Source organism: Ovis aries, chromosome 17, assembly GCF_016772045.2.
Source record: "Ovis aries strain OAR_USU_Benz2616 breed Rambouillet chromosome 17, ARS-UI_Ramb_v3.0, whole genome shotgun sequence".
Taxonomy (NCBI): Eukaryota; Metazoa; Chordata; class Mammalia; order Artiodactyla; family Bovidae; genus Ovis; species Ovis aries.
Window position 1 is genome coordinate 70472715 of NC_056070.1, and position 143438 is coordinate 70616152.

A 143438-nucleotide genomic window follows, 5' to 3' on the forward strand; every position below is an offset into this window, starting at 1 on the left:
GTCTGCTGATGGACATCTAGGTTGCTTCCATGTCCTGGCTATTGTGAACAGTGCTGTGATGAACATTGGGGTACACATGTCTCTTTCAATTTTGGTTTCCTCAGTGTGTATGCCCAGCAGTGGGATTAATGGGTTGTATGGCAGTTCTATTTCCAGTTTTTTAAGGAATCTCCACACTGTTCTCCATAGTGGCTGTACTAGTTTGCATTCCCACCAACAGTGTAAGACGGTTCCCTTTTCTCCACACCCTCTCCAGCATTTATTGCTTGTAGACTTTTGGATAGCAGCCATTCTGACTGGTGTGAAATGGTACCTCATTGTGGTTTTGATTAGCATTTCTCTGATAATGAGTGATGTTGAGCACCTTTTCATGTGTTTGTTAGCCATCTGTGTCTTTGGAGAAATGTCTGTTTGGTTCTTTGGCCCATTTTTTGATTGGGTCATTTATTTTTCTGATTGAGCTGCAGGAGTTGCTTGTATATTTCTGAGATTAATTCTTTGTCAGTTGCTTCGTTTGCTCTTATTTTCTCCCATTCTGAAGGCTGTCTTTTCACCTTGCTTATAGTTTCCTTGCTTATAGTTTTCCTGTGCAAAAGCTTTTAAGTTTAATTAGGTCCCATTTGTTGATTTTTGCTTTTATTTCTGATACTCTGGGAGGTGGGTCATAGAGGATCCTGCTGTGATTTATGTTGGAGAGTGTTTCGCCTATGTTCTCCTCTAGCAGTTTTATAGTTTCTGGTCTTACGTTTAGACGTTTCATCCATTTTGAGTTTATTTGTGTGTGGTGTTAGTGTTCTAGTTTCATTCTTTTACAAGTGGTTGACCAGTTTTCCCAGCACCACTTGTTAAAGAGATTGTCTTTTCTCCATCGTCTATTCTGGCCTCCTTTGTCAAAGATAAGGTGTCCGTAGGTGCGTGGATTCGTCTCTGGGCTTTCTTTTCGTTCCATCGATCTATGCTTCTGTCTTTGTGTGGCACTTCTTTATCCGTCCGTCAGGGATGCCTAGGTTGTTTCCATGTCTTGGTTGTTGCAAATAATGCTGCCATGAACACAGGAGGACAGATATCTCTTTGACACAGTGTTTTCATTTCGTTTGGATATATTCCCAGAAATGGGATTACTGGTTTATACGGTAGTTCTAGTTTTAATTTTCTGAGAAACCTCCATACTATTTTCTCGGGCTTGATTTGTTCTTTTCGAGACCAACGAGGAAGAGAATTTGCAAAAGGACCTCAGTAAGCCTGGGGATAGCCATGGTGGGGATCGCTTGCTGATGACGTGCTTTTATTTTTATTCTTTTTATTTTTATTTTTACTTTATTTTACTTTACAATACTGTATTGGTTTTGCCATACATTGACATGAATCCACCACGGGTGTACACAAGCTCCCAATCCTGAATCCCCCTCCCACCTCCCACCCCATATCATCTCTCTGGATCATCCCCATGCACCAGCCCCAAGCATCCTGTATCCTGTATCGAACATAGACTGGCACTTCGTTTCTTACATGATAGTATACATGTTTCAATGCCATTCTCCCAAATCATCCCACCCTCTCCCTCTCCCTCAGAGTCCAAAAGTCAGTTCTATACTTCTGTGTCTCTTTTGCTGTCTCGCATACAGGGTCATCATTACCATCTTTTCTAAATTCCGTATATATGGATGACATGCTTTTAATTTATTTTTTATATTCAGTCCCAGCTGGTGACTTCTTACACACTGTCGACAAATCCTCTCCTTCCCCCACCGTGCTTGCCTTCTCCTGGTACATCCCTCACTCCCCTCTTACCTGACTCATTCCTTCTGTTTCAGGACCCTGCCCAAAGCAGACCTTCCTGCAACCTCAACTCATTCCTGGGTCAAAATCCTTGCTAGATATTTGGAGCATTAGTGCTTCTCTTGCAAAGCACGTATCACTGCGCTAACTTTAGAAGTATATGTCTCATCTTTGCTCACAGTCTGTTTCCACTCCTGGGCTGGAAGCCTGTGAGAAGGGCAGGAACCCTGTGAGTCTCAGTCATAGCTATAACCCCAGTGGCATCGCACATGACCGGGCACACAGAAGCTGCTCTTGTGTTGCAAGAATGAATGAATGAATGAATGAATGAGTGCATTCCCTGTCTCTCCCTGGGTGCTACCCGTGCCTTACCCTCTCTTGCCACCCATGTTCTGCAGCCCTGCTGCTGCTGCTGCTAAGTCACTTCAGTCGTGTCTGACTCTGTGCGACCCCATAGACGGGGGCCCACTGTCTCTGGGATTCTCCAGGCAAGAACACTGGAGTGGGTTGCCATTTCCTTCTCCAATGCATGAAAGTGAAAAGTGAAAGTGAAGTCGCTCAGTCGTGTCCGACTCTTAGCGACCCCACGGACTGCAGCCCACCAGGCTCCTCCGTCCATGGGATTTTCCAGGCAAGAGTACTGGAGGGGTGCTGCCCTAGAAAGGGTCAAAGAACAGCTGTGTGCCCCTCTGCGGTCCATTAGCACTTCTGAGCTTTCCTCCCACTCACGTTTTAAGTTTTCTCATTTCCGCAGACTTCACTTTTAGAACTGGGCATGGGCTGGCTGCCTGCTGCTGGGGGTTCAATGCTGGACTTTTCCTGGGGGTGGGTTCACTTCCAGATTAGACTGGAAGTTCCCTGAGGGGAAGGACTCTGCTTGGCACAGAGCCAGGTGAAAAAAAGCTTTGCTCAATGCGGGAGCCAATAGACATGGATTGAAGGTGAGCGGCTCCACGTTGTGGCTGATGGCTGAGCTCTAAGCCGCGGGAGGCATCCATGGTGAAGAGCCCCTGCTCCCAAGATCCCCAGAGGGGGAACTCCTTTTTCCTGTGGACAGGCATTATTCTTTTCACCGTCTATTTCTTTCTTTAGTTGGGGGATAATTGCTTTACGATGTTGCGCTGGTTTCTGCCATACATCAACACCAACAAAAATCAGACAAGGTACACACGTGGTGGACAGGCATTAAGATGGGCCTTGGACAGAGCCTCATGGAGTTTATTGTCCTGGGGAGTGGATGGGAGTGGCCCTCGGAGGCAGTGAGGTGCAAAGGAATGGGCTGCTTGCCTTTAAGCAGCGGTTGGGTGTCTGGTGGGCAGGGAGGGCCCGAGGCATCATAGCACCCTGGCAGGGTTTGGGTGGACCTTCCCCACTCTAAGCATCTCTTCACCCAGCAAGGCTCCCCTCTCTGGAGGGGCCTACTTGGGGGTTTCCAGCACCAGCCCCTGAAAGCACCCCAGCCCTCCTCTGAATGAGGCCTGCCCTGGCCTGGGCTGCATGATCACCTCCATCACTGGCTCACCGTGTGCCCCTGGGTGAGCCACGCCTCTCCTCACCACACTCTGTCTTCTGACTTCCAGATTAGACCTGTGTTTCCAGGTGGACAGGCTGAGCCCCAGAGAGGGCCAGGGTTTGGTGAGCTCCTTGGGAGGTATTCTCTAGCATCTTCCCTCCTTGCCTTGGAAAGGTCCCAAATAACATCACTGGGTGAGGTGCAAGGCAAGGAAATAGCTCCCGGGGAGTCCCCTTCCCAGTCTCGGTGTCTCCTTCCTTAAGTTGGGTTAGTCGTGCGCGGGGGTGCTGCAGGCTGTAGAGGAGCAGAAAGGCGGGTGGGTGAGTGGTCATCCCTTTGGCTAAGATACTGTCACCACGCTGACTTTTCTTCAGCAACATCCAGCAACTTCTGATTTTCCCCAGAATGTTCTCCACGGAGACCAAGAACTTGGCTGATTCCTGGGACAGTCCTGCATGCCTGTCACACATGGAGAAGCCAGGTCTGCTGGGAACACGAGACCGGTCCGCGGGCAAGTGATCTGCAGCTTTGAGGTCTCCAGCCCCAGGCAGCCTGGCTCCTCAATACAAGTGCTGGAGCCCTGGCCTGGGTGTGGCCCCACAGCAGGCCAGGCGAGGCTGCTGGGTGCCCAGCAATGGGAGCACAGTGGGGTTTTGTGCTCCGCGGGCACCACCCCCTGGCCGGCCCCACCCCGCTCTCTGGAGAGCCTTTACCTACCCGCCCACCTCCTGCCGACAGCTCTGCCAGCTCCTCCTCATTCTGCACTCAGAGTTGCTCCCTGACCAGCACTGGGGCCCCTGCACGACAGTCCTGCTGCCAGACTCCCCGGGTCCCCTCCCCGGGCTGATGATTAACCTGGAGGCCGTATAAGGAACCAACAGCCCGGGCAGGAGGGACGCGCTGCAGCTGCCACTATGGACAGCAGCACCTGGAGCCCCCCGGCCACGGCCACCGCCGAGCCCCTCCAGGCCTACGAGCGCATCCGCAATGCAGCTGACATCTCTGTCATCGTCATCTACTTCGTGGTGGTGATGGCTGTCGGGCTGTGGGTAGGTGGGGGGTTCTGAAACACGGGGTTTGAGGGTGCAAGGGCCAAGGGGAAGGAGGGAGAAGGGGGCCTGTGGAGAAGCCACGGTCTTGGTGAAGCCCGAGGAGGGGAGGGTGGTGGGCTGAGGGTGTGTGGAGCCAGGTGGAAGTGACTTGGAAACGTCTGAGAGGAGTTCAGGGGCACCATGTGAGGTGAGGGGCAAGCAAGGGTGAGCAGAAGTGAAAGGATGCTGGTCAGTGTCCAGGGAGGCTCCTGCATCCCAGGCCAGTGGGCAGAGAAGGAGAGTGAGAGATTGGAGAGGCTGGGGGCTTGAGAGGCAGCAGAGGACCAGCTTGAAGCTCCAGGGAGGGTCCCAGGGCTGAGGAGTGAGCCCCAGGGAGGTGACTACCTCCTGCCTTTAGTCAGATGGAAGAGAAACAGGTGGGTCAGGAAGGACACTGCACCTGCCAGCTGCAGGTGCTCTCGGGCGGCCCCTCCTGGGAGAGGCCCTGTGCCCTGTGCAGGGGCTGGAGTGAGAACGAGCTGGGAAAGCTGGGCCCAGGGAGACGAGGGGGGAGGAGGAGGAAGGCCGGAGCGTGGCCTGGGCTGGGCTGGGGAGAGGAAGTGACTGGGCTCCCTCTCGGGACTCGGGGACACACCAAACCAGAGAAACTTGTTCTTAACAGTCCTGAACCTGGAAATTTCACTTGGGACAGACTCTGGCACACCTAGCAACTGGAAGACAGGTGTTTTAAGTGCGAACATCTTCCAGTCACTCTCAAAGGCCTTCATGGGGGGCGACAGGCCAGGAAGCCGAGGTGCTAGCAGCTGATTGGAGTCTTTTGACTTAGAGGAGAAGAGAGTGGACATTAACCCCTTCATGGTCATAGAGGTTTTTTTTTTTTTAACAGAAAAAGGGAAGTATTGATTTTTAAAAAGAAAAGTGTAATTTAAAAAGAAACCAGATGTGACTGAAGGCCTTAAGTGTCACAAGGGGTCTATGTGACTGATTCTAGCCTCAGCTTCCTAGACTCTGTGGAAAGTCCAGCCAGGGGCCAAGGTTCTCAGGTTTAGCACTGGCTTCTACACCTTCCAGTGTTCTTTCAATGTTGGTAACTCTGCCCAGTCTCAGTTTATTCAGCTGTGTAATGGGTACAATCTTACCTGTTCTTATGACTCCTCATAAATGGCTGTGAGGGTCTGGGAGATGCATCTGAAAGTTCATTATGGATTCTGGGAATCTTTTAAAAATATAATTGGGTTGACCAAGAAGTTCATTTGTGTTTGTCCAACATCTTACAGAAAAACCCAAACAAACTTTTTGGCTAACCCAATACTATCATTTGCTCTCCAGGGTATGAGTCAGACCCTGAACGATTTTTGTTCTTTTAAGTAAAATGGGCAAAAGTGGTCAGATGGATAGGACATCTCAAGCCTACCACCAGGAAGGCAGGAATGCTAATCCTCATTTTACAGAATAAGAAATCGAAGCTCTGTGTGATTGTGATTTGCCTGAGGTTGTGATTCGTGGAGCTCGGGTCACTGACTGTCAGTTTCCCATGGCACCATGTGCTCCTCCACCCTGCCTGCCTTCATCCTCACCCCAGCTTGTGTTAGTAAGTGCTGCAAGTGAGCTGGGAATCCATCGTTTGCTAGCTGTACCTCCTGTCTCCCTCACAGTTGTCGATGAGCTCAGCTCCCCTAACCAGTCTCATTTTAGCCCTGCCAGTCCCGATGGTTATGGTGTTTACACTTCTCAGATGTCTGTGAATTCTTATTACTTGTCTTGTTAAATGCTGCCTAATGAGCCTGTTAGTGTTTGTCTACAGTTAGTCTTTCGCTATTAGTCAGTGCCTCCAACCCCCTGATCATTTAACATGCTGGCTTTCTTCTAATTTAAGTTTCTTTTTTCCAATGGAGTGTCAAGAGTGGTTTGGCTCAGGGATGGATATCCTGACTCCTGTGTGATCTCCAAGCTGCAGAAATAGCGATCCAGGCCCACTGTGCTTCCCCAACTTAGAAAAGACACCCAGGCCAACATCCCTTTGTCCATCCCTGTCACTTCCAATATTTTTTCTTTTTTTAAAAAAATCCTTTTAATCACTGGAAAATGCTGTCTCATTTCTTATTTCTTTAGGGTATAGTTCCATGTGTCTTTCACCACTTTCTATGGGGAATTTTGTATCCTTTTCGGCTGACTATTCCTTCTGGAAGACTTAAGATATCCTGAAACACTTTGTGCTTGCATTGCTAAACTACAGCCCATGGACCAAATCTGGCCCACAGCCTATTTTTGTATGGCTTACAAGTTAAGATTAAAAAAAAAAATGGTTTTCAGGGGTTGTAGAAAACCAAACCAATAAAAAGAATATGTAGTGGAGATCATATATATCCCGTAAGGCCTAAACTATTTACTACCTGGCCCTTTTTCTTAGAGTGTCCAAGGTAGCTCCGTGGTAAAGAATCTGCCTGCTGATGCAGGAGATGCAGGAGACAAGGGTTTGATCCCTGGGCTGGAAAATCCCATGGACAGAGGAGCCTGGTGGGCTACAGTCCATGGGGTTGCAAAGAGTTGGACACACCTGAGCACTAACTCACGTCACATGTCCTTTTTCTTAATGGAAAAAAAACGTACTGACCCCTGCTTTATGTGGCATTTGCATTAATAGCATCATTGGATGCCTGAGTCGTGGTGGGGAGCCCAACCTTTCTATTTAACAGACGAGGAGCAGAGAGGGTGACTAGAAGCCACTCAGAGGAATCAGCCCCAGGGCTGGGACCAGAGCCCAGAACTTTCGATGCCAAAGGCAGTGCTCTTTCCAATATGTCACCCTTCCCCCTCCCTAAGACTCTGTCCTTTCTGGGGACGCCCTCTCCATGGTCCTTACCACCGCTTCCACTGCTGCAGTGTCCCTCACATATTCTCAGAAAGCGGGGGCCTAACTTGATCATGCTCAACCCTCTTCATCCTATTCGCAAATCTCTTGTTAAACCACTGGACAAAATCACCTTGACAAATTGTCAGCATGTGTGTGTACTCAGTTGCGTCCAACTCTTTGCGACCCTATGGCCTCTAGCCCGCCAGGCTTCTCTGTCTGTGGGATTTTCCAGGCAAGAATACTGGAGTGGGTTGCCATTTCCTACTCCAGGGGATCTTCCCAACCCAGGGATCAAACCTGCATCTTCTGCATTGGCAGATGAATTATTTACCACTGAGCCACCTGGGAAGCCTCCAAATTGTCAGCACTTGACTCCAAAACTTCCGGCAGAAACCTCCCCCAGGGGCGCTATTTCCATCTCTGGATGATTCTGGTGGCAAGGAAATTCTTCCTGGTACCGAGCTAAGACCTGATGTCCTAGAGTGTGGAATTGTTTCAGAAAGTAAAGTAGGTTGAAGAAAGTGCGAATAATGGGGAGACGGGGGGTGTCCTCTTGGCTGGCAAGGGTACTCTGTTCTGGTTTTCTGTTAAGTTTTTGACGCTTCCTCCCTAGGCCATGTTTTCCACTAACCGTGGGACTGTTGGAGGCTTCTTCCTGGCAGGTCGAAGTATGGTGTGGTGGCCGGTAAGTTTTCTCTGAAATACATATTTCCCTGAACTATGATATTCCCCACTTTCTTGTTGGCTCTGGGAGGTGGTGATTCTTTCTTCTTGCCTTTGATGCTGAAAAATGGATCACCTTCTCACCAGGTCACCAATTCACCTTAATCTGCAGTGGTAAGGGAACAAGCTTTAAAGAAATAATGCTTGACATTTTTTTCAAGGGATAAATAGAGGAAAGACTTCACAACGAGGACAGTGTGGAAGAGCAAAAAGAGCACCTAGCCCAAGGTGATCTTGGGCACGTCTGAGCTTCCATGTCAGTTTCTGTAAGATGGTAGTGATGATATTTACCTTCTAGGAGGATTATAGAAGTGGAGACCCTCTTATGGGGTAGAAACTCAGTAAATAGTAGTTCTTTTTGCTTCAAGTTCTACAGAGGAGAGAATTTCTCTGTCTACATCAGGAGGCTGACACTGGGCCTGATCCCCAGGAGGCTCTCAACAAATACTTGAAGAGTAGCTGCAGGAGGAGCCCCTACTGTCCCCAGTCACAGTTCTCCTCATCTCTTGGTGGATTTTGTATTTTGTATGTATGCGCAGTGTTTTCCCTGACATTTGCACATGGGCAGAAGAATCCCAATCATAGGACATGCGCATAGAAGAGACATACGCAGGAAGAGAAAGTGGGAGGGCCCTTCCATCCTGTCACCCCAGGGCTTTGCTGGGTCATCAGGTCAGCCCAATGACCGGTTCTATCCAGAGTTCTCATTGAAACTAATTTGACCAGATTGACCAAATTGTGCAGTTCCTTGGGCCTAAGATAGAAGCAGGACTGGCTGGTGAAAGGGGGTTAATGAAGTGTACATACAATGAGAAGAGAGTGACAGCTATGGAGGAAGAGAAGTGAGAAAGCAGAGACTGTCACCGTCATAACACACGGCACAGAAGGTAGGAGGAAGCCGTGACCTTCCTGCAGCTGCCCTCTGATCAGTTATTCGGAGATGGGAGTTAATTATTAGCATCTTGGGACGTGGCTGACAGTCTAGTGGTCAAGACTCCACGCTTCTGCAGCAGAGGGTACAGGTTCGATCTCTGGTTGGGGAGTCAAGAGCCCATACACTACACTGCACCATCAAAATGTAAAAGAAGCAAGTAAGTAAATTGGTATCTTCGCAGCTGCCAGCTTTATCCCTGAAGTCATTTCTCCTTATCCTTAAGGTGGCCAAGAACACTGGGCAGCTGCTGACTTCTGTGGGGGCCCCTTGTGGTGGTCTCTCATGACACATTTTATCTTCTCATGCTTTGGCCTTTGATGCTTTTCTAAAAGTTGTGACCACCAAGTTCATGACAAGGCTGAACTGCAGTGTCCAATATGGTAGCCACTAACCACTTTTTAAATTGAAATTAAAATAAGATCGAAAATTTATTTCCTCAGCCACACTAGCCATGCTTCAAGTGCTTAATAGGTACATGTGGATGGTGGCCACCATATTCGATGCTGTGGATCTAGAACATTTCCATCATTTTAGAGAGTTCTATCGGGCACTGCTGCTCTACAGACTTCAGAGCAGAGGCTGGCACGAAATCTCAGTGGACTTGAGATTTGCTGAATTAGAAAACCGAGTAAGACTTTGAAGTTTCCTTTAGTTGTTTGGAAACTGGCACCCCACCCCACTGAATGCTTCAGCACCCCCAAGAGGAAGCCTGCCATGTGTTCATACAGCCTCGGTTTGCATCCAGACCTCTTTTACTTCCTTCCTCCCACCTTAACAGGAAACTCATATCTCTTCATGTAAACTTCCTCGGGCTGAGTCATTAGGGATAAGGCCTTAGCTTCCACTCTCTGGGTCTTGGAGAAGCTGATGAGAAGGCAGAGGCATGGGGCAGAACCACCCTAGGAGACAGACATTTTAGGTTAGGCCTGGGAACACATCACATCTTAACCAGTGATGATGTCTTCCTTCCTGATGACACTTGGGTTTGGATCTGGGTTGAGAGTTGGTTGATAAGAGGAACTGGCTCCACCCCACCCTGACCAAACAAGTCAGGTTCAGAGGTTTATGTGGATTTCCTGTGGGTGTTGTCTTCCTTACTCCTGTCTCAGTGCTGGATTATTCTGACCAACGTGACATCATTCCTCTTTTGTGGAGAAGTACCTGCTTCCTTGATGAGGCTGAAATTTTATTCTTCTTCTTCCGACAATGGTATCTAGGGTTTCATGAGATTATATGAAAGGTTTATAAACTGCCCATGTATCCAGGTCACCTGGTGTACTTTTAAAAATACAGATTCCAGGGCCTCATTCCAGGGTTCCACTAGATTAAAACACCTTGAAAGAAGGCTCCAAGAATCTGCATTTTTTTAAGCTTCTCAGGGGCTTCCCTGGTGGTCCAGTGGTTAAGACTCTACACTTCCCAGTGCTAACATAGGGGAATCCTTTGTTTCCTTCAAAGTCTTAAACGTAGAGAACAGCAAGAAGCCCAGAGCTCTAGGAGAAGGTTCTTTGTGGAAATTAACCATGGGCAACAAATTAAAAATCTAACCTGTCCAGATAGCTCTATTAAAAAAATTATTTATTTTTGGTGGTGCTGGTCTTTCTGCTGCGCACAGGCTTCTCTAGTTGGGGCGAGCAGGGGCTCCTCTCCGGTTGCACTCACAGGCTTCTTGTTGCGGCCGATTTCCCTTGTTGCAGAGCACGGGCTCTAGGGCATGTGGGCTCAATAGTTGTGGTTCCAGGGCTCGAGAGCACGGGCTCAGTAGTTGTGGCACACGGGCTTAGTTACTCCCACGCATGTGGAATCCTCCGTGATCAGGGATTGAACCCGTGTCTCCTACATTGATAGATAGACTCCTTACCGCTGAGCTGCCAGGGAAACCCCAAGGGGATTCTTGACTAGGGATGCAGTGACCTCTAAGTCCCTCTCAATTCTGAAAATGCTCTGATTCCAAAAAATTCTAGAGTAGAATGAGCATGGGCTTTGAAGTCAGCCCATCTGACCTGCTTCATGTATTAGTTGTATGACTTTGGGCAAGTCACTGAACTTCCCTGAGCTTCAGTTTCTCCTATAGAGTAGGAGAATAATACCTACTGTGGAGGACTCTTGTCAGGATTAAATGAGATTATGCATGTACAGCACTCAGCACTGTGCTTGGCAGTTCAGTTCAGTTCAGTCGCTCAGTCGTGTCCAACTCTTTGCAACCCCATGAATCGCAGCACGCCAGGCCTCCCTGTCCATCACCATCTCCCGGAGTTCACTCAGACTCACGTCCATTGAGTCCGTGATGCCATCGGGCCATCTCATCCTCGGTCGTTCCCTTCTCCTCCTGCCCCCAATCCCTCCCAGCATCAGAGTCTTTTCCAATGAGTCAAGTCTTCGCATGAGGTGGCCAAAGTACTGGAGCTTCAGCTTTAGCATCATTCCTTCCAAAGAAATCCCAGGGTTGATCTCCTTCAGAATGGACTGGTTGGATCTCCTTGCAGTCCAAGGGACTCTCAAGAGTCTTCTCCAATACCACAGTTCAAAAGCATCAATTCTTCGGCGCTCAGCCTTCTTCACAGTCCAACTCTCACATCCATACATGACCACAGGAAAAACCATAGCCTTGACTAGATGGACCTTAGTCGGCAAAGTAATGTCTCTGCTTTTGAATATGCTATCTAGGTTGGTCATAACTTTTCTTCCAAGGAGTAAGCGTCTTTTCATTTCATGGCTGCAATCACCATCTGCAGTGATTTTGGAGCCCCCCAAAATAAAGTCTGACACTGTTTCTACTGTTTCCCCATCTATTTCCCATGAAGTGATGGGACCAGATGCCATGATCTTCGTTTTCTGAATGTTGAGCTTTAACCCAACTTTTTTGCTCTCCTCTTTCACTTTCATCAAGAGGCTTTTTAGTTCCACTTCACTTTCTGCCATAAGGGTGGTGTCATCTGCATATCTGAGGTTATTGATACTTCTCCCGGCAATCTTGATTCCAGCTTGTGTTTCTTCCAGTCCAGCGTTTCTCATGGTGTACTCTGCATAGAAGTTAAATAAGCAGGGTGACAATATACAGCCTTGACGTACTCTTTTTCCTATTTGGAACCAGTCTGTTGTTCCATGTCCAGTTCTAACTGTTGCTTCCTGACCTGCATACAGATTTCTCAAGAGGAAGGTTAGGTGCTTGGCAGGGGCTCAGTAAAGGCAAATGTTAACATGTGGAAGGAAGGTTAGGAGACTCAGGACAGAACCCCTCAGTTGGCACTTGTCAGATGTCCAGTACCTGGAAGCTGGCATTTATATAAAGCCATTGCTGCCACATCACTTAAATTTAACTTTCACATTGACTGTGTGAGTAAATGAACACGATTTATATGCAATTTATTTATACCTACTGTAAATCATCGATTCCAGCTACACACTGACCACATTTTTACAGCTCTGGGACTGACAGTCAGTGGCATGTCACACTTTAAGTGGCAAGCTTTGTGCTACATGGTATGTCTTACAATAGTTGGTGTTTTAGATTCAGCAAAGTGTGGTTATAGGATTCCCTGATGACTCAGATGGTAAAGAATCCACCTGCAATGTAGGAGACCCAGATTCGATCCCTGGGTCAAGAACATCCCCTGGAGAAGGGAATGGCTACCCTCTCCAGTATTCTTGCCTGGAGAATTCCATGGACAGAGGAGCCTGGCGGGCTATAGCCCATCGTGTTCCAAAGAGTCGGACATGACTGAGCAACAAACACTTTCACTTTTCACTTTCAAAGTGTGGTTATAGTCTAAGATATAGTCCTTAAAAGAATGTTCACTACAACCCTTGGGCTTCCCTGGTGGCTCAGGTGGTAAAGAATCCACCTACAAAGAGTCGGACACGACTGAGCTACTAACACCTTTGGAAGCTGCAGAGATGCTTCAGGGGCTGCTTTTGCTCTCCTTCCCAGCAACACGGTTTTTTCATACTTTATATGAGGGGACTCTACTAAGATTTTGTTTGAGGTCAATGTTCTGCTAACTTATGAAATTCAAAAACCTCTAATTTAGAAGAAAAATAATAATGATTTCCATTCTAAAGTTTAAAATGATTTTAAAACTATTGCAGTACACATTTGAAAGGACAACACAGCATGCAAGAAAATGCAAATCAAAGTACTTTTCAAACTTGAAAAATAGCCTAAACTGCATCAAAACTATACTTTTATACTTGTAAATTTCCCTTTGGACTAAAATACAAAGTCAGTTTAAACCTGTCATTGGTCTGGAAATTTATTGTCGGAATATCAGTTCTCGAGTGTACTGGCTCAAGGAGGATATCGCAGGGACCACAGGCTCTCAGAGCTGACGTCTCTCTCAGCCTCCGGTTGTTCCTATGTCCCCTTCACCTGCCTTTAGCTCTGTTGCTTTGTGCTGTAGTAGGGTGAGCAACCCCCCAACCTGTGTTTTGAGCTTCTGTGGTGGTTCAGATGGTAAAGGATCCATTTGCAGTCCATGAGACCTGGGTTCAGTCCTTGGGCTGGGAAGATCCCCTGGAGAAGGGAATGGCAGCCCGTTCCAGTATTCTTGCCTGGGAAATCCCATGGACAGAGGAGCCCGGCAGGCTACAGTTCGTGATGTTGCAAAAAAGTTGGACACGACTTAGTGTCTAAACAACAGCAACAAGGATGAGCAAGCAGAGAAGCTTCAGAATGATAGTCCCAGGGGGTTTTAGGAGGAGAGGACTTGCGCTGACCTTGGACTGATATACCTGAAACCCCAAGGGCTTGGATAGTCCTCCATGAGAAAAGCAAGTGGAAATCAGAGCTCATAAAGTCTGAAAGAAGGTTGGACAGAGGAGAGACCAGTTTTTTTGGGTATACCTGGGGGTTTTGGTGACTTTGAATAGTACGGTTGTGATCTGTAACAGGTGGAGGTCCAGGCACTCTGGAAAAAGATTCCGTTCCTAAAAAGTTAATGAGGCTGAGAGATAGAGAGTTTGTGCTTGACCTGGGGATAGAAGTGAGGGACCGTCTGGAGGAGGAGCAAGGACTCCAGGGCTGCGTTATAGGAGGAATTAGCTCACAAAGATAGCCAGGCCGGGGTCTTTGACTCAGAAGTGTGAGTCACTTGAGGCAAGCCAAGCCCACTGAGAAACACGGAAACCTCGTGAGTAAAATGAAACCTTACGTAACTGTGGGCCAGGAGTCCCTTTTCTGTAGCACCATGACTTGGTGTGTTGATGAACAACTGCCTGGGTGCTGTGTTGTAATGATTTTTTGAGGGTGTAGGAGATGTGAAACCAGGAAGGTGAGCTTTGAAGGGGAAATTCCCCATGCCTTGGCTAGTGGCAGCAGAAATTACTCAGAGAGGTAGAGCACCATGTACACAGCCCAAAAGAGAACTTTTGTTTTGGAGGAGAGTTTGGTTACCAGCCAGAACCATTGGCAGAGCCAGCTTCATGGAGCAGCAGGTACAACAGGGCTGAGCCAACCTTTAACAAACCTCAAGGCATTTTCAAATGCTTCAGAAGTTAGTATCCAAAGGGAGTAGGGATCTCACAAGGAGCTGGAGGATTTGCCTTGCCCTAGATTTATTATTAGGCCAATCATTAGCGTCTCTGAGTCTCAGAGAGTCTCTTCTATGTGGGAGATAGTAAGATCAAGATCTCAAAGCCTTGACCAGGGCTGGAATGCTGAGATTCCACACCACAGAGGAAGGAACCATCATCCTAGCCAGTCCATCACCAGTGGAGATAGGATGGCTGTGTGTCTCTCAATAGCCACAGTTCCTTTCCTTCCTTTACTATTTGAGAATCATCAGAGAGGAGCATTTCACCGTGGTTTAGGCCACAGGTTGACAAACTTTCTTTGCAGAGGCCCAGAGAGTAAATATTTCTGGAGGCTATACAATCTCTGCCACGACTACTTAACCTTGCTGTTGCAGCATGAAAGCAGCCATGGACAATAAGATGGATGAGCATGGCTGTGTTCCAATAAAGCTTTATTTACAAAACAGGCAGAGGGCCAGATTTGGCCCATAGGCTCTAGTTTGTTGACCTCTTATTCAGGCCTGGGCTCTGAAGTCAGGCTGCTTGGGTTCAAATTCAGCCTCTGCCCCTCACTAGCTGTGTGACCCTGTTTGAGTTACTGAATACCTCGGTGACTTACATTTGTTTTCTTATAACAGAGAAACAGTACTTACTTGAGGTTGTTGTGAAGATGCACATTCAGTCTCAGAATAGAATCTGGCGTACGATAAACTCTTAGGTTTAGCTCTTGTTCTTTCTTCAGCTACTTATCTGATTGAATCCTCAGCCATCCAGCAAGATTGACGATTAACTCCACGTTCCCACAAGATAAGAACAGAGCTAGGGTTCTCCCTGTTCTTCTGGTTGCTCAGGTCTCTTTCTCCTTATTCTTTGAGATGGAAATTTATGAGATCTATAGGCATGGTCTACAGGTTTATCTGAAAACCAAGACATTCTTTCATTTATGTTTGACCAGAGACCCTGATGGAAGTTTTCTGAGAAGAGGACAGCGTCTCATACTTCTTAAACTCTTTTGAGTGAAATGTATCTGATTTTGTCACTGAGTCTAAAACCTAGGGATCAGATCAAAGGTCAGCCACTTAGGAGTGGCCTCTGGGAAGAATCTGGTAGGCCTGAGACCTAAGTGGGAACTCATGAGTGAGAGGAAAGCAGGAGTGAAGTGAATGGACACAGGAGAAGCAGAGAGCTCACTTGGGGATCAAGGTCGGGAAAATGTGAGATGGGAGACAGACAGGTACTTGACCTTCATAAGCCTGGGTGGAGGTGACTGCCAAGTCTCCAGGAAGCCCTCTCTTCCTGCTGACTGCATGAAGCTGTGTGTGCTTTCATTTATCTCAGAGCTGAGCTGTATTTCCCTTAATCAATTAAAAACAAAATCTCTTCCAACACCTAGTCCAAGGCCTTGCATCCAGTAGGTACTGAACTGAAAGAGTGAGAGGGAGGAGAGCTGTGTCCCCAGACCCTCAGGCCGGATCCCTTTGTTGATGTCACCTGAGCCCTCAGCCTACATTCTACGCTGGCGCAGTGATTGCACAGTGTAGACAGTGTTAAGAACTCAGGAGGTCCCAGTGAAAACCTGCCTCCAGCAGTGCTCCACACTTCTGTAACTATGTACACCTCATTTTTCCCTTTAGGATATATTTTTTAGGCTCAGTTTTAGCGGTAAAACTGGAAAACCAAGCCTGGCCCTAATCAGAGTGCCCGATTTTAGCTCATACAGGACACCATGGTAAAATCTGGTGTGACCGTGCTTCCTTGTTATTTCAGACACGTAGTTTCTCTCAGTTCGAGTCAAGATTTTGCAAAACTTGTCAGTTCCTGCATATCTGTGTTGCCTTCCTGGTAAGAGTTTTTTTACCTGCCGTGTCAGTGTCTGCTCAGCTCTTGAAGAACCTGTTCTCTCTCTTCCTCCTCCTCTTTTTTCTTTTCCTTCTCCTCCTCTTCCTCCCCTCTGCTCGCCTCCTCCTCCTCCTCTCTCTCGCTCTCCCCCTCGTCCTTCTCTCTCCCTCTCTCTTTTCTGGACCCATTTCCCTCCCATTCTTCAAGGCTTGTTGGTCTCCTCAGAGGAGTTTCTCTGATTCCCATGCAGGTGCTCACTCCCCCACGTATTCTTTGTGTCCCAAGGCCTCAGCTGCCTGGAGGGTAGCCAAGTTCCTGTCCTCTAGTTTGTACCTAAGTTCTTGGCTTCTCCTCTGCCTCTGGCTGCCTTCCCAGCATTCTCCAACACGTTAGTGCTTTCGTCGACAGAGAAAGGGAAAAGTAACCTATAATCAATGTCGCCAGTTGGTGGAAGTCAGAAGAGTGCTGAGACTATCAGCCAAGATGAAGTCTTTGCATCACTCAAGTTAGATCTGGGCTTGCCCAGTCTACCAGTGACACGGCTCATTTTGAGGTTGTTTCTTTTTGGGTAAGCTTTATGTTAGGGGGGTGATTTGGAGTCGGGATTAAGAACCAGGCTGCCTTGGTTTGAACCCCAGCTCCATCCATTCCTATCTCCGTGGCCTAGGGTGAGTTACTTAGTCTCTCCTGCCTCAGTTTTCTCAACTTCAAAATAGAGATCATAGCGCCTACATCACAGAGCTGTTTTGAGGACTGAGTTAGTTAATACATGTAAATCTCTTAGAATAGCATTCAGCTAGTGCAATCCAGGTTGGCCATTCTTATCATCATCATCATTATCCCTTATCGTCCTCCTTATCCCTGTGTCTCATCTCCAAATCCTCCTTGTTAAAGTATGAATTCAGCCATTTACTTATATTTGCATTGCTGTGATTTCATCCCACATTTGCATGCTGATTAGCTGCTGTGTGTCAATCTGTGTTAGGTCCTGGTATATATTTGTGTGTGTGTGTGACACAACTTCTTACAAAATGTATCTAAAATTACAGCGGTGAGTGGTAATAAGGCAGTGTGTGTGTGTGTGTTTTTTTTTGCTTTTATTTATTTGCTTTAAATTTTATTTTTGCTTTATTTTACTTTACAATACTGTATTGGTTTTGCCGTACATTGACATGAATCCACCATGGGTGTATACGAGCTCCCAATCCTGAATCCCCCACCTACCTCCCACCCCATATCATCTCTCTGGATCATCCCCACGCACCAGCTCCAAGCATCCTGTATCCTGTATTGAACATAGACTGGCACTTCGTTTCTTACATGATAGTATACGTGTTTCAATGTAAGGCAGTGTTTTGAGTCTTAACCTACACAAGAGGATCAGGGAAGGCCGTTTTTAGATTGAGCTTTGAAGGATGAGGAGGAGGCAGCCATGTGAAGATTGGGGAAAGAGCAATCCAAGCAGAAGGAACAGAATGGTCAAAGGCCTGAGGTGGGGAGGAGCTTGGGGTACTTGGGAACTGAAGGGGGGCCAGCGTAGGGGAGAGATCATGCATCCTGATCAGGCCCTTCAGGTGAGGGGCCCTGAGTTGTCAATGATTCTAAGGACGAGTTTGTCTGAGTTTGTGAGAGGACTGGTCTCTAGCCTCCTTGACCTATTAGTGCCGGCAGAAGACCTCACCCACCTACAGCCTCTGGGAAGATGACAGCTTTGGCAGTGGTTTCCTGATTTCACACTTGTTTGGTTCCTGGGACAAAGAGAGAGTTCATGAAGATAAGAAGTGAAAGGCCACCTTTGTCCATGGGGAATGTGAGTTGATGTAGAGTAAACAGAGATTATGATGACTCTTGAGAAGGCCTGTGTCTAAATATTTACCAGAGCCTCAAGAAGTGAAATAGCCTGAATGTAGGAACCCCACCTTCTCTTCTGTCCCCAACCAGGAAATGTCATCCCTAAGAGATGGTGAGGGTCAAAGATTAAACCTTCTCAAACTTCCCCTGTGAAAAGACTCTTTACTAGGAAATCAAGATGTTAATTTAGGTTAGACCAGTTCCCCAAAGGATGAGGGAGGAATCAGAAATACAAGTGTGATCCAGATGCACACAAGGTCGGACCCCTCCTTGAGGTCTTGTTTTTACTAACACTAAGCTTCCAGGTCACCCTATTGACATCTCAGAGCAGTTCATAGACTCTAGTGAGCCCCACTGTTTTTATGGGCTCCTTGTGGGCCTGGCAGGGCAGGTTTATTGTCTCTTCCTCAGAAGAAAGCCATCCTGGGCATGTCCCCATTAAGAGTCCTGATGTCATGCAGCCAGTGGGAATCAGTGCAACACAGGGGCATTTGGTCACTTGGTTCCTGCTGTTTCCCCAGGAGGAGGCTCCAAGGATTTGCTGTCACTCACCCACCCGCACGCTCACTCAGCACGCTTTTACAGAGTGCTTGCCATGTGCAAGGAAGGTCCTGTGCTAAGTGGAAACACGAATGGTCTTCAAGAGCTAGAGGATGTTTGGGGAACAGTGCTTATACAGAAGCAATTACCAAAATGGGGCCTGATAGGCGCCGGGAAAGTGCAACAGGCAACACACGGGGCAATGCCAGGGAGGAAGAGCCTGGCTCTGGATGGTGTCAGCAGAGAGGTAGGACTGGGCTTCTCTCTGAACATGGGGGTAGTGTTTTTGCAGGTAAAACTTGATGGAGAAGGAATTCCAAGCCGAAGGAAATGGTCCAAACAGAAGCAGGAGGCAGGAAAGCCTCCTGAGTATGCCTAGGAGGCTGGGTCTGTGTGATTTAACTGGAGTGCGGAGGACTTGGAAGGCATTAGTGGTGGAGGTGGGGGCTACTGGGACTGGAGAAGAAGGACAGGGCTAGTTTACAAAGGCCACTGAGAGCCTGTAAGTCCTCTTCCCAGTTGCATGCCATGGCAGAAAAGAAGAGCCCTCCAGTTGGCACTACTGATTGACTCTGGTGGTTGAGGTCACCCTCTGGGAACTCTTATGACTCCATCTCTTGAGGTGACGAAGTGTTTGTGGAAGAATTTCCCAAAGAGCCTTTGAGTGGCTTGTGTAGATTTCCATTTGAATTGTCTCAATAGCTTTCCTGTGGTGTGAAGATCCTCTGGCAGTCTTTATCCAACTGAGCCTGCCAGTTCTAGGGTTTCACCAGTGAGATTGGCCAAAGCTTGTTCCAGTTCATGCGCTGTTCTCTTGGCATATGGGGAAGTGACAGTGTCTCCCACTTTGTAGCCTGAGTGCCATGGTAACAGGTCTTTAAAACTCTGAAAGTGTTAAAATAAAAATAATACTAAAAAAACCCCCCAGACAACGCTAGAGGTAAGTAGGAGATTCTTTCACCCCCAGTTTTTGGTCCTCCGCATGTTAGCATCCCAAGATTGTAATTAGTCACTGCACTTCCGTTCCCCCTAAAAGAGGTCACAACAAGTTTAAGAAGGAATAGCGACTTTCAGTACAGTCTAGGGCAGGCTTCTCTAGCTTTGCTGTGTATAAGAACCACTCTTACTCCTCTGATTTAGTGGGTCTGGGGTGGGGACTGAACTTTCATAGTTCTTCTGAGCACCTGGCTGAAGCCAATGCTCTAGGCCCGCAGGGCATTCTGTGAGTAGCATTGGTGCAGGGAGCCCTAGGGCTGAACACTGAAGGAACAATCATTAGACGAACTGAGGTTTTCCTTTGGTTTGAGAGAGAGATGCGGTTCCTGCTAGCTTCCAGCTCCTGACATTAATGCAGTAAGTCCCCTATATACGTAGCAGCATGCTTGTATGTGAGCCTAGGCACTCAGCTAACACAGTCAACTGTATAGTACTGTATTGTAATAGGTTTAGAATACTTTTCACTGAAATAATACATACATAAAAACAAATGCAAAAAATAAAGAAAACACTTCTAATCTTACAGTGCAGAACCTTGAAAGGGCTTCGCAGGTGGCTCAGTGGTAAAAAATCTGCATGCCAATGTAGGAGACGTGGGTTCAACTCCTGGGTCAGGAAGATCCCTTGGAGAAGGAAATGGCAACCCTCTCTGGTATTCTTGCCTGGGAAATCCCTGGACAGAGGAGCCTGGCAGGCTACAGTCAGTCCTTGGGGTTGCAGAGTCAGATATGACTGAGTGACTAAACACACACATACATTGAAAACTACAATAGTACAACAGCTGGCGTACACGGGCTGGTACCCGCATTTGCATCTTTGAAAGTTCCCAACTTGAAGGTTTGTATGCAGGGGACCGACTGCAGTTGGTATGGAGAAATGAATTTGGCCAGATGTTTTCCTTGTGGTTTCAGTAGTTGTCCCTTTAGAGAAGGCTCATGGAAACACATCAAATTTGTGCCAAATCCTGGGGGGATTAAAGGAAAGAATTTTAAGTGAAAGAGCCACTGTATTGATAATTGCACATTATCAGGAATCTAAATTGCAATGAGAAGAAACCTGTTTTTGTTAAATAGTCCAGATAATTTAGAGGCAGAGTCTCCGACAATGATGGGAACCAGAGGTACTGAGCTTTGTCCTCAGCACTGCCAAGAACCCAGTGCTGAGCGGCAGGTTTGAAAGAGTACCTGAGGCCACATGATGTCAAAAACAGATGTGAAGTCACGAAGGGTAGCCTGCTTAGGCTGGCTATTCAGCCCAGTCATGTCTGGACTGGTCTATTCAGGTCTGAAGCCCTTCTGGGGTCACAGCTGGGGCTGTGGACAGCAGAGAGAGTGACAAAGGTAGCTCTTGAGGAGCAGGCACATGAGAAGACAAAGCTTAGCCTGCAGAAGATGTGAGGGCAGGTGCAACCCCTGTCCCCTGCAAGGAGATCAAACCAGTTAATCCTAAAGGAAACTGACTTTGAATAGTCATTGGAAGCACTGATACTGAAGTATCAGTGATGCTCCAATACTTGGCCACCTGATGCAAAGAGCTCATTGGAAAAAACCCTGATGCTGGGAAAGATAGAAGGCAAAAGGAGAAGAGGGTGGCAGAGGATGAGATGATTAGATAGCATCACTGACTCAATGGACCTGAGTTTGAGCAAACTCTGGGAGATGGTGAAGGACAAGGAAGCCTGGCATCCTTCAGTCCATGGGGTTGCTAAGAGTCAGACATGACTTGGCAACTGAACAACAACAACCCCTGTTCAGGGAACTAGATCCCATGTGCCACAACTAAGAGTTCTCATGCCGAAACTAAAGATTCAGCACGCCACAACGAAGATCGAGGAGCCCGAGTGTTGACACCTGGCACAGCCAATAAATTAAAAAAATTTTTTTTAAAAGAAAAACTGGGAGATAATGACAGCCTGTACAAGGACTGTGTGAAAAGTGCTGGCTGCCAGTGCCATTGTGAAGGCAGAGTCAGGTGAAAATGATTCAGTGCAGGTCCTGCAGCCACGGGCAGGAGCTCAGATGAGGCCAGGGTGAGCGACTGGAGAGCAGTGATGACCGTGATAGAAATGAGCTGCACCTGGACCAGTGTCCCCAGAGCTCCCCTGGCCGCCGCTCCATCAAACGGTGACAGACGGCCTCAGGAAAGCCCACAGCTGCTTAAAGCCCACTGTCTCCCTTTTGGGGGGGTCTTGGAGAGGACTTCTTAAACTTAAGGTTAATCTAATGCAGTTAATCATTACTGATAATTGTGCCCTTAATAGTACAACATTAGGCTTAATCATTTATGGAGTAAGAGATGATAAATGAAAAAAAAAAAAAAGATGATGGATCATGACAGGCAGGCTACATGCAGAAGGGAATTCTTATTAAAGGTAGACCGTTATTCCCACCAAGCTTTGAGGAGGAGGTGGATGTGCTTAAACAGCCAGCTTTCCTCTTAGCTTCCCCTTCCCCTCCTCCTCTTTCCTTTTCTTTTTCCTTTTACCCTCACAAAGTATTTTAATGTTTGTTTAATGAGGACAAAATATAATGTGAAACAATAGAATTTTCACATCATGAGAATTCAATTTATGATCAGAGGCAATGGTGATTTAATTCTTTTTTTATTACCTGATTACTTAATTTATTATTTTTATTTTTGGCTGCTGGGTCTTCGTGGTGGCATTTGGGATCTTTTCATTGCATGTGGGCTCAGCAGTAGTGGCGCATGAGGGCTTTAGTTCCCTGGCCAAGGATAGCATCTGTATCCCCTGCACTGGAGGGCAGATCCTTAACTGCTGGACCACCAGGGAAGTCCCCGGTAATTTACTTCTTTATGCAGAGTTTACTGGGTCGTATTCTTTTAACTAAGGCAAGTAAGCATATGTTGTTCAACACACTTTAAAGTATGGGCAACAAAAGATGAAAATTCTTAAACTGCAATAATTAAAGTACACAGTTTTCCTTCTCAGTGAATGACATCCACCCAGTCACTGAAGTCCTGATTCTAGGCATCACCTTTGATGACCCCTCTCTCCAGTCTCCTACAGCTGACCCATCAACAAGGCTCATCAACTTTGTTTCTGAAATGTGCTCCAGCGTCTGTGCTTGCCTTTGTCTCAGCTGCCACCACTGGAGGCCAGGCCACTGCCCCTTCTCACCTGCAAGCAGCAATTGCCTCCTGCATGTCTCTGTTTTCTCTTTTGCCCCCAGCACTGCACTCTCCACATGCTTGAGAGAAAGCCTTGAAAACAGGCTAGATCCTGTCCCTCCCCTGCTTGAAACCCTCCAGTGGCTTCCCATCACAGACTGAGACCCACACTCCTACTGCGGCCCACTTGGACCTACGTGATGTACCCCTCCCAGCTTTCCAACCTCGTCTCACTCGATGCACACACTGCAGCCACTCTGGCCTTCTTTCTGCTTTCCAACCACGATGACCTTCCTACTTGGCCAGAGCATTCTTTGCTAGAATGCTTTCCCTCTATCTCAGCATGGTTGACTTCTTTTATCATTTCGATCTCAGTTTAGACACCCCACAGAGGATCATTCTATCACACTTTTCTATTTTCTTCACAGCACTGATCTCTCATTTTCTTTTTTTTTTTCGGTCAGTGCTTTTCAGAGAGGAATCCCCAGTGTCTAGAATAGAGCTTGACATACTGAATAGGTGCTAATTAACATTTGTGGAATGAATGAATGAAGCCACTTACACCATCATCTCCTCATCGTTCTGGAGACCTCCAGACCCTCTCCTATGACTTGGCATATGGCATTAAGCATATCAGCTATAAATCATATATTGACGGAGAGTTAGGACAGTTCCTTGGAACAATAATCTGCCTTTTGGGAAATATGTGTTTTGTTCCAGACTTGAACCATCTTAGGGATTTTTAGACAAATAGAGCCTCCCTGCATTGCTCAGCAAGACTGGAGATAATTATATTAATACTAGTGTGGTGCTTTTCGAATGTTGCTCTGCCTTCTCCTCCTGGATATAGAAAAACTCTAGAACTTTTTGGAGTTCTCTTGGATCTCAGATGCAGTTGAGTTGATGGTACAGTATCATGACCAGTCAGTGCAAAATTCCTCTCTTGTTTCCCCTGATACTTCCTCCTTCATCTCCTAGTCACAGTCCCATTCTCCTTTCCTCTCCCAGGCTTCCATTCTTGGGTATTTAATACACACACTTCCAATTTGCCTTCTAGCTTATGTTATTAGATATATGTATATCTTTGAAAAATGCAATGTTTTGTACATATATATATGGGGTCTTTGAGATCTTTGTAAAAAATAAAAATACTATATTGAAGGAATTCCCTGGCCACCCAGTGGTGACAACTCCATGCTTTCACTGCTGGGGGCTCAGGTTCGATCCCTGGTGTGGAACTAAGATCCCACAAGCCTTGCAATAAGGCCAAATATATATATATATATATATATATATATATATATATATAAATATAAATTTAGAGAGATATTGGGCTTCCCTGGTGACTCAGTGGTAAAGAAATTCGCCTGCAGTGCAGGAGACACAGGAAATATGAGTTCAGTCCCTGGGTTGGGAAGATCCCCTGGAGGAGGAAATGGCAACCCACTCCAGTATTTTTGCCTGGAAAATTTCATGGACAGAGGAGCCTAGTGAGCTACAGTCCATGGGGTCACAAAGAGTCAGACATGACTGAGCAGCTGGGCACCTTAGAGAGTATTATTACTAGTGGCGTCCCTTAAGGAAATGGCAATCCACTCCAGTACTATTGCCTGGAAAATCCCATGGACAGAGGAGCCTGGTTGGCTACAGTCCATGGGGCCACAAGAGTCGCACATGACTGAGCGACGTTCCTGTATGTTTCCTGTAATGGGATTACAGAATGTAACAGCTAGGAGTCACTTGGAAATTATTGGCCCTACCCCTTGCCTTCTTTGACAAGTAACAAGTGATCTGAGGTCCAGAGGCTTCCTTTTAAATGATGTCTTTCAACGAAACTGTCCCCATTTCCTGAGAGCCTGAATTGGTCAAGGTCCCCAGTTGGCAGTGCTGGAGACCACTGAGATGAATGGCAGAGGCCGGCACCCACACGCCCAGCCTCTGAGGAGACTTCCAGGGCGCGCCTGACGGGCTGTGGGGCATACCAGACCTCCCTATCTATCGAGCACTGGGCTCTCAAAGGTCTCGCAGAGGTCTCATCTGGGGATACATCCCATGGCTCCTCCAGTCCTCCCCTTTTTATCTTCACCATTCCCCAAGTCCCCACATTCACCTTCCGAACCAGTGGTCCCAGCAGACTCTAGCAGTCAGGTTCCTGGCCGGCTTCTGCTCTTTCTTGTCCTTCTCTTGGTTGCCATGTCTCTTCTATCTTTGGTCTGGCCTTGAGTGTCCTGGTGAAGCACAGAGTCCTCACCTGAACTTTTTGTGTTTCCAGATTGGAGCCTCTCTGTTTGCCAGTAACATTGGAAGCGGCCACTTTGTGGGACTGGCAGGGACTGGAGCAGCTGCAGGAATTGCCACTGGGGGCTTTGAATGGAATGTGAGTAACTCTAGAGACACTGTGTCCTGGTGCCGGAAGCAGCTTCAGTAGTCGGCCAGCTCAGTTTACACTCAGAGATGTTCTAGATGTTAGAGAACCTCCCGGGGCCACGTTGCAGTGCAGCGGAGGAGAGGCTCAGTTTCAGGCCCGCAGAGTCCTGCTCCTCTTCCACCACGAGAAATCACTGACATGATGGCGTTAGTGTTTCTTTCTTCTTTTAAAAGGGTGGGGCAAATTGAGAGCGTAGCACTGACGTATATAGGTTACCATGTGTAAGATAGATAGCCAGCGGGAAGCTGCTATAAAGCATAGGGAGCTCGAGTGACGGGATGTGGTGGGGAGGTTCAAGAGGGAGAGGATATATGTATACTTACGGCTGATTCACGTTGTTGTACGGCAGAAACCAACACAACTCTGTAAAGCAATTATCCTCCAATTAAAAATAAATTTAAAAAAGCCAAGCCCTCTCGTACCTTTTCAGCCACATTAGAGGTTTGGAAATACTTACCACCAGATTTCCAATATTATTATTATTATTTTTAAAAGCTTTCTAAATGGTATTTTACTCCTGTAAACCAGGAAGAAGGCTGAAGGGACTGTGATACCAGTGGGTAGCTGCCTGGGTCCCTGTCCACTGTTGCCCAACTATTGTTCCCACGGGCCCATCAGGGTCACAGGCCTCCTTCAGTCACTGATGTCACTTAGGAAGATGTCCATAGAGCTCAAAGAGAAAGTGCCAGGTGGTTGTTCTGGGGCAGCTGTGGGCCCTGCAGGCAGCAGTGTGGCTAAGTCTCCTCCTGGTTTGACTCTGCCTCCTTTTTGGTTTTTAGGCCCTGATTTTGGTGGTTTTGCTGGGCTGGGTGTTTGTCCCCATTTACATTAAGGCTGGGGTAAGTATCTGCTCTGTTATTAGGTAAGATGTATTTTCCTGCTGGCAAGCATTTGTGTGAACTTGGTCCTCCTGGAAAGCAGAGGAGACTTTTTGGGACAAGAGTCTATGACCTGGCTCTTTCCTGGGCTATAAAGTTCCCGACTGCTCTCAGAGGCATTAAATAGATCCACTTGGCCACGACTTTTCCCTCTAGAAAGCCCCTCCTAAGCAGTCTCAGTCTATTCAGCACCTAGATGATCACATTCCCTCTCACTGGGTGAATGAATGCCTGCAAGGTACTGCCGTGCCCTGCTCACGATTCATAACTGTCTGCCTCTGCCCCTGGAAGGGCAGCAGCACGAGAAAAAGAACCATAGTTCCTTTTGGTTTACAAGCATCGGCAGTCCTTGTCTGCTGAGCATGCAGCTGGCGCTCATCTACCAAATAGCGTGTTCAGTCTCTTGACTAAACCTCTGACATTTTACATAAGACAGCTTTAGCATTGTCCGTCCAGTGAGATGTGATGAGCATCTACTCCCTGCACATCTGTGCATTGGGAGCCGAAAGCAATAGAGAGGAAGCACAGGTAGCCCATGGCTCTCCTGGAGCCTCAGGGACTGTTGGTGACACATGTCTGATTCCAGGAGACAAGGCTCAGGGTTGAGGACCCGAGACAGAGTGTGGTTGGAATTTGCAGACAGGAGCTGGGAGAGCAGCTGAGCTAGCCTGCAGCCACGGCCCTTGGCAAGGCTTCTGCGCAGAGCAGGGTGAAGCACCCGGCCTGGCCACCTTGTTTCAGTGCGCTGAAGCGACCCCGCCGTGGTTACGGCGTCTTGTTTACAGTAGGTGCTTTGTATAAGACTATTTAGGGCCTTCCCAGTGGCACTGTGGTAAAGAGTCCACCTGCAATGCAGGACATGCGGGTTTAATTCCTGGGTCAGGAAGAGCCCCTGGAGGTGGAAATGGCAACCTGCTTCAGTATTCTTGCCTGGAAAATCCAACGGACGGAGGAGCCTAGGGCTATAGTCCATGGGGTCCAAAAATAGCTGGACATGACAGCACAGATGCACACCTGTCTGTTTACTGTCCCTCCCTCCTTCAAGGCAAGGATCTGTCTTCTTGGTTATATGCAGTCATGTGTTCATTAAAATATTGTTTGTTGGGCACCTACTGCGTCCTGGGATAATACCAAGTTGCCTCTGCAGTGGTCAGGCGTGTGGAATTGAGATGAGCAAGTGGCTGGAGGACAGGGCCTCCTGGACACCTCTCAGACTTCTCTGACCAGCAGGGTCACCCCTCTGACGCCGGAGTGGATGCCCCGCTCTGCTTGCTCTGGGCCCTTTGATCACCCAGGATGTCAGTGATTGCCCTTCTGTCCGGACAGGTGGTGACGATGCCGGAGTACCTGCGGAAGCGATTTGGAGGCCAGCGGATCCAGGTCTACCTGTCTGTCCTGTCCCTGGTGCTGTACATTTTCACCAAGATCTCGGTGAGTCCCCGCCCTGGGAGCTGGGCGCTGGGTGGCTCAGAACCTGCCCACTCTTGCTCCTCAGCAAATGCTGGCCCACAAAGGGTAGTGCTGTGTTGCTGTTAACTCGGTCCCTTAGGCCTTCTTGCTTCTGAGGGTAAAGTCCTATTTCACACCTCAAGGAGTGAACACACAGACCTCCTTACTGTGGGGAAGGTTGAAGACATAAGTGGTTCAAGAAGGTTCAGTGAAAGCTGTTCTTAGTAGAAGATTAAAAGGAAGTAACGGATACCTGAGGGCTGGCCCTGACATAAAGCTGTAAGCCTTTATGCCCTGTCAGGGTCAGAATCTGGACCTAGTCTTGTCACTTGGCTTTCACAGTGAACAGCATTTTGCCATTCTTGGTTCATCTCTTCCTTTCCACCTTTTTTTCTCCAGTAGTATTTCAAGTCAAATGCCAGACATCATGTCATTTCACTGTAGATTCTTTGGAATGCACCTTTAACTTTTGAAAACACGTAACCAGTACACTGTTATCATGCTTAACAAAATTTATAGTAATTTCTTATTTTAGGTAGTTTAACACATGGTCCATATTCAGATTTTCCTGATTATCTGAAAAATGTCTTTCAGTTGATTTGCTTGAATCAGAGTTCACATGAAATTTATACTTGGCATTCGACTGTTTTCTTTCTCTAGAAGAAATATATATATATATATATATATTTTTTTTTTCAGACGACCACAATAATTTTTCTGTTTTATATTATTACCTTTTACATTCTTATACTTTTTTTTGATTGGGTTGTCTTATTGTTGTTGCATTGAAATTGTTCTTTATATATTCTGAATAACTTACCCTTATCTGATGTATGATTTGCAAATATTTTCTCCCATTCTGTAGGTTGTCTTTTCACTTAGCGTCCTCTGATGCACGGAAGTTTTAAGTCTTGACAAGGTCCAATTTATGTTTTTTCTTTTTTTGCTCATGCTTTTGGTGTCATTTCTAAGAATCCATTGCCAAATCCAAGATCGTGAAGGTTGAATGCTATGTTTGTGCCTAAGAGTTTTGTAGTCTTAGCTCTTACATTGAGGTATTTGATCAACTTTGAGTGATCTTTATACATGATGTGAAGTAGAATCCAAGTTCATTCTTTTGCACATGGACATTTGGTTCTCCCAGAACCATTGAAGTGATTGTTATGTCCTGACTGAATGTTCTCACCGCGGACATGGGCTCAGGAATTGGGCCCGTAGGGCTTTGATTGGAATTGGGGCTGACACCTAGCTTCACTGTTCTCTCCCTCCCCAGCTTCCTGACATCAGGGGCTGCTACCCTTGACTGGTACCTGTGTGATGATTCCACTCCTTCACTTGTAACTAGTTGCTTCAGGGATTTAGTTACAAGATGAAAACCCCAGGCATTTCAGTCTTATTTCCCTAGAGACTGGTGTGTATGGACTGGACTGGGAGTTGCTGGGAGGGGTGGAGAAATCAGGCTTCCTGAGTGAGGGGAGGGCAGGGGTGAGAGGAGGAAAGGAATGTAAGCAGAAAGGCGCAGAGGTGACCCTGGCACCCGCAGAAGCTGATGGGACCGCTCCTTGCTCCCTGATTCAGCTTGTGAGGTGGCACCTGTCTAGTGACCATGTAGAGGGGGGCACTGGCATTCCCTTTCTTGGAAGCCAACCTTCTCCAAGTCCACAGTTCAGGTGGGGGAAAGTCTGCTGGCTGAGCTTTGCCCTTGGAGCAATGTAGCAGCAGTCATATAAATAAGCTCAGGCTCAGCCTCTCTGCCTGCCTTCCCAGTCGCCTCACCTATAGTTCAGGTTACTGATTAAACCTCCTGGATGTGGGAGCCCACAGGTACCTGAGGCTCAGCCTCCCTCAGCTCAGATCCTGATGGAGTTCATCCTCTCCCCAGCACTTGGCTTCTTCTGAATTTTACTTTTGAATAGTACTTAGTATGGACTGTGGGCTTCCTAGGTGGTGCTAGTGGTAAGAACCTGCCTGCCAATGCAGGAGACGTAAGAGATATGGGTTCAATCCCTGGGTTGGGAAAATTCCCCGGAGGAGAATATGGCAACCCACTCCAGTACTTTTTCCTAGAGAATCCTATGGACAGAGGAGCTGAGCGAGCTACAGTCCAGAAGGTCACAAAGAGTCAGACACGACTGAAGCAACTTGCACCCTTTCTGTGTGATTTCTGGGGCTGCTTACTGGAAGCCTTGTCCAATCTCCACCCAATGCCCAGAGCCAGTGATCCCTTGAAAAGTGCATATGAAGGATGACCTCTGCCTTTTGTTTTGTGCCAATCTTTTTATTTAGTCTCCGATAGGGGCCTGACTTCTTCCATCTCTGGTCCTCATAAGAGTATGGCATGGGTGGGATTTTTACTTATTTTCCACTTCATGAAAGAGAAAACTGAGTCTCAGAGAAACTGAGTAATTTGTCTCTAGTCGTGTAGCTAGTGTAGGCAAAGACGAGAGTGGAGTCTGGGTTTCTCTAGTCCCGTTATCTGTATTCTCACAATTCTGCACTGTGCTTGGATGGGAAAAGACAGGAAGACATAGGATAACAGAGTGGGATAGATTATCTAGTTCTATGATTGACGCTCCCATTTTTCAGTGGGGAAACTGAGGACCAGAGAAGAGAAGGGGCTTTGTGGGGTTAAACAATAGCAGAGCTAGGTTGAGAAGCAGAGTCTCTGATACTTTAGACAGTATGTCCCCTGGGTCTTTTAAGTCCAGTATAAATGGATCAAAATTCAAGACCTTGGGGAAAAGTAGCCAGTTAAGTGATCTTCCAATATAACCACGTCTCTGAGAGTGGGATTTGAGAGGACTGTGAAGGCAGAAGTCAGCTCACACTGGGTGCATGAAGGATCTGAAGGTGGGCCATTTAGGCAGTGGGGAGGGACAGGAAGGCCAGACAGGCAAGGCTTTGTCTTTAAAAATTAGCCTGACTTCAGATTCACCATGGGTCACAGAGCATGAAAGCCTTAAAAGAATGACACTGATAGTGACTGTGCTCGCTGAGAGCTCACATTAAGGGGCACATGAGCTCAGGGCTTGTGGACAAAAGGAATCGTTAATTAAGATAAGGTGGTCATTGCACACAAACAGAGATTAATCGCTATTGTGTGTGTGGAGGCATGGGTAGCTTATGATGGAAAGAAAAGAAGAGTGGCCTTTTGAGACCCATGTTCAGACAGGGAACATCCAGGGACCTGACAGGAAGGCTTTGGGAGGGTGTTGGGATCCAGTAGGCATGTCATTGATAGGAGAGAAAAAGTGAAACACATTTCAGGTGCAGTGTCCCGGATACGGCCCAGGCCACTGACCACAGGTGGCGTGGAGCCTTGAGTCTGGCTGCCATCTTCTGGCCATGTCCTTTTGGACTTGGAATTTCTGAGACCCAGACTTGATCATTCCTCCATGCGCTCCTCTGATGACACAGTGGTAAAGAATCTGCCTGCCAATACAGGAGATTCGGGTTCCATCCCCTGGAGAAGGAAATGGCAATCCATTCCAGTATTCTTGTCTGGAAAATCCCATGCACAGAGGAGCCTGGTGGACTATAGTTCATGGGGTCACAAAGAGTTGGACCTGACTGAGTGACTGAGTACAAGCATGTATTCCTGAGAATTTTATATGCTCCTTCCCGTCCACCCACTCCACCCTAGCACCCTGCCTTATCAAGTTCGGAGAAGCAGTCTGTGCTGTAAGATTTCCTGGCGTCATGTCTCTTATTTAAATGTACAGGATCGCTTGAGATAAAGCCTGACATTTTATAAATTACTTGTGATGACCAAACATCCCTGTGTATGTTTCCTGGGACTCTTATCACAGATCACAACCCTAATAAACTTCTATAGCAACTTTGCTATCTATTCTGTACTTTGGTTGAAAATAAGAGCTTTGGCTTCTGCTTAAGTTTTGAATGCTTATCACCTTGTGCACTCACTCACAAATAGAGAAATTTGAATAACTGGGTTCTCCATCTCAAACCCCATTGTCAGGAAAAATTTACTGGGTACTCTGATACAGCTCGGACTAGAATGGGCAGCAAAGGCATGCATGTAAAACCACAGAATTTCAAATCATCAGAACTAAGACTAAATAACCTGCCCAAGGCTAATGAGATTAGTTACTCTAAGAGGGTTTCCAAGTGGATTTGTAGTTTGTTGTTCCTTGTGAGTTGCATAGAGCTTGTTCAGTCAAGCTTTCAAAGGCTAAATCCATCTTCCCGTTTTTGTAAATAAAGTTTTATTGGAACACAGTCATGCCAGTTAATTGATGTATCATCTTTGGCTGCTCTCATGCTTCAACAGTAGATGACTTGGCGCAGGTTGGACAGAAACTGTATGTCCTGCAAAGCTTAAAACATGTATGAAGTGAGCCTTTACAGAAAAAGTTTGCTGGCCCCTGGGCTTCAGTTCAGTTCAGTTCAGTCGCTCAGTCGCGTCCAACTCTTCGCGACCTCATGAACCGCAGCACTCCAGGCCTCCCTGTCCATCACCAACTCCTGGAGTTCACTCAAACTCATGTCCATCGAGTCAGTGATACCATCCAGCCATCTCATCCTCTGTCGTCCCCTTCTCCCTCTGCCCCTAATCCCTCTCAGCATCAGGGTCTTTCCAATGAGTCAACTCTTTGCATGAGGTGGCCAAAGTATTGGAGTTTCAGCTTTAGCATCAGTCCTTCCGATGAACACCCAGAAGACCATAAATGTCTAGTTCACTTCAAGTTGGTTTTGTTAAATTTCTGTTTCCTCACCTTTGGAACTGTAAGAAAAATATAACGGTGGCATTTATGAAAATCTGGAGGGGAAAAGCACCCATAAGCCTATAATTATGGCACAGACATTTTCACAGTTTCACTTGGCCTATAGTGTGTGTTTTCCTTTAGAGATCTGCATTCAGAATACGCAAGCCATTTTGTGGTCATTCTCCCCCTTCTTAGTATCAAACTGTAAACATTTCCCCATATTTCCACCTTCACAATTATTTTTTAGGGGCTATGGAGCACAATAGCTGATATACAGATTTCAGCCAGCCACCTAAAAATCCTCTGGTGGATGAAAGGCTCTCAACAGTGGTCATCTTTGGGTCTAGTGATAGAAGCAAGACTGTATTAACTTTCAATGTATAACTTTCTGCGCTATTGTTTTGAAATCATACAACATAATTATTTTATTTTAAAAAGAAGTAGACACATTTTTTTTCAATTAAAAAGACCTTACTCTCTGCAGAAAATATTCCAAAAAGGAAGACATTTACCTTTGAATGTTGTGGGAAGTCATTGGATTTGGAGATGGAAAACCTGGATTTTAGCCCTTGAGCAAGTCATTGAGTTTTTCTCTCTCATCTATAAAGTAGAGTCAGTTTACTTGTCCTGTTACTTTGTTTTGAGAATCAGAACAACGTATGTATCTAAAAGTCCTTGGTCAACTGTAAATGGAGCAAAAACTGTTCTTATGAAGTGGAGAAATGTGTGGGCACCTAAGAGACCCCAAGACATGTCAGAGTGCCTGGGGTTAACAATAAGCTTAGCTGTCATGTCCTTGGTCACACCTGCTGACTTTCAGGGTTCCAAGGGCAGAGAGAATTCATTCTTGAAGTTAAGAATGACTCATAGGAGGAAGAATTTTTCAAGGAAGAGGTTTTTCCAATTCATGAGGGAGTTTCTCTTGAAATTCTTTATCCGTCCTGTTAACTGGAAACAGTGCATACTATAAGAGCAAGATTTCGATTGGCCCAACACTTCCCATAGTCTCTGTGGACTCTGTTTTATAATGTTATTCTAGGAATCATGTTACTTGTTTGTGACTAATGATGGCAAGGCAAATATTAATGAGGGTATCATAGTCTGCTATGGCTTGTTGTCATAAAGCATTACAAATTAACTACTCTGGAAAATAAACCAAGGGCATTTTAAAGGCAGGAGAAACAGACTTGTAATCTTTTTATAGCTCACTTGTGCTTATTAGCTAATTCACCGAATCTACAGTGTGCACATTTAACAGCATTCCAATGAATGGAACTCCTCAAACTGAAATAACTTTAGTGATAGTACAGAGGCCTCAGAAAGGAGAGATGGACTTTATGAACACTCATCACAGTTCCATGTGGCCCAGAGTGCAGAGTCTAGCAGGAGTGGCCTTTTCATCCTTAGCGAGGCTTTTGTGCAGCAGGGGCTCTTTCTTCCTCTTCAGCCTTAGCTGCTCCAGAAGGCAAGGTAGAAGAGGTCTCAGACCTGGAAGGGGAATGCTTTCCTCAGCTGCAGATCCTCTCCAGGTCCAGCCACTAAGAATCGCAAGCCCCAGGAGTCAGAACTTTTCACTTTAAAGAGAAGAACACTGAGACAGGGACAGGTGAAATGTCATCCAGGATCACTCAGACCTATCCTGGCAGTACTGGGGATAAAACCCAGGTCCTCTCACCACCAACCGTAAGGGCAGGGGTCTCTTTCTAAATCGCCATCTCTCTCCCCACATCCTGGATCAGCCCCTCTTCCTCTTCCAGGGAAGACAGTGACAGTAGGTCCCCTGGGGCTAGAGGATCTGCTGGGAGCTAAGGCACTAGGTCCTCAGGAGGTCCGACTTCGGAGTTGGTGTGAGATGAGCTCTCTGCCAACCAAGAGGCAGGGAATAGGGGATTTGGTCGGTGGGACCTGAGCCACTGGAGGCCCTGAGGAGCTGTGAGGAGGAGTAGAGAGGACGAAAAGAATTGAGAGAAGATGCAAGGGCACCCTTCCCCAGGGCCTGACTGGGTGGCCCCTTACATGCTCTGAAATGTGTTCAGTTTTATGCAATAAAACAGTCCTTGCACTGCATCTAGGGAAAGCCTAGTTCTTTTGCATCTAGAGATTTGAAAGCAAAAGGTTCACCACCGTCATCCCTTAATGCTGTCCTTCTGGTAGTATTTTTGTGGAGAAGGAAATGGCAATCCACTCCAGTACTCCTGCTCGGAAAATTCCATGGATGGAGGAGCCTGGTAGGCTACAGTCCGTGGGGTCGCGAAGAGTGGGACATGACTGAGCGACTTCACTTTCACTTTTCACTGTCATGCATTGGAGAAGGAAATGGCAACCCACTCCAGTGTTCTTGCCTGGAGAACCCGGGGACCAGGAAGCCTGGTGGGCTGCCGCCTGTGGGGTCGCACAGAGTCGGACATGACTGAAGTGACTTAGCAGCAGCAGCAGCAGTAGGTAGTATTTTGGAGAACACATGAACACCCATTTTGGGTGACTCCAGGGCTCTCTGTTGGTTTAACTGCACCAACCAGCCAGGTAGAAAGCTCTTTATGGGGCTAAATGAGGCAGGGAGAAAAATAACTTCATCAGTTCAATTCAGTTCAGTTCAGTTGCTCAGTCGTGTCCAACTCTTTGCGACGCCATGAATCGCAGCACGCCAGGCCTCCCTGTCCATCACCATCTCCCGGAGTTCACTGAGACTCACGTCCATCGAGTCCGTGATGCCATCCAGCCATCTCATCCTCTGTCGTCCCCTTCTCCTCCTGCCCCCAATCCCTCCCAGCGTCAGAGTCTTTTCCAATGAGTCAAGTCTTTGCATGAGGTGACCAAAGTACTGGAGCTTCAGCTTTAGCATCATTCCTTCCAAAGAAATCCCAGGGCTGATCTCCTTCAGAATGGACTGGTTGGATCTCCTTGCAGTCCAAGGGACTCTCAAGAGTCTTCTCCAACACCACAGTTCAAAAGCATCAATTCTTCGGCACTCAGCCTTCTTCACAGTCCAACTCTCACATCCATACATGACTACAGGAAAAACCATAGCCTTGACTAGACAGACCTTAGTCGGCAAAGTAATGTCTCTGCTTTTGAATATACTATCTAGGTTGGTCATAACTTTTCTTCCAAGGGGTAAGCCTCTTTTCATTTCATGGCTGCAATCACCATCTGCAGTGATTTTGGAGCCCCCAAAATAAAGTCTGACACTGTTTCCCCATCTATTTCCCATGAAGTGATGGGACCAGATGCCATGATCTTCGTTTTCTGAATGTTGAGCTTTAAGCCAACTTTTCACTCTCCTCTTTCACTTTCATCAAGAGGCTTTTAGCGCCTCTTCACTTTCTGCTCTAAGGGTGGTGTCATCTGCATATCTGAGGTTATTGATATTTCTGCCGGCAATCTTGATTCCAGCTTGTGCTTCTTCCAGTCCAGCGTTTCTCATGATGTACTCTGCATAGAAGTTAAATAAGCAGGGTGACAATATACAGCCTTGACATACTCCTTTTCCTATTTGGAACCAGTCTGTTGTTCCATGTCCATTTCTAACTGTTGCTTCCTGACCTGCATACAGATTTCTCAAGAGGCAGGTTAGGTGGTCTGGTATTCCCATCTCTTTCAGAATTTTCAGGAGTGAAGAGGGAGTGATTCCCCTAAAACTTACATGAGATAGTCTAGATCCACAGTCCTCAACCAACCAGGGACTGGTTTTACAGAAGACACTTTTTCCATGGACTGGGGGCAGGGGATGGTTTCAAGCTGATTCAAGTGCATTACATTTATTGTGCACTTTATTTCTAATCTAATGCCATCATCGATCTGACAGGAGGTACTGGCCCAGAGGTTGGGCACCTCCGATCTAGATAAAGCCATCTGTCACCAAGCCTGCCACACAGGAGGTTCTTGGTGATGCTCTGGCTGTGTTTGAATCCAGATGGATCCCATCTAAACAGAGGAGATAAAATTATGGTGGTGTTTACATCTCTCTCCATTCCAGGCTGAGGGTGGTTTTCCTCTCACGGACTCCAGCCCTCACACTTGTATTTGGGAGTAGATCTGATAAACCTTTTACACTGAGGTGTAAATGAAGGGTAACAGCTCACAGCAGCAGCCCACAAAGTGGGTTGTGAGGCACCCCAAGGTGGTAATAGTTGTTTCTTGGCACACAGAGTTCCAAAGTTGAGTGAGTTTGTGAAGGGTCATTTACTACAGTTCTCTCTTGGGGATTCACAGTGCACTGAAGACTCAGAGAAGTTGTGTGGTAAAGAAACTGCCTTAACTTTGTTTAATTCAGCATTTCACAGGTCTCTTTTACAGAATTCTTCTTCTTTTTTTTAAATCATGGAATATTTATTATCATCTTGAATACAGCTTTTTGGGAAATTCAGGAATAGAGTAGGACTGTCTTTCAGGTGTTCATATCCTTTTGTTCTTTCATACATATTCTTATTTTTCTATTATTTCTGTTAGTTTTATTTATTTATTTTTAATTAATTAATTATTATCTTTTGGTTGTGCTGGGTGTTCGTTGCTGTGTTTGGGCTTTCCCTAGTGGCAGCGAGTGGGGGCCTGTCCTTGCTGCAGCCCGCAGGCTTCTCATTGCGGTGGCTTCTCTCGTTGCAGAGCACAGGCTCTAGGCACATGGGCTGCAGTAATTGCAGCACACAGGCTCAGTAGTTGCTCTGTGGCTTGTGGGATCCTCTCAGACAGGGACTGAACCAGTGTCCCCTGCATTGGCAGGCGGATTCTTATCCACTGTACCACCAGGGAAGTCCTCCTTGTTTTTTATTTTTACTTTTATTGTGGTCAGCACTTAGCTTGCCATTCAACCTCTTGACAGATTCTGAGTGTACAACACATACTGTTGACCAGGTGCGATGTGGGGCAGATCTTTAGACCTTATTCCTCTTACTTAACTGACAGATTATGCCTGTTGATTAACAACTCCACCTTCCCCCAGCCCCTAGTAACAGCCATTCCAGCCCCAGATTTTATGAGTCTGGCTATTTTAGAACCCTCATATACATGGAATTGCGCACTGTTTGTCTTTCATATTCTCAGCTGGGGATCAGGATACGAACCACTAACTGTGAAATTTCAGTCAAAGGTTAAGGGATCGTGGCCAGTGTAGGGCCCCAGAAATCACAGGCACCAACATGACTTAGGAATCGGTTTCTGCTAACCTCTCCAAGCCCTCCTACCTGCCCCTGAAGCTGACGGACGTGCCTCAGCTGGTGTCTCTCACCCCAAACCCACCTCTCCTCTCCTTCCAGGCAGACATCTTTTCTGGGGCCATATTCATCAACTTGGCCTTGGGCCTGGATCTCTATCTGGCCATCTTTATCTTATTGGCAATCACCGCCCTTTACACAATCACAGGTGAGTCCCCTCGAATGGAGCAGCCCCAACCCAGCTCAGGGTTAGGCACTTCTGAAGGGTGAAAGGAAGGAGCAGACGTGGCTTCTCCTCTGGAGGAAGAGATCCACGCAGGAGACAGTTTGAGGAAACCGTTGTAGGTGCCCCAGGAAAATCCAGGGTTTGTGGGAACAGGAGAGAGCTTGGCCTAGTCGGGAGAAGCAGAGCTGGAGGGCCGGGTGCAGGGAGAGGCGGGAACAGGGAGTCAGGAGTGGGAGTGGCGAGGCTAGGCACGTGAGCAAGCGGCTGCGTCCTGCGGGAGGAGGGTGCTCAGTGGGAAGTAGTTGAGGCTGGGGGGTGTAGGTGGTAAGACCAGATGGCTGAAGTGGGGTCACAGTGTGGGGGTCTTGAAAGTCATTTTACAGAGACCTTGGGTTTGACATGACAGGGGTGAGGGGCACACACAGATTTTAGAGGAAGACTCAAGATGTGACTGGAGAAGCTGGAGACATTAGTAGCCATTGGGGGCACCTTTGCAGAGGTGTTGCTCTACTCTGATTAGGGGCAGGCAGGGTCGGTGATGGAACTTGGTGCCGAGCTGGAGCCCCACAGTGGTGGGGACAAGTTGCTCAGACGGTCTGAGAAAACAAAGAGTGGCCATGCAAGCAGCCTGTGAAAAGTGCTGATTTGCTCATGTCCCCAGACATCTTGTGAGCTGTCAGCTCTTTGCTCTTCCCTGCTCTGTCTGTGGTGGCTGCTTCTCCTGGCTTAAACCATCACGTCAAACTCTCCATCCTCAAATAGGGAGAAGCTTTCTTTCCAAGGCCTTCCCAGCCTTTCTGTGAAAAGTGGAGCTACTGGGACATGTGGGTGGCAGACAGCTGTCACAGGACGAGGGAGGGCAGGAGGGAGGGCAGGAGGGAGGGCAGGAGGGAGACTGAGGGGTGCCGAGATGTGCAGAGGGAGAGAGCGGGAGGGGGGAGGGGGGAGGGGAGAGGGGGAGGGGGAGAGGGAAAGGGGGGAGGGGAGGGGGGCCGACGGGGCGCCCTCCCACCTGAGGTCACACGCATCGCATCCTCTGCTCTTAGGGGGCCTGGCAGCTGTGATTTACACAGACACCTTGCAGACAGTGATTATGCTCCTGGGGTCTTTCATCCTGACTGGGTTTGGTAAGTGGGGCAGGGTCAGGCTGAGGAGGTGGGGAGGCAGAGTTAGAGGCCACTGGCCTGGGCAGTGAACTGCGCACACTCTGCCCTCCCTGGGGCAGTGGACTGGCCTGGATTGGCCATCACCGTGGGTGTGCAGGGGACACCTTCCCCAGCCCTGGAGGTCTCAGGTTGGGTCTGGCCCAGGCAACATCTGGATTCCTTGCTGCCCTCTACACAGTCTGGGCTAGCGGGCCCCAGGGTGGGCCTCTGATGTTATGGTCTTCTCTCCACAGAAAAACTGGACCAAAAAAAAAAAAAAAAGATAAGGCTAAATATCTATCAGACTAAATATACTTAAATGTCACATCTTAAATCTTGGATTGTGTCATCTACATTTGAATGTTAAATATGCTTTTTAAGGTGAATTGACCATTTTCTTATTTACTTCCCTATTTGACCATAAAAAAAAAAAATCAGCAACCCTGTAGTCCCCATCCCCCCAGTCTTGAAATTTTATTTGTCTTAAAATCCTAAGGACAAGACTGAAAACCCTGCAAATAGAGGTACTTGTTATGGGAGGATATAAAATGCCATTTCACTTTTAAGGGGGCCCATGCTTTCTGGGTGTCCTGTGAAGCCTCTTATTCTCTCTCTATACTGTATTTTCCAAGAGCTTCCATTTGGTTTTCCTTGGTGTCCTCAGGAGACTGGGGGAGGAGAAAGAAATGCCTTATTCTGCAGGGCAGGGGCTGGAATACCTTATTCCCACAGCCAAAGTGTGGCAGAGCCCCCGACTTCCTCACCCATCCTCTTCCATCCCACCACACTGCTGGGATGCGGGGAGAGGCCTAGTCTGTGTCCAGGATCCCAAAGGCCACTGCAGATAGCAGGTGGTGAGGGGCAAAGCAGAATCTCGGAATCTGGTTCAAAACCAAGGTCTATCTTTTAATAGTTCAAATACTCGCCCTTTGTAAAGAAGCTCGTGGTTGCAGTACTTTCACGGGTTATTGCTTTGGACCCACACAGTAGTCCCTGATGGGGCTGGGCAGGGTTAATAATCCCATTCTATGGATGAGAAAGCTGAGGCCCAGAATGGGACGAGATTGCGCAGTGCAAGTTCTGGCTGTGGGCTTCTCGGGCGTCCGCAGAAGAAGCTGCTGTGAAGAGCTGAGAGTTTCAGGAAGAAGCTGCTGTGAAGAGCTGAGAGTTTCAGGAAGTTGATTTTTGCCACCAATGTTTTCCAGCTTTCCATGAAGTGGGAGGGTACAGTGCCTTCGTGACAAAATACATGAATGCCATTCCAACTGTGACCTCTTATGGAAACACCACCGTCAAGAAAGAGTGCTACACCCCGAGGGCTGACTCCTTCCACATTTTCCGCGATCCTCTCAAGGGAGACCTGCCCTGGCCTGGGCTCATCTTTGGGCTGACCATCATCTCCCTGTGGTACTGGTGCACAGACCAGGTACCCATGCTGTCGGACCTGGGATGAGAGAGGGTCTTGCCCAGGCTGCTGCAGAGCCTCCTGCCTTTTGTGCAGCTTGTGGGGTTGGGGAAGGCAGGGCAGGCTCCTATGGTCTGAGGTCTGCTGAGTCTTGGTGATGTGGGAGTGCCAGGCTGATGACCCGGGGTGGTGGTGGGAGCTGGGGTGGTCAGGACATGTTGCGGGGGTCTCTTGCTTACCGCCCCCCTCACTGGGCTTTCCCTGGCAGGTCATTGTGCAGCGCTGCCTCTCCGCCAAGAACATGTCACACGTGAAGGCTGGCTGCATCATGTGTGGGTACATGAAGCTGCTGCCCATGTTCCTCATGGTGATGCCAGGGATGATCAGCCGCATCCTGTTCACAGGTGACACCTTTTGCTGGACTCGCCAACCTCTCTTCCCACTTCCAAAAACCCCCATGGCTCCCCTCTTCCTTTTCCTGCCCTCTTGTTTTCTTGCCATGATTACAAAGCATCATTGTCCCCCTGCCCCAGACACTGAGTGACTTGAGGTCACAGAACGTGTGTAATTGTGTTCCCTGGTTCTTTACACGGACAGTTACGGTTTCCCCTTTTGCAGATTCTCCGAAGTCATGACATGCCTCTAGCCAAGGCTTCTTCTGGCTAACGTTTACTCATCTTTTGCTCTGTGTTCCCCCCACCGCCAGGTTATGGCGTGTGTTGCTGTTTGCTTGTAAGTCCTGTATGACTCTTTGCGACCCCATGGACTGCACCATGCCAGGCTTCCCTGTCCTTCACCATCTCCCAGAGTCTGTTCAAACTCACGTCCATTGAGTTGGTGATGCCATCCAGCCAGCTCATCCTATGTTGCCCCCTTCTCCTTTTGCCTTCAATCTGACCCAGCATCAGGGTCTTTTCCAATGAGTTGACTCTTCACATCAAGTGACCAAAGTACTGGAGCTTCAGCTTCAGCATCCGTCCTTCCAATGAATATTCAGGGTTGATTTCCTTTAGGATTCACTGGTTTGATCTCCTTGCAGTCCAAGGGACTGTCAAGGCTGTTCTCCAGCACCACAGTTCGAAGGTGCTCAGCCTTCGTTATGGTCTGATTCTCACATCTGTAGCTAGCTAAAGTCTGGGGACTATTCCCTCTGCTTTCCTCCCTGAGCATTTCTTCACTTTTCCCTCCTCTGCCTAGCAGCTGTCTTTCCTCCCCAGGCAGAGCAGGGTGGGGGGATGGCATAAGACGGCTTCTTGGGGGCTGCATTCTTTGTGTAGCCACTTCAGGGCTGTGGGCAGGAATGTCCTGTTTGAAGCGCTGTCCTAGGTGGCGCTAGTGGTAAAGAATTCACCTGCCCAATCAGCGGACACAGGAGACGCACATTAGATCCCTGGGTTGGGAAGATCCCCTGCATAAGGAAATGGCTACCCACTGATTTTCTTGCCTGGAAAATCCCATGGACAGAGGAACCTGGTGGTTTACAGTCCATGGGGTCTCAAAGAGTCAGACATGAGTGAGCACCTAGCATGCACACCTTGCTGAACAAGGTGAATCCTGGAAACATTACTGATGTCTGCTTGCTGACATGACTCTTCATCTCTCCTCAGAGAAAGTTGCCTGCACCGTCCCCTCAGAGTGTGAGAAATATTGCGGCACCAAGGTTGGCTGTACCAACATCGCCTACCCGACCTTGGTGGTGGAGCTCATGCCCAATGGTAAGAGCTGTCCTGGCTGGCAGGGTCTCTCTTGGGAGGCTGATTGGACTTGGGCTCTATCTACGTAACTGTCTGTGGGCCTTCTGGGGCAAAGCTGTTTCTAACCCTGGGGGTCTAGGAGAGAGAGTCACTCCAGGGTCCTTAATATTTGAACTTGTCTTTGCTTCAGTGGGAAGGAGGTCTCTGGCTTGGTTGGGCTCTGTGAGTCCTGGCACTCATCCATCAGTCAGGCAAGGGAAGGAGACCATCTGAAAATGTGTTAGGAAGAAAACACAACTGTTTCATGCTCTAAGGTCTTTTGATGCTCTCCAACAGACATTAACATGAGGCTTGACCCAAATGGAATTCTACCTGGAGAATGAATTGACTCCTAGGTTTTTCCAAGGAAAAACATGGCAAAGAGCAATTTTAGCTCTAGAATGAGGGAGTTCAAGGCAGTAGGTAGATCAGATACAAGGGGTGTCTCACTGTAGAGAATGTGGAATCCAGGAGAGTGAGGACTTACAGTCCAGAATAGTTAGTTTTGGGGTAGACCTGTGTGTTTACTGTTCATCTTCATGTTGACGGAAAATATAATTCTGGCTCAAGGCATGGAAATCTCTTTAGGTTAGGGGCCCCAGGAGACCAAGAATTCAAAGGTATTCATCAGGAAAATTTAGAATAAACAACTTTTTTTTTTTTTTTACTGAAAAGAAACATGAAGATCATCTAGGCAAACCTGTTCATTTTACAGTCGGGAAAATTGAGGCCTGCACAGAGAAAGTGATTTTCTAAGGTCACTCAGTAACTCAGTGTCTGGCATGGTTAATTCTGCTGAAGGTGAGACCTAAGGAATTTGTATATATATTTTTAAACCACTGACTTGATATATGACCTTGGGCAAATCATTTTTATTCAACTTTTATAAAAATGGGATTAATAGTTAACAATTTCACTGAGCTGGGCTGCTTATTAATTAAGGTTGCAGTTAGCAAGAATCATGGCTCTTTTAGAGTTCTGGCTGGGATTCTTGCCTCTGTTGGGGTGTTTATGCTGTTTCCTTAGACCTGCAGATCCTGAGTGAGGTAGCTCTGAACACTACACCAGAGTGAATTGTGCATGATAGAAAGCTGCGTGGCAAGCAAGACAAAATATTGTGTCTGCACAAACCATTGCCAGTCTTTTTGGCTGGAACCTGGCTTCTGTAAACACCTGATTCCCCAGTGACCTCCCTATGCTAGATCAAATGGATATTTTCCTTATATTCCTCAGTAGCATTCAGCATTATCGATCACTCCTCTTTCTTGAGTTATTCCCTCCTCTTGGATTCTATAATACTATCCTCTCCTGTTTTCTCCTCATCCTTTCCAGCTATTGCTTTTAAATCTCGTTTGCAGATTCAGCCTTCTTCACTTAGCTGGTAAATATTACCCCACCAATCCCTCACCAAAGTCTGTCAATGTTATCTCCTTATATTCATCTACCTCCTCTTGTTGTCTCCATCATGCTACTCTGATATGCCATTATCTGTTTCCTGGACTGCTGTAAAATTATGTTCGACAAATATTTGTTGAGTGAATAAATGAATGTGAGCTTGATAAGAGGTGATACAAAAAGGAGAGAGCTATAGCCCAGCTTAGCAATTAACTGGTGAATTACCCTGAGCAAAGGGCAGAACTAAGACTTGAAGCCCTATAGACTAATTCCTTGAAATGGACATTTTATTCTATTACCAAAAAATGAGAAAGTTGGGTGATCTTCGTAGCTTCTATAGTTTGTAGTCTACATGATAGACTCTCAAGAGGAACCATTAAAAAACCCTCCCAACAAATGACAAAGTGATCAGAATAGGCAATCTTTATTTTTCTTCTCGTTAGGCTGCAGATTAAAACAAAGCTATAAAATTATTTACAGATACAATACCTAGAGGATGATAGAATAGTTTTCCAAAACTCTTATTGGATATATGAAAATATTTTCTCCCTTTCTATGGCTCTCTTTTCACTTTCTTGAAACCTCATCTTTTGAATCCTGGTTTAAATATTTGTCCATTATCATTAATCTTTCAGATGAGAGACGTTATAAAAGCTCAGATGGAAACACACACACACACACACACACACACACACACACACACACACTACCATCACTACCACTACCACCGGCAATCCAACTGGAAAGCATTTACTGCATGTATACTTTGTCCCTAGCTCTGTTGACTGCTGTGGACTTCCAATATAGTTTAAAGACACAGTCCCTTCCTTAAAACATCTAATCTCCCTGGAGAGACAAATCAAATAATATGGCATGGTGTCAGAAGGCAAAAAACCTTGAGTTGTCACACTTTTCAAGCACAAAAGAGCTGAAATGCAGCAGGTACCACTCAGAACCTCCTTTTCTTCCAGGACTGCGAGGCCTGATGCTGTCGGTCATGCTGGCCTCTCTCATGAGCTCCCTGACCTCCATCTTCAACAGTGCCAGCACCCTCTTCACCATGGACATCTACACCAAGATCCGGAAGAAAGCATCTGAGAAAGAGCTCATGATCGCAGGACGGTAAGTACAGCTCCCCCTGTTAAGCCCCATGAAAACCTGAATGACCAGAGAGGTTTCCTCAAGATGGGGAAGACTGGTAGATGCTGGGTAGAATGAGAGTAACCACCGTGGCAAGTTATATCGCTCTCAGTGGCATTTAACTTTAAATCCAAGATCATTGAAACAGTGTCCCTCTGGAACGTGAAACGACATCAGAGATCATTTAATCTGGAGCATGAAACAACATCAGGGATCATTAATCTAACCTCAGTTCATCGGTGAACAAAATGAGGCTTGTCATACCTAAATAAGAAGGTTGGATAGCAGCAGAGCCAGGACTGGAACCCATGGCCAACTGAGTCCTTGTCTAGGCACTGTATACCATCCCACACTGCTGGGGCCAGCCTCGGTGGATCCAGGGTGATTCGAAGGTGGGGACGGAGTTGGTGTCCTTGGAAATAACTTATTTACTTGCAGATAGAGAGGGGTTAGAAAATTAGCAGAGAAAAAGAGGCTGAATAACTTGGTTTACATGGAATACCAATCACCACCTACGTAGGCCACAGGCGTCTTTCCATTCTCCTGAAGGAGAGGAGGCACTGAGGCCTCCCTGGTCCGATCTTAGAAGCCCAGGCAAAATTAGTAGGCTTGGTGAGTACCCATGCACCAGATGGGAATTCGGCCAGAAAAACGGGGAGCAAGAAAGAACGACATGGGGGAATCAGTCTTTTCGGAAACTGATCCGATTTCTTTATTTTGGGGTTTGCTTATATACCTTTTGTTACACATAGGGATGAATACAGAGTCACCCGGGGGTCAGCAGTCCTGACCTTTATCAAAATCAGGTGCTTTTTTTTTTTTTTAAATAAAATCAGGTGCTTTACATAAAAAAAGATCTTAGGGGTTTTACATCATCTTCTGGCCATGAGACCTGCTGACATTTTACAACCCTTTCTTTCTGATAATGAAAAAGCTTATTTTTTCCAAGGGTGTTTTTTTCTCAAACCAGGCACCACCCTCCAAATAAAGTTGCATTCCTATAGGGTGAGGATGTAGTGAGTTACAATCAAGAAAGGAATTTATTTAACCCAAGGTTAACATGATTAATCTTAAAGGTTAATACTTATTTCTCCTATATGCTTAAAGGTTAATACTTATTTCTCCTATATGTTAGTTATATTCATTATAAGGTCAGGGAATATGGAGATACAGCAGCAAACATCAGCCCAACAAATGAAAATCCTTTCACCAATGTTCCCCTTAAGATCTATTTAGTCTTAAGATAGTGATAAAGTTACATTTTTACATAGCAAGGACACAGTGATTTATAACAAAGTACAGTGATCTATTACAAAAGAGAAAATTCATTAACTCAAAAAGTCTAGTATTGCTAACCTTAAAAACTACTATATTTCCTTTTCTATATTCCAAATATGTTGATTAATATATTCCCAGGTGCCTAAGGATATGGAGGCCTGGCGGCAATCATTGACTCAACAATGAGAAAAGCCCTATGCTAATTAATACTTTCAAAATACTCCAAACTCTCTGTGTTGTTTATGGTTGAGAAGTATGAAAAGGCAAAATGATAGGATACTGAAAGAGGAACTCCCCATGTCATTAGGTGCCCAATATGCTACTGGAGATCAGTGGAGAGATAACTCCAGAAAGAATGAAGGGATGGAGCCAAAGCAAAAACAATCCCCAGTTGTGGATGTGACTGGTGATAGAAGTAAGATCCGATGCTGTAAAGAGCAATATTGCATAGGAACCTGGAATGTCAGGTCCATGAATCAAGGCAAATTGGAAGTGGTCAAACAAGAGATGGCAAGGGTGAACGTCGACATTCTAGGAATCAGCAAACTAAAATGGACTGGAATGGGTGAATTTAACTCAGATGAGCGTATTATCTACTACTGTGGGCAGGAATCCCTCAGAAGAAATGGAGTAGCCATCATGGTCAACAAAAGAGTCCAAAATGCAGTACTTGGATGCAGTCTCAAAAACGACAGAATGATCTCTGTTTGTTTCCAAGGCAAACCATTCAATATCACTGTAATCCAAGTCTATGCCCCAACCAGTAACGCTGAAGAAACTGAAGTTGAATGGTTTTATGAAGACCTACAAGACCTTTTAGAACTAACACCCAAAAAGATGTCCTTTTCATTCTAGGGGACTGGAATGCAAAAGTAGGAAGTCAAGAAACACCTGGAGTAACAGGCAAATTTGGCCTTGGAGTACGGAATGAAGCAGGGCAAAGGCTAATAGAATTTTGCCAAGAAAATGCACTGGTCATAGCAAACACCCTCTTCCAAAAACACAAGAGAAGACTCTACACATGGACACCACCAGATGGTCAACATCAAAATCAGATTGATTATATTCTTTGCAGCCAAAGATGGAGAAGCTCTATACAGTCAGCAAAAACAAGATCAGGAGCTGACTGTGGCTCAGATCATGAACTCCTTATTGTCAAATTCAGACTTAAATTGAAGAAAGTAGGAAAACCACTAGACCATTCAGGTATACCTAAATCAAATCCCTTATGATTATACAGTGGAAGTGAGAAATAGATTTAAGGGACTAGATCTGATAGACAGAGTTCCTGATGAACCATGGACAGAGGTTCATGATATTATACAGGAGACAGGGTTGAAGACCATCCCCATGGAAAAGAAATGCAAAAAAGCAAAATGGCTGTCTGGGGAGGCCTTACAAATAGCTGTGAAAAGAAGAGAGGCAAAAAGCAAAGGAGAAAAGGAAAGATATAAGCATCTGAATGCAGAGTTCCAAAGAATGGCAAGAAGAGATAAGAAAGCCTTCCTCAGCGATCAATGCAAAGAAATAGAGGGAAACAACAGAATGGGAAAGACTAGAGATCTCTTCAAGAAAATTAGAGATACCAAGGGAACATTTCATACAAAGATGGGCTCAATAAAGGACAGAAATGGTCTGGACCTGACAGAAGCAGAAGATATTAAGAAGAGGTGGCAAGAATACACGGAAGAACTGTACAAAAAAAATCTTCACGACCCAGATAATCATGATGATGTGATCACTAATCTAGAGCCAGACATCTTGGAATGTGAAGTCAAGTGGGCCTTAGAAAGCATCACTAGGAACAAAGCTAGTGGAGGTGATGGAATTCCAGTGGAGCTGTTTCAAATCTTGAAAGATGATGCTGTGAAAGTGCTGCACTCAATATGCCAGCAAATTTGGAAAACTCAGCAGTGCCACAGGACTTAAAAAGGTCAGTTTTCATTCCAATCCCAAAGAAAGGCAATGCCCAAGAATGCTCAAACTACCTCACAATTGCACTCATCTCACATGCTACTAAAGTAATGCTCAAAATTCTCCAAGCCAGGCTTCAGCAATATGTGAACCGTGAACTCCCTGATGTTCAAGCTGGTTTTAGAAAAGGCAGAGGAACCAGAGATCAAATTGCCAACATCTGCTGGATCATGGAAAAAGCAAGAGAGTTCCAGAAAAACATCTATTTCTGCTTTATTGACTATGCCAAAGCCTTTGACTGTGTGGATCACAATCAACTGTGGAAAATTCTGAAAGTGATGGAATACCAGACCACCTGACCTGCCTCTTGAGAAATCTGTATGCAGGTCAGGAAGCAACAGTTAGAACTGAACATGGAATAACAGACTGGTTCCAAATAGGAAAAGGAGTACATCAAGGCTGTATATTGTCACCCTGCTTATTTAACTTCTATACAGAGTACATCATGAGGAACGCTGGACTGGAAGAAACGCAAGCTGGAATCAAGATTGCCGGGAGAAATATCAATAACCTCAGATATGCAGATGACACCACCCTTATGGCAGAAAGTGAAGAGGAGCTAAAAAGCCTCTTGATGAAAGTGAAAGAGGAGAGTGAAAAAGTTGGCTTAAAGCTCAACATTCAGAAAACGAAGATCATGGCATCTGGTCCCATCACTTCATGGGAAATAGATGGGTAACAATAGAAACAGTGTCAGACTTCATTTTGGGGGCTCCAAAATCACTGCAGATGGTGACTGCAGCCATGAAATTAAAAGACGCTTACTCCTTGGAAGAAAAGTTATGACCAACCTAGATAGTATATTCAAAAGCAGAGACATTGCTTTGCCGACTAAGGTCCGTCTAGGAAGGCTATGGTTTTTCCTGTGGTCACGTATGGATGTGAGAGTTGGACTGTGAAGAAGGCTGAGCGCCGAAGAATTGATGCTTTTGAAGTGTGGTGTTGGAGAAGACTCTTGAGAGTCCCTTGGACTTCAAGGAGATCCAACCAGTCCATTCTGAAGGAGATCAGTCCTGGGATTTCTTTGGAAGGAAAGATGCTAAAGCTGAAGCTCCAGTACTTTGGCCACCTCATGAGAAGAGTTGACTCATTAGAAAAGACTCTGATGCTGGGAGGGATTGGGGGCAGGAGGAGACGGGGACGACAGAGGATGAGATGGCTGGATGGCATCACGGACTCGATGGACATGAGTCTGAGTGAACACTGGGAGATGGTGATGGACAGGGAGGCCTGGTGTGCTGCGATTCATGGGGTCGCAAAGAGTCGGACATGACTGAGCAACTGAACTGAACTGAACTGAAACAATCATGTGCGTAGTGGCAGGAGTATGGATAATCCTGTCACACAAGCTAGTCTGTCAGCAGAGAGGTTTGACCTGAGACACTCTTGTCATACCCAGGGCAGGGAATTAGCAGCAATTATTGGCACAACAAATGAAAAACCCTTCACCAATATAATTCCTAACCAACCCACTATACTGACAATTTCCCAAAAGATTTTGCCTTTAGTAAGTCTAAAACATCTCATGCCTCTCAGGTTGGGAGACTGTAAACAATCACATGTGGCCAGAGGAACCTATACAGGCGGGCTAGATAACCTTCAGAGGAGTCCGTAAGTTGAAACACTCTTGCCATGCCCAGGAATTTTTATTGACTTGGAGCTGCACGTTTACTCCTTCTCTAAGAGAACCGGTGGGGAACAGCCCCCCATAAAGTCAGAGGTGTAGGCGAGAGCATGAAACAGTAAAGTAGGTAGACTCTGGTTTTGGGGGTAGATGCTCGGGAACAGGGGGTTTCCTGAGGCTTGATCACACTTTTGCGTATGCCAAGCCTCCTTCCTCATGCTGGCTCCCGGCACCACACTGTCTTGCTCAGGCCTGCACATTGCAACTCTCCTCTCTGGGCGTCTTTTAGGCCCAGGTGCCTCCAATGCCTTGACCCCTTGCTGTAGCATTTTACAGGACCATTGTGAGGGTCAGGTGATACTGTGCTTGTGAATGTGCTTTGCACAGTCTAAAACACCATACTCTGTGCACACTGGTTATTGTCAAGTGGGCTAATGGACACAACAGGATACTGGACCCCGTAAGTATGGACCTGTGGGCCAGGTGTGCCCATTATCTCGATTATCCATGGAGCAGAGGCTCTGGGTAGAGGACCAGCAGAAGCTCTGCTGTGTCTCTCTGGAGGGCGAAGGCAGGCCAACCTCCTCAGGGCAGGTGAAAAACTCCCTGGGATGTCTGTCCAGGGAAAGTTTCCTGGGGAGTGCTGCTGCCTCCTAAATCTCATGAGCAAGATTGGGGCAAAGGAAGGAAAGGAACATGACAGGCCCCTTGCAGGCGATGAGACACCTGGCACCCAGGGGAGGTCAGACTGGGCCAGAGTCTGCCCTCTGCTTCACAGGAAGCAGCATGGCTCCCTGACAGGGTTTTCCTCTGAAAGATGGTTACTGGGATTCTCTGCTATGTATAAGACTCAAGATGCAACACGGAAACAAAATCATTTTGTTGCTTTACTCAGGGCTGGATCTCTTGGCCCTGAGATTGTGTTGGGGCTCACACTTTTTGTGCATCCGATGATTGCTGCTCTGGGGTTTGTCCCTGTCTTCAATAAGCTTACAGTTACAAGAAACAATTCTGCACTGTGATGCGGTGCCTGTAAGAGCAATCACAGGCTCAGAGAAGGGAGAGATGACTGTACTAGTCAGTAGCTGAGCAAGGCTCCTGGGGGAGGGAGACCCCAATCTATGTCTAAATGGTGGATAGGATCTGAATAAATGGGAGGCAATGGGAGGGGTACTTTAGAGGGAGAAATACGTGAGCAAGAACACTACTTTGTGATGGTTAGGTTAAGACTCTTCTGCCTTAAATTCCAGAGATAAGAGAACCACTGCCTTCTTTCTAATTAAATCAGGAGGTTAAAAGGAACCCTCCCATCTTTCCCAGGTGATTCAGTGGTAAAGAATCTCTCTACCAATGCAGAAATTCCAGGATACTCGGGTCTGATCCCCAGGTCAGGAAGATCCACTGGAGGAGGAAATGGCACCCCACTCCAGTATTCTTGCCTGGAAAATCTCAAGGGCAGAGGAACCTGGCAGGCTACAGTCTATGGGGTTGTGAAGAGTCATATATAACTGAGCACGCATCCCATCTTTTCAGGACTTGAAGTAAAACTCAAAAGGAGGAGAGCTAGGGATTCCCTGATAGCTCAGATAATAAAGTCTTCCTTCCTGCAGTGTGGGAGACCTGATTTCAATCCCTGGGTTGGGAAGTTCCCCTGGAGAAGAAAATGGCAACCCACTCCAGTATTCTTGCCTGGAAAATCCCATGAATGGAGGAGCCTGGTGGGCTACAGTTCACAGGGTTGCAAAGAGTCAGACACAACTGATTGACTTCACTTTAACTTTCAGAGAACTCCCAGGTGGTCCTGTGGTTAGGATTCCGTGTTCTCACTGCCAAGGGTGCAAGTTCAATCCCTGGTTGGGAAACTGAGATCCCATAAGTCATGAGGCACGGCAAAAAACAAACAAACAAACAAACAAACAAACAAACAAAAAAACACCAAAAAAAGGAGACTGGCTCCAAAGTCCACACCTTTGTTTCTAAACTCCACCGCCTCTCAAAGTGGATTATTTCCTGGGGGTTAGTGGGTTGACTTTACTATGGAAAATCAAGTGCATTGTACTTACAGGCAAAGAAGATTTTCCTGAAGGAGCAGTACTATGCGCTTATTTGCTCAGTCATGTCCAACTCTTTGTGACCCCATGGACTGTAGCCCACCAGGCTCCTCTGTCCATGGGGATTCTCCAAGCAAGAATACTGGAGTGAGTTGCCATGCCCTCCTCCAGGGGATCTTCCCAACCCAGGGATCGAACCCAAGTCTCCCATAGTGCAGGTGGATTCTTTACTGTCTGAGCCCCAAGGGAAGCCCCTGAAGGAGCAGAATACAGAAGAAAAGAGTCTCAATGAATTTGCTAATTATTTTTCCCTGCTCTGGTAATGTAAGCCTTTCTATCTATCTATCTATCTTTACTGTTGCTGTTGCTCAGTTGCTCAGCACTTCTGACTTGTTGTGACCCCATGGAATGTAGCCCTCCAGGCTCCTTTGTACATGGAATTTCCCAGGCAAGAATACTGGAGTGCATTGCCATTTCATTCTCCAGGGGATCTTCCTGATCTAGGGATTGAACCTGAGTCTCCTGTATTGCAGGCAGTTTCTCTATCTATCTATCTATAACTATTCCAGTGGAGCCATTTGTTGACACCCTGCTGTGGGGCTTGATTTCAGGTTGTTCATGCTGGTACTGATCGGTGTCAGCATCGCCTGGGTGCCCATCGTGCAGTCAGCACAAAGTGGACAGCTCTTCGACTACATCCAGTCCATCACCAGTTACTTGGGACCACCCATCGCAGCAGTCTTCCTGCTTGCTATTTTCTGCAAGAGAGTCAATGAGCCGGTAGGTATCAAGAATGTCTAGAAAAGTCATTCGGAACAGAAATTCCCTTCTGGATTTGTATATTCTTTGGGAGGAATTCTACTCCAGAGATCTTGAGCAGGAATCAAGGTGCTGGTGAGGGTTTATATGGAAAATCCTCCAGGGACCTTGGGACTTTCCTTCTCCTTGCTGCAGGTTCTAAATTAATTCCCAAGTAATGATGTGTGTTTTCCATCTACTCTGGGTGATTCTCACTGTGTGGCTCTCTCTGGGAAGCTTGTAGCCTCTGGGCAAACAGCTCCATGGGAATTGCTAGCACAGGCTACCTCCTGGGTTCTGCAGGGGGCTACGTTTTCCAGCCAGCATTTCTCAGGGCCCAGTGAAGGACCAAGGAGTGATACTCCAGCCAGATAGGGATAAGGGTGAGGGGACTTTGGATCTATAAAAGGGGCTGATGGAAAAGTTCCTTTCTCCTCTTCCTCTAAAAGACCCAATTTCTTTCAATGTCTTCAGGAATACAGATTAGCTCACAAGTAATTGTGTTATAACTGAATGTGCCTAAATCTGGAGTCTGATGGTAATAGTAGCTGCAGGTAGAGAAATTCAAAGTATTTTTAAAGTTAAAGGGATTTTTTTTTTTTTTTGGCACTGAGAACTTGGGTGCTATTCTAAACAAGGGCTTCCCAGGTAGCTCAGTGGTAAAGAATACACCTGCCAGTGCAGAAGATGTAGGAGACATGGGTCCAATCCCTCCATTGGGAAGATCTCCTGGAGGAGGAAACGGCAGCCCAATCCAGTACTCTTGCCTGGAAAAGCCCATGGACAGAGGAGCCTGGCAGGTCTGTGGGGTCGCAAAAGAGCTGGTTGGGCATGACTGAGCAACTAAGAACACTCAAATACCCAGTTGAGTTACTAAGAGGTGGTAAACAGAGCCACTGAAGGCCTGACCTAACATCCCCAGTCGTATTCTGAACCCCAGGGTTCCTGTTTCAGATGGCCTGGAGCTCGTATTTCTCTCACTGTTATTCTTTCGTCTCTGTCCCCCAGTGAATGCACAGCTGTTTCCCGAATACAGTGTTCATCATCCAGGCTTTTCTTTCACAGGGAGCCTTTTGGGGATTGATCATAGGATTTTTGATTGGGGTGTCCCGTATGATTACCGAGTTTGCCTATGGAACCGGGAGCTGCATGGAGCCCAGCAACTGTCCCACGATTATCTGTGGTGTGCACTACTTGTACTTTGCCATCATCCTCTTTGTCATTACCATCATCGTCATCCTGGCCATCTCCCTCTTCACCAAGCCCATTGCAGATGTGCATGTGAGTATCCATGCAGGAGGCTGTCCTGCCTGGTTTTGCATTCATGCTGCAGCACTCAACTTGATTGCTTTGGCTCAGTTAGAGGCCTCTTACTCTCATGACTAAAATAGGCTGTCCTTGTCTTTGGTGTCACGTAAAAGGACACATGGGCTTTCCAGGTGGCTCAGTGGTAAAGAATCCACCTGCAATGCAGGAGACCTGGGTTCGATCCCTGTGTCGGGAAGATGCCCCAGAGGAGGAAATAGCAACCCACTCCAGTATTCTTGCCTGGGAGACTTTATGGACAGATGAGTTTGATGGGCTACAGTCCATGGTGTTGCAGAGAGTTGGACATGACTTAGCAACTGAGCACGCACAGAAGGACAGGACAGGGAGCGCGGTTTGCCAGCAGAGCAGTGTCAAGAGTATCTTCAGCAGGCCGCATTTCAGCCCAAGGGACTGTCCTCTGGATCCTGCTGCCCGAGTGACGGCTTAGATGCACGGCAATGAGATCACATGGGCTGACACAGGGTTACCCCAGCTTGGATGCTTATATCCCAGATAGGAATGCATATTTCTTGTGATAGACTCTAGGTCATAGCTTCCAAAGGTCCCAGCAAGGGACATACCTAGTTGTAAAAATCACCACGCTAAGGGAAATCTGAAGCATGATATACCCTTTATTTTTATTTTTTTTCCCAATGAAGCCTCCAAACAATTGCCCATGGAATTTAAGAAATTTCAAACAGTATCAAAGTCTAATTGATTCAAGACTTCAAAGATGACAAGTACTCTTCTTTAGCTCTAGATGTCGCCCTTGGTTTAGGGAATGTTTGCAGCCCTCCCAATGCAGATGAAAATTACCAATAATGGGTCACTTTTTACCATAAGCAGTGAAGTCTGGTAACCCAACACAGCTAGCATTCTACCCTTTTTAGGTTTCCAGGGAACAGAGCTAGAGTGTTATCCCAAGATCACATTTGTCTGAAGAGAAAGAGAAAGGGTTTTGTTGGTCCCTTTCTCATGCATACACAAAAATAGGAATCCTTAACAGACCTTTAACCTCAGCACCAAATTTTCAAAACTGTGACCAACCTTAATGTCAAACAAAGATTGCTTTTACAGCGGCAGAACCGCCATCACAGTTATTGGCCAAATCTGTCACAGACTCTCTTTATGTTGTGTTAATTGCTTCTTGATGCCTCAGTTTTTTAAAATATTGTAGCCCTAAACACATTTAGTTCCATGCTTCTTGAAATAAAGTAGTTTCTGGTTTCATGTCAATAGAAAGTATACCTCCAGCTCTTCCTATTCTAACTGGCTCATGAGTCTACAATTAATATGGTACAAAAATCTGATCTTACTTACACTGCTGGTCTGGATAAATGGGTGCCTGGTCTTCTTTCCTAGCCTGAATGCTAAAAGGAACAAATTCATTTATCATATGTAACAAGAGATCATTCATTCAAAACATTTCTATGCTCATGACAGTCTCAGCCTCTGAATATGCCCATATGCTAGGGGATGGTATGTGCATGTATATGATTTATATCCACGTTCCCAACATATTCAGAGATAGTGCTGTGGATGGAAACTTATCTGTGTTGTTGATGGAGTTGAGAGCCACATTCCTTTTCCTTTCTCGACACACATCTCTTTGTTCTCCCAACTTCTTGGCCCAGGACACTACTTGGATCTTCCTGCTAACCTGTTCTGCTTTCTCCACAGCTCTACCGTCTGTGCTGGAGCCTGCGTAACAGCAAAGAGGAGCGTATTGACCTGGATGCAGAAGACGAGGACATTCAAGATGCCCGGGAGGATGCCTTAGAAATAGGTGATTTGCGGCTCAGAGCCTATTCCCAAGTTACTCCTCTAACCACAAGACCACCTTACTGAAGCCTTCACCAAGTGCCTTCAAACTCAGATCTCTCTTCTGGAGGGGAGTGAGGAGCGGGGTATGGGGTGAGATGGATAAATGGGTTTTGGGCAGTTTACTCAAGGCCTTGTCAAGGGGAGGAGGAGGATGCAGAATCGTCCCAGCTCTTCCCTTTTTGGTTTACAGTGCTCATTGAGGAAGCACAGGTGAGATATTCACCACCCTGACTTGGTTTGGGGCTTGGCTAGGGACAAGGGAAGACACTAGCTTATAAACTGAAAGCAGTTGAAACCAAAGCTATGGTCAGTTCTAGTGATATCAGTGGGATGAGATAGAGGCTCTTAGGGTCTTGTGTCTTGCTGGCTTACCACATCATGTTTAAAATATCAGATTTCCTTGCAAGTCCACTAAGATCATGCTTGTTGTTGTTTGTTGTTCAGTCGCTAAGTCGTTTCTGACTCTTTGCGACCCCGTGGACTGCAGCCCACAAGGCTTCCCCGTCCTCACTCTCTCCTGGAGTTTGTTCAAACTCATGTCCATTGAGTTGGTGATGCCATCCAATCATTTCATCATCTGCCATCCTCTTCTCTTTTTGCCTTCAAGCTTCTCCAGCATCAGGGTCTTTCCAATAAATCAGCTCTTCATATCAGGTGGCCAAAGTATTGGAGTTTCAGCTTCAGCACCAGTGCTTCCAATGAGTATCCAGGGCTGATTCTGTTTAGGGCTGACTGGCTTGATCTCCTTGCTGTCTGAGGGACTCTAAGAGTCTTCTCTGGCACCACTGTTCGAAAGCACCAATTCTTCAGAGCTCCAAGATGATGCTTAGTCAATGCTTAGAGACTTATCCTGATCGCGGAGCAATGTTTTCCTCAGTTTCTGTGTTGGAGCTTTTCCTCCCTACATGGGAGGGGGCGCACACATGGAGGATGGTCGTGGTGATGTGTGCTGTGCAGAGGTGCGGGAGCACACGGTCATGTGTGGTTTGCTGGTACTGGGCTGGAGAGGGGAGGGCAGTGGTCTCTGACCATGGTGCTGAAAACACAGTGGGCTTGATTTCATATCTGCTGCTGCTGCTGCTACTGCTAAGTCGCCTCAGTGGTGTCCGACTCTGTGTGACCCCATAGACGGCAGCCCATCAGGCTCCCCGTCCCTGGGATTCTCCAGGCCAAGAATACTGGAGTGGGTAGCCATTTCCTTCTCCAATGCATGAAAGTGAAAAGTGAAATTGAAAGTGAAGTTGTGCCTGACTCTTAGCGACCCCATGGACTGCAGCCTACCAGGCTCCTCTGTCCATGGGATTTTCCAGGCAAGAGTACTGGAGTGGGGTGCCATTGCCTTCTCTGATTTCATATCTAGTGAGTCACAAACCTGGGATTCTAACCCAGGTCTGCTTGCCTTTAATGCCACACTTGGGGTCAGAGGACAGAATTAGTTCCCTTGGTGGGCATCCACTTTTTTAGTGGCAAGGTCAGTTGAATGGTTTGACTCAGCAGTATCAGGTCTTAAGCCCTTGAAGTGTTGCTCACTTGCTGCCCTGGATCAGGGACTGAGCAGACCAATCCTTGCCACATGACTGGATCTCTTGTGAAGCCTTGGGATTTCCAGGTGCGGTCAGTACACTCTCGAGTCATGCCAGACTCATTGCTTTCAGTGATGTGGCAAACAGATATGGGTTTCTCTGGTTGAGAGGTGGGTTTTCCACATTCTTCACATGTCACAGTCCCCCAGTCAATGGTTAACATTTCTCTCTCATAAGCTATTATTTCTTGTTTGATTCTGAGTGTCTGAAATCAAAATGTATTTCCTTTGGGCCCAACAGAGGTAAAATATACCACCATAGTATATTATGGAGAATCCAACTGTTAACATCATCTTATAATTAATTACATTTATTCAAACCTTAATCTGCACCATTGTTATTCCTGCAAACAAGAAAAGTGGGAGTTGTGTGCAGAGTGGCAGATGTGTCATGGCCTGATATCTCCTCTGGAGATCTTTTCTAGTACCTCCTGCTTCTGTATCCAACAGTCCTTTTATTCCTTTCCCCAGACACAGAAGCTTCTGAGGAGAAAAAAGGATGCCTCAGGCAGGCCTATGACATGTTCTGCGGCCTGGACCAGCAGAAAGGCCCCAAAATGACGAAGGAAGAGGAGGCAGCCATGAAGCTGAAGATGACAGACACCTCGGAGAAGCGTTTGTGGCGGATGGTGGTGAACATCAACGGCATCATTCTGCTGGCCGTGGCTGTCTTCTGCCACGCCTACTTTGCCTGAGTCCTGCTTTCTGCTGCAGGCTGTGTTTGTGGAGGCTGGAGTCTTCACTCTGTCTCTCTTTGGTCCCATTCAGTGGTGTTGAAGGACACCAGCCAGTTGTAAACTCTGCCCTGTCGATAAATGTGTACATTTGTAATTACAGGCTAGCTAGAGAAAAATCACTGATTTGCTGTTAACTTATATATTCGAGGCCAATGTGGTACAGTCATCTGTACATTTCAGAGCTGCAGAAGGAAATCCCACTCACCCCAGTGTCTAGGAAAAGGCAGACTAAGATACAGAAGCCCCGTGATGTCTGATGCACATTTTTCTCAGGTAGATTCAGCATGTTAACATTGTTTGTGATCCTTAAACGCTGCTTAAAGAGTTGTGGTCCCCTGGTTACTACCACTTTCTCTATCTAACATCCCCTGTCATTTTTTAAAACTTTATTTTACTTTAAGAAAGCATCACCCTACCTCATGAAATCCTTGTCAAGTTTTCCTGGCATGAGAAAAATCAACCTGATAAATTGATGAACATATTGAAGCTGAGGATGGGAGCTTGATGGGGTCTGTGTCCTGGGTGTTTGCTCTTTGAAGGACAGGCCTGGACATGGCAGTACCAGTCCAATGAGAGGGATCCAAGCACCAGCCTCGGGCCAGGGGGGAAAGCAGATAATCTTGAGCCAAGAGGATTTTCTGGCTTTCTTGGAAGTGTTCATTGTCAGTTCCTTGTGTTTGAGATTTCATTTATTTTGGCATTTCCTGTGCCTGGACTATCTTAGCCACTCAGTAATGTTTGTGGACATAATGGATGACATGTGTATTTGTTAATAAATGCTTGTTTTCTTTTTGGGCTTTCCTGGTGGCTTAGATGATAAAGAGTCTGCCTGCAGTGCAGGAGACCTAGGTTTGATCCCTGGGTCGGGAAGATCCCCTGGAGAAGGAAATGGCAACACACTCCAGTATTCTTGCCCGGAAAATCCTATGGACAGAGGAGCCTGGCAGGCTACAGTCCATGGGGTCACAAAGAGTTGGACACGACTGAGTGACTTCACTTTTCTTTTTGGTTAACCTTATGGCTGCACAGAGTACACTCTCTGGTGACTATAATGAATCGGGGTGCATTTTCCAGAGGCTCCACTTCCTCGTGGTGCTGATGTAACTGATTCTGTGTCCCATAATGAGCAAACATGCCTCTGGGGGCACTTGTCATCTCAGAGCAGCTGGACTCTCCTGAAACACTGACACTTGTAGCCCAAGATCCTCCTCCCTATGAGCTCAGGTGGCCACAGCTCTTTTTCCTTATGTGTCTTGACTGGTGATCATCCATTGAACAAGGTTAGAGTGGGCAGTCTCTGTTCCAGGTGGTAGCGTTCAACATTTTTATTTTCTGTTGTACCTCTTTCCTAAGGAGAAATTTTAAAAATTAAATTTAAATTTGATTAATCCTTTTGGTTCCACCTGTGAAATCTTAATCATTTTGTAATATAATCCTATGGAAGTCATGATGTTTGTATTGACTGATTTGAGGCTAGCTTAGCAAATAGGTGGGATCTGAGGTTCTGTGGAGCAGCTGAGAGTAGTTCCTGGGTATAAAAATGGTTCAACAGGTAAAGAATGGCTTGTTCTTATGAAAGGAAAAGAAAATATTTGGTGTGCCCTCCAACGCACTCCAGTATTCTTGCCTGGAGAATCCCAGGGACAGAGGAGCCTAGTGGGCTGCTGTCTATGGGGTCGCACAGAGTCGGACATGACTGAAGTGACTTAGCAGCAGCAGCAGCAGCCTATTCCCCTTAAGCCAGGCAGAGAGGAGGGAAAAGTGGAGAATTTCACATGGCCAGTTATTACTCAGAGTACTCAGCTTTGCGGGGAGTTTGTGATATTTTTGAGCTCAGAGAGTCTAGAGAATGATGACTGAGAGCTGGTGGATGGAGCAGGCATTAAGTATCTAGATTGCCCTAGATTCTGTTTCTGGCCTTGCCAATGATCCTCTGTGTATATTGTGATAAATTAATTTTTTTTCTCAACTGTGTATTTTTCTCTTTGAAAAAATAAGGACCTTGGTGCTCATAGCATATACCTACCTCCTCTAGGTGTGACGAGGTCACTTTGAAAAGTGGATGAATGAAAAGAGGGTGGCATCTTTCTTACCTACATGAAGAATGCCAACAGATGTTATACTAAACTGCATTTAGTCCTTTTCATTAAAATTTATTACTTTGGTAAAAAAAATAAAAACATTGAAAAGCCATAACATCTTGATTTCCTGTTTTCTAGCCATTCTAGACAAATGCTGACCATGTCTGTAGTGAGAATTAGTTGACACAAGATATGGATTAGGAAGCAGAGGCCAGGAAAGCTGAGAATAGAATCTAGCAACTTGAGCAAGTTAGCTACATGTAGCAAAGTTTGGAGAGGATTTCAACTTCAAAACCTCTAGTAAAGACGAGGTGAGCCACTCTACCTTCAGTGCAGCGTTCCAAGAGAACCACTTGGGTAACCAGGGCCCAGTAAGTGATAAATTGTATTAGAATGATGTCAGGGATGCAGGAAAGAGATGTTTCTGTCCTCAGATGGAAGGCGTGTGCTGTGGGGCAGAGTGATTGCTCATTAATGTTAGTTTATAGAACTGAAAAACCATGCCCTGTCAGGAAAAAAGCTTCTTTATGTGTGGAGCTTCTTTACATATGGACTGATGCTGAAGCTGAAACTCTGTTACTTTGGCCACCTGATGCAAAGAACTGACTCATCTGAAAAGACCCTGATGCTGGGGAAGATTGAAGGTGGGAGGAGAAGGGGATGACAGAGGATGAGATGGTTGGATGGCATTACCAACTCAATGGACATCAGTTTGAGTAAACTCCAGGAGTTGGTGATGGACAGGGAGGCCTGGCGTGCTGCAGTCCATGGAGGTGCAAAGAGTCAGACATGACTGAGCGGCTGAACTGAACTGAACATATGGAAGACCATTTTAAAAGGAATCTCTCAAAATGAGAAGACAAAGCTGCTTCTGTGCAGAATGATGTTGGTCCTGGGGCCTTTGACAGACCTGGTAGCATTTCTTACTTCTGTACAACTGAGTCAGGCATTGGTGTTTGCATGGAAAAATTTCTACCATAAAAAATTATTTTAAAAATTGGAGTATAATCGCTTTACAATGTTGTGTTAGTTCTGCTGTACAACACCGTGACTCAGCCATGAGTACACGTATATCCCCTCCCTCTTGAGCTTCCCTCCCACCCTACCCATCCCACCCTCTAGGTCATCACAGGGCGCCGAACCGAGCTCCCTGAGCTATGCAGCAGCTCCCCGCTAGCTAGCTATGTTACACGTGGTTGTGTGTGTGTGTCAGTGCTACTGTTGATCAAATTTCTACCTTTGAAACTCATTGGCGCTCTCACTTTTCACTAGTACTGAGAGCGCCATTTCCTGAAAGATCTGCTACAGCGTGTTTTGCTTCACAAAAGCAAGCCTTGGAAGAAAAACACATGTGTGCTTAGCTGGAGGAGAGAGATTGTTTTCTAACATGACCCCCAACCCAGTCCCAAGAATACTCCTTCTAACCTTCAAATTGGATTTCGGGGAACCAAGGTTTTGAATGAGGTGCTATTGCCTTGACGGTTTGGTGGGGATGGAATTAGGGTGATGTGGGCGAGATTAACAGGGCGGGATTGTTTGGCTCTGGAGGGTTCAGGGGAGTGTTATTCAGTCCCTGAGCTTCGCATTGCATCCGTAACTCAGCCAGCTTTTTTCTGTCACAGTAGCTTCTGCTGTTCTATGACGGCTCTCCCAAGACTCCCAGGACACAGGTAATGATGCTGTCTGCTTCTAGGGCACACCCAGCTTGAGAGAAGCTGGTCCTTGCGTGGACCTGTGTTCCTAAATCACACTCAAAGGCCAAACTAAACATTAGATGTTTCAGATTGGAAAAATTCAAATTAGAATTCTGACGCTTGGCTTGTATCTTCTGATAGTCCCAGAGTCAAGGTGCTGGAGTCCTGGGAGCCCCCGGTGCTTTCTCTTTCACTGTTTGTTGAAAACCTCTGTGATGCTGCCATCCAAATGCCCTGCCTCACCTGCCTTCTCACCCTCAGGCCCTGTGGGCTCAGTGTGTAATTCTGTTTCCTTTTGCTGTGTGACATCCACGTCAGATGATTGTTTCCACAGGAAACTATGACTTGGAAATCCATAAGGTGCAGAACTGACTTTACTTGTGCTGCAGGCTCAACTGTGTTCTCTTCCCCCACTCACTCGTTTGGTTAAGTCTAATTCCCTAGTGCCTCAGACTGTGACTGCAGGGGTCACGGGAACTAAGATCCCGCATGCCGTTTGGTGTGGCCCCCCGCCCCCGCCCCCCGCTCCCAGGTAATAAAGTTGAGAAAATAAGTGCTTTTAAAATGGTGATGTCTAGGGCTTCCCTGGTGGCTCAGTGGTAAAGAATCTGCCTGCCAACGCAGGAAAAATGGGTTCCATCCCTGATCTGGGAAGACCCCACAAGCACAAGCCGCAGATCAACTAAGCCTGTGCTCGAGGGCAGATCAACTACTGAGCCTGTGCTGCAGGGCCGGGGAGCTGAAACTATTGAGCCCACAGGCCACAACTACTGAAGCGCAGGCGCCCCAGAACTTGTGCGCCACAACAAGTGGAGCCACCGCAGTGAGAAGCCCATTAGAGGGTAGCACCCGCGTGGCGCAGCTAGAGAAAAGCCCCCTCAGCCATGAAGACTCAGCACAGCCAAGAATAAATAAACAAACATTAAAAAATGGTGACGTCTGCAGTATGGTGGAGGAGGCCACTCCATACTCTCATCCTCCAATAAAAACATGGAAAGTTGGACAGCAACTGTCAGAACCAGTTTTGTGAGAATTCTAGAAAATGGTTTATGAAAGTTGATAGCAAACAAACAAGCATGGAAGCAAGAAAAAGTCACTACAAAAAGGCTGGAAGGTTTGCGGCACTCTCACTCCTTTCCCGCACCCTCTCTGTGGTGGCAGTCGTGGAACAGCACCTGTCATTAAGCGGCACCAGTCTTAGAGGAGGGGTAGCCCAGGCTCCCAGCGTGGAACCACTTCCCCAGGTCCAGAGAGGGCAGAGCCGACCGTGTTCACAAATTACTGTGTAAGCCTGTTCTCTTTCCTCCCTGGGTGGCTCCCTGAAGGACTGACACTAGGTGGCGCTCTGTTTCACCTAACCGGACTCCAGAGCGAGGAAGCTTGAAAACACTGCAAGCCGAACTAACCAGCCGCAGAGGCCTGTTATTTCAAAACGTACAACAGGGAGTACCCTGGTGGTCCAGTGGTTAAGCCTCCGTGCTTCCAAGGCAGGGGGCGCGGGTTCCATCCCTGGTCTGGGAACTAAGATCACACACGCCATGCAGCATGGCCTAAAAACAAAAAGTATAGCATAGACTGCTTAAGGCAAAATCTTAGGGGAGATGTCATTGGGAAATTAAGACATCCAAAAGCAACTATACATACTCGGGAATTAGAAAGCCATGTTTAGAAAGACCAGGGTAAGAAGACACAAGCTTAGAAAAAGCCTGAGAAGACCCTACGCTTTCATCTTGGTCAGATACAGTGCAAGCCTGGTTAGGAGCTGAGGAAGGGCCTCAGACAGGAAGTCCGGAAAACTGGGAGAACTCCTGAAATTCAAGGAAATCTCTACCAAAACAACTGAACAGAAGCTAAGGAACAAAGACTTCCACGGCCACATCGATGAAGAATATGGGCATTGCCACGGTAGTCTGGGAAAGTCACTAAACAAATGGATTTGTACACCATTTAACAACGAATAAACTTTACAAACAGCTCAATACCAAACAAGCTGATAAAAAAATGGGTGGAAGATCTAAACAGATATTTCTCCAAAGGAGACATTCAGGCGGCCAAAAGCACAGGAAAAGTTGCTCAACATCTCTAATTATTAGGGAAATGCAAATCAAAACTACAATGAAGGTATCACCTCACACCAGTCAGAATGGCCATCATCAAACAATCTACAAACAATAAATACTGGAAAGGGTGTGGAGAAAAAGGAACCTATCTACACTGTTGATGGAATTGTCAACTGGTACAGCAAGTATGGAGAACAGTATGAAGGTTCCTCAAAAATCCCAAAATAGAGCTACCATATGATCCAGCAATCCCACTCCTGGGCATCTCACTCCAGAGGAAACCATAATTTGAAAAGACACACACAACCCACTGCTCATTGCAGTGTTATTTACAATAGCCAGGACAAGAGACAACCTAAATATCCCTCAGCGGCTGAAAGGATAAAGGAGACATGTGCGTGTATGCAGTGGAATATTACTCACCAACAAAAACAAAATAATGCCGTTTGCACTGACCTGGATGGACCTAGAGATGGTCATATTGAGTGAAGTGAGCCAGAAAGAAAGAAATAGCATGTGATATTGCTTATACGTGGAATCTTAAAAAATGGTACGAATGAACTTATTTATAAAACAAACAGATGTAGAATACAATCTTATGTTTACCAAGGGGGAAAGACCCCCTGGAGGAGGAAATGCCAACCCACTCCAATATTCTTGCCTGAAAAATTCCATGGACAAAGGAGCCTGGGAGGCTACAGTCCATGGGGTCACAAAGAGTTGAACACGACTGAAGTGACTTGGCATGCACACATTAGTCAAATACTGTAGATAATACCAAGTAATTGAAACAAATGTGAATATTTCTCAGTAGAAAGATGGTCAAATTATGGTAAATGATTTTATGGAATAATGTGCTACTGGAAAGAATGAGGGATACCTATATGTACTAATAGGTGAAGAGCTCCAACATAAATGTTATACTGAAAAGTCAGTCACGGAACTACACACAATGTCAAAATAAAACAAATACAGAGAAAGACATATTCCAGTAACAAAGCAAATAAAGAATTAATGGTAATATAGAAAATTAGATTTGGTAATTATTGCACAACTCTGACTTTTCTAAAACAAACTTAATTGTACACTTTAAATAGATGAATTATGTGAACTATTTTAAAAAAGTAGCCTAAAAATAGATAAAAATAGAATCAAACTATTTAAAAAAGTAGTCTAAAAATCATGCAAGTTCTCTGGTGGTTCAGTGGCTGGGACTCAGCGCTTTCACAGCCAGGACCCAAGTTTAATCCCTGGTTGAGGAACTAAGATCCTATAGCCACAAGGCATGGCCAAATTAAAATAAAAAAGAAGTCTAAAAATCAATGGCTTGATATGCTAACATTTAGGAGGGGGTGGCTTTATTTGAGATATAAGTTAATAATAAATTCACAAATATATTTACAGCTGGTATTTTCAACTCATCTCCTCTTAACTATTAGGAAATATTTCTATCTTCGAAATCTTTGAGAGCAATGAAGGGAAGACAGAAGTTCACTTTGATAGATGAAGAGGTTATTATGTGAGGCAGAGTTGGGAGAGGCATTCCTTCTCAGTGGAAACCTCTAGAAACTGCAGAAAGTAACTGTAGGTTAGGGCAATCTGCCTGTTGAGCTGTAAAAAAATTTAGACCGAGTGCTTCCAGTTTATGTACACCTTGAGTCAACTCACTGACTTTCTAAAGTATCAACTCTTTCTTTCTCTTTATTGACACAAAGGAACAACAAAAGCTAAAACCCAGGTGTATGCTCATCCCATTCAAAAAGCTGCTTATCTGCCTTTGCAACCCAAAAAAGGGATACAAGTGAAAGATCAATAAAATTATCTTTGCTTAATAAATGCTCCAGTAGCTCAGACAGAGTTCAGGCAAAATAGCCATGGACAAAGACTGCCACTGCCAGGGGGATGATGGCGTTGATGTTCACTACTGTCCTCCATAAGGGCTTCTCAGACGTGTCTGCCAGCTTCTTCTTCTGGGCTGCTTCCTCCGCTTTGCTCAGTTTGGGGCCCTTCCTCTGCAAACCGCAGAACAAGTCGTAAGCCTTCCTGAGACAGCCACGAGTTTCCTCAGGATTATCTGAAATGAAGAAATAAATGATTGCAGAACACGGGAAATACAAATCCTGTCGATGTAGTACAGGTGATTGTAAAGGATGATTATAGCTGCTAAATGTTACAGGAATCCCTGGCAAATATGGATAGATGGTGGATGGATGGACAGACAGACTGACGGACAAGTGGATGTAGGGATGGACTCCACATGTAGCAAATTGTCTTGGCTGTTGGGAAGGTAAGGTTTTAAAGTCGAAGTTTGCCATAAACCTAAGAGGTTTTTCCAAAGCTGAATTTCATGGCATTGAAAAAAAAAAAAAGACAGTTACATAGAGTTTCTATGTGAAAACCAAATGTAAACCAGGTATTACCACTGTCAACACCATCATCGGCTTCTTCATGCCTTTCCTCTTCTATATCTAAATCCGTTCGTTCCTCTGTACTGTTCCGAAGAGCCCAGCACAGGCGATACAGCTAACCAGAGACCAGAGACAAACATATTAGTGATAGCAAGTGTTTACAATAATGAGATGATACATTTGTTTATTGTACAGTGCAAAAAAATCAAACAGCCCAGGAAAGTACAGACAACAAAGAAGAGATCTTCCACCACTCTCACCCACAAAAACATCTATCATTTAAAATTATCTCTGCGTTTTTAAAAATAAAGTTCTTTATGGTTTTAATAATATTTCTGTTTTCTGGTAGTTATTAAAAAATCATCAGTAATATGTTTACAACCCCTATTTCCAGGTCCCATTGTATGGGACTCACACATGAGTTGAAGCTTTAAAAGGCAAAGAATCCTTTGAAAATGAGCATATCTATTACTCACATGCACATCAGGAATGGGTTTTGTTAACAGGGAAATTCCCAGGATGATCAGTATGGAAACAAAAAAGAGAATGAGGGCAAAGTACAGATAGTGTACTCCACAACTCCCCGTTCCATAGACAAACTCCGCGACCATACGGATGAGGCCAATCACAAAGCCAACAATTAGACCCCAGAAGGCTCCCTGAGAAAGAAACAAGGGTAAAAGTTGTGTGTTTAGAAAAGACAGCACACTCATTCAAGAAAGTCATAACTACCATCCTGTCTGTTTTCTCCACTAAGGACCAGCAAATGGCTACCTTTGACCACAAGGTCGTCAAAGCAGGGGAAAAATGAAAATGCCTGTATTCCCAGGAGGCTGTTGCTTTCTGTGGCTCTGAAAGACCTTTGTGTTTGACTTTATAAATATATATATGTTAAAACTTGTGACATTTTGGTGAATAAACATAACTATGCCTTACGTTACACAATTTATAGAATTGATATGATAGTTTGACAACTTTATTAAACTTGTGACAATTAAAATCATTTATTTTATCTGTGAAGTTGGTGGGAGTAGAAACATGTATCCCTGTTCCCCTGACCAAGAATTTGTTGTTGTTTAGTTGCTAAGTTGTGTCTGACACTTTTGCAACCCCACGGACTATAGCTCGCCAGGCTCCTCTGTCCATGGGATTTCTCAAGAATCCCAGTATTCTCAAGAATACTGGAGTGGATTGCCATTTTGTTCTCCAGGGGATCTTTCCAACCCAGAGATCGAACCCACATCTCCTGCATTGCAGGTGGATTCTTTTCCACTGAGCCACCAGGGAAGCCCAGTCAAGATGTTAGGTTTAGGAAAAACAGTATTACGTAGGGATTAAGACTGTGAGCTTTAGATGGAGGAAGACCTTAGTCTGTATCTCAAGATCCCACTTACTAATGTTAAGTAACATATGGAAAGAACATACATATTAATCTCTCTGCATCTGTTCCTCATCTGAAAATTATTATAATAAGGCTAATACCTGGGAACAAAGAAGCAATTAAATATTCAAGGCCCATAATAATCAATTATATACATCATAATATAAACATTTTTAAAATCTTTATGAATGTAGTAGATTTTTTTCCAAGTACTTCATGTTTTAAACATCTTTTAAAGTTTCTTACATCAATCTTTTAAGGTAGGCACTGTGATTGTCTTAATTTTACAGAGTCAAATGGTCTGATTAAGTTCACAGTGATATTCAGTGGTAGAGCCAGGATTGGACCCTGGTGGTCTTACTCTAGACCTTGCGTTCCTCAGCTCTGTGACGAGGATGTAGATACTATTTTGTAAGAAATATAAAGACTGTACTCGAGTGTGCACTATGTTTCTATATATTCTAGTTAGAATTAGGAATTGTAGCTGACCACAGTTGAAATTGAGAGGGGCCTTGAATTGTATAAATAGGGTGGGAAGAATGCATTTTTCTACCAGTGAATGAAATACCTTTTTCTCACTCCAGCAGGGGAGAAGTGTCCCGATCTTCACTTACCTGTTCGTTGACTCTTTTACAGAAGATGGCAAGCAGGAAGACAGCTGCAATTGGAGGCCCAAGGTAGCTAGAAATAGATTCTATGTAATGGAACAGTTGTCCATTTTGAGCAACCTGTACTAAAGGGACCCACACAATGCTGATGGCAATTAAGAGAATGATAAATAACCTGGGAAGAAAATAGGATGATTTCAATATTAAACAAAAGCCTTATTGGTACTTGCATTATGTTTTGGATTCATTCTGAGGCCATTCAGCTCCTTGACCTCACATGGAGCCACACTGTGCCTAGCGATTATCTGTTAGTAAAATTCTAATAAAGCAATTGCTTATCTATAATTAGTCATAATGTCTTCAACAATGAGATTAAAAACTCAAATGTCAGCAATTGACTAATCTGTAAGGTGGTTTATGCGATATACCAATTGAAACTACAACACACTATTTCTATTAAGAAGCAATTATTTGCATGATAAAGAAAGCAGACTCCCATGGTGGCCTTTTATCCTAGCTTGAGAGAAACTAAGTCAGTTTGTATAGGTGGGAATTAAAACAGATATGCTGACTGAAGTGGCCAGAAATGCTAATTTGTGCGTTTTACTACTTGAGTACTTTGATAGTTAGAAAAAATCGGTTAAAATATTGAGAAACAGTAAAAACCTACTAGAGGCTCCTGGGGTCCAGGGATCATGACTGATTCACTCTTCTAAACTCCAGTTATGCTTGTTGTATAAGTAAACAAACAAGCAGTTTACTGGACTTTCTGTAAAAGGTTATCACTACTCTGTGCTCCCCTGGAATAGAGACCTGAAGATTGAGAGACGAGAGGGGCAAGCATCTGGGCAGGAGATCGAGGCACAAGTGTCTCATTTAATCTTTTCAAAACCTCTGCAACTTTGCAATAACTAAATGTGATAAACCATGGCAAGTCTGAGCATGGTGCCTAGAACACAGTATAAATTCAACAGATAACACCCACTATCCTAGTTGTTATCTTCATTGGAAAGCAAATCATACACCTCTCTTGCTCTTATCTTTGGCTGATTTCTAACATACGTGGAATGAAATCCAAAGTCTTGTTACGGCTTGAATGGCCCTGTGTGCCCTTACCTCCCTTTACCTCTCTGACTGTGTTTCCTGTCTCCCTCCCAGCTGCCCCTCATGTGCCAGCCTCACCCCTGTGGTCCTCACACGCGTGACACATGACTCTTGAAAGCATGCAGCACTTGCTGTTCTGTCCACACTGAGCCATGGGACTCACTCCTCTATCTCCTTCAGGGTTGTGCTCAAACGTGACACCCTCAAGGGAAGACTCCCTGAGCAACTGTCTTCAGTAGCCACCATCTTTAATCCTGTTTTGCTTTTCTACCTAACGTTTTTTGTTATCAGGTATAGAATGTGTGTGAGTGTGTGCGTGCACATACGCACACACGCACACACTCAGTCATGTCTGACTCTTTGCATCCTCAAGAACTGTAGCCCATCAGGCTCCTCTGTCCATGAGGCTTCCCAGGCAAGAATACTGGAGTGGTTTCCACTTCCTCCTCCAGGGGATCTTCCTGACCCAGGGGTCAAACTCATGTCCCTTGCGTCTCCTTCATTGGCAGGTGGATTCTTTACCACTGAGCCACCTGGGAAGCCAGGTATAAAATACATTTATTGTTTATCTTTCTCACAAGGGCATAAATCCCACAAGGCAGGAAACTGCTTGTCATATATATATCCTTTTTTCATATTTGTATTCTGAGATGTAGTAGACATTTAATAAGAGAGATAAAAAGAAAAGCTCATTAGCTGATCATTGAGACTTACTGTAGAATGAGGCCTAAGACTACATACCTCTTAGTGTGACCACCGCCTCTTGGGACCTGCTGAATTCTAGTCCAACACTGTCCCCACCACAAAAGCACAGGTGTCTTATTTTTCTTTCTTTCCTTTGTTCAGAGTCAAGATCTGAACCAAGTGAGCCCTTGGAATTTTCCCCTCAGATGCTTAATTTACGAAAGCAATTGTAACTGTATTCAGTAATGCATAATTGTTTAGATAGGTGGTCAGTTTCTCTTAACACCTCATTTGTTAATGAATGTAGTTGATAAACTTCTCTGTAGTAGTGTGTGGATGGTTTAGATACACATGGAAGCTTCTAGAGACAATGCGTTTAGTCTATCTGAGTAAGTGGGAAGTTTACACCCCCAGGGAAACATGGAAGGAGTATCAGGATGATGTGGTTGGGAGATGGTGTGAGGAGAGGAAGAAATAAGAAACAGAGGCCTTTGAAAGTCTGGACAAAGCAACTATTTCACTTAAAATAAGGCCCCCAATTTTGTAGCTAGAAAGATGAAGTTGAATTAAATGTCCTCTCATGTCTCTTCCAAATCTGTCTGCCAATGCAGGAGGTGCAGCAGACAAGGGTTAGAGCCCTGGGCCAGAAAGATCATCTGGAGTAGAAAGTGGCACCCACTCCAGTATTCTTGCCAGGGAAATCCCACGGATGGAGGAGCCTGGAGGGCTGCAGTCCATGGGGTCTCAAAGGAGTTGGACGCAACTTAGCGACTGAGCATGAAGGTCTCTTCCTCCTACTCTAGAATGCTATGGTTAGTTTCCTGAACCCAAAGTTGCGGAGGTTCTAGTTCATTTATCTGCCTTTTTTTCCCCTTTATTTTTAAAAATACTTATTTATTTGGTTGTACCCAGTCTTAGTTCCCCAACCAGGGATCAAACCCAGGCCCCCTGCATCGGGAGTGCAAAGTCTTAGCCACTAGACCACCAGGGAAGTCCCTATGTCTGCTTTTTTGCAGAGAAATTTTAGACAGAAACCAGGAGTGTCTCACCGTCCAACTATGAGGAGCTCTTTCTCAGATGCTCTCTTCCGGATCTTGGTGTACAGATCAATGGTGAAGAGGGCGCTGGCACTGTTGAAGATGGAGGTCAGGGAGCTCATGAGAGAGGCCAGCATGACTGACAGCATCAGGCCTCGCAGTCCTGGGGTGGGGAGAGGGTGCAGTCACTGGTTAGGAACTGAACACCATGGTCTACGAGGGCCTTGCCAAACCAGAGAGCTGTTCAAAGATGGAGTGTCACCTGGAACGTTCACTGACTGGCGTGCCTGTCGACATGGAGCATCATATGGTACTTCCTGCACATTTCCTGGTGACTTGAGTATAGTCCAGCATAGAATTTTGGTTGTGAATATAAACTTAGAGGCCATTTAAAAGAGAGGAAACCGGGTTCTGCCACCTTTCTTTGGGGAGGAATTCTTGGCTTCCTGAAGGTTAGGGAACTGGAGGGGGAAAAGCCTAGTGGGAGGTTCTCTTGAAGACATCTTGGGTGGGCAAAACAGGGTTTTGAAAAATTGCAGCAACTTCACCCTTCAGTTCCCTCTGCTTATTAGTGATGCCATGTAGGCTTCCCAAAGTGTGAAAGAGGGTGGATGGGGTCACCTGCGGGTCGTGCTCCCTTCCTCTTGACAATGCTCATGTGGGTCCGGGAGGAGAAAGGTCACAAAAGTGTCAGCCAACCTTCGATGAGCCTAAGGTACAGGACCACCTGGCCATGGCTAAGCTCCTTTCCCTGCTCACCGTCCAGTATCCTAATAGCTTCCTTATTTCACATAATGTGTGGTTTGTTTTTTATCTCACCAAACTGGAATGTGAATTTTAATAGGGGATTTTGTGCCTACTTCCTGATATTTTCTGAGCACAAGGCAATGTCCGGCACATAGTAGGCACTCAGTAAACAGTTGCAAATTAAATAGATTGAGGTATATTATTTGGGTACCACTGCTGTAAAGAAAGCAGAATGAATATTTAACCTCTAGTCCTCTGAACTTATAAGTTTATTGCTATGAAACTCTTTTATTGATAAATCAATCTTTTAAATGCCCCTGATTGCCTTGATAGTTTTGAATTCAGAGGAGTAAGGATTCTTCTAATAAGAAATTATATCTGGTTCATTTCTGTATCCCCCAGGCCAAGAACAGGGCTGGCAGCCTATGGAAGGTGTTCAAGAGAGGTTCAATGAAAACAACGGAATTAATGAAAGTAAGAATGATTAAGGATTATGCCATAACCCTTTCTCATGGCCCATCTGCAGACCTGGCCTCTGAGGCAGTCCCAGCACAAAGACTTATCAAGGTATGATTGATAGATATCAATTGTAGTATTAAGGTGTACAACGTGATGTGAAATGGTTACCACAGTCAGGCTAATTAACATACCCATCACTCACATGGTTACCATATCTGGTTTTGTGATGATTATACTTGAGATCTATTCTCTTAGTTTTAAGTAAGTATTAGTAATATATTATTATTAACTATAGTTAATATATATACATATATATAGTTAATATATATACATTAGGTCTCTAGAACTTATTCATCTTATAACAAAGTTTATACCCTTTGATCAACACTGTCCAATGACTGCCCCTCTCCACCCTAGCTGCTGACGATCACCCTCTACTCTCTGCTCCTTGGAGTTTGATTTCTTTAGATTCCACATATGAGTGATGTCATGTGGTATTTGTCTTCAGGTGCTTGACTTGCTTCACTCAGCATAATGTCCTCCAGCTTCCTCTATGTTGGTGTAAGTGGCAGGATTTCCTTCTTTCTTTTAAGGCTGAATGCATGTATGCATGCTTAATTGCTCAGAGGTGTCTGACTCTTTTTGACCCTATGGACTGTAGTCTGCCAGGCTCCTCTGTCTATGGGATTCTCCAGGGAAGAACTGGAGTGGGTTGCCATTTCCTCCTTCATGGGATCTTCCCGATCCAGGGCAAACTCATGTCTTCAGCATTGCAGGCAGATTCTTTACCACTGATCTGTTGGGGAAGCCCTACAGCTGAATACTCTTCACTTATCAACACCTCTCTCTCTCTCTCTAGTTCATCCATCCATCCGTCTCTACTGAGCTCCACATTTTCTCCAGCCAGTCCTCTGAGCATGGATGTTTTCTTACCATTGGGCATCAGTTCCATCACCAGCATTGGGTAAGCATAGTTGGAGCAGCCGACTTTAACTCCACAGTGCTTCACACATTCCGAAGGTACAACACAGGCCACCTTCTCTGAGTGGGGGCAGATTCAGAAAAGTGGGTTCAGCGAGTGGGGCCAAACAGGTAAGATCTACAACCACTGGACATAGAGACAACTTGTAACATCATGGGTGAGAGGACTTTCCATGCATGGAAATTAGAGATTCAACTTTGAACTCCACACTCGGAACCTGCTCCCCTTTTGCCCAGAATACGACCTCCTGAGTGTCTCATGCCTATAGCTCCCTGTGCACTGACCTACGGGCAGGGCTCTTCTCTGGGACGTGGCTGGGTGAGAGCAATACAGCAAACAGAGGGAGCTGCTCCATCCTCCAACAAAGCTGCAAGGGTGCAACTCCTCTGAGGAGCACAGAACTCGAGACAAAACCAACTGCACCCCTACTCCCACCCCCGGCACCCCACCCCCACCACAACACCCAGGAAGTTAGCCTTGTCTGACCACTTAGCCCGGTGTTTTACCACCTATGTCTAAGAAGAAGCATCACCTGTGCTGGTTGTTGGAGTGCCTTCCCCATGTGGGATGATATCTTACTTCACTGTGGCTTTTGCACGGTATCTTTTTTTTTCCCTTAAACAATGACGACAGATAGCAAAACTTGATTAAAAAACCCCCACCCAGAATGCTAATACCTTAGCACTTTAACTTCTTTCGTTTTTTTTCAATAGTCTTCTCTAATCCTTTTCCACCAAATATATATATATATAGCATTGCTATGGTAATTGTTGAGGTAATAGTTTGTAATCTGCTTTTTACATCTAACATAATAGCTTCAGCATTTTCCTGACTTTTGAGATAGTCTTCAGTCCCTTGTGCACAATTTTCTATGAAGAGGGATATAGTAATTTCTCTGAGCATTCTTTACTTGTTGGATATTTTCAACAACACTACAATGTTGCAGGAAGAAGAACAAAGAAACATTCTGACTTGCTGTGTAGGGGAGTCGTTCTAATGGGACACCACATCCCCAAGGACATACTTGAGATAAACATCATTTAAAAAATTCAAGACAAAAAAATAAGGGAGAGTGGGAACTGAAGCACAGGAATACCTACAAGGAGCTATTTATAGTAAAATGGATCATTTTGGGGGAAAAAAGGTGATTTTCTTTGTAACAAGATTTTAGCTAAATAAACTGATGCCCAGTTGAGAAAATCTGTTGTGGATTCAGGGTTATCTGATGGATTGCCCCACTAGAACCAGAGGCCTTGCTTAGCTGAATATATTTCCTGTACTCTTCGTAATAGAGGAAGAGTTGATTTTTCAAGGAAGATTTTCAACATTAGTAGCTACCTGCAGCTGGCTCAGAAGTTAAAGTACCCATACAACCCAATTCCAAAGCCCAGTCCAGTCTCCAACCATCTTGGAAGAACCGAGAAGTGACAGTGAATCTTGAAGACTTTCTCAGTCAAAGATGTCTTAGCCTCAACCATCACAGCTCACTCAGCTCACATTTTTCCAGTTTATCTCATCCCCCTGCATTATCCTGTAGACTAGCTTAAATCCAAGCCACTCATGAAAACAGGCTCGCAAGCTCAAATGTCTCCAAGGAGACAGGCGTACAGTGCAAAAGAAATACGAGAACAGAATGCCAAGTGTGCCAACATTTCCTGCTTCTAAGCCTCTGCGCAGGCTGTTCTCTCCACTTGGGATTCTGCTTTTACTGTCGTATGTAATGGGTTTTCTAGTTTATCAAAGTTTTTATATATCTTGAAACCACTACTCAGAATTCACATGTTAAAAAAAAAAAAAAAGGATCTATGGATTCAAGACTCACCTGTGAACAGGATGCGGCTGATCATCCCTGGCATCACCATGAGGAACATGGGCAGCAGCTTCAGGTACCCACACGTGATGCAGGCGGCCTTCACGTGTGACATGTTCTTGCCTGACAGGCAGCGCTGCACGATGACCTGCCAGGGAAACGTGATGTAGTTTGAGAAAACAGGAGGGTGACTTCAATGTAGGGGAGCGCCTCTCTTCAGAATTAATGTTACAGTGAAAAAGAGAGTCCTACTAGCGGAAAATAATGGGCTTCAGAGTAAAGTTGGAACTTGAATCCTTGCTCCTCTTACATGAGTATTTGACTTCTGTGAGTCTCAGTTTTTTCATCTCTAAGTAGGGATATCTCTTGTAGGGCATTCTGAATATTTGGTATGTTTGTAAGACTCTTGTTACCTGCTGCTATCAATACCTGCGGCTGCCTATCACTACTATTAAAACATGTTTACAGCTCCCAGGCTGCATTGCAACAAAGGCCACGTGCCCTTCCAGGTACAAAGCTGTCACTATTGATTTTTGCCACAAGTTGTGCCTTTGATATGTGTGTGCGTGCATGTGCTCAGCCCCTCAGCCATGTCTGACTCTTCGTGACCTCATGGACTGTAGCCCACCAGATGGAATTTTCCAGGCAAGACTACTGGAGCACTTTGCCATTTCCTACTCCAGGGGATCTTCCTGACCTAGGGATGGAAACTATCTCCAGCACTGGCAGGCAGATGGTTTACCACTGTGTCACCTGGCAAGTCTTTGATATTTTACCAAGTATGCGACTAAATAAGTCACATACTCATTAGTTTCTCTCTACTATTGTTAGGCAATTATCCCGAAGTGAAAGCAAGCTCATGGACACAGAAACACCAGAGTCAGGCAGCCATCAGAATAGAATTCTGAGATATTCATCTCTAGATTTCTTCAGACCACATTGAGTTATGAATCAAACATGATGGTCCTGGGAAAATGAATGCATATAATTTCATAATTCCTAATTAAGTTATACAATATCTTGGCTAATAAATTTCCTAGCAAAGCAGAACTTCTAACCATAATAACATTTTGATGTCACTCTTTCTTCTCAAGGAATGTTGTATAACAAAGATGTCTTTTTCTGATTAACTGTCTTTGGGGAGACAGATCTGTTAGGGACAGTGGTGGTGTTATTTAGTGCTGAGGGGGCAAGAGATATTTTTGGACAAAGGCCTAGAAGCTAATGGTTGGAGGGGCAACACAAATTACAGGTGAGGAGAGAACCCCTGTCAGCAGCTAAGCACGTTCAGCCCCTACATCTAAGAAGGATGTGAGGTCACTTATAGGAAGTAAGTCAGTTAGTCAGAGGCAAAATATAAGTAATAAAGATGGTTCCACAAATCAGTGGTGTAAGGATGCATTCTTTGATAGATATGTTGAGGAAATCAGTTTACTATACAGAGAAAAAGAGATCTGACACTAACATCATGTATGGCCATTGATTTAAAGTAGTTAAAATTGTGAAATTGTAAGTTTAAGTTGACAGAGACTATTTAGGAAGAAGAAAACTTCAAAAAAAAAAAACCCACCAAAAGAAAAACAAACTCATTTGCTATAAAAAGGAGCACGCAGAAAACAAAAAAATAAGATCTTAGAAGCTTTAAATACAAAGGCAGAAAAACTGGAGGATAAAATTAAGAAAGTCTCCTATGAAGTAGAGCAAAAGACCAAGAGACGGATGATGGAGAGAAGAAGTAAAACACTAGAGAACCAGCTGAGGAAGACCAGCATCCAAAAGTAGAGTTCCAGATACAAGAAAACAAAATGGAAGGCAGCAAAGAAAGAATCTCCCCAAATTATTCAAGACATCAGTTACCTGATCAAAGAAGTTCACAGCAGCCTGTCGTAACGGATAAAAATAAATCCACACACAATAGTACATCGAGGTGAAATTTCAAAATATTGAGGCCAAAGGAAAGGCAAGTTTCCAGAGAGAAAAACCAGTTGCTCAGTCACTCAGTCACGTCTGACTCTTTGTGACTCCATGGACTGCAGCACACCAGGCCTCCCTGTCCCTCACTAACTCCTGGAGTTTGCCCAAGTTCATGTCCATTGAATTGGTGATGCCATCCAACCATCTCATACTCTATCACCCGCTTCTACTTCTGCCTTCAATTTTTCCCCCAGCAGAGTCACACCCAAAAGATCAAGAATATCTTCAGGCTTCTCACCTGTGATGGTGGAAGTCAAAATACAATGGGTCTATGACTCTGGGAAGATTATTCAGCCTACAAACGTGCACACAGCCAGCGATCAATTTCCTAAGAGTTGGAGTGAAGACATTTTGAAACACGCAGAGTCACAGCAAATGTATCTCCCTTCTTTCTCAGCAACTAACTGGATAATTCATTGCCTCAAAAAGTAGGATGAAACAAAGAAAGATGATGATGTAGAATATTGGAAATAGGAAATACAAGCCAAGAATGAAGCAAAGGGCATGTCAAATATGGTGGTGAAGGGAGTTCTGAGTTAGGAGGAGCACCAACTTCAGTGGACAGCCCAAGAGTTGGTGAGAGATGAAAGGCTCCAAGAGAAAACGAGGAGCTCATAGAAGACTTGATGTGCTTGCAAGAATTGAGAGGAGATTTAGGCAATTTGCAGAGGGTTTGTTATTGGATGGGTAATACTCACCAAGAAAATGTAAAACCAAAGTATTTAGAGTTATTCATTTTAGGGAAAAGAAAAAGCTAAAGAAAAATCAATCAGAGAATATTATGTAGCTCGGTTGTGAGTTACACTTATGTAGTCACAAAAATTGCTGCATTGAAGGCGCAGCTCGCCAAAATTGTGAGCTGGATCTGTCAGGAAGATGAATGAACAGGAGGTGTGCCTGTAGGGAAATGAGAGTGGAAAACTGAAAAAGCTTAACTCTCAACTCTCTTTATGGGAAGCCAATAGAAAACTCTAAAACTGGAAAACTAAGGAGGGAGCAATACAAGGATTTATTTGAATCTCCTGGGAATCAGGTTTATGAGAAAATTCTGATTCAGTGGGTCTGGGTAGCATCTAAGAGCATTTATTTCTAATGAACTCTAAGGTAATATCCATGCCAGTTGTTCACAAACTATACAGTGAGTATAGGATTTAGAGAATAAAAATACATACCAAAATACTTAACTGAGGGAGCTGAAATTGTTTGCCTTTGGGAGACAAGAAATAGGTAGAAAGTTGGACACCAGACAGCTATTTTTCATAACAGTATTAGTCACTCAGTGGGGTCCATGGCCTGCCAGGCTCCTCTATCCATGGAATTCTCCAAGCAAGGATACTGGAGTGGGTTGTTATGCCCTTCTCCAGGAGTTCTTTCTGACCTAGGGATTGAACCCCGGTCTCCTGCTTTTCAGGCAGACTCTTTACCATCTGAGGTACCAGGAAAGAGTCCATTTTTTTTTTCATTTTTCATAACAAGCATCATATTAATAGAAGTGTTTGGCTCTTTAAATGATGTATGTGTGTGTATGAAATAGAAACTAGATGTTTTTCTATGAGTAGAAAAAGAATAACATAAACGTATTCATGCATCTCACACACACACCCACAGAGTTTACCTGATCTGTACACCAATACCACACAGCTACAACGGTCATTCCAAATATTGTTCCTGGCCATGGAATATCCCCACTGACAGCATCTCGAAAAATATGGAAGGAGTCTCCCCGAGGTGTGTAACACTTGGATTTGATTGTCAGTTTGTCCCCCTCCACTATGGCTGGGATGGCATTCATGTACTTCTCTGTAAAATTCTCATAGCCTCCGACTTCAGCAAAAGCTGAAAAGGAATTGGATAAAATGAAATTTCTGTCAAATCTTAGATATCTAAAGTGTTCATAACCACTCCTTTGTCGTGGAGGTACTCAAACACTTCCAATCAGACTATGTGTGGTGAGGGGAAATAGGGAAACTTACCCCACTGGGAGGGTCTGGAAAAGCTAGTCAGGTATAGGAAAGAACCACAATGGATGGAAACCTTAGAAAGATAAGCCCAGACATTTGGGACAACTTATAAAGGTTCAGATGACACAAAATTCATCAGAATAGATTTTAGAGTGGTAGATATTACAATCCTACATTTGTAGAGTTGAGTGTGACAGTTTGCTTTATTTATTATTTAACTTAGCACTAACACGTTTGTGTGCACCAAATACTGTGGTGGGATTATGTGCAAAATGAATGTGCAAGGCAGAAACTCAACCTAATGGAAGATGCAGACAATACAAGGAAATTGTTCTGATAAGGGAAATATGGTTTGTAGCAAAAATACATGGAGGACGTAGGAGGTGAGAGTCTACCCATAAGGATAGGATAAGTGAGTCTTAGAGAAGCTGACGCCAGGGTGTACACCGCTGAGGCCAGAAACCAAAGGGGCATGAGCGAGAATAACAGAAATTCTGGCTAAGTAGCAAGTTCACAAGGAATTGGTAGTAGCAGATGCTTCAGGAGTAGCGTCGTACAATAGAGCTTCCTACAGTGATGGAACTGTTACGTATCTGTGCTGTCCAGTGTGGTAACTACTGGCCACATATTGGGGCTTCCCTAATGGCTCAGTGGGTAAAGAATCTGCAATGCAGGAGACACAGGAGATGTGGGTTTGATCCCTGGGTTGGGAAGATCCCCTGGAGGAGGAAAATGGCAATCCCCTCCAGTATTTTTGCCTGAAAAATCCCACAGACAGAGGAGCTTGGTGGGCTACAGTCCATGGGGTCACAAAGAGCTGGACATGACTGAGCAACCAAGTGCAGGACATTGCCATATATAGAGTGCTTGAAATATGACTAAGCAAGTGAGGAGCTGAATTTGTAGTTAGCTTAAATTTAATAGCCACATGTGTTTAATGGCAACCGTGTTCTGACAAAATCATCAACCATCATTATGAATTTGTTGTCTCTGTGGTTCTATCAGTTTTTGCCTCATATCTTTGAGCTCTGATTAGGTGCCTGCGTGTTCAGGAATGTTGCATTTGGTGCAACTTGAGTGGGTGTTGGAGCAGGGTGAGTGCTGGACAAGGAGGGGATGAAAAGGCATTTGTTTTCACCCTATATCCTTTTTACTTTATGCATGGATTTTCTATGCAAACAAAAACAAAAACTATAATAAAAGATGCCAAATATTAGCAAGCTGTAAATCAGATTCTTCAATAGTAATCTGGCATGACTTAAAAGAATGAATAACAGATGGTACTAATAAATGAGAGTCACAAAGGAAAATAGAAACTATATTTGTTACTTATATAAAAATAGAGTAAGGCATATACTTTAATAATTCCCATCAGTCATAATTAAGTTAATATTCAGTTACCTAAAATTTTCCTAATATTTAATCCTTCATTTAATGAGGATTTTATGTAAATGAAAGGTTTCGGTGCATTGGATCCAATGCACCAATATTTTCATAAAATGTCAATTCAGTGGTACCAATTTTGTCCATTCTGAACACAAGGATATTAAGATTAAACAAAATAATTTATTTAAGCAATAGTTTTTCAAAGGAGGTAAAAGTGAAAAGTGAAAGTGAAGTCACTCAGTCATGTCCGACTCTTTGCGACCCCATGGACTATACCCTGCTAGGCTCCTCCATCCATGGAATTTTCCAGGCAAGAATATTGGAGTGGGTTGTCATTTCTTTCTCCAGGGGATCTTCCCCACCCAGGGATCGAACCCAGGTCTCCTGCACTGCGGGCAAACTCTTTACTGTCTGAGCTACCAGGGGGCCCCAAAGGAGGCAAAGTTCTCCTTTACTTCTTCATGCCGAGATAGTACAGTAAGGAAGAAGTTCGCAGACACTCCTTTCTGTGCAAGGAGTACGCGAAAGAAAGAAGTTGGCAGAATTATACTAATGATTGGAAAATGTGACCAAACAGAAGGGAGGCAGCGGTCAAGAGCAGTCAGACTGAACAGATGCAAGTCCCAGGATTTCTGACCCCAGGGCAGTGCTCATACCGTTATCACTTACCAAACCCCATGAGAATAAAAGAACCTATCAGCATGATGGCCGTTTGGAGGGTGTCTGTGTAAATAACTGAGGCCAAGCCCCCTGTGAAGAGGAAGAAAGGAATCAGGACATTTCACTCATGCGTCCTCATCTATCCGCTGTCACCTCTGTGTTCTCGTCTACCCAAACTCTAGAAATAACTCAGCAAAAAACATATCAAATGCTCCTGGATGGACCACAAGCCCCTCTCGGCGTTTTTGTCCCCTTAGTATTTATGCCTCTCATTGGTCCTCTTGCCTCCCTTGCCTTGACTCAGTTTCTCTGAGTTAGAGTGGAGGTCCACCTTTGTGTGAATTTTTGAATATTAAATAGAGATAAAGGCAAAGTTTTAATACCACAGATTTTCCCTCACTGATCCCTCAGTGTGCTCCATTTAGCACAATTACACTCGCTCTCTAAAAACTGGGCAAGGCCATTTTTGCTCTCCTGTTGGAACGTATTATTGTTTCGTTAGTCGAGAACCAGATACACTTGATGAGCTGTGTTTCGCTGCAGTGTTGTTCGAACAACACAAACTTCCCTTTCAGCTCTGGGCTCACAGAATCTCAGTTAATGAGATACTCCCTATGGGAGGGAATCAAGATGGATATTGAAAATAGGAGATTTATGCCCTTATCTGTTACTTATTCTGAGACATGTACTTGTTGTATAAAAATGGCTTCAGGACTGTCTTTATTGTCCCAGCTATACTTTTTCTTTGTTTTACCAATTGAGCTGGTGTGGTTTGATTTTCGTGTTAGTATGCGTGAGGGACAACCCTGGTGTATCTGGCTCATGAAAGCCTGCTTGACCTATTTACCACACCTTCCCTCCCACAGCCAACCCACTGCTCCAGTTTTCCTTTCCTGATTCTGCAGCTCACGGTCCCATCACTGTGCCCTGGCATGTATTCACTTGGGCCCTGCCTTGGTGTTGCCAGTCTCGGGTCTGAGCCACTATTTCATCCAGACCTCCCATGTGTATGTTACGCTGGATTCCAAATGCTGATCTGCGTACCAGACACATAGCTGAGCCAAGTTACCATTTTCCCATCCCACTTACCACGTCATCAGAAGCTCACACCTCATACTGAAGATTCTGTTTTCTTTGCTCTAGTTATGTTTCTTCACCCGTGCGTGACTCTCACAATGGAAATAAAAGGGTTTCCTCACGTGGGAGTGACGATGCTAATGGCAGCGTGGGGCGAGGTCAGCAGAAAATAGCATGGGCTCACCAGTGATTGTGTAAATAGCAGTGAGAGCCAAGAGGATGAAGATCGCCAGGTATAGGTCCAATCCCAAGGCCAGGGTGATGAATATGGCTCCAGAAAATATGTCTGACTAGAGAGAGAACAGACAGGGTGGAAAGGAAACACGCCGTGCATCACTCAGCTCTTCACCAATGCCTTCCCACGAATATCTGATGCTCCCTGGTGGCCTAGCGGTTAGGATTCAGTGCTCTTCCAGCCTCGGCCCAGGTTCAATTCCCAGTCAGGAAAAGCCTTTCTTTTCTCTCTGCTTGCCATCTGCCAACAACCCTAGTGAGACCATACCATCCTTTGGGGCTTACCAGGTAGTGCTAGAAGAAAAGAACCTGCCTGCCAATGCAGGAGACATAAGAGATGGCAGTTCTATCCCCAGGCTGGGAAGGTCCCCTGGAAAAGGGCGTGGTCACCCACTGCAATATTCTTGCCTGGAGAATCCCAGGGACAGAGGAGCCTGGTGGGCTACAGTCCATGGAGGCATGAAAGAGTCAGACATAACTGAACACTCTTGGACCCTACACATTACTGGAGGTTGAGAACCAGTGAACAATATGATCTTTTTAAAACTTGGGGCAGGGGAAGGCTGTGAAAGTCGTTGATCTGTTTAATAAGTAACCAGGACAGAAGCTGTTATCATTGTGTGATAGTACACAAAATGTCGTGTCTAGGATTACTGATACCACTTAAGACATAGCCTGTAGCTAAGGATGGACTCCTACTACCGGCTCTTCCCAGCTGACCAAGCCAGACCGCTCACAGTCACACACATGCTCTGGGCCTCTGTGCTGCCCCATTCAGCTCCCCAGCCTTCCGCCCACTCCCCACCAGCAGGAACCAACCACCTCAGGAGGCTGCCTCCCTTGGGGGCTGCCTTTGGTGCCTGTCATTCTGCTCCAGCACCTTGTTCATACTCTAGCATCATTAAGCTCTAGATGTCAGAGCCAGAAGAGAATGGAGACCACCAGCTCCCACAGAGGAGCGTGTAAGCATGAAGCCCCGGACACCTGCAGGCTCCTCTGCCTCCCCTGGGCTCTCCTCACCTTCCTGTCCTGGGACTTGAGCGCTCCCAGCCCTCACCAGTGAGGATGACCTCCAATTCCCCCCAGCACTGACTGCCATCCTCTCTCCTGGCCTGCGGCATATCTCCTGTACTTATCCACACACTCGAGTCCAGCTCTTAGTTTACTATATTTGCATATAATGTCATAAAGTGCTATTTCACGTGTAAAATTCTAATGCCCTTAACGACGTGGTGAACTGCTAGTGAACAGGAATCTTATTCCCCTAACATGGAGCCCAGCAATTTACAATAAGTACTGGGAAATGCTCACGTTACATTAGGAAGGCTTGGGTCATCTAATCAAAGCAGCTGGTTTATTTCCAATTATTATTTGGCTCAACAGAGGATCAATAAGCAGAGTGAACTTCTGCTCTAGTGAACTGCCTGGACTATAAACTTGCACGAGATTATGTCCTTAGTCACTGATACATGAGGAGATTTTTCTTTGATTTCTACATGTACTGCTGAATCTTCAAATTTCTTCTTTCCTCAATAATTATCTCCAAGAGACTTAACTTAAAAAAAAAAAAAAAACCTTTAGAATTCTTTAACACTTGTTTGGGACATTCGTTTCGTACAGGTATCTCAGATAAAATAGGGTTAAGCATAGTCAGTTTAATAATACAAAACACTTTCCCTTCCGGTCTTCCCGTTAGATAGTCAAGCTGAAAAGGAAAATGTAAACCTAGAGTGGCCTTGACAATGCGAATGAAAAGGTTATTGTGCAGGGGGAGGTGGGAGCTAGAGAGCCTTACATCTGCTACTGAACTGCTGTGCTATTGAATGAGACTTTCTGCTCCTTCTGTACATCCGCCATGTTTCTCATAGTCTCAATGAAAGGATGGGTTTATACTCTGGAGGCTCCTGTGACTCAGAATTCTTTTACTCTATGAATGCAGGGTTTCTGAAGCTCCTTTTTTTTTTTTTGGCAGAAACTCTTGGTAGAAAGACCCCCTGGTGGCTCAGATTGTAAAGAATCTGCCTGCAGTGCAGGAGACCTGGGTTTGATCCTTGGGTTGGGAAGATCCCCTGGAGAAGGGGAATTGCTACCCACTGCAGAATTCTTGCCTGGAGAATTCCATGGACAGAGGAGCCTGCTGGGCTATGGTCCATGGGGTCACAAAGAGTCAGACACAACTGAGTGATTAACATGTTCAGAGAGACCCCAAGTAGTTTTAGAACATCCATATGTGGCCTGACCCATAAAGTTCTCTGATCTTAGCACTCTTGTCCCTCATGAAGCTGCAACACCAGGAGGGCACTGAACTCACTGAGATCCTCAGAGCCACACAGATGAACAGGGAGAGGATGGAGAGGTAGACCTGGAGCCGCTTCCCACCAAACCGCTTCCTCAGGTATTCCGGCATAGTCGTCACCTGCAAGACAGACACCAGCAGGGATTCATCTTCAGGGCCCCATACGTTCAGTTGATCCAACATGGATCAAGCCTCTGTGGACAGGTAACTGCGTGTGGCAGTCACCCTTGAGGGGGTATCACCCCCAAAGTGGGGAGACATGAGTGAGAAGGCACAGCCCCTGGGGAAACTGTGAGTCTGGGATGAACATGGGCCTTGGACTCAGCATTCTTGGGATCTGTTCCCAGATTGTGACCTTTGGCAAATGACAATCTCTCTGAACCTTTGTTTTCTCACCTGTAATGTGGGGCTTTAATATGGAAGTAAGTGTAAAATACCTACCACAACACCAAATGAATGGTGACGCTCAAGAGGTAATATTTATTATTTTCACTGACAATGTTGCAGTCTAGCAAAAACAACATAAATGATCGACTGCAATTATGGTTACATGATAAATAGATAATTGAATAAATTGCTAATATACTTCTGTATGTACATTCATATGATTATCTTTATTGAAAAGAAGAGTTACATTAAATCCTATATAGACAAAAGGCTGACGTTATCATTACTGAAATATTAGATCAGCTGTGTGATCAGCTTAAAGGGTACATTTTTCTGGTTTCTTTATAGCAGAACAAGCTCATGGTTTCATCTCCTCCAATATAAAAGAATCTTAAATAAACATTTACATAATATTAGCAAAAGCAAGAAGGGGAACTCTTGGGGCTCAGAAACTGTGCAGAACCACCTCAAGGATGGTAAGCCATGTCTAAGAACACATGCATGAGTTATGTGCTGTGGATCCTTGCACCAAAGAGAGCAGAGCTTGCTCAAGCCTGGAATCAGAAGGGACTCAGGATGAGCAAAGGACTATACAGTGACATGCAGAGGCAGTAGACAGTAAAGCTTGGTTCCCTGGAGCCCCATCCCAGGAATTATCCCAGGACACAGCACCCCTCAGCTGCAGGAGTAAGTATGGCAGTTAGGCTCCAAGAGGCACAGCAGTGCCCCAGTTGGTTGGCAACAAGCAAGTTGAAGGGGAGCCACCAGAGCACGGTACTTCCTGCTGCTGCTGCTGCTAAGTCGCGTCAGGCGTGTCTGACTCTGTGCGACCCCATAGACGGAAGCCCACCAGGCTCCTCCATCCCTGGGATTCTCCAGGCAAGAACACTGGAGTGGGTTGCCATTTCCTTCTCCAATGCATGGAAGTGAAAAGTGAAAGGGAAGTCGCTCGGTCGTGTCCAACTCTTAGCGACCCCATGGACTGCAGCCTACCATGCTCCTCCATCCATGGGATTTTCCAGTCAAGAGTACTGGAGTGGAGTGCCATTGCCTTCTCCGATGGTACTTCCTACCCCTCATTTTAAAAAAAGCTGCCTTCCAAACATCAGAATAACAAAAATTAGAATAAAGGAAAATATTATGTATTGGTAAGAATGTCGGAAAAATGGAATCTCCACAACAGTGATCAGCAAGAGGATAGGTGACTGCAGCCATTTTTAAGAGCAATCCTGCAGTGCTTCGTGGTCTTTTCTAAATTTTTAAAAATTCTTTTATGATTTGCATTATTTTTTGGCTGTGCTAGGTATGTGTTGCGGCTTGCGGGCTTTCTCTAGTTGCAGCAAATGGGGCCCGCTCCTTGTTGGCGGTGCGTGGACTTCTCATTGCAGTGGCTTTTTCTTGTCTCAGAGCACAGGCTCTAGGAGCTGGTTTCAGTAGTTTTGTGGGCGGCACGTGGCCTCAGTAGTGTGGCACACGGGCTGAGTTGTCCAGCGACGTGTGGGATTTTCCTGGGCCAGGGATCAAACCCACGTCTCTTGCACTGGCAGGCAGATTCTTTACCACTGGACCACCAGGGAAGTCCAGTAGTTAGTGGTCTTATGTAAACATAAACTCAGAGATTCTGGGACGAATAATGTTACTCAGGTTTCATAGCTGAGCAGAAAAAGTGAGGGAATAAACGAATGCCTGACATGTGCAGCAGAGAACACCTGAGGATACTCACCCCTGCCTTGATGTAAATGGGGACAAAGAACCACCCTAGAACCAGCAACAGCAGCAAGGCCTACGAGAAACCAAGGACAGGGTGGAAGTTAGAGAGGTTTGGCTCGTGGGCCTTTTCACTTCACAACCTCCAAATCTGAAAAGAAAATGTTTGCTTTGATCCTGTCCCACTCAAACAGTTATGATCCCAAGACAGCTGTGGGTCCATTTCTTCTGCTTCCATGATACAGAGATCACCATTTCCTGGGGCTTAGAATGTGGCAAAGATGTGTGGTGAGAAATGGACAGTCAGAGATCTGAGCCCAGCTGGATCACTAGAAGGTCATAAATCTTTACCATAAGGAATTATTCTTTAAAAAAAATTTATTTAGCTCTGTCGAATCTTCCTTGCAGCACATGGAATCTTTCTGTGTGGTGAGTGGGCTTAGTTGCCCTGCAGCCTGTGGGATCTTAGTTCCCCTGCCATGGATTGAACCCTTATCCTCTATATTGGAAGGTGGATTCTTAACCGCTAAGCCACCAGGGAAGTCCCCAGGAATTATTCTTGAATGTCAGGAATCATATAGAGTGACAAACCAATGAGAAATTTAGAGGCAGACGAATATTCCCAGTGCCCCCCAAGCCTTGCCAAATATAATAACGATAATAGTATAATCTTACATGAATATTATTATTTATGAAAAAGCCTTCACTTCTCTCACTCAGGCTGTCCTCACAGCACCAGGTTAGGCAGATGCGATAAGCACAGTTATTCCTGTTTTATGGAGGTGTAACCTGAACCTTACAGAGATTAAGCTAATCCAAGGCCACAGGCTAAAAGAGCCAGGCTCTCAGCAAGCTGATAATCACACTCGCTGGGGCCATAGGGCATTTTGTCCATGCTTCTGGAGGCTGGCTCCTTTCTCGACTCCGTGGCACCATCAAAGCAAAACCCAGACGATAAGGCACACGTGGTGGCTGGGTCCATTCTGAGTCTCTGACACTACTAAAGTAATTACAAGGGCAAAATCTTCACTAGGGGCGGGGCACGGTTACTAGTGACGCCACCTGGTCCCTTGCTGAGTCTATCCAGGATAGTCGGTTTATGTATATATATTCTACAATGATCCAGCTTTCTTCCACGTAAGCATTTCCCTGACTGATAGGCATATACACGCCCAAGCAAACTCTAGAAAGGATAAGAGAATAGAACCGAAAATAGTCAACTCAAGAAATGTGTACAGCGAGTGCCCAGTCAAATGCTGGATGATGGGGTTGTGTGAGTGACAGGAGAGCAGATGGCCCCTGTGTTAAGGATCTTAGAGTCTAATTAAGAAGTCACAGCTTGCACGGTGAGATGGCAGTCGAGCAATTAGGGACTCAGTCACCAAGACTTAGAGATTCGATCTACTGCCTTGGCTGCGATGACGTGCAGCGTGTGGCTGAGAGGAGCTACCCCACGTCTGAGGTCAGGGGCAGAAGTCGGGAGGACCCCGCGCCCGAGGGGCGGCGGCCAGGAGGAGCGACCCCACGTCCAAGGAGCGGTGGCTGCGTGAGCGCCGGAGGGCCTAGAGGAGCTATTCCACGTTCAAGGTCTAGAGGGGCGGCGGCGAGGAGATACCCCTTGTCCAAGGTAAGGAGCAGCAGCTGCTCTTCGCTGGAGCAGCCGTGAAGAGATATCCCATGTCCAAAGTAAGAGAAACTCAAGTAAGATGGTAAGTGTTGCAAGAGGGCAGACACACTGAAACCATAATCACAGAAAACTAGTCAATCTAATCACACTAGGACCATAGCCTTGTCTAACTCAGTGAAACTAAGCCATGCTCTGTAGGGCCACCCAAGACAGGCGGGCATGGTGGAGAGGTCTGACACAATGTGGTCCACTGGAGAAGGGAATGGCAAACCACTTCAGTATTCTTGCCTTGAGAATCTCATGAACAGCATGAAAAGGCAAAATGATGGGATGCCGAAAGAGGAACTCCCCAGGTCATTAGGTGCCCAATATGCTACTGGAGATCAGTGGAGAAAAAACTCCAGAAAGAATGAAGGGATGGAGCCAAAGCAAAAACAATCCCCAGTTGTGGATGTGACTGGTGATAGAAGCAAGGTCCGATGCTGTAAAGAGCAATATTGCATAGGAACCTGGAATGTCAGGTCCATGAATCAAGACAAATTGGAAGTGGTCAAACAGGAGATGGCAAGAGTGAACGTTGACATTCTAGGAATCAGAGAACTAAAATGGGTCTAGAATGGGTGAATTTAACTTAGATGACCATTATATCTACTACTGTGGGCAGGAATCCCTTAGAAGAAATGGAGTAGCCATCATGGTCAACAGAAGAGTCTGAAATGCAGTACTTGGATGCAGTCTCAAAAACGACAGAATGATCTCTGTTCATTTCCAAGGAAAACTATTCAATATCACAGTTATCCAAGTCTATGCCCCAACCAGTAATGCTGAAGAAGCTGAACGGTTGTATGAAGACCTACAAGATCTTTTAGAACTAACACCCAAAAAGATGTCCTTTTCATTCTAGGGGACTGGAATGCAAAAGTAGGAAGTCAAGAAACACCTGGAGTAACAGGCAAATTTGGCCTTGGAATACGGAATGAAGCAAGGCAAAGAGTAATAGAATTTTGCCAAGAAAATGCACTGGTCATAGCAAACACCCTCTTCCAACAACACGAGAAGACTCTACACATGGACATCACCAGATGGTCAACACTGAAATCAGATTGATTATATTCTTTGCAGCCAAAGATGGAGAAGCTCCATACAGTCAACAAAAATAGGAGCAGGAGTTGACTGTGGCTCAGATCATGAACTCCTTATTGCCAAATTCAGACTTAAATTGAAGAAAGTAGGGGAAACCATTAGACCATTCAGGTATGACCTAAATCAAATCCCTTATGATTATACAGTGGAAGTGAGAAATAGATTTAAGGGACTAGATCTGATAGATAGAGTGCCTGATGAACTATGGAATGAGGTTCATGACATTGTACAGGAGACAGGGATCAATACCATCCCCATGGAAAAAAAATGCAAAAAAGCAAAATGGCTGTCTGAGGAGGCCTTATAAATAGCTGTGAAAAGAAGAGAAGTGAAAAACAAAGGAGAAAAGGAAAGATACAAGCATCTGAATGCAGAGTTCCAAAGAATAGCAAGAGGAGATAAGAAAGCCTTCTTCACCGATCAAAGCAAAGAAATAGAGGAAAACAACAGAATGGGAAAGACTAGAGATCTCTTCAAGAAAATTAGAGGCACCAAGGGAACATTTCTTGCAAAGATTGGCTTGATAAAGGACAGAAATGGTATGGACCTAACAGAAGCAGAAGATATTAAGAAGAGGTGACAAGAATACACAGAAGAACTGTACAAAAAAGATCTTCACGACCCAGATAATCATGATGGTGTGATCACTCACCTAGAGCCAGACATCCTTGAATGTGAAGTCAAGTGGGCCTTAGAAAGAATCACTATGAACAAAGCTAGAGGAGGTGATAGAATTCCAGTTGAGCTATTTTGAATCCTAAGAGATGATGCTGTGAAAGTGCTGCACTCAATATGCCAGCAAATTTGGAAAACTCAGCAGTGGCCACAGGACTGGAAAAGGTCAGTTTTCATTCCAATCCCAAAGAAAGGCAATGCCAAAGAATGCTCAAACTACCGCACAATTGCACTCATCTCACGCGCTAGTAAGTAATGCTCAAAATTCTCCAAGCCAGGCTTCAGCGATATGTGAACCATGAACTTCCAGATGTTCAAGCTGGTTTTACAAAAGGCAGAGGAACCAGAGTTCAAATTGCCAACATCCGCTGGATCATGGAAAAAGCAAGAGAGTTCCAGAAAAACATCTATTTCTGCTTGATTGACTATGCCAAAGCCTTTGTGAGGATCACAATAAACTGTGGAAAATTCTGAAAGAGATGGGAATACCAGACTACCTGACCTGCCTCTTGAAAAACCTATGTGCAGGTCAGGAAGCAACGGTTAGAACTGGACATGGAACAACAGACTGGTTCTAAATAGGAAAAGGAGTACGTCAAGGCTGTATATTGTCACCCTGCTTATTTAACTTATACACAAAGTACATCATGAGACAGGCTGGGCTGGAAGAAGCACAAGCTGGAATTAAGGTTGCCGGGAGAAATATCAATAACCTGAGATATGTAGATGACACCACCCTTATGGCAGAAAGTGAAGAGGACCTAAAAAGCCTTTTGATGAAAGTGAAAGCGGAGAGTGAAAAAGTTGGCTTAAAGCTCAACATTCAGAAAACAAAGATCATGGCATCCAGTTCCATTACTTCATGGCAAATAGATGGGGAACCAGTGGAAACAGTGTCAGACTTTATTTTTTGGGCTCCAAAATCACTGCAGATGGTGATTGCAGCCATGAAATGAAAAGAGGCTTAATCCTTGGAAGGAAAGTTATGACCAACCTAGCTAGCATATTGAAAAGCAGAGACATTACTTTGCCAACAAAGGTCTGTCTAGTCAAGGCTATGATTTTTCCAGTAGTCATGTATGGATGTGAGAGTTGGACTGTGAAGAAGGCTGAACAGCGAAGAATTGATGCTTTTGAACTGTGGTATTGGAGAAGACTCTTGAGAGTCCCTTGGACTGCAAGGAGATCTGACCAGTCCATTCTGAAGGAGATCAGCCCTGGGATTTCTTTGGAGGGAATGATGCTAAAGCTGAAACTCCAGTACTTTGGCCACCTCATGCAAAGTGTTGACTCATTGGAAAAGACTCTGATGCTGGGAGGGGTTGGGGGCAGGAGGAGAAGGGGACGACGGAGGATGAGATGGCTGGATGACACCACTGACTCGATGGACGTGAGTCTGAGTGAACTCTGGGAGATGGTGATGGACAGGGAGGCCTGGCGTGCTGCGATTCATGGGGTCGGAAAGAGTCAGACACGACTGAGTGACTGAACTGAACTGATGTTGTCACTTGCTTGGCCAGTTTCTACACCTCTGTCTGGCATCAGCCTCAGGAAGTTCCCTGGACACGGGCCTGGTCCTACCCACCGTCTAGGATGGATGCCCCTTCTGCATCCATCCATGCCCCTTCTGTTTCCTTCTGTTGAGATCTCTCAACACTCCATGCATGCTTGTCTCCTTGTACTTGCTACAGTGTAACGAATGTTTATCTGTCTCTCCCACTGCGCTGTAAGCTTTTCAAAGAAGGGGTCATTACTTGTACATTTTTTAAATTTCTTGCTTCTAATTCAGACTGAATGTATAATATAGCTTGGGGCAGGGGAAGAGATAGAAATGAGAGCTAACATGATCAAGGAGGTTAAATAAAAGTGGGATTAAATGATATAGAGATGACTTCCCTGGTGGGAATAATGGCTTTAGTGAAATCTCAGAGGTAGGGTACGGCCCAGGCAAAATGGGCTACAAGGGGAAGGTCCTGAGGTTCAAGAAGGAGAAATAGAAGTCAAACCAAAGAAGAGTTTGTCCTATGCAGAAAAGAAAAGTGCAAGTGAAAGTCGCTCAGTCGTGTCCAACTCTTTGCGACACCATGGACTGTACAGTCCATGGGATTCTCCAGCCAAAATACTAGAGTGGGTAGCCTTTCCCTTCTCCAGGGGATCTTCCCAACCCAGGGACTGAACCCAGATCTCCTGCTTTGCAGGTGGATTCTTTACCAGCTGAGCCACAAGGGAAGCCCAAGAATACTAGAGTGGGAAACTCAGACAAACACAGCTAGAGTCTTGATTTAAAGCAAAAAGCCTGCGATGTCACTTACGTTCCATTCAAATGCTGCAGTGGCAGTCCCTGATGCCGCTCCGTCCCTGCCAGCCCCGCAAGGCGGCCACTGCCGACGTTACTGGCGAAGAGAGAGGCGCCCGTCTGGAATCCAAGGGAAGGGACTAGGGTCAGAGTTAAAAGCCCCAAATTAGACTTCTTGAAAGCAGGTAAATGTTGCGGTTTTCCATTACTTCTCCATACGGCAGGAGTCAGCAAGCTTATAGCGTGCGGCCTAAATTTAGCCGGTCACCAGTGTTTGCACGGTTGGTATATAAGACTGTTTTCGTATTTTTGAATTATTTTTTGGCTGTGATGGGTCTTTTCATTTTGATGCACAGGCTTCCCTGGTTTCGGGGCCTGGGCTCCAGAGTGGGCTCAGTAGCTGTGGCACTCGGGCTTAGTTATCCCTTGGCATGTGGGATCTTAGTTCCCCAACCAGGGATCAAACCTGCGTCCCCTTCATTGGAAGGTGGGTTCTCAACCACTGGGCCACCAGGAAAGTCCCTGAATGGTTTTTAAAAAATTGAGAGAGTAGCATTGACATGTATACACTCCCATGTGTAGGACAGATCGCTAGTGGGAACCTGCTGTATCGCGCAGGGAGCTCAGCCTGGTGCTCTGGGAGGGGGGTTGCAGAGGGAGAGGCGTATGTATACTTATGGATGAATCACATTGCCAGACGGCAGAAACTAATACAATACTGCAAACAGTTATCCTCTGCCGGGAGCCAGCGTGAGGAATCCCGCCCGGGGCAAAGGTCATGAGGAAGGAAGCCCGACAAAAAGCAAAGGCGTGATCTGCCTGCAGGGGTTCCCCCTGAGTTTTCCTGAACATCTACCCCCCAAAACCAGAGTCGGCCTGATTTTATTGTGCTGTGCTTTCCACTCTTCTGCCTCTAAAAGGAATTAACTTAGGGCTTCAGTTAACAGTCTCCTGCATATAAGAAGAATGTCTCAGTTTGAACCCCCTTTGACGGCTCTCTAACTTGCCTGACAGGTTCCCCCGGACTTTTTGCAGCTTGTGAATTGCTTACAGCCCCCCAGCCGTGAGAGGCACAAAGCTTAAAGCATCTTAGACATACAGAGCCTTTTTCTAAAAAGCTAAAAATTATATTGGTGATGGGTTTTCACTGTTGACTCAATGACTTCTGCCAGGCCTCCATATTCTTTATCTTTTAGGCACCTGGGAGGATGTTAATCAATGTAAACGGGATGCAGAAATAGGAGTATAGTAGTTTTGATGTTAGCAACACTAGACTTTTGAGTTAATTACTTTTCTTTGTTATATATCACTGCACTCCTCTTGTGTCCTTGCTATGTAAGAATGTAACTTTTTTTAGTGCTTTCTGAGAGTGGCACCAGACTTTGGGAAGAACAACACAAATAAGTCTTCTGATTGACAAACCCTTATCAGAAAAGGGCCGTAAAATGTTAATTGGTCTTCTGGCCAGAAGATGATGTAAATCACCTAAGACTTATGTATACAACTAAGTATGCAGAGAGAAAGCCTGGTCTCAATGAGTCAGGGCGGCTGACGCTGCATAATTTTGTATTACCCATTGATCTCTATGTACAATCAAAAGTATAAAAAGCCTTCTGAACAATAAAGGATGGACCAGTTTCTCGGACTAGTCTCTCGAACTAGTTTCTTGGAAATCTGGCTTCCCCCGTGTCTCTCTCTCTCTTTCTCCCTCTCCCTCCCTCTCCTTTTCTGGCTGAATTCCCATCTGGAGCAAGGAGGCTCACCAAGTCTACTTACTTGCCCAGGTTTTAAGTTCCATGAGAGAGAGAGCCCAAGGCGGGGCACTCTCTGATATTCAAACGGATGCCAGTGGCCCAACGTAGATGGTGCAAATCTCTTATCCTGAGATTTTATTGGCTTTCCCCGTAAACCAAGTTATTCAGACTCTTTTCTCCACTAAATTTTCCTACTACTCTATTTCTTCCTAATCTAATCTTATATTTCTAAATAAATAAGTTTTCCTCGCCTACGCCATTCACCCTTCGAATTTCCCTGGATCCACCGGGGCTGGACCCCGGCAATCCTCCAATTAAAAATAAACTAAAAAAATATGAATCAGAGCCAAAGCAGCTCTTTCCAAATGCCACACTACACCTGCTCTCGTAATTGGTGATGCATTCTCATTTATTAGAATGACAGGGCTGAGCTCTGCTGCCAAGGGTTTAGGAAAAGAGACCCCAGAAAGCAGGCAGTCATTGCACCTCAGACATGATCAGCACTCTACATGTTTTCCTGGCTTGTCCTTAAACATACACACTGGAAATTTATCGCCAGGAAGCTTTGACTCACCGGCCACCAGGTCACATCTCGACCAGCCAGAAAGAAGCCTCCAACAGTGCCCCGATTAGTCCTTAGCATTGCCTGAGCAGAAGGGAAGACACTTATGAGTCAGGCCACAGAAAAAGCCCCTGAGATGCCCCAGAATCTCTGGCCGGGGTTCTGACAGACATGACCTTCTTTTCCAGCACTCCCTAAAAAGAAACAGTGTCCTCAAAACTGTGATACAGCACCAGTTTTTCAAGGCCTTCAAAATCACACTTTCATAGAAACCAAGGCACTTTAAGAAGTCATATTTCTCAACTTATGTCCTAATTACTCTGTTTATTTTCGTTGATGAATACAGTGTGAGGCACCTATCGCTAAAGCTGTGCTTGGAAGGAAATTTGCAGCCTCCAGCTCGTTACTTAAAAGACAGAATGAATGTAAATGACTTAAGCGTCCAAATCAACTAAGTTATTGATAGAAAGGGAGCAAAGGAAAATAAAATCAATGTGATAATAACACAGCATCTTTATTCATGATGTCAGGTGCTGGAAATGCCAAACAGGATAAGTCTGCAGTCCCACTCTTGGCCCTGTTCACACGATGGGCTTGTCAGAAGAATAAAGTAAATCAGTGGAAGCATTACTGACCCACACATGAGAAAATGACCGCTTAGGGAGGGACAATAAAATCTGTGGCAGCTGATTTTATTGACAGCTGATTTAACGTACACTTGTCCCTCCCTCAGTCATTTCCTCCAGCCTCCAGCCTTGAGCCCACTCTGAACATCCCACTAAGCTCCTACATACCCACAGTCCAACGGCCATCACCAACACAAAATAGATGACAATGACGGAGATGTCAGCAGCATTTTGTATACGCTCTGATGTCTCAGGAGGGCTGGGGGTCTCAGTCACAGCGCTGGGGCTTAGTGTGCTGGCCATGGTTGCAGGCACTGCTTTCCCCATCCCAGGAACAGCCCTTTTCTTATACGTGCCCTAGGTTAATGATCAGCCTCGGGCAAGTGGGGAGCACTATCAGAGCCATCTCCTGGGCAGGAGGACCTTTAAACCTTTCCTCTGAAGCTCTGAGACCCTGGCCCTCCAGCAGTCCTGTTGGACCGGGTGGAGGGTGGGAAGGAGGGGTGACATGAGATGAGAAACGGGGTGAAAATTGGAGGTGGAGAGAGGCGTGTTCACTGTGTGGAAAGATGGCATCTTTAAGATTTGAATAGTCTGGGTGAGGATTAGGGAGAGATGAAGGGGACAAACAGAGGGGTAAGATAGAGGTGAAGGGTCTAGAAAAGAGTCAGGAGGACAAGGGGTGAGGGATCCTTGCAGAGCAGATAAGATTCCCGACCAAGAAATGTTATCCCTTGAAAGTGAAGTTATTTTGCATTTCCTAGTTTCCTCCGTGTTTCTCTGGAACAGGTAATTTGAGGCAGCCCATGCAAGAAGGGGAAGTGGCTCTGCGAGCACTGCATTCAGAGGGGTCGGGGCAGGGGTGTGGAGTGGGTTGGTACAGAGGTTTTGACAATGGGCGTATCAACCTAAAAGCATGTGGTAATGATTCTCAGGACGCATATAAAGATGTGGGATTGCGTGATCATACGATAGTCTGTTTTTAACTTTCTGAGGAACCTCCATACTGTTTGCCCTAAGAGCTGTGTCAGGTTACACCCCACCAATGGTGTACAAGGGCTTCCCTAGAATCTGCCTGTCAAAGCAGGAAACATGGGTTCGATCCCTGGGTTAGGAAGATCCCCTGGAGGAGGAAATGGCAACCCACTCCAATATTCTTGCCTAGGAAATCCATGGAGGGAGGAACCTGGCAGGCTACAGTCTATGGGGTCGCAAGAGGGTTAGACATGACTTAGTGACTAAACAATAGCAGCAATGGTGCATAGGGGCTCCCTTTTCTCCAGATACTTGCCAGAACTTGTAAGTTCTCGTCTTTTTTATTTTTTTAATTAATTTTTTTATTGAAGGATAATTGCTTTACAGAATTTTGTTGTTTTCTGTCAAACCTCAACATGAATCAGCCATAGATATACATGTATCCCCTCCCTCCTGAACCTCCCTCCCACCCCCTCCCCATCCCACCCCTCTAAGTTGACACAGAGCCCCTGTCTGAGTTTCCTGAGCCATACAGCAAATCCCCGTTGGCTATCTATTTTCCATATGGTAATGTAAGTTTCCATGTTACTCTCGCCATGCATCTCATCCTCTCCTCCCCTCTCCCCATGTCCATAAGTCTGTTCTCAATGTCTGTTTCTCCGTTGCTGCCCTGTAAATAAATTCTTCAGTACCATTTTTCTAGATTCCATATATAGGCATTAGAATATGATATTTATCTTTCTCTTTCTGACTGACATCACTCTGTATAATAGGTTCTAGGTTCATCCACCTGTTTAGAACCGTCTCAAATGTGTTCCTTTTGCTGGCTGAGTAATATTCCACTGTGTATAGGTACCGCCACTGCTTCATCCATTCATCTGCCAATGGACAGTCTTTTTGATTTAATAGTCATACTAACAAGTATAAGGTGATATCTTATTTTGGTGCTGATTTGCATTTACCAAATAATTAGTGATGTTGAACACCTTTTCACATACTTTTTCGGTAATTGGTATGTCTTCTCTGGAAAAAATTTTATGCAAGTCCTTTGCCTATTTGAAAATCAGGTTATTTGGTTTTGCTTTTTTTTTTTTAAGCATTTAAAAATATTTATTTGGCTGCACTGGATCTTAGTTGCAACACTCAGGATCCTCACCATGCTGGATGTTTCAGTGTGGTGCATGGACTCTCTAGTTGTGGCGCACAGGCCCAAGAGTGCAAGGGCACAGTAGCTCTACTGCATGTGGGATCTTAATTCCCTGACCAGGGGTCAAGCCTGCGTCTCCTCCATTGCAAGGCAGATTCTTAACCACTGGACCACCAGGGAAGTCCCTAGTTTGGCTTTTGAGTTGATGAGTGTTTGCACACTTTACATATTAACTCCTTACCAGATATATGGTTTGCAAACATTTTCTCCATTCTGTAGGTTGCCTTTTCATTTTGTCGATTGATCTCTTTGCTGTGCAGAAAACTTTTAGTTTAATGTAGTCCCATTTACATTTATTTACTTTTTTCTTTTCTTGCCTGGGTTTTTGATGTCATATCCAGAAAAGTTATTACTAACACCAAGGTCAAGGAGATTTCCCTCTATATTTTCATCTAGAAATTTATAGTTTCAGGTCTCATATTTAAATCTTTAATCTATTTCAAGTTAATTATTTTCAGTGTTGAAAGATAGGGATCCAGTTTAATTCTTTGGCATGTGGTATGCAATTTGCCCAGGACCACTTGTTGAATAGACTATCCTTTATCATTGTGTTCTTGGCATCCTTGTCAAAGATTAATTGACCATTTCCTGGGGTTTATTTATGGGCTGTTGAGTGGTCATGTATGGATGCGAGAGTTGGACTGTGAAGAAAGCTGAGCACCGAAGAATTGATGCTTTTGAACTGTGGTGTTGGAGAAGACTCTTGAGAGTCCCTTGGACTGCAAGGAGATCCAACCAGTGCATTTTAAAGGAGATCAGTCCTGGGTATTCTTTGGAAGGAATGATGCTAAAGCTGAAACTCCAGTACTTTGGCTACCTCATGTGAAGAGTTGACTCATTGGAAAAGACCCTGATGCTGGGAGGGATTGGGGGCAGGAGGAAAAGGGGACGACAGAGGATGAGATGGCTGGATGGCATCACTGACTCGATGGATGTGAGTTTGAGTGAACTCTGGGAGATGGTGATGGACAGGGAGGCCTGGCGTGCTGCGATTCATGGGGTCGCAAAGAGTCGGACACAAATGAGTGACTGAACTGAACTGAATTGAACTGATTCTGTTCCATTGGCCAATGTGTCTCTTTTTTATCCCAATGTTATACTATTTTGATTACTATAGATTTGTAATTTAGTTTGAAATCCCAGAGTGTCATGCCTCCAGTTTTGTTCTTCTTTCTCAAGATTTCTTTATCTATTTGAAAGCTTTTGTGGCAGGATATTTTTTCCTATTTCTGTGAACAAATATCACTGGTATTTTAATGGGGATTTCGAGAAGGCAATGCACCCCACTTCAGTACTCTTGCCTGGAAAATCCCATGGATGGAGGAGCCTGGAAGTCTGCAGTCCATGGGGTCACTGAGGGTCGCACACGACTGAGCTACTTCACTTTCACTTTTCACTTTCATGCATTGGAGAAGGAAATGGCAACCCACTCCAGTGTTCTTGCCTGGAGAATCCCAGGGACACGGGAGCCTGGTACGCTGCCATCTATGGGGTGCCACAGAGTTGGACACAACTGAAGCAACTTAGCAGCAGCAGCATTGAATCTCTAGATTGCTTTGGGTAGTATGAGATTTTGACAATATTACTACTTCCAGTCCATGAATGTGGGATATCTTCCCATTTATTTATATCTTCTTCAGTTATTTTCATCAAGTTTTTATAGTTTTTAGTATACAGATCTTTCACTTCCTTGGTTAAATTTATTTCTGTTTTATTCTTTTTGCTGCTATTGTAAATAAGATTATTTCATTTATTTCTTTTTCAGGTAGTTCATTGTTGGTGTTTAAAAATGCAACTGATTTTTGTGTGTTGATTTTATATCCCACAACTTTACTGAATTTATTAGTTTGAATAACTTGTGTGTGTGTGTGTGTAGTTCTTAGGATTTCTTGCCTAATTGCTCTGGCTAGTACTTCAGGTACTATGTTGAATAGGAGTGGTGAGAGTGGGCACCCTGGTCTGATTCCTGATCTTAGAAGGAAAGCTTTCAGCTTTTCACCACTGAGTATGTTAGCTATGGGCTTGTCAGATATGGCCTTTATTGAGTTGAGGTAAGTTCCTTCAGCATCTGTTTTGTTGGGAGTTTTTAATCATTAAAAGGTGTCAAATGCTTTTCCTGCATCAGTTTTCAGGTCTGTGCATGGGACCCCAGTCAGTGAGTCGATGACCTCGGCGTGGGCTCACCTTCTAAAAGTGCCCCTCCCTGGTCTTGGACTCCATCAGGGATTCACATGACTCCCGAAAGTACTTTTGCCCATGGAGCCATACCGAATTTTTGTTGCTGAGGAGGGGTACTAGCTGGAGACCTTCTATTCCATCGTCTTGCTGATGGCACCTCACGAACCCCCGTACCATTTTAAAGATGTCTTTTTCTTGATGGAACATTTGCTTGATCGCTGTCAACTTTTCACTGTTTTCCAGAGCTCAAACAACATTCTGCTTTGTTTGTTTCGATGTTTCTGTTGGGGAATGAAATCTTGAAATATCTTAGGCCACCACTTTGCTGGCCATTTCATGATTATAATGGAGTTCTGTAAACTGAGGCATCTCATCAAGTCATTACTATTACCCCCCACACTCTCCCAGAGACCCTATCCTGGGTAAAGTATCCGTCCTTTCCTTTGCAACATCTGTCAGAATTTCTGACCATTTAAACGCAGGTCAAGAAGTAACATGGATGAAATAAAGGCCTCAGTAGGCACCAAGAGGGAAATCAAATGGGCCCCATACAGGGAAATAGGAATACAGCTAAATTAACTAAACCTTAAAAAAAAAAAAAGCTCACCAAACTGCACACTTTAATTAATCAATTTATTTATTTACTTAAAAAGGTTTTTTTTTTTGTCTCGAAGCATGTGGAATCTTAGTTCCCAGACCAGGGATCAAACCCATGCCCCCTGCTAGTGGGATGGACCCCTAACCACTGGACCACTCTAGAAGTCCCACGCTAACTAAACTTTGAGCAGAAAAGATGGATCTCACTAGGAAAAAAAGAAACTTTGAGTTTCTTAGAGAAACTTAGAGTAAGGTAAGAAAATGTCACTTTTTAGAGAGACCTGTGAACCTGAGTCTAAAACCTTCGTACAGCATGCGGGAAAGGATTTGGAAAGCTCTATGTTTATAACTTTCCTTTACCAGATAAATAAACCCACCAAGCAGCAGGTCTCCTTTGGATCATTTTTCTCTCTGAGTAAGGGATTTCTCTTGGGCATCACATTGTCTTCCACCCATAGGCCTGGAGTTTTTGCCTTCTGGGCTCCTACCTCATCCTGTGCGCAGGATGGAGGCTCAGGGTGCCGCATCCGGGCCTTCTGAAGCCCTTGCTTCTCGAAGCTATTTGGCTTCAGCCTCTGTAGTTCTGCAGCCGTGCACTCGCATTCTCTTGTCTCAGGCCCAGGGGGAAGGAGGAGGAGGAGGAGGAGTCTGGAAACCAGGATACCTCAGAGACCTGTGAGTCTACAGTTCCTGAACATTGACCAGTCTGAAAAATTAATAAAGGAACTTTATTACTTTATTACCCTAGAAGAGAGGCGCATTCTCCTGCCTCCTCTGGGAGATCTATATAGAAGGGTTGGCTTGACAATTGTTTGTTTGGGCCTTCCCTGGTGTGTCGGTGGTAAAGAATCCTCCTGCCAGTGCAGGAAACATGGGTTTGATCCCTGGTCCGGGAAGATCCCACGTGCTGAGGAGCAACAGAGGCCATGCGCTATGACGATGAAGCCTGTGCTCTGAAGCCTGGGAGCTGCAACTGCTGAGCCCACTCAGTGCAGCTGCTGAAGCCTGGACACCCTGGAGTCCGTGCTCCACAACAAGAGCAGCCGCCTCAGTGAGAAGCCCGCGCACTGCAGCTGGAGAGTCGCCCCCTCTCTCTGCGACTAGAGGAAAGCCCGTGCAACGATGACGACCAGCACAGCCGAAAGTAAACAGACAAATAAAGCGATTGACAGCCCTGCATGTGCACGCAGGGGTCTAGGCTGGCCCTTGGGAAGGGTTCCATCCACCCCCTGCGTCCTCACCTCACTGCTGCAGTCGCAATGCCTCTGTCTGCTCCCTGTCACACAAAGCACCCCTCCCTCCCCCGATACAGGCCTCTCTTGTTCCTTTCTTTATCTGCCTAGGCTTTCACCACTGTGCCACCGTCAGCAAATGGCACACAATGCAGACTTCTGCCACCTCCTGGGTGTCCCTTGACCTTAAATGCAGCAGAGGCTTTATGCTTCTATTTCCTCCCCTTAAAACATTCTTTCTGCTAACTTGTTAGAACTAGAACAAGATCTTCTTCCTTTGGGAGACCAGAGTCATGTAAAGTCATATAAAGAGTCATGTATTTATTGTTGCAACATTAAGGCCAGGACATTGCTTGGTCTGTTGGAGTCATGAAAATGATGTGAGCTGCAAAGCCTCATTATTGCTGTTCAGTTGCTAAGTCGTATCTGACTGTTTGCTACCCCCTGGAGCACACCAGGCTCCCCTGTCCTTCACTATCTCCTGGAGTTTGCTCAGATTCATGTCCCTTACGTGTGTGATGCTATCTAACCATCTCATCCTCTGCTGTCCTCTTCTCCTTTGGCCTTCAATCTTTCTCAGTGTCAGGGTCTTTTCAAACAAGTTGGCTCTTGGCATTAGGTGGCCAAAGTTTTGGAGCTTCAGCATCAGTAACATCCTTAACAAGAGAGGTCCCAGGATTACCAGCTCTGTGGGTAGAGGGAGTTCAGCTTGAGCCAACAAGGGGTGCTGTGGAACTAATCGTGGATGCTCTGCTTTCAACTGCTCCCAGCTGGACCAACACCAAGCCTGAGGGCAGGAGACTTTCGCTCCCCACTGGGGACTTTGCAGCTGTGTCCCCATGAGGAGGGACATCTGCGGAGTCATAGGTGATGATCTATGAATCATTCAGCAGAGCACTGGCAGCCATACTCAATTTTACTTGAAATTTATTGTTCTAAAATAGCTTGGTTCTGTGGTCTTCTGTGGTGCAGAATTTTATTTCTTTGGATCCCCAAGGGCATCATTATTGTATAATATTACATATATATAATACAATATAGAATTTACAGTATACTATATCATATTATATATGATATACAATTTATACTATGTAGTCTGTGGTGACCCCGTGAACAGTACTGTCCATGGAATTCTCCAGGCAAAAATACTGGAGTGGGTAGCGTTCCTTTCTCCAGGGTATCTTCCCAACCCAGGGACTGAATCCAGGTCTCCACATTGCAGGTGGAGTCTTTACCGTCTACACCACTAGGAAAGTGTCTATGAAAGTGAAAGCGATAGTTTTTATGCATATATATTTAAAAATGTAACTTATTTAGTTATTTGTTTCTGGCTGTGCTGGATCTTCTCTGTCCTCAGCTGTGTGGCTTCCTGGTAGGCCTGTGCCGTTTTGGATCACAGGAAGACTCTGTATGTCCTCTAAGATTTTAGCTGAGAACCTCCATCTTTCTGTTAGTTTTTCAATCAGAACTTCCCAGTTTCTTTCCGATATTACCTCAAACCTCCTCGTTTCTGTCAGATTTTACTTCAGAACTGCCTACTTTCTGTTAGATTTTACCTAGAAACTCCTTGTTTCTGTAAATTTTTACCTCAGAATCTCTTCATTCTGTCAGATTTATATCAGACCATCTCCTTATTTTGGTCAGACTTTAGCTAAAAACCACCAAGTCTTTCAGGTTTTATCTCACAACCTGCCAGTTTCTGTCACATTTTATCTGAGAAACATCTGGTTTCTGTTAGTCTTTACCTAACACCCCCATAGATTGTCAGATTTCACCTCAGAATCTCATAGTTTCTGTCAGATTTTACCTCAGAAGCCCCTAGTTTCTGTAAGATTTCATGTCAGAACCACCTAGTTTCTGTCAGATTTCACCTCAGAACCCTCTAGCTTCTGTCACATTTTACCTCAGTACCCACTGGTTTCAGTCAGATTTTACCGTAGAAACCTGTAGTTTCTATCAGATTTCACCTCAGAAGCCCCTAGATCTGTCTGATTTTACCTCAGAACTCCATAGCTTCTGTCATATATCATCTAGAACCCCTTAGTTTCTGTCAGATTTTACCTCAGATCTGCCTATTTTCTGTCAGATTTTACCACAGAACCTCTTAGATTCTGTCAGATTTTACCTCAGAACCCTAGTTTCTGTCCGATTTTACCGTAAACACCCTAGTTTCTGTCAGACTTTACAACAGAATCCCACTTTCTGTCTGCTTTTACCTCAGAAGACCATAGTTTCTGTCAATCGCACCTCAGAATCCCCTAGTTTCTGTCAGATTTTATTCAGAACCCCTAGGTTCTGTCAGATTTTATGTCGAACCTCCTAGTTTTTGTTAGATTTTTATGTCAGAAGGCCCTAGTTTATGTCAGATTTTACATCAGAAGCCTCTAGTTTACATCAGATTTTATGTCAGAAGTGCCTAGTTTATGCCAGATTTTATGCTTCTGCCAGATTTTAACCTCAGACGACTATTCAGTTCAGTTCAGTCGCTCAGTCGTGTCCGACTCTTTGCGACCCCATGAATTGCTGATAAATTTTACCTCAGAATCCCCTAGTTTCTGTCAAATTTCCCCTCAGAACTGCCTAGTTTCTGTCAGATTTTACCACAGAACCCCCTAGTTTCTGTCAGATTTTACTTTAGAACCCCCTGGCTTCTGTCAGATTTCACCTCAGAAGCTCATGGCTTCTGTCAGTTATCACCTCAGGAAATCCTAGTTTCTCTCAGGTTCTACCTCAGAAACCCCTAGTTTTTGTCAGATTTGATCTCAGTAATCCCTAATTTCCATCAGATTTCACCTCCAATCCCCTAGTTTCTGTCAGATCTTACCTCAGATCTCCCTAGTTTCTGTTAGATTTCACCTAGAACCCTTTAGTTTCTGTCAGATTTTACCTCAGAACCCTCTTGTTACTCAGATTTTTACCTCAGAATCCCCTAGTTTCTGTCCAATTTTTCTTCAGACCCCCCGAGGTTCTGTAAGATTTTACCTCAGATCTCCTGATTTTCTGTCAGATTTTAATTCAGAATCCTCTAGTATCTGTCAGATTTTACCTCAGAATCTTCTTGTTTCTCAGATTTCACCTCAGAACCCCCTAGATTCTGTCAGTTTCCTCAGAATCCCCTAGTTTCTGTCAGATCTTACCTCTGAACATCCTAGTTTTTGTCAGATTTCACCTCAGAAGCCCCTAGTTTCTGTTACATTTCACCTCAGTAATCCCTAGTTTCAGTCAGATATTACCTCAGAATCCCTTCGTTTCTGTCAAATTTTACCTCAGAATCCCTTAGTTTCTATGAGTTTTTACCTCAGAACCCCCTTGTTTCTGTCAGATTTTACCTTGGAATGCCCTAGTTTCTGTCAGTTTTATATAGTTTCTCAGATTATACCCCTGAACCCCCTAGTTTCTCAAATTTTACCTCTGAAGTCCCTAGTTTTGGTTAGATTTTTTTCTCTTAACCCCCTACTTTCTGTCAGATTTTACCTCTGAACACCCTAATTTCTTTCAGATTTAACCTCAGTACCCTCTAGTTTCTGTCAGATTTTTCCTCAGACCCTGTTTCTTACTGACAGATTTTAACTCATATCCTCTTACTTTAAGAGTTTTTCCTAAAAACCCTGTAGTTTCTTTGAGATTTTACATCTGAACCTCTTTCTGATTTTATCACATAAACTAATTTTTTTTCTGTACAGTTTTACTTCAGAAACTCTTTTTTATTTTCTCTTAGATTTTGCCTCAGTATGTTCTAGTTTCTGTTATTTTCTGCATCTTGGCTGCAGCCATACCCTGGCCAGGTCCCCAGACTCCTGACCCACAGGAGTCACAAGCAGTCCTTATCATCTCAGAGAAGTTCTCCAGTTCCAGGTCCGTCAAGACCCCTGGCCATCCCTGGGCTCCAACCTGAGGACGTGGCTGACTGTTTGTGCTCAGCTGGGATGGCAGCCGTGCTGCTCACAGGGGAATTCAGACCAATGGCCGGTGACCCTGAATACTGAGCTCCTGTCCTCATCCTGAACGTATGGCTCACAGAGTACCCCATGTCACCACTCGAGTGTTCTGCTGCCCTCTTTCACTGTCCTTTCACATACACGTAGGATTGCACTGGACTGTGGGGCCACAGCTAACAGAGATGCACATTTTGGGATAAGGTCAGTTTCCAAGAAGACAAGAGTCTCGATGTAAGCATATCCCTGTGCCCAGGGTGGACCTAGAAATGCCCCTCAGCTGAACAGTGGGCCACTCTGAATGGGGGCTAGGATATCCCAGAGGTTAGAGGAGGTGTCTGTGACCAGCACGGGCCAAAATGCTGAGTCTCAGAATGGGTAGTGGGCCAACCAGTGGGGAAACCACTCAGGGCTCTCTGAAACCTTCCTCCATGATGGGGACCCTCATCCCCATGAGGCCCATCCCCCAGAACTCCTGGTCTGCACCCAATAGTTCAGATTTGTTTCCCACCTCCTGGTCCATGTGAGGTCTTAGCCGAGTCTGTGTCGGGGAGAGGCTGCTGGAAGCTGAGAATCAGAAGGTGTCTCTAAGGAGAGGGTGGATCCTCGGAGTGTCTGTGCAGAGGAGGAGACAAAGCTGTGGGCAGAGGTTCTGTAGGGTGACCCGTGTGGAGTTAGGTGTGTGTGTTCAGTGTGTACTAGGATGTTACTAAGATGTCCAGGTGTTTCAATGTGATGTAGTGTTTGCTATTATTGGTGTTAAATTTATTTATCAAACAGGTCTTTTAATGACTAAGTTTTTTTAAACATTGCGATAGTTATTCTAGGGAATAGTTTTTTCCTTTTAACATTTAATTAAATGTTCAATGTGTTAAATAATTCACAGAGAGAAACACATTTTGTGTTTGTACAAATTAAAGGACCCTTGAGTATAACACACGCCTACCACCAAAGGTCAAATTTGCAGTGGTCTCAAAGGAAAATGAACAGTTCAAAATTTAAACAGAATTTATATCACTACAAACATTTACAGGATTCCTCTCATCATTTTTTCAAACAACAAAGGTTACAGTGACAGAATTGAATGATCAGAATGTAAAAATATTTATGCAAACTGCATTAATTATTCTTACTTTTCAATAGAGATAAAATCTATGAACACAACAATAATGAAGGAAAACTTCATTTTTGAAAGTAATTCTATTTTAGATTTCAAACAGTATTCATTATATTATTATTAAAATTAAAAGAAAATATGGCACCATGAGCAGGAGAAGCAACAAATATTTTGCCAATTATGCCAGCTAAGGAAATTGCCAAATTGCCAAAGTGTATCTCCACACAAGTCATCCATCTTGAAAGACTGGAAGCGACTGTAGGGCCTAAACCTCATTTCAGCGTCTTTATTCTTAGAATTCGTAGATCATCAATGAAATATTTAAGAAAGTCCTTTCCCCACCTCTCCAGGAATGTTTCTTGTATCACTGGAAATCCTTAATAGGGTTGAATCATAGACTCTGGATTTATCTAAGCAAATCTATTTAACTGGAAATTGAACTTCATCTTCAATAAATCAAACAGTTCTGGGCATTAATAGGTAGTTCCTTAAATGTCCTTGCATTCCATATCTGTGTGTTCCATTCTGGAGGGTCTTACATTTAAGTCCATTTATTTAAGAGTTCTTGGTTTACTGGGAAATGAGTTATAACCTCACCATCTAACTTGTATGCAACTTCAACTCTGATTTCCATAAATATATCCAAAATATCAAAAGTTTTAAGTACCGATGCAGTAAATCCATTAATCAGATGAGCATATTTAATCAAAACAAGGTCCAACCAGACACGTGTTCTTTCCCTTCCTGTAGTTGCACCAAACCCTCTACCCCTTGTTTGTAATAATTCTCCAATTTCATCGTCTTGCTCTGTAGGAAAGGGACCAATCCCAACTCTAGTTGTAGAAGCTTTCACAACTCCATACACTTCTCCACATTTTAAGGGGGCATACCCAAGCCAGTACAAACACCTCCAACCGTACAGCTCAAAGAGGTTACGAGAGGATGGCTTTCAAAATCAATAGCTAGCAGTGCTGCCACTGCACCTTCACCGAGATTTTCTTCGATGGTCCATGAAAAGCCTCATATAGGAAATAAACTCCATGTATCTCGCAGTTGGTTTCACCTTTTCCATATAACCCTTGAGTTTTTGGAATTCATCTTCAATGTCTATTTCCGAAGTGGGGTATATAGATTTGTAGTGGTTAGCCAGAACTTGGAACCTCTCAGAAAAGCCATCAAAGTCAGAAACAAGATCACATATCCTAAGTCCACTCTGGTCCTCTTGGGAAGAATAAACAGGGAGAATGCCCTTTCTGTGGTACCCCAACTTTTTCCTGCTTGTTCTCCTCTCTGTTGTTCCAGGATGAGCTCTGTCAGGTAGGAGAAGCCTTTGACCAGCCTTCCAGACCTTTCCCTTTTGGAACATTTTTTTTCTGCTTCCTCACACAATCCAGGTAGGTGAATTACCACATCATTTCCAGTGAATGCAGTAACATTCGGGCTCCACTGGGAGCCTGAGTTGTTCACTGGGTGAAAGACGAAAGTCACCCTCCACAGAATGCGCAACTGTTGAGGCCAGCGTTACTTCCTCCCTGGCAGTGGCACAGCGTGCTGGCGTCCTGCGCCAGCAGATCAGCACCTTCCCCTTGCCTTCGTGGTCCCACTGCCCGCCAAGTGCCAGGGTCGCCAGGTTCCCCCCAGGCTGCTGCCTGGGGTGGCCTCTGTCGCCTTGGACAAGGAGGATGCTCCAAGGTTGGTCTCGGCAAACGCCCAGGCTCCAGAGACACGAGAAGAGCCCGAAGGGTTCGGGGGCGACTGGGAGTGTGTGAACTGGATTGCTCTGTAAATTTATGTTTGAGAGTCTTCATATCAAATATAACATATATTCTAAACAGCAACATTTGGTACCACTGTCAATGTCTTAACCTGAGATTGGGATTTTTCTACTTTTCTAACGTTTCACTTTGTCGAGAGGACTTGGATCACTGTCTACGACGGTGGTCTGTGATGTCCCCTTCTACTGGTTTGGTGGTCAGGTTGTTTCTTACACATGATTGGTTGATTGATGGCTGTGCGGGGTCGTCACTGCTCCTGGGCTATCTGGTTGTGGGTGGTGGGTGGGGTGGGGAGAGTGTGGCCGCTCTTCATCACAGTGCACTGGCTTCTCACTGGCGTGGATTCTCTTGTTGCAGAGCACCAGTTCTGGGGGATGGAGCTTCAGCAGTTCGGCTTTCCTGCTGAGTTGCTCTGCAGAATGTGGGAGCTTCCTGGCTTCAGCACTGTGACCATGTCCCCTCCATCGACAGGCAGATCGTTAAACACACGAAAACAAGGGAAGTGGGATAAATTTCCCTCTTAGGTGCTTTATCTATGGGTTTTATGTAAAACACTTTAACTGCTTTCTCAGAGAAACACAACTTTTACATCTTTTTCAAGGCTTAAAAAAATACAAATCCAGTGTATGGGAACCATATAACTCCTGACGTTTGTTAGATATTTACGCTAAATAAGGATACATTATGTCTTTTTGTGGAGTAATTTCATGACAAAATATTCTGTTTCTTCTAAGCATCTTCATCTGTTTACTTATTTTCTCTACTAGAACAAATGTTGTACCTTCTTAGAAAACTGAACTTCATTCCCTTTTTATGCATGTTTTCCCCACATGTTGCCAGCAGCGGGCACTGTGGGACTGCCCTGGGTTCCTGCACAGCTGCTCAGGGAGCCTTAGTCCCTCCAGGAGCTGGGCTGGAGGCAGGGCCTGTGCTCCTGGGGGGACTCAGCAGTGTGTCCTGTCTGACTGCAGAGACCCGTGAGCAGGGACCTGTGTGGTCTTGGCAGGTGCTTCCTCCAGGGGCTCCCAAGAGGGAACTCCCCTCCACCCCCTGAGTCTGGGCTGTGAACTGAGCTCCAGCATCAGGGCTGAGAGATAGGCTGGGTGGGCCCTGGGTGGACCCCTATTTGCATGGCAGCCCTCCTCTCAGAGTCAGGGGGAGAAAAGGAGGCCTGAGGCAGCCCAGCCCACTGTGGGGACCAGGGTCCTGTGAGCACCATGGCCTGAACTCCTCTCCTGCTGGTCTCCTCTCTCTCTGCACAGGAAGGCACAGGCCCCGGGCACCAGGGCTCAGCCCCCAGCCGCATCAGCCCCTGGGGCGCAGACTCTGGGAACCTTTCCTGCAGCTCCTGCCCCATCTCCCCTGTGTCTGTGTCTGCAGGTTCCCTCTCCCAGCCTCTGCTGACTCAGCTGGCCTCCCTCTCTGCGTCTCCGGGAGCATCAGCCAGACTCACCTGCACCCTGAGCAGTGGCTACAGTGTTGGTAGCTACCAAATGTCCTGTTTCCAGCAGAAGCCAGGGGGCCCTCCCAAGTACCTCCTGATGTTCAAGCCAGAGTCGGATAAGCCCCAGGGCTCCAGGGTCCCCAGACACTTCTCTGGATCCAAGGCTGCCTCGGCCAACACAGAGCTCATGCTCATCTCTGGGCTGCAGACTCAGGATGAGGCTGATTGTAACTGCTACTGTCACCAAAACACTGGTATTTACCAGGTGCTTCAGACTGTGCAAGGCTGAACAGGCACTGCGCCCCTGCGTCCTCCCTGCCGCGGCCATCATTGCTGTTCTACTCTCACTCTGGTTAACCTCCTGTGGTCACTTCTGAGTTTGCTGAGAACAACAGGTCTGACCTGTCCTGTACTGCCCTCATCTCATATCTCAGACCTACCCACGGCTCTGATCGCTCAGACTGCCATGTTTTGACACACGTCTTCCTCAGTTCAGCTCAGTTCAGTTCAGTTGCTCAGTTGTGTCCGACTCATTGTGACCCCATGGACCGCAGCACACCAGGCCTCCCTGTCCATCACCAACTTCCGGAGTTTACTCAAACTCGTGTTCATTGAGTTGGTGATGCCATCCAACCATCTCATCCTCTGTCCTCCTCTTCTCCTCCCACCTTCAATCTTTCCCAGCATCAGGGTCTTTTCCAAATGAGTTAGTTCTTTGCATCAGGTGGCCAAAGGATTGGAATTTCAGCTTTAGCATTGGTCCTTCCAATGAACACTCAGGACTGATTTCCTTTAGGATGGACTGGTTGGATCCCCTTGCAGTCCAAGGGACTCTCAAGAGTCTTCTCCAACACCGCAGTTCAAAAGCATCAATTCTTCGGCACTCAGCTTTCTTTATAGCCCAACTCTCACATCCATACATGACCACTGAAAAAACCATAGCCTTGACTAGACGGACCTGTGTTGACAAAGTAATGTCTCTGCTTTTTCATATGCTGTCTAGGTTGGTCATAACTTTCCTTCCAAGGAGTAAGTGTCTTTTAATTTCATGGCTGCAGTCACCATCTGCAGTGATTTTGGAGCCCCCCAAAATAAAGTCTGTCATTGTTTCCTCATCTATTTTCCAAGAAGTGATGGGACCAGATGCCATGATCTTAGTTTTCTGAATGTTGAGCTTTCAGCCAGCTTTTTCACTCTCCACTTTCACTTTCATCAAGAGGCTCTTTAGTTCTTCTTCGCTTTCTGCCATAAGGGTGGTGTCATCTACATATCTCAGGTTATTGATATTTCTCCTGACAATCTTGATTCCAGCTTGTGCTTCCTCCAGTCCAGCGTTTCTCATGATGTACTCTGCATAGAACTTAAATAAGCAAGGTGACAATATACAGCCTTGACGTACTCCTTTTCCTATTTGGAACCACTGTGTTGTTCCATGTCCAGTTCTAACTGTTGCTTCCTGACCTGCATACAGGTTTCTCAAGAGGCAGGTTAGATGGTCTGGTATTCCCATCTCTTTCAGAATTTTCCACAGTTGATTGTGATCCACACAGTCAAAGGCTTTGGCATAGTCAATAAAGCAGAAATAGATGTTTTTCTGGAACTCTCTTGCTTTTTCCATGATCCAGCAGATGTTGGCGATTTGATCTCTGGTTCCTCTGCCTGTTCTAATACTAGCTTGAACATCTGGAAGTTCACAGTTCACATATTGCTGAAGCCTGGCTTTACTTTACTGAGCATTACTTTACTAGCGTGTGAGATGAGTGTAGTTGTGAGGTAGTTTGAGCATTCTTTGGCATTGCCTTTCTTTGGGATTTGGAATGAAAACTGACCTTTTCCAGTCTTGCGGCCACTGCTGAGATTTCCAAATTTGCTGGCATATTGAGTGCAGCACTTTCACAGCATCATTTTTTAGGATTCGAAATAGCTCAACTGGAATTCTATCACCTCCACTAGCTTTGTTCGTAGTGGTGCTTCCTAAGGCCCACTTGACTTCACATTCAAGGATGTCTGGCTCTAGGTGAGTGATCACACCATCATGATTATCTGGGTCGTGAAGATCTTTTTTGTACAGTTCTTCTGTGTATTCTTGCCACCTCTTCTTAATATCTTCTGCTTCTGTTAGGTCCATACCATTTCTGTCCTTTATCGAGCCCATCTTTGCATGAAATGTTCCCTTGGTATCTCTAATTTTCTTGAAGAGATCTCTAGTCTTTCCCATTCTATTGTTTTCCTCTATTTCTTTGCATTGATCGCTGAAGAAGGCTTTCTTATCTCTCCTTGCTATTCTTTTGGAACTCTGCATTCAGATGCTTATATCGTTCCTTTTCTCCTTTGCTTTTCGCCTCTCTTCTTTTCACAGCTATTTGTAAGGCCTCCCCAGACAGCCATTTTGCTCTTTTGCATTTGTTTTTCTTTGGGACGGTTTTGATCCCTGTCTCCTGTATAATATCATGAACCTCTGTCCATGGTTCATCAGGCACTCTGTCTATCAGATCTAGTCCCTTAAATCTATTTCTCACTTCCACTCTATAATGATAAGGGATTTGATTTAGGTCATACCCGAATGGTCTAGTGGTTTTCCCTACTTTCCTCAACTTAGGTCTGAATTTGCAATAAGGAGTTCGTGATCTGAGCCACAGTCAGCTCCTGGTCTTGTTTTTGCTGACTGTATAGAGCTTCTCCATCTTTGGCTGCAAAGAATATAATCAATCTGATTTCGGTGTTGACCATCTGGTGATGTCCATGTGTAGAGTCTTCACTTGTGTTGTTGGAAGAGGGTGTTTGCTATGACCACTGTGTTCTCTTGGCAAAACCCTCTGAGCCTTTGCCCTGCTTCATTCCATATTCCAAGACTAAATTTGCCTGCTACTCCAGGTGTTTCTTGACTTCCTACTTTTGCATTCCAGTCCTCTATAATGAAAAGGATATCTTTTTTGGGTGTTAGTTCTAAAAGGTCTTAGAGGTCTTCACATCTTCCTAATCAGAAATAAAAATCCCCCAGTGGATATGCTATAAGTGGCAAAAAGAGGCTGGTTCCTGCTCTGCTTCACTCAGACTCCAAAAAATTAATAATGCAAATATCTGCGTAAAAATCAAGTTTTACTTCTTAATAAAAAATTTCAAAAGATCTGTCCTGTGTCATTTAATCTTTTCTTAATTAAAACCTTACAAAGAATTATATTTCTGATATGTGACTCATCAATGAAAAATTGAAATAAACATAGATTGACCTTCAGTTAAATTCATGCATGTATTTAAAGTAATGACCTTAACATTTTCACAAATCCATTAACATATTTTCATACATTTACTGTCTCAGGGAATTCCCAGGTGGTCCAGTGGCTAAGACTCCATGTTCCCAGTGCAGTCAGCCTGGTTCCATCCTTGTTCGGGGAACTAGATCCCACAAGCCACAACTAAGCCAGCACCCAGATAATGAATAAATAAATGCTTTTTAAGAATCTCAAAGTCACACACCTACAGTGTAACACACAGATTCAGTGCGGGGCAAACTGTAGTAGGGCCTCTTGTCCAACCAAACTTTCCCTGAACTGTATCTTCTTGGACCCACTGCTTGGAACAATTCATCCTAACAGCCACCACATATCAGGCTCCCTGGGGACACACGCTGCTCAGACCCTTCAGAGTCTCACTAAAAACGGACAGGAGCACCCCCAGGCCTGCTCCCTGCAGCCTGTGCCCTGTGCCTGCAGGAGAGACGCCCTGTAGGAGTCACTTCGTAAGAGAGGACATGGGCATGGGGTCCAGAGTGTAGAAAGGTTTGCACACAGTAAAGATCCAGGCGTTTAGGAACCAAGGGTCCCACCCCCGGCCTCTCCCCCTACACCTTCCGACCTCAACAGAGAAGAGCCCCCTCCTCCTCACGGCTGAGGGGACGCACAGAGGAAGCAGGGCTCCGGCCACCAGGGAGGGGACCCACAGAGGAGGGACCCGCTCTCCTGCCCAAAAGGGGACGGGCCTCCCCGGGGCCAGCACTGCCCTGACCTCATCCTGATGGAGAGGAACCTGTGCCCCGGAAGCCCTCTCAGTCCTGATCCCGAGCAGCCCAGGGAGACGTGGACAGACTCGGCCTGAGGGGCCTCAGGGGAGCACACAGGGGGCCTGAGGTCACAGCGGACACAGAGGAGGCCCCTGAACTGGCTCTGAGGCGGGGACAGTGCCCAGGGCAGGGGCAGGAGCTGTCCCTGAGGGCTCCGCTCACCAGGGCACAGGGAGCGTGTCCGGGCCTGGACACCAGGGGGCGCGCGAGGGCCATTCCTGAGCTGGTGAGTGGGGTGAGAGCTGGGCCCAGGCCCTGGCACTGCCAGGCAACCAGCGCTCAGGGCTCCTGGATGGGACCTCCGGGCCCTGGGCCCCTACAGCCCCGCCCCAGTCCACACCCTGCACCCCCTCAGGCACAGGGACAGGAGCCAGGGCCCAGGGAGGGGTCAGAGAGCTGGGGGGGTCAGAGAGCTGGAGGGGGTCAAAGAACTGGGGGGTCAGAGAGCTGGGGGGGGAAATCAGAGAGCAGTGTGGGGTCAGAGAGCTGGGGGGGTCAGAGAGCTGGGGGGTGGGGTGGGGAGGACGGTCATTTGCATGAAAGGCCCCGCCCCCTCTCAGGGTATGAAGAGGGGCAGGAGCGGTGTGGGGACGCTCTGCTCAGCTGTGGGGCCTCAGACGGCAGGACGCCCTGACCGTTTCCACCATGGCCTGGTCCCCTCTGCTCCTCACCCTGGGCGCTCTCTGCACAGGTGACTGGATGCGGGGACAGGGGATGGGCCCTGGGAAGACTCACAGGCCCTGCTCCCTGATCTTGTGTCTGGACCGCAGAGTCACCATCTCTGTCTCTCCCCCTTCCAGGATCCTGGGCCCAAGCTGTGCTGACTCAGCCGCCCTCTGTGTCCGGGTCCCTGGGCCAGACGGTGACCATCTCCTGCTCTGGAAGCAGCAGCAACATTGGACTATTGGGTGTGAGCTGGTACCAACAGCTCCCAGGATCGGCCCCCAAAACCCTGATCTATGGTAGTAACAAACGACCCTCGGGGGTCCCCGACCGATTCTCTGGCACCAAGTCTGGCAACACAGGCACCCTGACCATCACTTCGCTCCAGGCTGAGGACGAGGCCGATTATTACTGTGCGTCTGCTGACCTCAGTCTTAAGAGTCCCACAGTGCTCCAGGTCAAGGGGGAAGTGAGACAAAAACCCGCTGTCCTCTCAGAGTCGGGGCTCTGGGGGCAGAAACATCCTCTGCAAAGGCAGCCGCTTCGTCTGTTTGGCCTAAGACTGTGCTCAGTCACACCACGGAACTAGGTCCAGAAAAAGCTGTTCACATCTTTCTTCGTTCACCCCTTCTCCAGCTTTCCTTGGCAGCAACACATTGTCTGATTTTCTCAACTTGAGCAGAAATCCCCAGTGCCAGGGGCAGGTGCCCTGGGGTCAGAGTCCATGATGGGTCGGGTCAGAACCAGAGGAACACAGTACGGTTCTGTCTGACTCTGGACTCGTCAGAGCGTCCAGTATGTGTCCTGGGCCCAGCAGCTCTCCTTCTCTCTGAGGCCAGTAGTGGACGTGGGGGGGTCCCTGTTCGGGTCCCTGGCCTCAAGTCTGGTGTTCAGGCTCCTCAGCCATCACTGGGCTGAGCTGAGGCCCAGGATGCTGCTCCTGCCTTTCCTGTGACAGCCTCTCAGGCTCAGCCAGGGCTCCAGGCTCCTGGCCAGGCAGCCTGGGAACCTCCTCCACTGGCCTTTGCCCACGTGGGGAGCAGGGTGCTCACTGGAGAGTGACTTTCCTGCACCTGGGCCCCAGGGGACATGAGAGCTCTCAGCTGTGAGCAACAGTCTTGCCTCTGACTTCCTGCTCCTCTGTCCAGGGGTCAGTGCCTAGACCTGAGGTCCAGGCTCGGATGGACGGGAAATTACACAACAGAAATGTCAGTGAACTTGACCTCCAGCGATACCTGGACAGAGGGTGAGAGACCCAGGGGAGGGACTTCCTCCATGTCAGCAACTTCGTCTCAAGAGCAGGGTCTTGGGAGCCCTCCTCCACGACCTGGACCCCTCCCTTCGTGTCCTCACTCCTGAACAAAGACTGTCCTTTAGGGAGAGTGATGGGATGTGGGTTTGGAGGCCTTTGCCCTGCCTTGCGCTCCTGGCACCTGGGCACAGGGCGTGGGGCATCCATGCTTCCTGTCACCTTCTCACCCTCCTTCAAGGGGGTCCTGATGGCTCTGTCCTTTACCAGTTCCTCTCTTCACCTGTTTTCCTCTTTTTCCTACACAAGCATCCATGCATTGGAACAATAGGAAAAGGATTTAGTATGAACATTTTGTTTGATATGAGATGAATCTCACAAACACGGGTTGAGAAAAGAAAATAATCATATGAATTTTACTAAATGGCTAAGTTACAAGAACATCTCATCTGAACACAAAACCGTACTTTTACTTTCCGTTGATTAGCATTATTTTTGTCCCTTAATTTTCCTAAGTAATGGAGACATTAAGTCCTCCTGCACGAAATTACATGTATGTAAATGAGCATGTACTAGCAATACTACAATTGTGTCTAGGTGTTTCTATTTTTACATGGATTTTATTCTTGGTTCTAAATTTATTTTTTAATATGTCTTAATATAAAATACAACTTGTAGATGGAAAAAATAACATTTGGTATTAGTATCAAGTTCTTATATTTTGAATTTTTTGTTAACTTTCTGATTAGAACATTTTGATCAATAGTTAATGTTAGTGGCTTGTAGTGTTTCCTCTTATAAATTTTTCGGGTATGTGTACAAATGTTTAACGAATTCTCAAAAAACTAGGAAATATTGCACCTTTTTTCAATGTTTTTTAAAAAGACATGCCTACAATGCAAATCAGTTAGAACAATGTAGTGGCTCGAGTTTGTTACATATTTCAGGTGAGGAAATACATGTTATGTCTTTTTGTGGACTAATTCCATAGTAAAATTTCCATCTTTTTCTAAGGAAATTAATCTTCTTGCTTGTTTTCTCTACTAGCTCACTGATGCATCTTCCTAGAGAAGTTTGCATTTTACCTCCTTAATTCTGGAGGTTCTTTTTTGCTTTTATTTCCCACGTGTGACCAGCGGGGGCGCTATGGGACTGCCCTGGGGACCCTGCATGGCTGCTCAGAGAGCATCGCTCACTCTGGGAACTGGGCTTCGGGCAGGGCGTGCACCCCAGGGGGTACTCAGTAGTGTGTCCTCTCCGGCTGCAGAGTCCCCTGTCATCTGGTCTCAGCAGGTGCTTCCTCCAGGGGCTCCCAAGAGGGAACTCCCCTCCACCCCCTGAGTCTGGGCTGTGAGCTGAGCTCCAGCATCAGGGCTGAGAGATGGGCTGGGCGGGCCCTGGGTGGACCCCTATTTGCATGGCAGCCCCTCCTCTGGCAGAGGCTGGGGCAGAACAGGAGGCCTGGGGCAGCCCAGCCCCACTGTGGGGACCAGGAAGCTGTCAGCACCATGGCCTGGACTCCTCTCCTGCTGGTGCTCCTCTCTCTCTGCACAGGTAGGCACAGGCCCCGGGCACCAGGGCTCAGCCCCCAGCCCCATCAGCCCCTGGGGCGCAGACTCTGGGAACCTTTCCTGCAGCTCCTGCCCCGTCTCCCCTGTGTCTGTGTCTGCAGGTTCCCTCTCCCAGCCTCTTCTGACTCAGCCAGCCTCCCTCTCTGCGTCTCCGGGAGCATCAGCCAGACTCTCCTGCACCCTGAGCAGTGGCTACAATGTTGGCAACTATAGCATATACTGGTATCAGCAGAAGGCAGGGAGCCCTCCCCGGTACCTCCTGAGGTTCAAGTCAGACTCTGATAAGCACCAGGGCTCTGGGGTTCCCAACCGCTTCTCTGGATCCAAAGATGCCTCGACCAACGCAGGGCTCCTGCTCATCTCCGAGGTGCAGCCCGAGGACGAGGCCGACTATTACTGTGCTGTGTGGCATGACGACACTAATGCTCACACGGTGCTCCAGAGCAGTGAGGAAGAGCAACAGAAACATCGTCCACTCACCCCTGCTCATGGCACGGATGAAGTCTAGCTCAGGGGGTGACTTCTAATTGTCAGATGTTAGACAAGCAACCGATTTTCCTTAAACCAGCAGATTTGATAATATTGTATTTTGCTTCAATTTAGCTTTTAGATTGCTAAGATACTTTTATCCAATGCAGGTTTTCCTGGGCAAACATTTCTTGTTCAGAGACAAAATTTTCGATAAAGACATTGGCTGAGCCCAGAAGAGGTGGTTTCAGGCCAGGCCCAGCTCAGGGTCAAGGGTTCAGTAAGACAGGCTTCTGTGAGTGTTTCACTTGGGATTTTGTGATATAAAAGTCAACATGCAGAAATGAATTGTATTTCGTAGTTCAGTATTGAACCTCCAGTTTCTGAAAATAAAACCACTAGCATGTATGATACAATCAATACAAAACACTTAAATCTGAGGAATATCAGAAGTCTGTGCATTGAAAATTACAAACATGCAAGAGAAATTAAAGGCATAGTGAGTAGTGACTCCTCATCTGTAGTTTGAAACACTGAATGTCACTAAGATAACAGTCATTAAAAGTAGTGCAACATAACATTGTAAAGCCACACACCAGGCTTCCCTGTCCCTCACTGCTGGGAGCCAGCGTGAGGAATCCCGCCCATGGCAAAGGTCATGAGGAAGGAAGCCCGACAAAACGCAAAGGCGTGATCCGGCTTTGGGGGGTTCCCCCTGAGGTTTCCTGATCATCTACCCCCCAAACCAGAGTCTGCCTGCTTTGTTACTGTGGTTTTCACTCTTCTGACATTCTCTGGAAAAACGTTAATTCAGGCCTTCAGTCTCCTGCATCAGCTCAAACCCCTTTGATGGCTCTCTAACTTGCCTGACAGGTTCCCCCTGCCTTTTTACAATTTGTGAATTGCTTACAGCCCCCCAACCATGAGAGGCACAAAGCTTAAAGCATCTTAAAGATACAGAGCCTTTTCTAAAGAGCTAAAAATCATATTGGTGATGGGTTTTCACTGTTGACTCAATGACTGCTGCCAGCCCTCCATATTCTTTATCTTTTAGGCACCTGAAGGATATTAATCAATGTAATTGGGATTTAAAAATAGGCTTATAGTAGTTTTGATGTTAGCAACACTAGACTTTTGAGTTAATTCCTTTTCTCTTTGTAATAAATCACTGTAGTTCTTTCATTGTTATAAATTGTTGTGTCCTTGCTATGTAAGAATGTAACTTTATTAGTGCTTTCTGAGAGTGGCACCAGACTTTGGGAAGAACAACACGAATAAGTCTTCTGGTCGACAAACCCTTATCAGAAAAGGGCTGTAAAATGTTAATTGGCCTTCTGGCCAGAAGATGATGTGAATCACCTAAGACTTATGTATACAACTAGGTATGCAGAGAGAAAGCCTGGTCTCAACAGGAGTCAGGGCTGCTGACGCTGCAGAATTTTATATTATCCATTGATCTCTATGTACAAAAAAAGGTATAAAAGGCCTTTCTGAACAATAGAGGATGGGCCAGTCACTGGACTGGTTCCCCCCGTGTCTTTACTCTACTTTCTGGTTGAATTCCCGTCTAGGGCATGGAGGCTCACCATGTCTACTAACTTGCCCCGGCTTTTAAGATCCACGTGAGAGGGAGCCCAAGGTGGGGCATGCCCCGCTATTCAAGAGGACGCCGGTGGCCTAACGTAGATGGTGCAAGCTCCTTGTCTGGAACTTTATTGGCTTTCCACGTAAACCAAGTTATTCAGCACTTTTCTCCACTAAATTTTCCTACTATACTATTTCTTCTTAATTTCTTTTATATTTCTAAATAAATAAGTTTTTCCTCGCCTACTCCATCTCCTCTTCAAATTCCCTGGATCCACTGGGGCAGGACCCCGGCACCTCACCATCCTGGAGTTTGCCCAAATTCAAGTCCATTGGATCCGTGATGCCAGCCAACCATCTCAACCTCTGTCATCCCCTTCTCCTCCTGCCCTCAATCTTTCCTAATGAAAGGTGTTTTCCAATGAGTCATAAATATGAAATTATGCTGAAAATTAAGGAGAACGAATAGGAAAATGTACAAGTCTACAATTATTAAAAATAGTATATAATGTTAACATTATATAAATTTAAAGGTAGTTTAAAAATGTGTGTTACTCTGGTCCCAGTAATAAAAAAAACATAAAATTTGACTGCGTTTGTATGATGAGGATAAACATTCAGCAAGAAAGATAAAAGAAAATTTGAGCAAGAGTGAAATATTTTCTTCCAGGAAAATTGAGTAGCCGGGCTGTGGGTCCCTGCATTGTTTACAGTGTGGCTTCCTTACACCTGCTTCCCTTGAGAAGCTGGAGGGGGTGTGAGCAGTGGGGACGGGGCGGAGCCCTTAGATGTCAGAGGGAAAGATGCTGGTTCCTGACACCACTCAAGGGTCGCTCTGCCTGCTCAGAGTCAGGCTCTGCAGCAGTGACATGCCACCTGCCCCCTCCCCGCTGAGCACAGAGTCCGGAGCACAGTCTGGACTGTCTCAGCTGAGCCCACTGTCCAGCCCAGTGCTCAGGTCCTCTAGTCCCAGAAAGAGCGGCAGAGCTGGTGGTGTGAGGTGTCCGGGAACCAACAGGTCCCAGCCAGAGACCCCAAACCATGATGCCTGCGGGTCCCCAGCCCTCAGGAGCCGCGACTGGTCCTTTGGCTCCAGCCGCAGTCACTCAGGTTCCTTGACCACTGGGGGTTCCTATCCTCGGATGAAAGAGGAGGAGGACAGGGGTGATCGTGATCCGGGCACCTGGACACAGGTGATGCCACCACAGTCACCTTGCCTTCTGTGTCCCAGGAGCTGGGAGTAGAGTTAGCCTCACTCAGAAAGGTGGCTTCTGCTTCCCAAGCCAACAGGGAGTGAACACGTGGCAAGTGCTTTATTTAACTTAGGTAGGAAAGACGAGACCAGGAACCAGTACAGTGGGGTCAGGGAGCATATTTCAAAACAAAATGCTTATTCTCCCTGGGAAAGGACCTCGAAGCAAGCTGTGTGTGCTTGTGTGCGTGTGTAAGGCACTGCTTCATTTCTAATGAAGGAGAAAGTGCTCGCCTCCTGCACAGTCGGGAGGCTGCATCCTCGGGGTCGCCACTGTCCTGACCTGAGCCTGATTTAAAGGAATACGTGTCCCCGACGCCCCCTCAGTCCTGACCCCTGAGCTGCCAAGCGCGCCGTGTACAGACTGACCCTGAGGGTCGGAGGGGAGCCCACAGACGGCCCTGAGGTCACAGGGGACACAGAACGGGCTCCCGGCCTGAAGGCAAGAAGGAGACAGAGGACAGAGCAGGTCAGGGGCTTCCCTGAGGGGCTGGTCCCCAGGTCACAGGATGTGTGTCTGGGCCTGGACCCCAGGGGGCGCTCGGGGGCCGATCGTGAGGTGGTTAAGAGGATGCGAGCTGGGACCCTGGTGCTGCCTGGTGGCCTCTGCTGGTGGCTCCCAGCTGTGACCTCCCACCCCAGGGCCACATACAGCCCCGCCCCAGCCCACCCACTGGCCACCCTCAGGCACAGGGGCCTGAGCCAGTGCCCAGGGACGGATGGGTGGGACGCATTTGAATGATGGACCCTCCCTCTGAGGGCATGAAGAGGGGAAGGAGCGGTGTGGGGACGCTCTGCTCAGCTGTGGGGCCAGAGATGGCAGGACGCCCTGACCGTGTCCACCATGGCCGGGTCCCCTCTGCTCCTCAACCTGGGCGCTCTCTGCACAGGTGACTGGATGGGAGAACAGAGGAGGGCCCCTGGGAAGATTCACAGGCCCTGCTCCCTGCACTCGTGTCTGGACCCCCGAGTCACCATCTCTGTCTCTCCGCCTCCCAGGATCCTGGGCCCAGGCTGGGCTGACTCAGCTGCCCTCCTTTTCCGGGATACTGGGCCAGAGGGTCACCATCTCTTGTACTGGAAGCAGCAACATAATCGGGGGTTATTATGTGAGCTGGTACCAACAGCTCCCAGCATCGGCCCCCAGATTCCTGACCTACGAAAATGGCTAAAGATCCTCAGGGGTCCCGGATCGGTTCTCTGGCTCCAAGTCTGGCAGCTCGGCCTCTCTGACCACCTCAGTTCATGCTGAGGACGACGCTGATTACTGCTGCTTCTCACGGGCTGGCGGCTTGGAAGTTTGCCCAGTGCTTTAGGCCAGAGCAGGAGACAAAGACCTGCATCCCCCACAGCCACGGGGCGCCCCGGGCGAGGGGTCTGCCTCTCCCTTCCAGGAGTCCCTGAGGCCACGGAACCCAGCAGACTGGGTGTCCCCTGAGTGCAGCCCAGCTGCCCCCTCAGCCCGACTCCCCTCCCGAGGGCAGCGGCACACAGAGGGTGGGCACACGCCCCTGGATGACGGAGCTGCTCACACAGGTGCCCCCGGTTCCCAGGTCGGAGTCGGCAGCACAGAGCAGGGGGTCAGTGCCGCCCTTGCTGGGTCCCTGGGCAGCGAACGCACATCCCTGAGCTTCCACCACAGAAGCATCTCCTGTTAAAGGAAGAGGAAATGGAACCCAGAGTTTCTTCAAGCAATTTCCACACAGTCCAGGATCCAGGAAAAACTGTCACTTATATGAAGAACCAGGAAACTAAATACTGAAGGGAAGTGAGACGGCACAGACATCAACGGTGAGAGGCCTGAGATGATGACGTCAGGGGACAGATGTTTTTAGGGACAAGACATCAAATGTATTTGATAAGCACATACAAACACTCTTGGGTCCTAAGGAAAAGGAGATAAATGGAAGGAACAAAAAAGAATCGTGAGAACAAGTTAGTCAGAATAACCTGAAAATACAATAGGTGAAAATAGAAAAGTTCTCTGTACAATATCAAAGACATGTAATATTTATTATATAATTCCTTTACTTGTTTACTGATTAGGTATTTGGTGACAGGAAAAAAGGCAGCCCCTCCCTCCTCAAAGGCTTCCCAGGTGTCAAAGGGGTAAAGAACCGCCTACCAGTGCAAAAGGCATAAGAGATGTGGGTTCTGTCCCTGGGTTGGAAGATCCTCTGCAGCAGGAAACGGCAGCCCACTCCAGTGTTCTTGTCTAGAGAATCCCATGGACAGACGGGCCTGGTGGGCTAGAGTCCACGGGGTCGCAAAAGAGTCAGACAGGATTGAGAACCAAGCAGCTGAGCAGCACCTTGCTCACAATCTCATCACCGTGAACGTTCCCCGAGTTCGTCACCAGGGGGCGATGTTTACCGCTCAGAGTTGGCAAAACCTCAACACACCCGCGTGGTCCCCCGAGCTGGCCCTGCCCCGGGGCTCAGCGGCCTGACTTGGACGGGACAGCAGGTGCTTCCTCTCAGGGGACAGACTCAGAGCTGCGGCCCCCAGGCCTCCTCCTGGGACTGAAGCTGCACCCGGGGCCGAGCACCCAGAATTGGAGGGTGAAGGGGTCAGGGGGTCATCAGTCCCCACCCTCTTCCCAGAAAGAGAGGAGGGGAGGAGCCCCCAGAGCCCACCCCGTGCACCCCTCCAGCTCTCCTCAGCCTGCGCCCGCTCCTCCTCATCTCTGCTCACAGCCTGCCCTCCCGCTCACCTCACTCACGACTCTCCTCCCAGTCCTGGGCCTCTCTCTTTTCACAGACCTCCAGTGACCGTGTAGGTCTGTAGACCATGATCTCCATGGTCAGGAGCCAGCTCCCTCTGTCTGAAGATCATGGCCGTGTCTCCAGATCTTCCTGAAACACTCACTTCCTCGGCCCCTCCTTGCACCTCTCTAACCCTTCCTTCCCGAGAAGCCTCAGATCTCTGGCGTCAGCTGTGACCCCTACTCGTCTGCTCTGTGCTCCTCCCTGGGGTCCCCTTGTTTCCCAGGGGATCCATGAACCCCTCTAGTAGCCGATTTATTCCCTGAATCCTCATACTCCATCCTGTGTGCCCATCCAGTGAGGAATCAGGAGGGGAGAGAGCCCTGGTCCTGAGACCTGGAGATGACTCCTGGCTGAGGAGCATCTGTGCTCAGCTGCTGTGGGACTGACTTTATGCACAGTGAGCCTGGGAGAAGCTGCGGGGCCCTGGGCTGGGAAAGCAGACCCTGTCATGGGGCTCTGCCCCCGGGGCCCTGACTGCTGCTCTGTCTGGACCACGCCTAAGTCAGGTTTGCTCCCCATGGTCCCGTCTGAGATTCCTGAGAACAGCTGATCTGCCTTGTCCTGTCCTGTGTCTCATCTCAGATCTGAGACCACCCATGGCTCTGACACCTCAGCCTCCCCTGTTTCACAGATAGAACGTCCTGCTATGACATAAAAATCCCCCAGTGGAGATGCCATACCTGTCAGAAAGTCTTTAAAATTATCTTATTTAGAGAACAGAGGCTACAAGGAAAAGTATGTTTTAGAAATAGTACCATGGCAATGCAGAATTAAAACAGAGCCAGAGTGGACACAGCCCAGTGACTTAACAACAGCATTTTCTTCAGTTCAATTTAGGCATCTATTTTAAGTGACGACCTTAGATTTTTACTAATCCATGAACACATTTGATTCAGTTAAAATCTCAAAGTCACACATCCACTGAGTAACACTCACATGCACTACAGGGTAAGCTACAGTTGGCTGTTGTTATCCATCCAAACACATCCTGAAGGGTAGAATTTCAAAAGCAATTTGGGGAAAGCTGACTCCAAGAGCTGTATCAGCAGGTCAGGATGTGTGTCTTGGTCCGGACACCAGGGGCGCTCCGAGGCCTTTCCTGAGTGTGGAGGGGTGAGAGCAGAGCCCAGCCCCCTGGTGCTCCCTGGTGCTTCCTGCTCAGGGCTCCCCACCCCCAAGCCCCATACAACCCCGACCCTGATCACACACTGGCCTCCCTCAGACACAGGAAGCTGACCCAGGTCCTAGAGGTCATCAGAGCATTGTGGGGGTTGGGGGGGTCATTTGCATGAAAGGCCCCGCCCCCTCTCAGGCTATGAAGAGGGGAAGGAGCGGTGTGGGGACGCTCTGCTCAGCTGTGGGGCCACTGAAGGCAGGACACCCTGACCGTGTCCACCATGGCCTGGTCCCCTCTGCTCCTCACCCTGGTCACTCTCTGCACAGGTGACTGGATGGGGGAACAGGGGAAGGGCCCTGGGAAGACTCACGGGCCTTGGTCCCCGCTATCATGTCTGGACCCCTGAGTCACCATCTCTGTCTCTCTCCCTTCCAGGATCCTGGGCCCAGGCCGTGCTGACTCAGCCACCCTCCGTGTCCGGGTCCCCGGGCCAGAGGGTATCCATCACCTGCTCTGGAAGCAGCAGCAACATCGGGGGTGGTAATTATGTGAGCTGGTTCCAACAGCTCCCAGGATCGGCCCCCAAACTCCTCATCTATGGTACTAGCAGTCGAGAGTCAGGGGTCCCAGACCGATTCTCTGGCTCCAGGTCTGGCAACACGGCCACCCTGACCATCAGCTCGCTCCAGGCTGAGGACGAGGCCGATTATTACTGTGCAACTTATGAAAGCAGTAGTTATAATGGCACAGTGCTCCAGGCCAGGGGGGAAGTGAGACAAAAACCTGCTCTCCCCCAGACACGGGCCTCCCGGGGGCTGAAGCATCTCTGTCCAAGCAGACACTGGAGCAGCAGCTCTGAAATGGACATAAAATCGTGTTTCATTTCACACGGTGAGAACAAGAATGTGTGTTTGTACTCACAACTTACTGCATGTTTTCAGCCAAAACGCCCTCAGCTGCTCTTCCCAGTCCTTCTGATCCATATAAGACCATTTAGGGCAAAGGGAATTTGGAATACTCCACCATATTTAAAGCTACTTGTTCAAACATTATCATTTTAATTTCTAATCTAGAGTAGTGTGTTTTCTTATTATTGTCAACTGATATTTTAGAAGAATCTCAATGGCTTTATTGTTAACTTTCTTCGATAAGGTTGCAGATATATTAATTCTACACCTGTTTACTGTTGGTTTCTCTAAGCCCCTAGAGCTGGTGCTGCTGTGAGTGACCACACCGCAGCCCTGAGGCCCTGGACTGCTGAGACCGGCAATGGTTTCAGGGCCTGTGTGTGGGGAGACCCCTGTCCCCGGAGAGACCACAGGAGACTCTGTGGCTCCCTGCACCCTGAGCAGTGACATCAGTGTTGGCCGCTGTGCTCTTACTGGAACCAGCAGAGGCCAGCGAGCCCTGCTCCGTCCTCCGGTCCTACCACTCAGACTCCAGGAAGAACCAAGCTCTGGGGTTCCCGCGGGTTTTCTGGATCCAAAGATGTCTCGGCCAGCGCAGGGCTCCTGCTCGTCTCTGGGCTGCAGCGTGAGGACGAGGCTGACTCTGACCGTGCAGGCTGGTGCAACAGGGCTCCTCACAGTGACACAGGTAGACGGGAAACTGGGACGAGAGCCTCAGCCTGTCAGGGGCTTGTTCTTAGAGAACCGTCAAATCTTAAATATTACCCTGGAACCAACTTATTCCTGAGGTACGTTCTGGTTCATAATATGTCTCCTCCCAATTGTACAGTCAGTTTTGCTGAAATCTCAGAAAATGTAAACAGATTCTGATGCCACTGAAGTGCACCCTGGGCAGCCGGGTGATGACGGGAGCCGTGGAGCTGAGCTCCCTCACTTGAGATCAGGAGCAGGAGGCTTTCCCAGATGCGCCTCCAGCAGAGTCCGTGGACCATCCCAGCAGGCAGATCGTCCCCCAGGGTGAGAACTCTGCTCCTGAAGGGGCAGAGCAGAGAGCGTGAGGAGTGAGGGGCACCGGGGATACATCGCAGGCGGCAGGGAGCCCAGGAGTGGCTCTCCTGACCCACAGGTGCCGGCTCTGTGCTGCCCTCTGCTCCTCTCATCTCTACCCCATTGGAGCATTTCCTCCTTGAGGGCTGGGGTGGTCTGTGGACTGTCAGGAGCAGGGGCTCCCCAACATGTGCCCGGGTCCCTCTGCCTGTGATGCCTCTGATGAGTCTATATCAAAGGGCCCCACGTCCTGTAGAAGGAACAGCGGGGAAGCGGGGATCACCATGGCAACGATGCCAAGGGATTCGAGGCAAAGCCCTGCCTTTGTGACCGATGACAGAGGTGAGGGACACTCAGGGTTTCGGCCCTGTTCTCTGCCTCCTGGTGGGTCCTCTCGCCCTCCTGGATCACTCTGGACCCCATCCTGATGAGGAGGCTGGTCATCAGTGTCACACAGCTCATCACTAACCACAGCCACAGGAATTCCCGTGTGATGGGGATGTCTGATGAAAGCTTGCCCTGTACTCCCGTGTCGGCCCCATCACTGCCCTGACCCTGGCTGTGACGTCAGCAGTGCTGGTTCAGGTCTCTGCGGTCACTTGTGCAGGTCACATCCAGGCAGTCTCACCTCCTCATGCTGCTCCATCATTATGGGGTCCATGAAATTGTCTCTTTTTCTGTCTGGTCTCCAAATACAAGCAGAATGCCCATGTGCCCAGATACACAGGGTCCCTCACAGGTGCTGAGCAGGATGTCGAGGAAGCAGAAGCCCGGCATCTGTGCCCTGGAGCCCAGGGGCCTCTCCCACCCCCACACGTCCCTCTCCTGCTTCAGGCTTCGTGCTCTGCCCTGAACCCGGACACTTAGGGAAGCTGTGTCCTCCCTTTCCCCGGGGATTGCTGCCTGAAGAGCCCTCCACTCCAGGTTCTGGGAGACCCTCCCCATTAGGATGCGGCTCCCAGACTCCTCACTTGCTCATTTCTTCCTCTTTTGCCTCATGGTCTCTCCCCCTTTTCCCTCCCTGGTTCCTTGTTTGAGATGATATGGAATAAATGTCACTATTTTGGACACAGACCTTATAAACCCCCCTCCATCAAATCTATGGATTCTAACAATTGAAGGTTAGAACCTTAGACTTCACCATGTCCAGTGAAGATCAGGTAATGATCATAATGGTTTCTCAACCAGAGATGAAACAGGAGCCCAACAAGGATGAGATACACATTTATAGGCATAATATTTTATATCAAACATTTAATATAGAAAGATTATAAAATTAGACTAAAAACATCTTTAAATATCTGAGTCAAAAAGACGTACTGTGAGGACCTTGATCAAGGGTAAGTGAGAAGCCCTGGAAGTGACCAGGAAGAGAACTGTTGCACCTGAGAGCCGCCTATTCTCTTTGCAAAGAGAGAAATAAGAGCAGAGGCATGCAGTCTGGGCTGGGAAGGTCCCGGGAGGCCCTGCACATTCAGCCCTGACCACCTGTCAACCTGGGAAGGAAGCTCACACACAACCATGAGCAGGCACGACCCACGGGCATGCTGGGAGTCTGAACCCTGGAAACTGAGGTTCCGGTGGTTGTGTTCTGGCAGTGAACCCACGAGCTAGGCGGAGCGAGCTGAGACATCAGGGAATCCTGAACTTCATTAGTTTATCAGCATGCCATTCAGGGGTCTGAGGTCATTAGGCACCTGGAAAACTCAATGACCAGGCCCAGACTAGACGAAGGGGGCTCATTCTACCGTCCTGGGCGGTGACATCAGGAAGACCCAGCTGCAAGTGTGAGAAAGCCCTTCCTGGAGGCTGTGGTGTGAAGCTGGGGAGGAGGAGGTCTGAGTCCAGCAGGGGGCGCTGTGGGTCTGGTCCTGAGAGCACAGGGTCCTGGCCAGGCAGGCTGGCACCTCCTCCCTTGGCTCTTGCCCACGTGGGCAGCAGATTCCTCACTGGAGGGTGAGGTCCCCTGCACCTGGGCCCCCAGGGGACACGGCAGCTCTCAGCTCAGAGCCACAGGCTCGCCTCTCAGTTCCTGCTGCTCTGTCGTGGGGTCAGTGCCCAGACCTGACATCCATCCAAGGACAGAGGGCCGGTCATACAACGAAAATGGACTTCCTTCAGGAACCTCGCCCTCCAGGGACACCTGGACAGGGGGTGAGACCCCTGCAGAGGCTGCCCCATTGCCCGCAGAGCGCCCGGGTGTTCCCAGCGGAGGAGGGACGCAGGCAAGAGCCCTCTGTCACCATCCCTGTCATTTAAAAGTGTCCCCTGCTGTGTTATTTGGCAGTTTCAGCATTTGCAGTGAAGCCTGGAAACTGGGACTGTGTCAGTTTATGTGGCTTCATTCCTCGTCCCTTCCCTTTATGTTGACACTTGTGACATGAAATATATGAACTCAGGAGCTCTGCCAACTGTCATCAGCATGTTCGTATAATAAGAAGAGAGTTAAGGAGGAATACATATCTCCACCTCTATGAGCTGAGCTTTTCAAGCACCTCTGACAGAGATCAGGTGGATTTCATTAAACAGATGCTTTAGCAGCAAATCTAACACGAATACAAAATAAGAAGAGTATTCACATTTTTATGTGAAAGCAACAAGAGATGAACAAGACTTTTCCCGTCTCTTCCACACACGTTAACTTGAGACGTCTGAGCCCCTTCTCCTCCTCATGCCCCCACACCCCTCCTCTGTGCTGCGTCCATCCGGCTCCAAAGGAGAACCACAGGGAAGGGAATTTTACAAGGTCCACGATGCTCACCACACCTACCTGTTCACACACCGTTTTTCTATTTCTGATGATGAGACATGTGTCCCAACTTTGTTGGAACTGAACTTGCCCACTACCGTCATTGCATGATGAGATGGTGACCTTTACCCGTAAGATCCGCAGTTCTGTGGAAGGTGCTCCGCATGGTCATGGCTGTTCACAGCACAGGACGCCGTCACCCTGAGCCTGCCCACGCGGCTCTGCATGTCACTCCCCACCTCCCACGCTGGTCTCCCCACCTCTGGACTAGAGACAGTTTAAAAGAGTGCTTCAAGGGCCACCCCTCACCCTTCACAGCAGACACAGGCTCCGGGATTTCCTGCTCGGCTAGGGCTGGTGGAGGAGGACGGACAGCACCGCACAGACGGGACTCAGGGCTCCCTGAGAAGACAGAGAGTGTTCTAAAGACGGGCTCAGGTTTGGGGAAGGCTGGATTATTGGGACAAGAGAGACAGACTTAGGAGAAGGAAACGGCAGCCCGCTCCAGCGTTCTTGCCTGGAGAGTGCCAGGGATGGAGGAGCCTTGTGGGCTGCCGTCTGTGGGATCTCACAGAGTCAGACATGACTGAAGCAATTTAGCAGCAGCAGAGGAAGACGTGCAAACTCCTCCTTCAGCCTCAGACACTCCGGGGAGGAGATAGAGGACCGAGGTCACCAAGGTCACAGGAGCACTTTTGCTGAAAGATGTCGCCCCATCACTCAGGGGCTCCTGCCTGAGCTGTCCCTGCCCTGTGTGAGGTCCAGCATCTGCCTCCTTCAAGAGCCCCCACCCTAGGGGACCTCTGGTGACCTTGGCAGGGAGAGGAGGAAGTGATTTGCATGAGGCCCCTCCTCCTCCTGAGAGGCTGGAGGCATGAAAAGGCCCAGGACCCCACCTGCAGCCCAGGAGGCTGAGGAGGCCGCGTCCTGGGAGGGTCCTCACCATGGCCTGGATGGTTCTACTCAGGCTCCTCACTTACAGCTCAGGTCAGGGGCTGAGATTCTGCATCTTTGGGGTACCTCCAAGCAGGGTCTGAGGGCCCTGTCTCCATAACAACCCCTGTCTCTCTTTTGTTGCTCTTAGGGGTGGACGCTCGGACTGTGGTCCAGGAGCCAGCGCTGTCAGTGTCTCCAGGAGGGACGGTCACCCTCACCTGTGGACTGAGCTCTGGGTCAGTCACTACCAGTAACTACCCCAGCTGGTTCCAGCAGACCCCAGGCCAGGCTCCCTGATTGCTTATCTACAGCACAAACAGCTGATATTCTGGGGCCCCTGATTGCTTCTCTGGCTCCATCTCTGGAAACAAAGCCACCCTCACCATCACCGGGGCCCAGCCCGAGGACGAAGCCGACTATTACTGTGATCTGGGAACTGGTCGTTTCAGTGCCGCAGTGATGTAAGCCCACGCGGAAGTGCTACCAAAACCTGCCCTTGTGCTCAGAGGGCTCGGCGCTTAGTGGCAGGAGAGGCAGGGAGGGGGGGGACAGGTCAGGGTCCCCACGGGAGGGAGGCTCTGGGCCCGTCTCCTGTCTGGTGATTCGTGGCCTCGTGTCTCCTCCCAGCTCTCCCCGGGTGCGTCCATCTCTCCAGGGGGACCCCTCTCTGCCCATGTTGTTGGAAAGGAGGCTTGGCTCCACAGGGAGACTCAGACCCCCACCACTGCCATTAGGCCTCTTGTCATTCAAATCACACTAAGAGATGCACAGCATCATGAACTTGACCTTGGAGACAAATTAATATTCCATTTACCCGAAGGGGCACCACCTGTGGAGTTTTCTAGAGTGCAGTTTCCCAACTGGAGCTCCTGAATCACAGCCTTTTGTTGTTGGCAGGAATCTGTGGTTAACAGGAAACGGCCCCCTCTCCCCAAATATTTAGGAACATCAAATTTCCAGATGTATGTCTTTGTCTGTTATCTGGAAATAACCCCTGAGAATTGTGTAACAAGTTAGTCCAGGCATGTTAATTCCCCATAACACATTCACTCCCAGGTCACGGTCAAAATCCCAAACCCCAGAAACACAATTCACATCTGAGGCCATGGGGAAAACTGTGTCTGTATTTAAACATAAGACTGGAAGTTGGGAGGAATTTCCGCAAACCTGTGCTGTCTGAGGAGACACCTCCAGGCTCATGGGAGGACTTATGCTCCTGGAAGAACCTTGCTCAGAACTGGCTCCCCAGATCCCCACACTCTCGGTGACTCCCTGGGGGCCCGGATGCCAGGTCATGGCCGGGCTCCTCAGCACGTGGACCGCCCCCAGGCCCCGCCCCGTAAACAGTGCGCGGGGAGATGGAGCAGCAACAAGGGGAGACCGAGCGAGTGGGAAAGCAGGCTCCTGTGCACCCCCGTCCCCTCTGCTCGTGACTGTGGGGCCAGGAAGGCCTGGGCCTGACCCCACCTGGGTCGTCAGTGCTGACTGTGAGATGGGGGCCGGTGGTTGGCCCTGCGATCGCCCCCTCCCTCCCTGGTGTCCCAAGTCCTCAGAGTCCAGGGAGCTGAGCATCACGCTGTGCAGCACCGCAGCCCCCTCAGCCTGGCCAACAAGGAGTGGTCTCAAACCCCTGGGTGGAAGGAGCTGCTGACAGGAGTTGCCCCAGGTGCCCAGGTCAGCGTCCGACACAGAGCAGTGGGGTCAGGGCACCCGGTTGCTGGGTCAGTGGGCAGAGGATGCACACCCCTCGCTGATGGGCTCTTAGTTGGAAAATGAATGGGCAGTCCTTCCTTCCTCACATTTTCCCACCGTGGACATTCCCCGAGTGCGTCACCAGGGGGCGCTGTGCACCCTCCCGGAGCTGGGGGAACCTGAGCGCACCAGATGGTCCCCTGACCTGGGCTTGTCCCCGGGCTCAGTGGACCGAGTTGGAGGTCTCGGCAGGTGCTTCCTCTCAGGAGACAGACTTAGAGCCGTGACCCCTCAAGCTCTGGGGGTGAAGCTTCAAACAGGATTGAGGACCCAGAATGAGAGGGTATCCTCTTCAGGGTCATCAGACCCTACCCGCTTCCCCAGGAGCAGAGAGGGGAGGAGCCCCCAGAGCCGAGCCCCCTGCACCCCTCAGCTCCGCCCTGCATCCCTCAGCTCCCCCCTGCCTCCTCTGACTCTCAACTCTTTCCTAAGGGCTCCTCCCCTCCTCTTATGATTCATAACTTTCCTACCGAATCCCGGGCTCCTCTTTATTCCTCAACCCATGTATGGGATGGCCTCCATCATGAGCAAGGTCCGTCTGTCAGAAGATCACAGCTTTCTGTGCCCTGTGCCTGCAGGAGAGACACCCAGCATGGGTCCCTTCATAGGACAGGACACGGGACAGGGTCCGGTGTGTGGAAAGACTCACACAGCAAAGATCCAGGCATTTAGGGGTCCAGGGTCACACCCCAGGCCTCTCCCCACACCCTCCCTCCCTCCAGAGGGAAGAGCCCCGTCCTCCTCAGGGCTGCGGGGACCCACAGAGGAAGGAGGACACTCCGCACCGACAGGGAACCCTCAGAGGAGGGACCTCTGTCCTGCACAGTGGGGGACGGGACCCCCTGGGATGTCACTGCCCTGACCTGATCCTGAGCTGAGAGGAGTTTGTGTCCTAGATGCCTCTCACTCCTGACCCCTGAGCAGACAGGATGCCATAACTGACTCTCCCGAAGAGTCTGAGGGGAGCTCCCAGAAAGCCCTGAGGCACAGGGGACAGAAGTGCAGTTTTTCCCTAAGGAGGGGGCAGTGCACTGAACAGGGGCGGGCCTGTCCCTGAGGGCCCAGGCCACCAGGTCACAGGACGAGGGTCCGGGCCTGGACCGCAGGGCGCGCGCGTGGGGGCCGGTCCTGAGGGTTGGTGGGTTGTGAGAGCCGGGCCCAGTCTCCTGGCACTGCATCTTGGCTTCTGCTTAGGGCTCCCTGCTGTGACCTCCCACCCCAAGACCCACGCAACCCCGCCGCTGATCACACACTGGCCTCCCTCAGGCCCAGGAAGCTGAGCCAGGGCCCAGAGGGGATCAGAGCATTGTGGGGGCGGGGCGGGGAAGAGGTCATTTGCATGCGAGGCCCCGCCCCCTCTCAGGCTATGAAGAAGGGAATCAGCGGGGTGGGACTCTCTGCTCAGCTGTGGGGCCACAGACGGCGGGACGCCCTGACCGTGTCCACCATGGCCTGGTCCCCTCTGCTCCTCACCCTGGGTGCTCTCTGCACAGGTGACCTGATGCGGGTACAGGGGAAGGGCCCTGGGAAGACTCATGGGCCCTGCTCCCTGCTCTCGTGTCTGGACCCCCGAGTCACCATCTCTGTCTCTCCCCCTTCCAGGATCCCGGGCCCAGGCTGTGCTGACTCAGCCATCCTCCGTGTCCAGGTCCCTGGGCCAGAGGGTCACCATCACCTGCTCTGGAAGCAGCAGCAACACTGGGGGTAATTTTGTGGGCTGGTGCCAGCAGCTCCCAGGAACGGCCCCCAAAACCCGGATCTATGGTGATAGCAATCGACCCTCGGGAGGCCCAGAGTGGTTCTCTGGCTCCAAGTCTGGAAATTCGGCCTCCATGACCATCGCTTCACTCCCGGCGGAGGAGGAGGCTGGTTATTACTGTTTATCATGGGATGACAGCTTGAATGGTCCCACGGTGCTCCAGGCCAGGTGGGAAGTGAGACCAAAGCCTGCTTTCCCCACAGCCCTGGGGGTCCTGAGGCAGAGCCATCCTCGGGCAGGTCAACTGCCTCTGTTTTTGTTTAACCTAAAAGTGGGGTCTAGACCCACACCAGGGGACTTTGTTGGGACAACGTGTCCTCCTCTCAAAATCTGCCCCCAAAGCCTGTCCTTGGTGGCAGATGCTCTCAGCCCGCGTGACATCCCGGGTGCTGGCGAGGCTGCCGTGGGGACACAGTGCATGAGACTGAGGCTGAGGCTGATACCTGTCACGGCTGCTGTCACAGCACACAGATGGGGTGGGGCAGCCAACAGACGGTGTCTTCAGGGCCACGCAGGCTGAGGCCCGAGGTCCAGGTGAGGCAGGCCTGGTTCCCCCTGAGGCCTCTCTGCTTGGCTTGCAGACACCTGTGTCCTGACTGGCCTCACCCAGGCTTTTCTCCATGTGACGTCCTGGGAGTTCCCCTGTTCTTACAGGGGCACCAGCTCTGCGTCTTAGGGCATCTTCCTATGACCTCAGTCACCCCAGGTCCCGCCTTCATTGTCTTACCTGAAAGCCAGTCACTCAAGAATGAGAGGTTCGACACAGAGTTTCAGGGATAAAGTTCAGTCCACATCAGTGGGTCTGTGCAGCAACAGGGAGACGAGGCCAGCACTTGGGGCTCACACAGCCCTGCCTACTGTCCCACAAGAGCAGGCTGGGTCCCTCTGGCACCACTGGGTGCTAGGCAGGGGATTAAACACAATAATGTAGTCAACATCGCTGTGACTGGATTTGAGGGTGTAGAAACACACATACCTTCACAGAGACTAAAATAAGAAGCAGAAAAATAAAAGGCTTTCAGTGACTTCCTTGGTGGTTCCGAGGTGAAAAATTGGCCTCCAAATGCAGGGGAGACATGTTTGATTCCTGCTGCAGAAGGATCCCACATGCCTGGGGCAACAAAATCCTAAGCCACAGTGACTGAAGCGCGCTTGCCACAGAGACCAGACGCCGTAACAAGCGAAGCCACTGCAAGGAGAAGCCCTTGCCCCGTAAATGGAGAGTAGCCCTCACTCTCTGCAACTAGAGCCAGGCCACGGGCACCAACAAAGACACACGCCGCCAAAATAAATACTATTTTCAAAAAGTGCTTTAGGGGTTTCAGCAAGATGATGTTGTTTTCCCTAGCCTTTCCTCTCTGCTCTATTTGGAAGAGCTGAGTCCTAAGCTCAGAGCGCCCAGCTCTCTGACCTAGAATGGCCGTTCACCAGGGTCACCCGCCTCCCCTTCTCTGGACACGTGCCCTGACCCCCTGCCCTGGATGCTTCCTGTCTCTGCAGGGAGATGCCTGACTCCTCCTCACATTCCAACCGAGCAAGCTTTCTTCAGGCCCCTTTGAGCCTAACCGGATCATGGCACAAGCAGCACATGAGACAGGTCTCCAGGCGTGTGCCCTGCTGCTCCCCATCAGTGCCCTGTCACACACACCTGCAGGGTCTGCACAGCAGGTGGGGCTGGACCGTTAACACAGATGCACACTGCGGAGTATGGTCGGTTTCCATGGAGATGAGAGTCCCAGTGTGAGGGCATCCCTGTGCCCAGGGAGGACCTACCAAGGCCCCTCATCCTTCTCTCCCAGGAGTGCCATCCTCAATGCCTGCTGAACAAGGGGCCACTCTGCATGGGGGCTGGGACATCCCAGGAGCTGGAGGAGGTGCCTGTGGCCAGCAGGGGGCGCAGTGCAGAGTCCCACAAGGGGTTCTGGGCCAGACAACAGGGCAAACACTGGGCGCTGGGGAAACTGTCCTCTCTTACGGGGACCCTCAGAATTGTGAGGCCCATCCACTGGAGCTCCTGGTCCGTCCCCATGCAGCTCAGATTCGGGTCCCTCATCCTGGTCCACGTGGGGTTGTGGTGGAGTCTCGGTCAGGGAGGAGTTGCTGGAAGGTGAGGAGTCGGAAGGTGTCTCCAAGGAGGAGGAGGCTCCTGGGAGAGTCTGTACAGAGGAGAAGATACAGCTGTGGGCAGAGGCCCCGCAGGGTGACGTGTGTGGGCTGAGGTATGTGAAAAGTGTGTATCAGCACGTTACAGATGTGTGTGGTGGTTTTTATTTTGGATGGTTAATTTATGGCTTCATATCCTAATAAAAACACAAGCTTTCTGTTTGAAAAAGGGCATGTAGTAATAGTATCAATTTACTTATCTGGTATAGGAATTTCTATATTGATTTTTTAAAGAATAATTAGATGACTGATCAGTGTTAGTTGTTCGTCAATTTTTTTTCTTTTTTTTTAATACTTTATTTTATTTTACAATACTGTATTGGTTTTGCCATACATTGACATGAATCCACCACGGGTGTACATGTGTTCCCAAACATGAACCCCACTCCCACCTCCCTCCCCATAACATCTCTCTGGGTCATCCCCATGCACCAGATCCAAGCATGCTGTATCCTGCATCGGACATAGACTGGTGATTTGATTCTTACATGATAGTATACATGTTGCAATGCCATTCTCCCCAATCATCCCACCCTCTCCCTTTCCCTCTGAGTTCAAAAGTCCATTATACACATCTGTGTCTTTTTTGCTGTCTTGCATACAGGGTCGTCATTGCCATCTTTCTAAATTCCATATATATGTGTTAGTATACTGTATTGGTGTTTTTCTTTCTGGCTTACTTCACTCTGTATAATCAGCTCCAGTTTCATCTATCTCATCCGAACTGATTCAAATGTATTCTTTTTAACAGCTGAGTAATACTCCATTGTGTATATGTACCACAGCTTTCTTATCCATTCATCTGCTGATGGACATCTAGGTTGTTTCCATGTCCTGGCTATTATAAACAGTGCTGCGATGAACATTGGGGTACACGTGTCTCTTTCAATTCTGGTTTCCTCGGTGTGTATGCCCAGCAGTGGGGTTGCTGGGTCATAAGGCAGTTCTATTTGCAATTTTTAAGGAATCTCCACACTGTTCTCCAAAGTGGCTGTACTAGTTTGCATTCCCACCAACAGTGTAGGAGGGTTCCCTTTTCTCCACACCCTCTCCAGCATTTATTGCTTGCAGATTTTTGGATCACAGACATTCTGACTGGTGTGAAGTGGTACCTCATTGTGGTTTTGATTTGCATTTCTCTAATATTGAGTGATGTTGAGCATCTTTTCATGTGTTTGTTAGCCATCCGTATGTCTTCTTTGGAGAAATGTCTATTTAGTTCTTTGGCCCATTTTTTTGATTGGGTCGTTTATTTTTCTGGAATTGAGCTGCATACGTTGCTTGTATATTTTTGAGATAGTTGTTTGTCAGTTGCTTCATTTGCTATTATTTTCTCCCATTCAGAAGTCTGTCTTTTCACCTTGCTTATATTTTCCTTTGTTGTGCAGTAGCTTTTAATTTTAATTAGATCCCATTTGTTTATTTTTGCTTTTATTTCCAGTATTCTGGGAGGTAGATCACAGAGGATCTTGCTGTGATTTATGTCGGAGAGTGTTTTGCCTATATTCTCCTCTAGGAGTTTTATAGTTTCCGGTCTTACATTTAGATCTTTAATCCATTTTGAGTTTATTTTTGTGTGCGGTGTTAGAAAGTGATCTAGTTTCATTCTTTTACAAGTGGTTAACCAGTTTTCCCAGCACCACTTGTTAAAGAGATTGTCTTTACTCCGTTGTATATTCTTGCCTCCATTGTCAAAGATAAGCTGTCCATATGTGTGTGGATTTATCTCTGGGCTTTCTATTTTGTTCCATTGATCTATATTTCTGTCTTTGTGCCAGTACCATACTGTCTTGATGACTGTGGCTTTGTAGTAGAGCCTGAAGCCAGGCAAGTTGATTCCTCCAGTTCCATTCTTCTTTCTCAAGATTGCTTTCGCTATTCGAGGTTTTTTGTATTTCCATACAAATCTTGAAATTATTTGTTCTAGTTCTGTGAAAAATATGGCTGGTAGCTTGATAGGGATTGCATTGAATTTGTAAATTGCTTTGGGTAGTATACTCATTTTCACTATATTGATTCTTCTGATCCATGAACATGGTATATTTCTTCATCTATTAGTGTCCTCTTTGATTTCTTTCATCAGTGTTTTATAGTTTTCGATATAGGTCTTTAGTTTCTTTAGGTAGGTATATTCCTAAGTATTTTATTCTTTTCGTTGCAATGGTGAATGGAATTGTTTCCTTAATTTCTTTTTCTACTTTCTCATTATTAGTGTATAGGAATGCAAGGGATTTCTGTGTGTTGACTTTATATCCTGCAACTTTACTATATTCATTGATTAGCTCTAGTAATTTTCTGGTGGAGTCTTTAGGGTTTTCTATGTAGAGGATCATGTCATCTGCAAACAGTGAAAGCTTTACTTCTTCTTTTCCGATTTGGATTCCTTTTATTTCTTTTTCTGATCTGATTGCTGTGGCCAAAACTTCCAGAACTATGTTGAATAGTAGCAGTGAAAGTGGGCACCCTTGTCTTGTTTCTGATTTTAGGGGAAATGCTTTCAGTTTTTCACCCTTGAGTATAATGTTTGCTGTGGGTTTGTCATATATAGCTTTTATTATGTTGAGGTATGTTCCTTCTATTGCTGCTTTCTGGAGAGTTTTTATCATAAATGGATGTTGAATTTTGTCAAAGGCTTTCTCTGCATCTATTGAGATAATCATATGGTTTTTATTTTTCAATTTGTTAATGTGGTGAATTACATTGATTGATTTGTGGATATTGAAGAATCCTTGCATCCCTGGGATAAAGCCCACTTGGTCATGGTGTATGATCTTTTTAATGTGTTGTTGGATTCTGATTGCTAGAATTTTGTTGAGGATTTTTGCATCTATGTTCATCAGAGATATTGGCCTGTAGTTTTCTTTTTTTGTAGTATCTTTGTCAGGTTTTGGTATTAGGGTGATGTTGGCCTCATAGAATGAGTTTGGAAGTTTACCTTCCTCTGCAATTTTCTGGAAGAGTTTGAGTAGGATAGGTGTTAGCTCTTCTCAAAATTTTTGGTAGAATTCAGCTGTGAAGCCGTCTGGACCTGGGCTTTTGTTTGCTGGAAGATTTCTAATTACAGTTTCAATTTCCGTGCTTGTGATGGGTCTGTTAAGATTTTCTATTTCTTCCTGGTTCAGTTTTGGAAAGTTGTACTTTTCTAAGAATTTGTCCATTTCTTCCACGTTGTCCATTTTATTGGCATATAACTGCTGATAGTAGTCTCTTATGATCGTTTGTATTTCTGTGTTGTCTGTTGTGATCTCTCCATTTTCATTTCTAATTTTATGGATTTGATTTTTCTCTCTTTGCTTCTTGATGAGTCTGGCTAATGGTTTGTCAATTTTATTTATCCTTTCAAAGAACCAGCTTTTGGCTTTGTTGATTTTTGCTATGGTCTCTTTTGTTTCTTTTGCATTTATTTCTGCCCTAATTTTTAAGATTTCTTTTCTTCTACTAACTCTGGGGTTCTCCAATTCTTCCTTTTCTAGTTGCTTTAGGTGTAGAGTTAGGTTACTTATTTGACTTTTTTCTTGTTTCTTGAGGTATGCCTGTATTGCTATGAACTTTCCTCTTAGCACTGCTTTTATAGTGTCCCACAGGTTTTGGGTTGTTGTGTTTTCATTTTCATTCGTTTCTATGCATATTTTGATTTCTTTATTGATTTCTTCTGTGATTTGTTGGTTATTTAGAAGTGTGTTGTTCAACCTCCATATGTTGGAATTTTTAATAGTTTTTCTCCTGTAATTGAGATCTAATCTTAATGCATTATGGTCAGAAAGATGCTTGGAATGATTTCGATTTTTTGAATTTATCAAGTTTAGATTTATGGCCCAGGATGTGATCTATCCTGGAGAATGTTCCATGAGCACTTGAGAAAAAAGTGAAATTCATTGTTTTGGGGTGAAATGTCCTATAGATATCAACTAGGTCTAACTGATCTAATGTATCATTTAAAGTCTGCGTTTCTTTGTTGATTTTCTGTTTAGTTGATCTGTCCATAGGTGTGAGTGGGGTATTAAAGTCTCCCACTATTATTGTGTAATTGTTGATTTCCCCTTTCATACTTGTTAGCATTTGTCTTACATATTGTGGTGCTCCTATATTGGGTACATATATATTTATCATTGTTATATCTTCTTCTTGGATTGATCCTTTGATCATTATGTAGTGGCCTTCTCTGTCTCTTTTCACAGCCTTTGTTTTAAAGTCTATTTTATCGGATATGAGTATTGCCACTCCTGCTTTCTTTTGGTCTCTATTTGCATGGTATATCTTTTTCCAGCCCTTCACTTTCAGTCTGTATGTGTCCCTTGTTTTGAGGTGGGTCTCTTGTAAGCAGCATATAGAGGGGTCTTGTTTTTGTATCCATTCGGCCAGTCTTTGTCTTTTGGTTGGGGCATTCAACCCATTTACGTTTAAGGTAATTATTGATAAGTATGACCCTGTTACCATTTACTTTATTGTTTTGGGTTCGGGTTTATACACCCTTTTTGTGTTTCCTGTCTAGAGAATATCCTTTAGAATTTGTTGGAGAGCTGGTTTGGTGGTGCTGAATTCTCTCAGCTTTTGATTGTCTGTAAAGCTTTTGATTTCTCCTTCGTATTTGAATGAGATCCTTGCTGGGTACAGTAATCTGGGCTGTAGGTTATTTTCTTTCATCACGTTGAGTATGTCTTGCCATTCCCTCCTGGCCTGAAGAGTTTCTATTGAAAGATCAGCTGTAATCCTTATGGGAATCCCCTTGTGTGTTATTTGTTGTTTTTCCCTTGCTTCTTTTAATATTTGTTCTTTGTGTTTGATCTTTGTTAATTTGATTAATATGTGTCTTGGGGTGTTTCGCCTTGGGTTTATCCTATTTGGAACTCTCTGTGTTTCTTGGACTTGGGTGATTATTTCCTTCCCCATTTCAGGGAAGTTTTCAACTATTATCTCCTCAAGGATTTTCTCATGGTCTTTCTTTTTGTCTTCTTCTTCTGGGACTCCTATAATTCGAATGTTGGAGCGTTTCATGTTGTCCTGGAGGTCTCTGAGATTGTCCTCATTTCTTTTAATTCGTTTTTCTTGTTTCCTCTCTAATTCATTTATTTCTACCATTCTATTTTCTGTTTCACTAATCCTATCTTCTGCCTCCATTATTCTGCTGTTTGTTGCCTCCAGAGTGTTTCTGATCTCATTTATTGCATTATTCATTATATATTGACTCTTTTTTGTTTCTTCTAGGTCCTTGTTAAACCTTTCTTGCATCTTCTCAATCCTTGTCTCTAGGCTATTTATCTGTGATTCCATTTTGATTTCAAGATTTTGGATCATTTTCACTATCAATATTTGGAATTCTTTCTCAGGTAGATTCCCTACCTCTTCCTCTTTTGTTTGGTTTGGTGGGCAACTCTCCTGTTCCTTTACCTGCTGAGTATTCCTCTGTCTCTTCATCTTGATTCTATTGCTGCGTTTGGGGTGGCCTTTTTATATTCTGGTAATGTGTGGAGTTCTCTTTATTATGGAGCTTCCTCACTGTGGGTGGGGTTGTATCAGTGGCTTGTCTAGGTTTCCTGGTTAGGGAGGCTTGTGTTGGAGTTCTGGTGGGTGGAGCTGGGTTTCTTCTCTCTGGAGTGCAGTGGAGTGACCAGTAATGGGTTATGAGACGTCAAAGGTTTTGGAGTAACTTTGAGCTGCCTGTATATTGAAGCTCAGGGGTGTGTTCCTGTGTTGCTGGAGAATTTGTGTGGTATGTCTTGTTCTGGAACTTGTTGGTCCTTGGGTGGAGCTTGGTTTCAGTGTAGGTATGGAGGCATTTGATGAGCTCCTATTGCTTAATGTTCCCTGAATTCAGGAGTTCTCTGATGTTTTCAGGCTTTGGACTTAAGCCTCCTGCTTCTGGTTTTCAGTTTTATTTTTACAGTAGCCTCTAGACTTCTCCATCTATATAGCACCGATGATAAAACATCTAGGTTAAAGATGAAAAGTTTCTCCACATTGAGAGACACTCAGAGAGTTTCCCTGAGTTACAAGGAGAAGAGAAGTGGGAGGGGGTAGTTAGAGGTGACTGGAATGAGATGCAGTGAGATCAAAAGAGGAGAGAGCAAGCTAGCCAGTAGTCACTTCCTTATGTGTGCTCTGTAGTCTGGACTGCTCAGAGGTATTTACGGAGTTATACAGGCAAGAGGGGAGGGAGGAAGTAGACAGAGGTGGCCAGGAGGATAAGAGAGGAATGAGAAGGAGAGAGACAAATCCTGCCAGTAACCAGTTCCTTAGGTGTTCTGCCCTGTCTGGAACACACAGAGATTCACAGAGTTGGATAGAGAAGAGATGGGGAGAAAAGAGACAGAGGCCACCTGGTGGAGAAAAAGGAGAGTCCAAAGTAGGAGAGAGTGGTCAAGCCAGTAATCTCGCTCTCAGGTAAAATTGGGTAGTGAAGTTTGGGTTTTTAAATGTACAAAATTAACAACAAAAACCAAAGAGCAAAGATTAAAAATCTAGAGTAGAGGTTGGATTTTCAAAAATACAATATTAAAGAAAAGAAGCAGAAGGAAAAAGAGAAAAAAGGAAAAGAAAAAAGAAAGCCACAAGAATTATTAAAAATAAAAAAAAACACCAATAACCACCCAAAGACTATATATGGTGTTTGCCAGGAAAAAAAAAAAAAAAAAAAGAGTCGGTTTTTTTTCTGAATAGTAATAATAGGTTGTAGAAATAAAAATTAGAGGAGAAATAGAAGACTTAACTATTTTTAAAAAGTTAGAAAAAAAAAGGGAAAAAAAGGAATGATTTTAAAAATAGTAAAAATATATCTGGCCCTTGTCTGATGTTGTGGGCAGTGTGGGGTCACTTCCAAGGCGGTTCCCTCTGTTTAACTTCTTCTTTATGCTGGTTTTTAGGCTCACTAGTTCAGTCGCTGTGGGGAGGGGGGATGCTGCAAACAAACAGCGCTGTCGTGTGCACACAGTGTCTCAGCCCCGCTTGACCTGTCCCTTCTCGAGGCGCACAAACCGCTCCGGCTCTACGATGCTCAGCTGGGAACTGTCTGAGGCCGGCCCTAGGCTGCGTGCACTTCCCTGGTCTAAGCTGCTCAGGTTTGGTGCTCAGGTAGCCCTCAGAGGCACAGATTCGGTTGGGACTGCGCTTTGTGCCCTTCCCAGGTCCGAGCAGCTCAGGAGTTTGGCGAGCGCAATCACTGCGACTTGTCGCCTTTTCTGCCTCTGCTGCTCAGTTTTCTGGGTGGACCACTGGCACCCCTTGTGATGCAGATGGTGACTGTCCAGCACCCCCAGAAGTCTTAGCAAAGAAGCCTGCTTGCAGTTTGGTAAGTGAAGTCTCTCTGGGTCTGCAATTGCCCCTTCCCAGTCCTTACGGCGGCTCTGGCTGCCTGTCCCCGGGGGGGATGGTCTGCAGCCGGCTTTTTCCGTTCCGCCCTTTGTTCTGTGCTTGGTCCTGGCGGTGTCTTAGGTTCGAGCTTTTCGCGTGGTAGCTATCCCACAGTCTGATTTGCTAGCCCAAGTTAGATCGTTCTGGTTGCGCGTGGGGCGTTCCTGCCCGATTCTTGCAAAGCTCTGCAGCCCGCGCCTCCCGCGCGTCCCTGCCCTGCCCCCACTTCCCAATGGCGGATGCAGGCGTCTGTGCTGCTTATCCGCTGGGGGTGTTACTGTTGGGCTTGTAATCTCTTGGTTTTAATTATTTATTTTTTTTTCCTTCCTGTTATGTTGCCCTCTGTGTTTCCAAGGCTTGCCACAGACTTGGCAGGGAGAGTTTCCTGGTGTTTGGAAACCTCTCTTCTTAAAATTCCCTTCCCGGGACCAGCTTCCCTTCCCGGGACGGAGCTCCCTCCCCACCTCCTTTGTCTCCTTTTTCGTCTTTTATATTTTTTCCTACCTGTTTTTGAAGACAATGGTCTGCTTTTCTGGTTGCCTGATGTCCTCTTCCAGCCTACAGAAGTTGTTTTGTGGAGTTTGCTCAGCGT

General features: G+C 46.5%; 2 protein-coding genes, 1 pseudogene and 3 gene segments (V, D, J or C); 4 read left to right on the forward strand and 2 right to left on the reverse strand.

Moving 5' to 3' along the window:
- Nucleotides 1–4192: 4192 nt before the first annotated feature.
- On the forward strand, nucleotides 4193–57791 carry SLC5A1 (solute carrier family 5 member 1). The gene is given in 15 exon segments (NM_001009404.1): nucleotides 4193–4341; nucleotides 7812–7883; nucleotides 24994–25098; nucleotides 25929–25988; nucleotides 27354–27458; nucleotides 37456–37561; nucleotides 38626–38706; nucleotides 39930–40150; nucleotides 40398–40533; nucleotides 41737–41844; nucleotides 44229–44379; nucleotides 51936–52104; nucleotides 53188–53403; nucleotides 55111–55216; nucleotides 57308–57791. Coding segments are annotated over 15 exon segments (1995 nt in total). The 5' UTR covers nucleotides 4193–4206; the 3' UTR covers nucleotides 57532–57791.
- Nucleotides 57792–65091: 7300 nt separating this feature from the next.
- LOC101117536 (solute carrier family 5 member 4) lies at nucleotides 65092–95299 on the reverse strand. Its single transcript, XM_027980289.3, is given in 16 exon segments — nucleotides 65092–65482; nucleotides 65829–65931; nucleotides 66293–66475; nucleotides 67812–67980; nucleotides 70643–70793; nucleotides 72770–72877; nucleotides 74641–74776; nucleotides 78218–78438; nucleotides 80619–80699; nucleotides 81871–81976; nucleotides 84232–84336; nucleotides 86327–86386; nucleotides 92068–92111; nucleotides 92114–92171; nucleotides 94380–94451; nucleotides 95162–95299. Coding segments are annotated over 16 exon segments (1947 nt in total). The 5' UTR covers nucleotides 95297–95299; the 3' UTR covers nucleotides 65092–65267.
- An 11476-nt stretch (nucleotides 95300–106775) lies between these two features.
- Nucleotides 106776–109781, reverse strand: LOC114118865 (adenylosuccinate synthetase isozyme 2-like; annotated as a pseudogene).
- A 4324-nt stretch (nucleotides 109782–114105) lies between these two features.
- Nucleotides 114106–115988, forward strand: LOC101108519 (immunoglobulin lambda variable 1-40-like). The segment is given in 2 exon segments: nucleotides 114106–114204; nucleotides 114314–115988. Coding segments are annotated over 2 exon segments (498 nt in total).
- A 916-nt stretch (nucleotides 115989–116904) lies between these two features.
- On the forward strand, nucleotides 116905–119638 carry LOC101103794 (immunoglobulin lambda variable 5-39-like). The segment is given in 2 exon segments: nucleotides 116905–116979; nucleotides 117098–119638. Coding segments are annotated over 2 exon segments (453 nt in total).
- A 4774-nt stretch (nucleotides 119639–124412) lies between these two features.
- Nucleotides 124413–125253, forward strand: LOC132658054 (immunoglobulin lambda variable 1-40-like). The segment is given in 2 exon segments: nucleotides 124413–124511; nucleotides 124621–125253. Coding segments are annotated over 2 exon segments (672 nt in total).
- The last annotated feature ends 18185 nt before the right edge of the window (nucleotides 125254–143438 follow it).